The 144,179-nt window shown below is 41.0% G+C and overlaps 1 protein-coding gene across 6 annotated transcripts; it reads right to left on the bottom strand.

Annotated features, from left to right (window-relative positions):
• Positions 1–49,628: 49,628 nt before the first annotated feature.
• On the bottom strand, positions 49,629–100,852 carry pcdh17 (protocadherin 17). 6 transcript variants are annotated; one of them, XM_076155767.1, is made up of 5 exons: positions 100,080–100,852; positions 96,500–99,308; positions 78,866–78,924; positions 78,449–78,621; positions 49,629–51,703 (listed from the first exon to the last, which is right to left on the bottom strand). In XM_076155767.1, exons 2-5 carry the CDS (start codon positions 98,996–98,998, stop codon positions 51,000–51,002), a joined length of 3,435 nt encoding a protein of 1,144 aa, XP_076011882.1. In that variant the 5' UTR covers positions 98,999–99,308; positions 100,080–100,852; the 3' UTR covers positions 49,629–50,999. The 6 variants fall into 6 exon arrangements, with proteins under 6 accessions (XP_076011882.1, XP_076011886.1, XP_076011887.1 ...); XM_076155771.1 differs by having other exon boundaries at positions 78,449–78,618; XM_076155772.1 differs by having other exon boundaries at positions 96,710–99,308.
• Between the last annotated feature and the right edge of the window lie 43,327 nt (positions 100,853–144,179).

Genomic DNA, 144,179 nt, shown 5'->3' with positions numbered 1-144,179 from the left:
GCTGAATGACATTTTTTACCTCTCAGCCGTGGCACAAAACACATAGAAGCCAAGTCCTAAATTAAGTTGTCCGTGTAAAACAAGTTGCACGCAAATAAGTCTATTGACAAGGTAATTATTTCTTAAAATAAAAAATAAATACAGTGTGGAGGTGAAGTATCACGTCATTAGAATGCTTCGGATGTCTGGAATTTACGGAAAGCTTGTTTCATGTCAACCTGTCTCTTTCTCTGAAGTGGATGGTTAAGTCATTATTCAAACTAAATGGCATCTTGCGTATGAAGCAGCATTAAAAAGCCATGATGTAACCGTTTCTAGTGCTCTTTTAATAATGAAATCTAAATGTTACAACCTCTTATTTGCATAACAGCACTTGATGGAAACATCATTTGCATTTTGTTTTACAAGCTTTCTGGAAATGTGTTTAAAACATGCTCAATATTTGGATTAAAACATTTTACGTTGGTTTTTGACTGCAAGCCTTAGTGCTCAATTCTCATTGATTGTTCATATCACCTACACACTTAATGGCACTTACTACACACACTCAGATTTGCACAGACAAAAAGCAACACTCACAAATTCGACAGGCTTTCACAGTTTCGAGCACTTGGTGAACTGAATTAACACATGGACATTATTTCTCATATTGGTGTTTTATTAATGAATCATCATTATTGTTACATTAAACATGTTTCTTCAATGCCAATGTTCATGAATATCTGATAAAAGAAGAAGTTCTTGTAGTTGTTGATTTCCTGGTTGCATCATCTTGGGCAGAAAAAATTCAGGAGGAAAAAATTCAACCTGGTCTACTTTCTGATGTTTTCCTCATCAGGCCTCTATTGGCTAAATTCAGATTGGATGTCTGCAGTCACATTATATTCTGAACAGAATGCAGACCTAAGTAGCCTAAATGGGCCAGAAGGAGAAATTGTTATTTGATTTATGTATCTGATACTTTTTCAAATAAATATATTGTATATTTCAGCTAAGGTCATTTTCTCTCTGAACTGTTTCCAGTACGAAAAAGTAACACTTTGCCAGTAATGTGGACATAGCAACAGATAGAAAATAGATAATGTTAAGCAATAGATGGTGTCTGCATCAGATAGTGCGGGTCTGCTTAAATAAAAGTTCAGTCACATTAAAGTTTATGCAACTTCTTGATGCACCCAAATGTCACTGTAGAACTGCATCCTAAACAGGGTTTGTCAGGTAGATAAATATGTTTTCATTTTTCATGCTCTGTCTTGCTAAGGAAAGCAAACTATCCTCCATTTGCTAAGGTCTGTGCCAATAAAGACAGAAATTTGATATCTAAGATAACTGAAATGATATTACCCAGAAGCCATAGCTGAGTCCTGTCAGAGAGGAGACCGAGTGAGTGATTGCCCACAGTTATGCACGAGCTGATCTATCCCATTAGGCTTTGGTGTAGGTGCAAGCCCAGAGCTTGTGCCGCTGAGGCTCACCAGCGGTTATTGCCTGACATGAAAATCTTTCTTCAAGCGTAAAATGTCAGAAAGTAGGATTGATGCTTCTACTCATTATTGCTTCTGCATTTTGGGATAAGAAAGGTAATATTAACTTGAAAAATAACATGAATTGCAAAGCCAAAAGATTGATTTTTCTGGGGACTTTGTGGCAGTTGAGACTTCAACTGATATAAATGAAAGCATACAAAAATAAACTCTAAATAAATATCCGATACAAAAGGAGGTGTCAGTGAGAATATGACAGTGAAAGAAACAGAGAGACAGTATTATCAAAACCCTTTGCAGCAATTTTAAGAGATTTAGTGCAGTTTAAACCATTTATTGCAAGGCACACGTTTTATGTTTCTATTTAGAAAACAAGGTCTGATTCACACAAACACTCACACACTTACACTACATGCATTCGGGCACATATAAGTGGTTGCTGGCTGTTAGGGGCTCTCAGCAGTGTTACGGCCAATTCATCTGTGTGATGAGGTCCAATCTTTGTAGCCTCCAATTAGGATACAGGATCACTACCTCAAAAGTGGTGTGTTTGGAGTCTGTCCCTGATACAGTGGGTAGAAGGATGTGTTACACAGAGGATCAGTCCAAGATAGGCTTTGCAGGAACATATTTTGTTTTACTCCTGCATAATTAGCTCTGTTGCCTCACGGTGACAAAGTCCAGTGTTCCAGTCTCAACCAAACCTCTCTATGTCAGTTTTCTGCAGGTGCTATGGGCTGTTATCACTTTCAAAAAACATGTAAGGTGAATTGGAAACTCTTAATTGCCTGTAGGTGTGACTGTGTGTGAATGGGTTTGCCTCTTTGTGTTATTTTGTCTGTCTTCATGTGTGAGGGACTGGTGACCCATTCAGGTTGTGTGCCAAGTCTCATCTAACCATTTCTGGGCTAGGTTCCTTCCCCGTATGACCACACATGAGATAAGTGGGTATAGAGAATGAATGGATAGATGCATATTAAGGACGGTTTTGCTTTATCAAATGTAACAATACTTCCAGGTATTTGTGATCTTGCAAACAAAGTATCAACGCAAACTCAATCAATAATAGCTGTATTTGGGACAGATTATAATTTTGCTCAATTGTGGTCAAATTGGTAGAATGCTGGCAAGCCTTTCTTGTTGCCTTATGGAGGTCCAGTCCTCGACCTTTAACACATCCTTCTACTTTTGCTATTAATACCTCAAGTGGGGTTGTAGTTTTTTTATTGCTTCCCTTCTCCAGTCACTTTACCAGTGGGTGGCGTTGTGGCCAAACCTGAGCGTCAGTTTTGTACCAGCGACTTATGTACAGTTCATATGAGATGACAAAGACAGTCAGTCACTGATGTCAACAACTGAACAAATACATAATTGTGTATGGGACTTGATTTCACTTGCAGTAATCCTCTCAGGCAACAGTTATTCCCAGGCTGTGTGTCAACCACAATAAGCTCCACCAACAACAACAACATCTGTTTTTTTTTTCTTGCAGCCTTGCAAAATAAGACAAAAACTTGTGGATTTTTTCCCAAAATAACATTTCTGCACCTACTGTATGTTGTATATTAATGGAAAACACGATTAGCAATGGACTTGAATGTCTGAATACATTCTTGTGACTGCTGTTTTTTTTCAAACCTAACATGCACAGTGGTATTGACATTGTTTCAGACACTGTTGGAGCCACATGCTGCCTACCAATCAAACACAACAAAGCCAGATGGGAGGTGGAAAGAGGCCCCGGGGAAAGGCCTTATGTCTCAGTTTCACTCCAACAATGGAGCACGTGTGCTATGTATTGTTGCTTTTGTTCACTCACACAGTATGCATCAGCTGACCAGAACACTACATCACATCCTGTCTCAGACCTATTGATCTTGAGTTACAGGGCCTCATTGCATTTTAACGGATGAAGAGGTTTCCTTGGCAATCCTTGGTATGAGAGGGGCCCATGCGACTCTGGTTTTTGGCAGATGCATCTTTCAAACAGCAAAAAGGGAAATGATGAATGCACCAATCGCACTAAGACATTGTGTTGTGTTTTTCTGTCTTAGCCAATGAAATATCACTGAATCAGTTCAAGTTTTCTTGCACCCCCCCCCCCAAACATAAACCCTGTCTGCCATTAGCTTGGATGAAGATAAGTTTCCTAGAGATGGATATGGAAGAACTGAATGAAATATCCGACATTTCTCTCACAAAGATCCAACGTTTTCAGAATATAACTTGTGTATTTTTCATCGAATTCTAAAAAGTTTTTTCCTTAGCTTTTTTTACATTTACATATACAAGGTGTTCCTGAAGTAATAAATCATAAATACTGTAGATATTGCTGGCTATTTTTAGTGTTTACAGGGAAAACAGACATGTTTATGCATGTGTGCATATACATATACATGCGTATATGTATACAATTTCAACATGTGATCACAAAGTTTAAAACATTAAATTAAAAAAGTATTACATCAAACAAAAAAAGGAAAATTGTAAAAAGAAAATAAGTATACTTGAATATACTGTAAGAATGCAATAGATGTGAGGAAACATTTTTGTTTTGTTTACATAAAATCTAACAATAGTGATGTGTGTGATTGTTTCACAGCATTCAGTGTTTACATTTAAAAATCCTGTTTTCTTCAAACTACATCCTCCTGTGTTTCTATTGGGGCGTCTGTTGTGACGAGCCAAGGCTGCTTTATTCGAATTTGTCACGTTGAATGTATCCGGGCAGTTTGAATAAGTAAGCAGCTGGGTTAAAGAGCGATAAATACAGCTCGGGTAATGAGGGAACTGATGAAGGAAGTCTGTCTGAATGGGAGAGGTTGGGCCTCGGGACTGCTCCCTATTGTTGACCATCTGTAAGAGTTCCACACACACACACACACACACATACTCAGCCTATTCAAAAATCACTTGTAGGCACGTGTGAGAGGCTGGTGTCAATAGACATTTTGGGGGGATGGGCAATCTCTACCGTTGAAAGTAATTATTCAACCAAGGGTATTTACATGGATTTTTTTTTTTTTTAAATAGGGGTCTGTGTGTTTGGAGGTTGGAAACAATAAATGAAAATTGTTTCAGTTGTTGTAAAGGAAAGTGTTAGGACATGACAGGTGCAGGCTTAGGTGCTTATTCTCCTGATTTCAAATTAGGTGCTCTAAAATGTAAAATAAGTTAGCTTGTGTAAGATTTTGCAGAAAACACAATTTTAGGGCACATAACCAATAACATTTTCCTGCATACCTGAATTATCAAGTCAGTTCATTAAGTTGTTATGAAGAAGAAATCCAACAAATCCAGAGGAGCATTAGCAGCACCTTGGGACCATGTGATTGAATGTAAATCCAGTTCATTCTCCTGTTAGCTCTCTTTTGGCCTCCACCAACCCCAATTCCTAGGATTAGGTTATCTGGGTGTTTAGATGTTAGATGCTCAACATTCTTCTCCAGCCACTCCTTATTCTGTTTCATGCTGGGAAGGTAGCGTACAATTGGCTTGTTCTAGTTTATGTGTGGTTTTATATGGGGGTTTGAACGGTTGGGAGTTGGATAGACTGGTATTCTATCTTTTATGTATTACCATCGTGTATTGTGTGTGCTATGATGATATCACTGATATCACTTCTTTCCAATAACCTATAACACATAAAATAGCCATCAAGTTAGAATATATGACACTCTATATCTTGTCATTGTGATGCATGCTGAAAAATGCTTCGTCTTCTTCTTCTTCTTATAATTATCCACTGCACTTGAACATGTGCTTACAGCTTCATGCATGTACATTATTGTTATTATAGGCTCAGAGTTAAAGCTTTAGAAATGATGTTGTGACAAAAATGTGCTCCATCTGAACCTCATATGAGATAAATGACAAAAAATATTTGCAAAATTGTGAAGGCCAACCAGAGGCTATGCAGTAGATTCCAGGGCAGATGCATCAGCCACCCTGTTCAATAACCATCTTCATTTACTAAGAACACAAAATGGGGCCAGATGGCAAGGCTGATGAGTGTTCATGATCAGGGGTCCCTTTTGCATACATGCTTGGTTTTGGAAATGAAGGGGATGGCCTAATAAAGGGTGAGATGGGGAACACTGGGGCAGGCATGGCTTCCTTCTTCTTTGATATCATTTCATCCAAAGTGTCAGCATCAGAGCAGCTTCAGGGCAGCTTTGGTAATCTAAAACATTCCTTCTTCTGACTTCTAATGTGATGAGTTCACTACCCTACTTTTCACACACACAATGTGACTATTAATAGCCAGGCTTCATAGGACAGGGTTATACAGTGTGAGAGAAATCTGATGCAGTTACACATTATTAGATTATCACTATCATCTCAGAGCTTTCTAGTCTTCTTTTCTGGATTTACTAAGTCAGTCAAATAGCTATTTATATTGTACATTAGGGGGCAAAGGTCAGATACCAAATATGGCTCAGCTGACTGTGTGACTGCTGTGGTTTTGTGGTTGGAAATTTAGAGAGGAGAAAGGCTGTTGTGGTTCTCACAAAGAAGTGCACTAATCTAAAAACAATACCTGAAATACATTAAAACAGTTTAAATGCTGTTTGGAATTAAATCGGAGCAAAGGGTTTCACCGCTATTTTTAAAAGACGGAAAGAAAATATATAAATGCACATATTATATTATATTATATTTATACATATATATAAAGGTGTAAAATACATTAAAAACAAGTCTTTATTTCAACTTTTCAAGGAAGGAATGCACAAATGATCAATCTTATGTCAGGTTTGAAGTACATTGCGAGCTCCTGACAGTGTGAAAATAGTTTATCTACGTGTTTGTGACCTTGTTTGATACCCACAGCATCAAATGTTTGCTGTCTTGATGATTCCCAATGTGCTTCAAGGAAAATGTTCTACAAATAGTTCAACATATAAATGTAAATCTTCAAAGGAGTCCATAAATGCTTATTTTAAAGATGATTATTATTAGAATGGCTGAATTGATTAGACTTTAGAAAATAGAATGGCCTTTGATTACAGGGTTAAACAGTTTCATTTAAAAACTAATTTGTAAGCTTCTGTGTCTTAACCTTGGATATGATATTTTTTCGTATTTTTATTTTTTACATTTTTTCTTTAACCTAGGTATTAGTCGTCCCACATACTTGCAGCATTAGTAAATCTTGTGTGTTTACTCCTTTGTTTTAGTAATACCTCTAAAAATCATTTTTTTAAAGAATCAAGCAATCCTCACCATATATGTGGAAGGTGGCTATATAAAGATGTGTTCTTTCCAAGTCCAACATTGACCAGTTTCTATACCAGTGCAAAGGTGCATCCATGCAAAACAATCCTTCATCAAACCACACTGCATCATAATCAATTTCTCCACTGGCCATCTGTTTGCTCAGTGTGTTCCAAACCGTAATTATTTCCCCAGTATATTGCTAAATATAGCATCCATGAGGGGGATGACTTCATACAGAAGCTGCATATATAGCATATTCTTACACAATTATATTAAGAACATCATATATACAAATAAATGTATTTATCTGCTTAACGGCATGTCATTATAAAATTGTATATCATTATATGCCAGTCAGGAAATAGATCAATGATTTATGAGACTATGGAATGAAACTCAGAATATGTGCAAAATGAAAGGCTGGTATATTTTGAATGGGAGCTCCTTGGCAGAGTCTGACTCCTCTTGTGAGTGTGTGTCTACTCTTCAGTTTCCACGTTTTAAGATCGGTTTTCGCTTTCGGAGGATGTTCATCCTTAATCTCTCAATCCACAACACTAACACTAGAACAGTGCCAAAGCACAAGATAGTAAACTGAAAGCATGATTTATGCCAAAAGAAATCTAAGAAGCATTATGGAAGAATTGCCCTAGTTTAGTCACATCAAATACATAAAGAAACCGATATGAAGCCACAACGACGAGATTTCAACTTAATTACCACCTAGCACAGTTCATGGTCAGGTTCAAGTCACAGTGTGTGGGAATCTACTTTTTTCTATTCAGGGTTCTCAGCTTTGCAGCACAGTATTCGTCAGTGAATGGCAGTGACCTGTTTGAGTAGACCTCTTATTTATGTGAATGGGTGCGTAGCCTACAGTACATTGCGTTGGTTTGAATTCAGCAATGATATCTGGGTGCGCACCAACAGAATTGCACCAAGATCAGTTTAGATGTGGTCTCAGTCTACTTCCTAACAAACCTCCGGAGTGGTTTGAAGTGTAAACATGAACTGCACTAGTTCTAAACCAACTACAGGGCAGTCTGATGATCTCTTGATTTATCCAGAAGCAGAGAAGGTATACGAGCCAAATGATGACTACAAGAGGGAGTGTATCTGTGCTTGTTTCATGTCATTTAGTTATTTTGGCATATTTGCAATTGTCCTGTTTTGTTTTTGTCACCCCGGACATTTCCAATCAATGAGCAGAGTAAACGTTCGAGCATGGCTTTTGTTGAGATATTTGGGTTGGCTTGGACTTTTTCCTGTGTGCAACCAAACCGAACCAAATGGTAAACACAACATTGCAACACATTAGTTTCTGACTGAGCAGAGCAGACACACTTCTAGGATGAAAATGCAGAAAAGTACAAATGAAAAGTATGTTTGGGGAGGTTGTGTACTGGTATATGTTATATGTTAGGTAGAGGAGATTGATTCACAGTCTAATCTGAATTGTTAACAGTTAACCTACTGTTATTTCCTCTGCTTCCTTATGTTAACAGTGCTTTGCTCAAGTGGTTTTAGGAAATAAGCAACATTTTATATAACGTTCAAACCACATATTCAAACTAAATTCAAGTTTAATTACCAAGTCCTTATCTTGGCACAGTAATCCCACAGAAAAGCTTTTAATATTTAACACAGTTTTTCCATTTCATCTTTCAATAGATTTCAAAGATTTCAGAATTAAAAGTGAGCAGCAATTTCATCTGGATACGACCTGGGTGACCCTTGTACTTACGTGGAGATATTAGTCTCGCATTGCAGTCAGAGGGAACAGACAGCTTATTAAAAACAACCCCTCATTACCATAAGACATAGTAAAGCACTTGGCTTCCTAATCTTTGTAAAGCTCCAGATGGATATCTGTTCGTGACCCAAATGTTGCTACGGACGATAGAGTACAGCAGCAAGATACAGAGTTCAAAGAGAAAAAACTGGTGGTTGCTGTTGTGACCAAAAAAACCATTGTCTCTGTGAAATCCTGTTTAGTCATGCTAAGATTGTGCTTTATTGGCAGGGACATGGTTGTTGAATATTGATGTCTGTGAATGGAGGAGGTAAAGCTGAGGGGAAGACAAGCAGATGGTGTCAGGGGGTGCAATATGGATGGTGAGTTAAACTGAACAGAAACAGAAATGATCCAGGGAAGTAAGGGAATACCACAGTGTTCACTGGGCTAATTCTGAGGAACAAAACAGATATCAAGACTCTGAATAAAATGTTGAAATGAGATGAAGACCCAATGACCAGAGGCACGGGAGGACCTGAATTCTGGCCAAGGTATGGCAAATCCAGAAAGGCAACGAGAGATGCTGAGTGAATACTAATTGATATGGATATAATGCGATGGCAAGTGCTGCTGGCAAGCCGGACTCCACTGGAGGCAAGAGACCATGAAGCAGATTGAGCTGATTATGCTGCTGTGTGGTACTGATAACAACGGAGGAAGAGGCCTTTCTTTCTTGATGAACAACTGACTTATTTGTTTGCTGGACATGCAAGTAGATAGAGCCATTATGATGTCATAAGCTGCTTCTCATAACGGCTTTAATGGCTTGGCTTGACTTCCAGGGAGGTTTTGATTTGGCATAACAGGTTACAGTGTAATTATGAGTCGTGGTAATGACACATATTTGCCATTTCTTATGGCATAGAATACTAAAAACATAATAAAACATAAAATATTAAAACATATCAAAACAAACTAGGCACTGGTATTTATTTATTAGTGAAAACTAGGTCATTGTACTAATGATTTTGCATTTTAGCAATCACAGTGTTTTGAATTGGTTTCACAAGGCCTGGGGTCAAACAATATACAAGGCTTTGACAACGTTTCATTAAGCTCAGCAAGAGAAATGTCATTGATGCACCATTGGCTTTTGTATGATGGAATAATTTACATGAGTTAATCTTTCCTGACACTGGCTGGGGCGAGCAAACCTCCCTCTGAGGAGTAAACAAATGTTTTGTCTCAGTCTGTCTCAAAGAGATTTCCAGGCAGGCCACTCACTTGCTTTGTCTCTCCAGGCTCAGATAACAGATTGCTGGTAGATTAAGATAACTAGCAAACCGGTTAAATATGCTCTTCCTCATAAAATAGCATATGAAAACAGGCGCTGCAGCCAAGACACAAGTGAATATCTGTAAAAGGAAAGCTTGTAAATGGTTTAACATGGCTTCCCCATGTTAGCTTGTAAAGCGTTAGTTGCCAGGGCTTTGTAAATGTGAACGATCTGGAAATGAAGCTCTGTGTTATTGTTCTGTAATCAAGTAAGACTATGGAGAAGCTGCGGCGATATAATGAGAATCCTTGTTTTTCCTCCTTAACACTGGAATGCACCAGCTGAGGTTAAACGTGCCTCTGTAACTTGGCTCGGCTTCATCAGTTAGCATAAATGACAGATGAGACGTGGAGTAAAGACGACTCTCAAATCTTCAAAGAAAATCAAAGGGAACAGATTAAGCTTGAAAATGCTGATTTTCAAACAAAAACCATTCTTCTCGTTTGTGACTTTCCTGTATGAAGATTGGTTACAACATACTTTGTGATCTGCTTTAAATCCATTCCATTCAGCTCTGTCGGCGTGGACTGGTGCTGAATCAGAAGTGGGCAATAGAAGGGCGTTAATAGAGAACATGGAGTTTTTCCTGTTCTTCTCCTCCCAGCGTTAATGGCTGGAGCATTCCTATTACCTGCTCTGAGCCCTGAAGATGGGATACCTATGGCGCAGGCCGGGAGCTGCTCTGCTGCACTGCATTGTGATGAGCTATCCACTGATGTTTTCCTGTTCTCACTCCTCTCAACTCTGCCAGCTCTACTTTTCTCTCCCGCAAATCCTCACCCGTGGTGTCTCAGTGTGTCTGCTTCTTTTGTTTCTTTCTACGGTGTTCTTGCTGAATTCGTGTGCACTGCATTTGTACGTTCTCTTCTTCTGTGTGTGCTTCTCTTCTTACTCTGCTGCATCTGTACCTAGTTTTTCCACGACCAAACAGTTTCTGCGCATATGAGGTGAATATTGTCTCCTGCGGTGAACTGAAAATTGAAGGTGGTAACACATAGAGATATATTGTTTGCTCAGACATGATTTGAGGTCCTCTGGTCTCACCATGTGCATTTTCTGTCTTTACCTATCAATGCTATTCTCCTTTACTATCCAATATTGCTTCTTTGAACACATGCAGTCACTGTCAAACCAAACAATATTTAATTTTTTTGATCAACATTTTAATTTAAAATCAATATTCAGGCTTCTGTTTCTATTGCAGATCTTATTTTCTTATCATAGTATTCTGACTTCAACGTGAAAAGAGAAGGGTTTGATGACAATAATACAATAATAATAACCCAGCATTACATCAAAGTGCTCTACATAACTAGAAAGCCTAGAACTGGAATAGTACAAGTATATACAGCCAAGGTCATGCACGGTCAAAGGGCAGCGTTTAATTTCTGAATCGTGGTTTAACCAGTCCAGGTGTGGTGCGGAGTTCTTCTATGGTGGATTCTTTAGGCTCGGCTGCACTCTGCTGCCACCTGTCTCCTGAGCTGCCTCATGACTTTATATTTGTAATATGATGACTTCATTCTTGTGCCTCTTTGCAGACATTCTCATGTTATGATCCAAAAAGAAAAAACACACATACTCTTTAACATATTCTGGATCTCTGCTTACTGGTTATACTATATAATCTTGAATAACCACCAATCATTCATGCTGTCATGGAACCCACCAGCAGCAGAACATACAGCATCTACAGATCAAAGTCGACTTCACCACATGATATGTGCAATGAAGGATGGAGGAAGGATGTTTTAAACCATGGGAAAGGGGCTGAAAGCACAAGGTTTTATTTCTAACCGTCACGTTCCTTATTTTCTGCCTTTGTCTTTTTCCTCATGTCTCATTTCTCCTCCTCCTCTCCTAATGCTTCTCTGTGTTGTAACTCCATCTCCTTCTATCAGACACTATCTTTCTCTCATCTGTTCATACTCTACGGGGAGCCATGTTTGTCTCCTTATTCCCTCTTTATCCTCCTTACTTTTCCTCCCCTCCCCTCCCCCCTTCTCTTCCCTCCCCCAGGGTTCTCCTGTCACTTCCTGCGCTCCCAGTGGTATAACTTTGAACAAACAACCAAGACAAACAACAAGGCAGCAATGAAATGTGGTAAGAGTTAATAGTAATATACACATGAGGTTGTAGAACATTATGTCCACAATATCATATTAATAAATAATTTTGTAGATCCTCCTGTGTATTAGTAGTACAAATACATTTCCAGGGGAACAAATCCGGTTAGCAGCCAAACTAATGTTGCTCTCTGGGTTCCCAGAAAACAATATAAGTGTTTTCCATATTTGGGCCACATATTTTGAGCCTTTTGGCCTAATATGCAGTATGTTGGGCCTGTATGTCTGATGTCTAACAAAGCATGCTAGATAAAACTAGATAAAAATGCACCTGATCAGGCTGACGTTTTCACAAAGAAGTGGGTGGTGTGATTAACAGTTTCACAGCAGGTGTTCTGGCTCAGCTCCGGCCCAGCAATGACATTATGGTGCAGGTGCTGTGTGCGCCCATGAACTCAGACTGAATGTGCATTATGAGCTAAAATCAGCTGTGCAGTTATAGGCCATGTGCTATGTAAAAAAACAAAATGAAAAATACTTGTCCCGGTAATACCTGTAATATTCAATTATTGGTGTGCTGCTACCTCCACATCTGGGCCAATTTCTGCACTCACACAGATAATCTGACCAGCTGTCAACCGCCACTGGTCAATAAAAGCAGAATTGGGTAATAACTAACTGCTATCTCTGTTTGGTGGAGGTAAACAAGCTGTCATCACTGCAGTAGCAACTTACTCATAAATCCAATGTATTGCCGTCGGGTATATATGTGTATATACAGTATATGTGTCATCTTTATCTACTTTTATTGTATTAAACATTTTAATTGCAGGTCGATTCCTTGAACCTTGTGCCAGGAAATATCTCAAGGTCTTGTAGAAGCTGCTAGATGCCTTTGAAATAATGGTTCAAACTAAATAACATGCTAGAGGCTGAAAACCACCACAACCAGAACTAGGCATCATTTTTGCTGCACTATTATGAGCCGTAGCAGTATGTAGTGGTGGCAGGTGTAAAACAGATGATTTTGAATACCAAATGTGTTCTGTTGTACAAAATGTACATTTTCATAATGAAAGCCAGTAACACGTCCATGCATTTCATCCAAGAAATGACTAAGCCATTTGTATGAAAGAAAAACAGAAATGTTTAAACAGGTCTTTCCTCTGTACACAAAAAGGAAAAACAACTATTTTGTACACTGAAATAACAAGAGCACATTTCTTGATGAAATGCAAATAATATCTATCTGCTGCAGTACCTTGTTACTGAATAATATGCCCAGCACTGTTAGATATTTCCTCTGCGACACACAAATAAGATGGAAACACTCCAATCAAGCCTTTTGAAATTGGTGTATGAGCTTCTTGTGCGCATGTATGTGCTTGGATGCCTCAGTGAGAACACATTTGCATTCATAATATGTATTGCATAGATGGGCTTGGTTGATAAAGCTAAGATGACGTCCATATTCCCTGAACAACCCTCCCTTGCTTCTTCTCGCTCATCTTCTCAGCTGTTCTGACATGGGAGCCTCTTTTCCTGGGGGGCTGACAGGAACCAATCTCTCCATCTGGGCCTACATGAAGTCAGGGTCCCTCATCACTGAACTGGCTGCCTGACAGCTCATCCATTCAGCCTGGCCCCACTAGACTTTGCCCCAGTGCTCACTTCTTTAACTGGGCCTCAGTAACAAACCCCTCTGCTGTGTTGAATGTGCAAACCAAAAGGGCATGGAGTTTAAACCAGCCCGCCCGTATGGTGCTAAGGCCTCAGGGGCCATAAGGTTGTTGAAAAGGGAGGGCTGGAGGAAGAACAGCTAAGGGAGCGAGACAAGGAAAATGAAGTAAGGCAGAATGAAGAGAGATGTTACAGTCAATAAGTAACCTAATACAGCAGTGGTGGGCTGCCCAGGCATCCCTCTTCTTTGTTCCCTTGTGGTTAGAACAGAGGGCCATTTTTCAAGTTAAAGAAGGATTTAGGTTAGATGTGGAAGGCCCATGAGAGTCAACGTGGCATTTGCACTATGCATTGGGTATCTGCTGAAAAACAGAAATGAAAGAGCAGAGAAAATGATCTCTCTCCCTCCCTCTGTCATTTTCTTGCTCTGTGTCTGTACCATGGCAGCCATGGCCCTTTCCACCAAGTCACAGACAAGACCTGCTTTCTGTTCTCTCAGCCCCTTGACAATGACAACAAGCTCAGGTAAAAGGAACTACATGGAAATAGATTTTCAGAAATAGAAAACAAAACCCAATCTCTCACTGTGACGGAAGAAGTTTTGTCTCTCTCTGAAGAGTAGGGGAATATAAAACAAACAAAACCACCTTCATTGAGAAGAATGTCAGCATAAGACATCATTTTAATCACTTAGACCTAGATACACAGGAGCTCAACCAAAATAGCTCTTTGTTCCGCCCTGCTTATTCCCTCATGTCTGAGTGGGTGCACCACTGCTGAATAACCTCCTCCACACTCCGATGGTGGCCAGCCTCTACTACAGATGGAGGGAAATTGAATGGATAGGAAAAAGAAATAGAAATAGGCCAAGCTAGGCCTGAAGCAAATAAAACAGACTTGGGAATCAATTTTAACATCCAATTATCATTTTGGCCTGACCTTTGTGCACTCAATATTGCTAGTTTCAGTAATAGGTTTAAAAACGTTTTCGCTACATCCTAATTAGGATTATGGGGGGGGGGGGGGGGGTGGTCATCATATCACATCAGTATACATTATGTCTGGTGTTTGCATGTGTATGTAAGCATATCATTGGCATTAAGTTCAGAAAATAAACACATTCTCGCCACGATGCAGCATGATGAAATCAGACAATACAACAGCACACATACACCACACACTCCTATAGATTATTATTAAATTAAATCAAATGAAAACAATGTTACTCTCTTGTGAAATACACTTCCAACCCTTCCAGGAAAAGAATTAACTGGAAATAAAGCCCACCTCTTAATCAACATGATTAATATTTGCATGCTGAGAAATCATCTTGCAGTCTTTGAGGAACCATCATCCAGCGAGGCGCAGTAATTACTGCCTCACATGCAATGCTTACTTTAAATGTCTCCACTTTGACTCATTTTAATGTCCAGTTGCAAGCACAAACGGTAAGAGGAAACTGTGGGCTGTAGCATTCATCAAACTGTCAAAGGCTCAAACTAAAAAGAAAAAAAAAAACTTATAGACTTGTAGAAGTGCTTGGACAGCAAGTTCAAGACACAACTGGAATTAATTGGACAGGTATAGTTAATGCAGTGTGTGCCAGTGGTGGTCACACATTATGTTAAATGGTACCACAATTTAGGTTCATGTCTGGAACCCAATAGCCAGACTTTGGTCCCTTTGGCACTGAGTTTCTTATTAGAGATATTACTAAGCTGTATCCTGAAAGTAGATGGAACCACAAGCAGTTGTGATATAATAGCTTTTTGTGATTGTCAATGAAAAACAACAGAGAGGCTGAGGTAATATTGCATTGTTGTGTGGAAAAAACAAAATAATCTTATAATGCTATGAGAAATGTTCTGACATTTTGAATCTTTCTCTTCATATGAATTGTATTTTGCAGTATAGTCTAGGTTCAGTTGGTCATGTTGACCTGCAGGTTTGTACTCAAAAACCTCTCAAACTATTTGACTCAAAGTTAATGGAGTGATTGGTCCTGTGTAGAAACATTTTGGTTTAAAATTGGAAAAAATCAGACATACTCAAAAAGCAGGCATACTCATCTCATTAAACACATCATCTTTAAGTGTAATTTAGCCTGGATCCGGATTTTTTGTTATATTTTTATACAGTTTGTTTTGACAACTGAAGCACTGAAGTCATTCTTTGTCTCCCAGCAGCTAGGGAGTGGGTTCAAACCCTGTGCTGACCCTAGTCAGTCCTTTGTGTTTGGTAGTTTGTGTGGATGAATTTAATCTGTGAACTTTGCAATCGAAAATGTATAAATAGAAAAAGAACATTTTTGACGAGACTTGTTTGGCAGAGGTAGGAACTCCACAAAGGCTGGAGATACTTAACAAATTAGTGAGCAGTTATGTGAGATGGCCTTGCATTCAGTCACAAATCGTTGCATTAGACATTGCAGGCTGTGGAAATATGTGATCGGCATTCAGAGAGATTATAACATGTTAATTATCAAGGCTACTTGAAGCTATCATGAGGATGAGGCTATCTGTGCACTGGAGTATAAATACCAGCAAATAATTTGATCTTTTCCAATGTAATGAGAGAAAGTTTGATTTATATGTGGGATGGAGTGTGGACCACTGTGTAGACTGGTGGGCTGTGGAAGTGTTCGGTGCTGCAGATCAGTGTTATATAGTATATCAATGTCATAATATTGTAAGATAATTTATTTGCACACTTGCCTCCCTTGCAAATTACCCCATGGATCGAAACTGAGTCTGATGTTCTGTGGGTGCAGAAGTACTTGTTGAAAAAAAAAAGAAAAAGGACAGGGGTCGTTGACCTTCTGTCTCGATGAACTTTGATGATTTGTGAACCGCCTGTTTATGTGTAAGCACACTCACTCTTGGATACGGCAGTGGCAGCCAACAGTGACCTCTGCCAGCATGTCACAGACCTGAGCTGCTCTCAGCATAACAGACAAATTATGCTGGGAGCTGAGCAAAGAAAGAGTACACTGCTCCCATCACATCTCCCTCTCCCTCTGCGTTCTTAACATGCAAATGTGAAGGCAGTGCAAAAACGATTTTCCAGCTTCAAATCTATATTTATCATATACAATCTGAATCTGCACTTTCATTCAATAAACATGGTAACCCTTCACGCATTGAGGGGAACTCAATTCCTCAAGGATGTAATCCCTCCACCCTCAGGCCTCTGAGACATGCAAGGCAAAGCGGCTCACAGTGCAATCACAGCAAAGCCATCACCAACTTTATACACATAAGCAACTCAATAAGAGAGGAGAACCCATTACAGCAACTTTAATCTTTCAGCAACCCAGGAAAATATTCATCTGCAAATCCCATCACATTTTAATCACTTCTAGGCCAAACACGCTGTACTATAAACAATCCTTTCAATAATATTACAAGATTTCAAGTAGTGTAGTATTGTAAGAGAAAGGTTCTGCCATCTTCCTTAGTCAATATAAAGTAATAAAGCGGACATAAGCCTCCTTCCCTCAAATGCCTGTGAGGGATTAAATCAATGTATTGGGGCGGCTTTCCTGCAGCCTACAAGCAGTTTTGGATGATAGATATTTGGAGGGAGCACCATCTCAATTCTACATCGATATGATGAGGATGATGATGATGATATGAATTGTTTATAAAAGTTCATGGCAAACTGTGAATCTGTTTTATTTGTGACTGATTATAATGTAATTGGCTGCTAAAAATTTCCTGGTAAATACATTTTTCTCTGTGCTGGTATTGAAGGTAATTTCTCAGACCTTGTTGTTTCCGTGATCACAGGAAGGGATTAGTCCTTACTAGACTGAAGTGGTCAGAACCGGATGCACGACAATTTCTGATCTGAATGGAATCCAATCATTGGGATAGTTTCACTGAGTGGGACAGGTATCGGGGAAAGTTACGGAAAAAATTTGAATGTTTACGTATTCGGCCTGTCAGACACTCAGGGATGGTGGCGCATTGCAGTGTGTCAGTCCTGCCGCTAAGCTGACAAGATGTTTGCTTCTACATACTGTATATATATATATATATATGTGTGTGTGTGTGTGTGTGTGTGTGTGTGTGTGTGTGTGTGTGCGTGTGGTGTGAGTGAACCGGCCGATGTGACTGTCTGTGAACTCAGGAAGGAGTACCTTAGCCAGAGGCTGAAACAAGATGCCAAATTAATGATAAATTAATTGGTACCTGAACAGAGAATTCAAACATAAATTCTCATTCATATAATCTAACTCATGATTAATGTAATACAGGGTCAGATGATTATTACCCTTTTTTCCTCTAAATTTATGGAGTCTGATTTAAAACCTTACAACCATTCACATTTCAAAAACATAGCAGGAGATTTTTGAGCTGATGGTGACAATTGTTTGCTCATTTTAAAATATCAATAAATGCCCAAATGAATGAATGCATTTTGTATTGCAATGGAATCCACTCAAGAAAGGACTGAATGGGAACTGTAATGTTAATTTCCTTTCCTTTGTCTTACTATAAAATGCAATAAGGTATTTTGGTCTATTTAGTGAAAGGATATGGCACCATTCTGAGAATAGCTGCATACATCTAGAGATGCACTGTAAGTCAAATATGTGCCTGGAAAATAGGATGCTAACCTGTAATGCCCTGGACAATCCTTGAGCCCTTCAATGAGAGTTGTGTGATCAGTCGCATCAAAGGCTGATGAAAGACATCCAAGATGGAGCACTGGTCAGTGTCAGCAGCCATAAGAAGGTCATTACAGACTTTTAGCAAAGGCGTCTTCTTTTCAGAGAGCTCATGCCTTTCAGATAAGATGTAACTGGCCCATGAAATAAACTTTCTAAAATTCTTATGGAGAAACGAGAGCTTTGAAATGTGCCGAAACTTTGTAGGGTCGGAGAGATCAGAGCAAGGCTTTCTGAAAAGGGGTTTGACTTGTGCGTCCTTGAACTTTGCATGTTCACAACATGACACAATTTCATTGATAATGGCGTCATCAATGAGAGGCAAGCAATGAGAGATGGTACCTCCCTCTCTGGGCATACCTGAAACAGGCGATTATTTAAGTTATTCTTATGATAGCCTGACACTTTTTTGTAATTCATTGCATCGGATGCCCTCTAAGGGGGAGGGACATTGACTAACTTCTGTTGTTTTAATGGGATTGGATGGTTTGCATCTGATGGTTTGGATAGTGACTCAATAAATTGATGTAATTATTTTAAGTGTGTCAGGGGAGACAATGTGCACAGATGTGGGCCAGCACAATGTAGCTGAGGGTAGTAATAAAACTCAAAGTAATTGTAACAGTTTCCATAGAGACGGGTAGTAACCCATTTGGGAACCTTACAGAGATGAAAGCTTTTGACCTTAGTGTGGACCCTTGAAGGCAGTCAGGGCTTGCAAAGTTCCATTTAGCTGAATCTTTGCCACAGAGAGGTTAGAGTAAAACAGATTAGTACTAAAAGTGATGGCTTCATAATTATCACCCAAGCAACCCAGTTTGTCTGTTTAATGAGATGTTTAATTTTAGTTTTTAGTTTGTTTTTGTCATACAAAACATAGATAAAGACATAGAACATAGAACAGTAATGTGTATACATTGCCTTACCCCAATATGCTCAGCCCATATGGAATAACTAAAGCCAGAAATGGTAGTATAGCAGCACACCCTGACATATTGTGAGGGGATTACACAAAGGTGCACTGATCGCATGGGCCAGATGGTTGAAACGAGAAAATGCCAATTGATATAACAGTGCCACTCAATGGCTCTGCCACCAAGCCCATTTTGATTAAGCCCAGGATACTGATGTCTGGCAGCAGCACTGCTCACTATCGAGTTTGATGTCTTGATGACAGGATCTTCAGTCCCACTATGAAACAATCGCTCCCTCACACCCACGCAATTCTTTCTGGGGACTTGAGACAAAACCCTCATGAGTGAAAGAGCAATTGAAAATGGGATTTAAATTGTGACACAGGGGGTGAATGATTTTCTGAATAATATGACAGCGTAACAAAAGCACAATATTGTTTTTAATCCTCTATTGAAGCAGATTTTAAAGAGCGTGTTCCCGTTTGTGAGTTCCCCATTGTTCACTGTTGTAAAGTTTGGAAGGCTGTATCCCTCGAAGTCTCATTGAAAGGAGACCTCACCTTTCTTTTGTCAAGACGACCATTGACAAAATGATTTCTATTGAACCATATTATGAATTGCTTTTCGTTTGAAATGAAACATTTTAAATGTTGTGTTTTTTCTCGACAGTTTGTTTCCTCATTGGGTTAAAATCACACCGTCAAATGTTTTCCTTTATTTTTGTACATTTTTCCTCACGTCATCCAACATTAATTGTGTTAATTACTGTAATCCCACACACTAAACTGAAGACCATAATGTCTGCAATTGCAATTCATTTAAATTGACTATATTTATGACAGAAAGCTTGTTTTTTTTTACCTGTTATGTATCCAAAGAGCTGCAGATCAGCCTTTCCTCTCTACCCCATATACAGTTAAAATAACAAACAGTACGCACAATATCCATTCTTTCTCATCATTTCAGGCATTGACAGCAGATCAATAAAACAAGCTGTTCTCCTCTCATGGTGTTTGGAGATCATGTCAGAATGGAGTGATGAATGACAGAATGACAGGATCAGCAGGAAAGGAACGAGTGGCACAAGGAACAGCGGGTCACGCAGGTTAATGAAGTTGGCCATGATTACTTGCAGGTGTGAACGATCTAAGATAAATCATTTAGGAGCCAGGCTTGGATGACAGGAGCATGATCCAACTGGTGAAATGTTCATAAACTGAACAAAACCCTTTGCTACACACACTGGGTTACTGAGGTGGAACAATACGATAAGAGTTAGAGAGTTGATGGTGTCTGTTCTCTGCTGTGGGTCTCAGGATAAATGATGAACACATTCACAACATGCACTCTGTGACTATGGGATTTGTAGCCTTTGCTTATTACGAGTACTAAACTTACATTCTGGATTGCAGTATAATTTAATCATGATCCCAATGAGTGCATGATTAGTAGTAATCACAAATAATCTGTAGTGTTTTAGGGTTGGCTAGTCGGGATAGCATTCATTATGCACAATAAGTATTTCAATTACTTGCTTGTTCCCCACTGTTGAGACTAAATAAACAACATGGTTTTACTGTATCTCCACTACAGATGCAAATTTAATGACCTAATCCAGTTTTTCAGTAATGTTCTTAAAATATTCTTTCAGTCCACAAGATCTTCTGTGAAGCCACATTGCAGCGACACACCATTTGATGTTTCTCAGATCAGCTGCATGCAAATGCAAAAGTTAAAGACATTCCTCACACACAGAGCTAAAGACATGACTTTAAGAGCTTTTGTGGAATTAAGATTTAGTGGACAAGTAGATTTATCTGTATTTTTCAGCTACTAAAATCCATCAGGTAGATACTGTATATTTATGGGAAAAATAAACAACTTTACGCTGCCTACTCACTCACCAATGTGACACTCACTCATGGACCACACTGATAGAAAGATGGAACCACCCTGTGTATTTGAGACACACCAAGTATCTGATATAGATTTATCAGCTCTGATTAAAATGCAGCCACACGCACATCTAGGCCCAGCTGTCTGTGTGGTGCAACCAGCAGCATCGTACTGGGAATACTATTGCAAGAAGGAGAATATGTGTGTGCAGTTCCGGAAGGAAAGATTCTGATATCGCAATCTGTATGTGGCTGTGTGTGTGTGTGTGTGTGTGTGTGTGTGTGTGTGTGTGTGTGTGTGTGTGTGTGTGTTTCTGTTTGACGATCCATTGTGTCTGTGCGTGAAGGGAAGTAGGAGAAAGCTGGATGTCCTTGCAGAGTGCTTGAAGGATACAAACATACCTCCTCATACAAAGTCCATATGCATCCACATTGTAATAAACATACGTGACTTTCCTTTTTATACACGACCAGACTCAGTGAGATGTTTTCATCCTCAACCATGAGGAGTGAGAGTTTCAGTAATTGAAGCATCAGGCTCGCCTGATAGTTTAACGTGATTTGTCACAAGTATCCCAGCTGTCATTTTGTTTTGTTGTATTGGACTACTTGTGTTTTAATGATTATGAAAAGGTCCATTTTCATGAGGCACATATTTAATCACCAGTAGAAAGGCATGATTTCCTGCCAGAAGCCTGTCATTGTGGTAAAAGCATGCAGATAGTCTTAGTCTAATCAATGCTATATATGAAGTGACCTTCTCCTGCAGAGCTGTTTATGTCTTATCCAGCTGACATATAATCAATTGATAAAAGTGGAATTATAAAGTCCAACCAATCAGATTCTCTCACTTGCTATGTTTTATTCTGACTTGCCAGCAATTAGTACATGAGATGCCTGACTGAGCAGCATACTTAAAAATGATGGATAGGATAGTGGAGCGGGGAAAAACATGAAAGCCCCTTCCAGGATATTGTTGTAGCTACCATCTGTTAGCGGGCAATGGTAATTTTAGATGCGTTATATCGTAAGAGACAGGGAGTATTAGAGAGGTTATAGAGAAAATACTGTTATTATACTCCACAGTTTCAACGGTTTAATCTCTGTTCTAAATCAGTTTTTACTCTATGGTCTGTATTACCGGCCATCTCTAAGAGGTGAGAAATAGGATATTTTGTGATTTCATGTAACGGTACGCAGTCTTACACAAATATTCAGATAATGTCAGACTATACGGCCAACACCTGAACTGAAAAGGAGCGGTGTTCACATACCTTTGGCCATACAGTATACTGCACTGTATCTGTATGTCAACATTGTCCTTGATGTCCTTCTGGTTATCTTACCTTGAAAGTCGCACATGCAAAGGAATAATAATCCCGAAGGGAATTAGAATTATTGAGGCAAATCCAAAAAGAGAATGAATACAGAGTCAAAATGAGATCTGGCACAAGAATACTTAAACAGTGGCATTTATCTGGATTTGAATATGTGCAATGTTGTTAAGCTTTTCATGAAGCCAGGATCAGCCAGCAACACCACTTACACTAGAAACAGAGTGTCTTTAAAAATAACCACCAATCCCACTACTACCCATGCTCTCCTCTAGTTACAGGTGACAATGACATCCACCGTCGCCCTGTCTAGACATCACCTGGGGAATTACTAAACATAATTGTTGACTACTTAACTAAATTGGGTCTCAGCAATGGCTCTGAAACAAAGCCGTTAGGTGTAATTACACATAGAGAGGATAGTTTTGGAAACAAAATGCCTGCAAAACTTTTTACTCTTGCCGACTACTACATATCCTTGACGCTAAGCTTCTGACACAGCACAGGAGTTCATTAATCTTGAGCAGAGGGCCATAAAATGTTCTTTAAAACACAATCTCTTTCCTTTTGAATAGCTCTGAGCATGTGAATCTGTGCTTTTTAGCAAAGATTCAGGAGGTTTCTTGAAGCGATAGTGGTCTGCTTTTAACATGTAGTTACACAAAAGGTACTCAATCAAGTGTTCCTTTAAAAGAGATAATAGGTAGAATTATAACAACTACGTAGAGGGCGGCACAGCTAGTCTTACACAACACTACAGCTTTGAGAGAGAGAGGAGTCGCAAGGACATTTTACAAAGGACAAAAAAATTCAATGTCCCTCAATAATGTTCTGAATAAATTACAATAAAGCTGATTGATGGACATTAAAAAGTCAGGCTGAAAAACCCCAGCATTTGTCCATGAAAATCTAGAGGTCGAAGAAGCACTAAAATAAAATATTACCTTAAAACGCAACAGAATATAAAACATTCTAATTCATTCCTCTGGGAGTGCCAGGGTTACGGGCAGGCTCAAACGCCTTCCCCTCTTCCTCCCCACTTTAACTAATGAGAAGCTGTAAATGAGGAGGTTTGGGCAGTGTTTGTCTATGTGGCTCTGGGGGGGCCAAGGTGCCCTCACACACAGCAGTAGAAGAGAGAGTGGCTGCTGGGCATAATACTTCACACATCAACTGCCTCTCACATATGGCTGTCCTCGCCAGGCCCTGGCTTCTGCCCCATCTGCCTTCCCACCTCGGGCCCCCGAGTTTGCTTTTACAACCTGTGATTGGCTGTGTCTGAGTCCTTATTGTGTTGCCACATCACCCACCGAGGCAGGCGGTCTCTCTTTCCATGCCATGCTCTTCGTTGCAATATGCACATTACAAATCTGCTCTCTACGCAAGCCCAGTCACCCTCATGCCCTCATAACCTTCTCTCTATCCTCTCCCCCTTGGATCACTGCCCTCATCTTGCCAGGCTTGGCAAAGGGTCACATCTGGAATGGAGAATTATTGCTTCCCCTTCACAGCCCTCCCCCCTATGCATCCACAGATGGCTGAGTGATTTTAAGCACTCCTCTGTACAGTGAATACAGCCTGTTGGCATATCAAGGATACTTAATGTGGGGGGGAAACCTGTTGAGGGACGCAATGCCTAAATAGTTTTTTTCTGAAAACATAGGCAGGGATTATTACTTAACATTTCCCACTAATAATTGATAGCACAGTAATGAGCTCCTTGGGTAACTGTGGGAATTGAGCTGCTGTAAGGTAAAGCCAGACAGCATTACAATGATCTAATAAATAATGGATCTGGAGCGTGTTAGATGGAGTAAAACCAGACCTGTTTTGGCTTGTTCACAGCGAGGATTCATATCCAGCATTCACCTCTGTACTGTGCTACAATACAGCTTTTGCCCTGTTTTTGCATCATGTAAGGGACACAAAGGGTCGTCACCTGCTGATGAAGCTAGTTTGTTGAACTTTAATTCTACATTTTTATGAAAGTAGAAATTAAACAATGTATTGGGTTCTTAATGTTTCATTGAATATTGATTGACTATTCTATACAGCCATGTTTTAATAGTCATTAGGTTCCACATTGGAACACATCCCACTGGTGATGGTGAAGGGACAAGAGCACAAGAGGAGTGTTACATTTTATGACATAGGAAGGCTAGGAAGCTGGCAGCTTGAATGTATTTCTACATATGAATGTGAGCCAAATCAGACTCACAGAACATCATCTTGGCCTCTACATCTACATCTAAAGTGTGTCGAATTGGAATTGGTGCATTTGCATTTACAGTTCACAGTAGACAGGGTCTGAAAATACGAGTCGGAGCTATGCTGTCTATTGTAAACAGGGGTCGTGTATTTCTGGAAATAATCTGTATTACATGCACTTGTGATGTTGGTTTTATGGAAACATGTATCCTTTTATATTGTCTTTATGTTAAAATCCTGCCTGGGGACAGTATTACCAAGCCAATTACATGGACCAGGGATCTAAAAATAGCTGCAAGATGCTCTCAGTTGAGGAAGGTGTTGTGTCTGCACAGGGTGTGTTATAAAATGATTAAGAATATAAAAGCCACAGGTGGCAGCCTGGTAGTCTCATGCGTCTTCATTGTGTAATTCCAGCTGCTACATTGGTCAAATGGACGGAATGATTTATTAGATCATGTAAAAGATGAATATCTTTATTACATATAATTCCAACATGCAAAAACAAATCACATTTGGATTTGAACTTGGATATCATTTCAGTTGGCGTCGAGCTGCACTTCAACTTGACTACGACTCACAAATTAGTTTTGAGATAATTGCAGAGATAATGTGGTCTGAATTATAAAATTTGCCTTCCCATCATCAATTAAAACTAAACTAATAACCAATGCTCTTGTTAACTGATTATTTTTTCAGAAAATGTATAATTTATAAAAGTGGGAAAAATGATTTGTCTTTCAGTGATTATGGTTTATATAAATCCAAAAATAGCATTATTTTTGGAACAAACTGAAAATTATTTATAACTATGTAAATATATTTTGATATATTGTGTATATATATTTGTGAGATGCCCATTAATGGTTTGAATGGTGCCTATGAATAACATGTATAACTTTTATTATTATCATATAATACAATATTATTTCACAATAATATCAGCTTTTTATTGCCTCCTCCAAGGCTATAAACGGTGCCATTTGTAATTCAGCCAGTCAAAAATGTTGACTCTAAATATAAGAAATTATTTTGAAAACAGGTGCATTACCTGAGCCATATGCCACTTCACCCATCTTTAGCCAAAAAGTCATTACTTTGAAACTGGTTACAGCTGGTCTTGCCTAGGATCTTGGCAGAAGCATGCTGTCAACATCAACACACTTTGGAAAGCCAGAGGGCTGATACTGAAGCCAAAGAACAAATTCTCAAAGTTGGGCAATCTTTCTATCAGCTGCCTATCTACTTGGCTCACAGACGAGAGGAAGATCGGAAAGACCTGCAACCTCCACAAGGGAATGGTGGACTATCACTGTATCTACAAAATCTTCGACAAAATGAAATTAGATTTACAGCCAGTGTTCTCTCATAAACTGGGTGACACAGGAAATGTATTTTCTCCAACTTGTTGGCAATGAATGCACATGAAATCCATGTATGTCAAATACATGCAAAAGATATTCAGGTTAATTCATGTTAATAATGGAGATAAATAGGTTTCCTAGCAAAATGAATGTATGTCTGTTCCATAATTATACCCCTGCAGTCCTAATAATGCTGCACAGTACGTGCTTCCAGATATACATTACTTAAAATAGATTATGAAAACGTTGGTGCGCACAAAGAGAAAATCGTAATGTGAATATAACCAGGTGATTAACATGAGAGCACAAAACACTGACAATTGGAAAGAGAGATTTGGGAGCCATTTAGCTCACAGAGCAGCCATTGCTTGAGCAAACCTGTTTTATAACAGAAAAGGAAAATAGACAGCTGAAAAGTACTGGAAAGATTTAGCATTTTAATATCTGTAAATCACATTAATGCGTTCACTACAGAGGCGAGATCAAAGCAGAAACTGGTAGCTTTGATGAGTTATATCTGCTAAACTGCTTTATGGTGCAAACAGGGACTGGCCAACCTGTTTTGCTTTCCATAGTGTCACTGTTATTCTGATGCCTGCCATCACAAACATAGGAATTGTGGTACATGGCGTCTCGTGTCAGAAAGGTTGCAGGTTTGATCTCAGGACCAGCAAGGATAAACATAGGCAACGTAGTGAATGAACAGTTCTTGGTCATGCCTCATTGCTAATGCCAAGCTAAAACAAAATCATTTTAGCACAGAATTTCCAGGTTTAGACCCTTCTACAACAAAAAACCCAGGTTGGAGGCAAATTGTTGGTTGTGTCCCTCGCCGACAGTTGTTAACTGAGCATTTCCATGATGTAGCCTGATTGCTCAAGCCATTCCAGACACTTTCCAGGCATTTTCATGCATGCTTGAAATTATTGGTGGTAATTCTGAGATGCTCTTGCAGTTCTGCCACAAATATTTCTTCATTCTTATGTAAATTAGTGAAATCAGTACTGAATTGGCAAATAGCTCCTTCTTTGTTTGGTTCATATTGGCTTGTTATCATTTCTTACGTGAGGTTTCATGAATACAAATTTCAGGCATCTGTCATCTCCTCCGAGGTGAAATGTTGTAAATTTTTTCACCACAACATTGTCAAGAGATGACATTTTAGCAGTTTGGCGTTTTGGGGATTTCTGCTTTTCTGCTATAGTCTGAAAGCAGTTTAAGGATTCTGCTCAACAGGATACACTGAGAAATGTACTGGTTTTAAATCCGTTAGAATGAGCAGGGCTTTCTTTAAAAAACAATCCTTGCCTAGCCTGAATAAAAAAAGACAAGGAAAAAAGAAATATGTTAAAAGATGGTAAATGAGCACAAAATGCACAAAGGGCAGTTTGTTTCCACTAATTTGTAGTCCATGGCAATTAGACTGACCTGCAGCTGGCTTATGTGACCTTTATTGCATATATTAACACTCAGTAACACCAGGTTTTACAGATTTCAGCAGGGCACTGAAGGGCAAACAGTTTAGCCTGGGGATTTTTTATTTGAAATCGCAATGGGAAGCTTTTCATTAAATACCTTTTACCTACTAGTTCTGCTGCTGCATCGTAATCTATATTTCATATCTGTATTCCGTATATATACACTTCAACATCTTGCACATATAATACATAGAATACAAAAAGTATTTTTTAACACTCATTTGCAACTCATTTTCCTCTCAGTTAACTCAGTTAATTATGACAGAGATGCAAGAAGGTGATGAAAGTCCTGTGCCAAGTCAAGCTACTGGTCCACAGCGACTTCATCATGTCTGTGGGACCATTCTCGTCCAGTTTTAGCTTTGTGAAATGGGACATTGTTCTGCTGGGAATATCTGAGAAAAGTCATTGCTGCAGTTAAGGAATGCATCAACCTGGCAATGATTGCAACAGAACCCCACCTCCACCCCCATTATCAGTTTGGTCACCGGTGAGTTATGAATCGTCCCTAGCTCAGGCTAAATTTAGTATGCTTACCCACTTCCTTCACAACAACAAATGAACACGTTAGCTGATGATTCAGCTCATCTTTGTAATTTACAGTGAAACAGACATGGATTCTGTGTCTTGAAGTTAATTTTAAAGTGTTATGGAACTTATTTTTCATGTTGAATTAATAAAAGGTAATGATGCAAAAATACAGATTAAAATCAGATCAATCAGATATATAAAAATGCTCATCATTGAACATTCCATCATTGAAAAAAATACAGTTTCTTCTCTATCTTCTCTTCACTTTGTATTATCAGACACATACCTTATACTAAAGAAGCCTTGCTACATGACAGAGGAGTATCATCAAACATATGCTGTGTTTATATAGAGATATACAGAGGTAGCCATTGCCGCTGTAACTTGAGAAACCATAACAGGCCTGTTGTGAAGGAGTGTGTTTATGATGGCCAATGCTGATAGAATAACCCAAGGACAGCCTTTGGGCAGAGCCTGGGTAGTAACTGCTCACAGGTTATTTCAAGAATGATGGAGGAAAACACTTACAAAGTGCTGCGGGATGTAGCTTTTTGAAGTTCAAGTTCACAGATTTATATTTATTGACCCTTAAAACAAGCAAGTGGGCAATAAGAAGACAGGCAACAGGAGCAACCACAAAGGAGAGATGAAAATAACAATCTACAGCAAAGGGATCAAATTACTCGATGCACACAGATGGACCTATATTGTGCGGGAGTCTAAAGCTGTTCATACATTATGCAATTGTACATTGCGCCTTTCAACGTCATGGCAGCACCAAGAGCAACAAGCACTGCCCAAATTCTCCACCTTTACATTTACCTCAAAGTTAAACCAAATTCAACTTTTAGACCAGTTTGCTCCAGCTTTGGATAGAGCAACAGTTTGCTCTGTCTTTGGACCCCTGCAGTTTGCCTCTGGGCCCAAGAGATCAGTGGACAACACAATCAATATGGCACTTCCTCCTTCAACACCTTGACAGCTCAGGCAACTACGTATACAAGGGTTCTATTTGTGTACTACAGTAGTTCAACTAAGTTGTACCAGAGCTTACAGGCCAAACCTTCAGTTGACTGTGCCAGACCCAGTCAGTCACAAACTTCCTCACCAACTCTTCCGACCATGATTGTATCTCCAAAGGCTCATCTGTAAAGCTCCTCAAGTTTGCAGATGACACAACACTGATTGTTGTCATTTCCAATGGCAATGAGTCTCCGTAGAGACAGGAGGAAGGTCAGCTGGTGGAGCCAAAATAACCTGAAGCTGAACACTCATAAGACTGTGGCCATGATTATGGACTTCAGGAGCAGCCCGCCTTGTCCGCCTCCCCTCAACATCAATAGCTCAGCAGTCCCCACTGTTGAGTCATTCAAGTTCCACTTTCTCCCGGGACCTCAAGTGGGAGGTGAAGATTAACATTACTGTCAAAAGGGCCGAGCAGAGAATATACTTCCTGCGACAACTGAAGGAATTCAGCCTGCTGCAGGCTCTGTTGGTCTAGTTCTACACGGCAATCACTGCTGCAGCCAAAGTCTGGTTTGGGCGGTCCACTGCACATGACGGAACCAGACTGCAATGCATCACCCAGACAGCAGAGAGGATCATTGGCTGCAATCTGCCGTCCATCCAGGACCTCTCAAGGTCCAGGAAATAAGCTGCCAAGATCATCGCCCCTCACACCCCAGCCACCATATCTTCCAGGCACTGCCCACAGGGAAGCGGCTTCGGTCAATCATGAACAAACCCTCTACACAGAAAAATAGCTTCTTCCCTCGTGCTGTGACTCCCATTTATGGCTGAACTGCCACATTCCAAATTATTACACACACTACTCTTGACTCACATTTACATACATTTGTTTTGTACAGTTGTTGTTAACGTTTGCTTTTATAATTTATAGTTATTGCGCTACTCTAAATGTATGTATGCATACATACTGTTGAGTTTTTTCTTTACACTTATTTTATTGCTTCATACATTTATTTGTTGCTGCTACTGTTGTTGTTGATGTTTATATTTATAACAACTTGTACCACTCCGATGACACGTACACGTACACGCAAAGAATATGCTGTTGATTTGTTTTTCCTATTCCTTCATGTTTATTCCTTCATGTACATACACTTGCTGTACAGCTGCTGCAATTACATTTTTATTACATTTATACCACTTCTTATATACATGTACATACTGCTTACATTACATGTGTATGTGTTGAGCAACTACATCATAGCGAATTCCCATTATGTGCAAATATACTTGGTCAATAAAGTCTATTCTGATTTTGATCGAAATTATGGATTGTACAGAGCTGGGGAACATAGGATCCCGGGAGCATTGGGCCTATAGGGATGGGACCCCAGTCACACACAACAGGATTGCAGAACTCGATTACATTCATGCCTCAGATGCACAATCATTTCTTTCTAGTACCACTATTTCCTCTTTCAGCAGCTGTAGTTGAGGTTTCTACCAGATGCTGCCACAGGGAAAACCACAGTGATGGATGCTCCCTTGGTTGTGTGGAATTCCCCCATTGATGAAAACCTAAATCAATGAATCACAACATGGTCAGATAATTAAGTTTGGTTACATGTTAATAAATTGCAATTTGATAAAGTAAGTTCTAACCTTCAACAGAGTCGTTGGTCCGGATGTCTGACATCCTGTCGAACATGTTTCACGGTCGTGGTGGAAACTGACTGCCACCATCGATGTAGTTTTGCTCAATGTAATGGATGAAATCAGTCCAGCTGGACTGGAAAAATGCCGTGTTGGGCAAACTGTAGCTCTATTAGTTGATAGAATTTTGAAACTCTGCCTTACTACAACCAATGGCAAGTACCCAAATGTATTTCTGCATGCGTTTCTGTAGCCTCAAGTTCTGTGTTTTATTGGCGCCAGGCCTTTTCAATCTCAGGGTCTGGTATAGTTATAGGCCTTCTTCACTGCCAATTGTTGTAGGATGCATTTGTGGTGTGTGTGCTGCTATTGTGGGTGCAGGTGTATCAAAGAAACAACCTCACACATATCCTGATAGCATGTTGTGTGTTTTTGTGCATTAGGCTTGGTTAAGGATTTTCACTGAATCGGGTAGATTTTATCAACCTTTCAGTTCTGTTATATTGCTGATTTTAGATCAGATAACATATGAAGTGTTAGTAGTTTATGTGTACATGGTTTATGAAAACAGGGCACTGAATATGAACAATGATATGCTATGATGTGCCACTGTTAACAAATCTTACTTGTGGCAACTAAAACAACAAAAGCCCAAGCATGGCATCCTATATTCAAAGACATGGCTGGACATAGCATCTTGATGATGAGATTCTTGGTGGGATGTGGGAATGAAACACCTTTTGAATAAAATAAGCTTTTTCTAGGATCATACACACTCAACTCCAGCAGTAGCACGAAAGTTACAGTGACTAGATTCTGACAAAAAGTTTGGCAATGAACCTCAACAGCTACCATCAAAGTACAGTTGGGCATGACACCGAAGCATCAATTGTTCCAGTGGAGCTGCACAGTTGCCGACAGAGTAAAACCGTAGTATTACAGGGCAACTCAAAAATGTGAGTCTAACACGTATGTCTGTCTATCTGTGCACAAATGCACAAATTCTTCTCATTAAGTGCACATTTAAAATAGTTGCATTTAGCTGTGCAATCTGTAATAGCCCTGCACACTCCTTGTAAATACAAATTAGCTTTAACTTGGACATTACAATAGAAAATGTGCTGTAACCACACAAGCTAATTTTATTATTCATAACTTCCCCTTACCTTATTTTTTTTTGTATGAATGTGTGAATGGCAAAGGCTGTGAGCTGACTGCTGATTTACTTCAATTTTGCATTTGAAAGTCACAGCGATTTGTGTTATTACGACTCTGTCAGGCTGATGGAGGTTGGATTGATAGGGCCGCTGAGTTGTTCCAGAGGGCTTAGAGAATAGAGGTTACAGTCTTTTTCTCATCAACACCTATGACACTGTGATACACGGAGGCTTGTAGTTATGACTGACAACTAAATGCAGAAGCCTGCCACGTACTTATATTTGGATAAGAGGGAGTATGTGACTCCAATTTTTCATGAAAATAAGTACAACATTGTAATCCCTGAAGCATGGCAAAACATGGTTACAGAGTTAGTGGAATAAAAGAAGAGGGGAGAATGAACGAGAAAGGAATAGAAAAGAATGTAAAGGGAAGGGAAGAATATACAAAAAAATAATGAAAAGGGAAGCTGAAGTAGAGAATGGAACAAAGCGTGAGTGCAGCATTTGGAGTGCGGTGTAAAAGTGAAAAGAGGACCAGCCTCATTTTACACAACAGCAGGCAGAGCTCTGGAAGCAATCAAACAAAAACACATCCAGCAACAACCGAGAACACATGAAACTCTCCCACTATCTCGGCTGAGCCTGGATATGTGATAATGAGCAGGAATAAACAAAACCAGATGCAAAAGAAGGTTTGGTCTGTGAGAAGTGAGAGGTTATCATTGGCCCAAAATGACTACCTGGTAGGCAATACTACAATTCAGGAGCGCTGGGTTTGGTTGGGAATGTGTTTTATGCTGTGTTTATTGCTCCCTTTAAATATACCCACAGAAAAAAAAGGTTCAGACTCCACATCGGAACAGAACTTGATATCAACTCTGCCAAGGCGGTTATGATTTCTCCCATGTTTGGATTACTGAAGCACGAAAAACAGGGGCAGATCCAGGAATTCCTAAATGTATTCCTTGCCAGTTCAGACATATTTCAATATTTTAGTCAATCCCTTCCATATTAATAACCCAATCTGGTCTGTACTGGCATATTTATCCACTTTTAAAAACAGGTAGTAGCAATTTGGATTTTGATCTGGCGGACTAAAATATATGCTTGGATACAGGGAACCACTCAAATTACTGTACATTAATTATGTCAGACATGTTACGACTACTAAATTGTAAAGTAGTGGAAATCATGCTGATTAAGGAGCGTGCAGCTTTTTACAAACCTTTCATATTTACAGTGATAGATTTATTTATTTTAATTCTTTTCTTTTTAGAGTATTCTATTCTAACTTGTTGGTCCTTGTCAGAGTAATGTGCCCTTGTGTGTGCCACTCTCGTAAGTGAGTTTGTTCACAATCCTTTCCATTTTCAAACACACTTTTCAATGTCATGTTGTTCATCTGTTCTAGCGTCTGTTCAAAAACCAAACGCCAAAGAAGGAAACAGGCATTAGCGCTTGAAAGGCAGCGTGGATGATAATCTGCCCTTTCTCTCTTCTTCTGTCCACCTCTTCATTTTGTTTGCATGCAGGGTTTACATCGATGTGACCTCTATGCTTTTGGTGCTGTGTGAGATAAGACAGCTAATCAAAAGGGGCCGACAAAGGTTATGCTTGAATGCAAGAAGATGTATTGTAAACAGTTTTCCCTTCGTACATTCCTCCCACTTCATTCTCTTTTTTTGCTTTTTTCGTGTGAGAGCCTTTATCATGGATCCGTCTCTAAACAGACATCAGTTGGCACTTGTTTGTCTCCACACTCCTCCTTTATGGTAACAGACCTCCAGCTGTCAAGCACACATCTTTCCAGGTACCATGCTGAGGGGAGGTGAGCTTCAATGTGTGGAAAACACACACAGAGCTTCAAGAAAGACGGAAGCAGGAGCAAGGGGAGAGTTTCCTCTCTCCTGTGAGCCAGGATTAGCAGTAGGAGGAGGTGAGAGAGCACTATACAAGGTAACCATGTGCTTTCTTTCTTTCTTTCTTTCTTTCTTTCTTTCTTTCTTTCTTTCTTTCCTTTCTTTCTTTCTTTCTTTCTTTCTTTCTTTCTTTCTTTCTTTCTTTCTTTCTTTCTTTCTTTCTTTCTTTCTTCCTCGGACACAGTTCATTCTTTCTTTCATTCTCTTTTTTGTTATCTTTCTTTGATAGCAAATTAGTCAATATCTTCCGTTTTCCTCCCCATTTTCTCTTTCTTTTAGTAAATTATCCCTTCTGTTCCTATTCCAATAGTGACACCAACACAGGTAATTCTGATGTGGCAAATAGTCTTTTCTAATCTCAGCAACGCTGCTGTGCAGTTGCGTGTCAAATCAAGGGTTCTATGCAAATCAGGGTTGTTACTTTTCATCCAAATAAGGAGCTCTATCATCTTATAAGCTGGGCAGCTTTGAACTTTCTCTGTAAACAAGTCATAGATTCATGTTAAAACGCAAACCTGTCCACCACGCACCTGTCAAGCAGACTCTTCTTTTACAGAAATACATCTTTTATAACGACACAACATCTCCCACAGGGAGATTTAAGTTCTTAATCAGGTGTGTCTGCTGAGTGAATCACCTGCTCAGTTCTTTAAAGTGGAGTGACCTTAAAGAGCTTAGCAGAACATCATCTCCTCCACTGTAGAGATTTATATGCAAAGCCCACTGTCAGCTGTGCAAACTAGATAAATGTCTTTTAAAGCTCTGGTCCTGTGTCAAATTTGTATCTCAATGTCGACTCTTCAATCATATGACTACTTACATTTCCAAATGAACTTCATACACACATTTTTCCCCCATTCCTCCAACTCTCGAGGACAGAAGTGGATTATTGTGTTTTTTTATTGACATGGCAGCCAAAGCATTTAAACATTAAAAACAATACATCAGAATATATGACGCCTGTCAGGGTGTATGCTATATCACCGGGGAGTATATTGCCACAGCACAGCTGTCATGTAAGCGTGGGTAGGTGCGGTGCAGCAGAAAGACAAAGTGTTACTCTGCAGTATTTATGAACGATTTTTACAAGGGTGGTGCTAAGTGCTCTCCATTGTACCAGCCAGTCTGCATATCCTGGCCTACATAACCCGCAGTATGAGTGACAACAAGCTGTTGTCTGTTGACTGCTCTCTACTCTCAAAGGGTAAGCCCAGGGTTCCTCTCATACTGGCAGCATTCTGTCTTGCGTTAAAGGGATCAAACAGTTGATTCACTGGAATACAGGTTCAACAATTCAAGCAGCAACTGCAGAGGTAGAGGAGAGGTAACACTGTTGTAAATGACTATTAACGGCATTTGACAGGGGGAAATACATTCACCATGCCATTAGACAGCAAGGAACTAATTACGTTAATGGACATCCATACATTTCCTATGTAGCTGATGAAGGTCAATCTATTTTGCACTGTATGTTCCGGTATGATTTCATTTTCTAGGGGCTAAGAAACTGAATTGCTTCAATGTTATTTTGCTCTACAATCTGGATATTTCTTAGCCTAAAATCCATGAACATGATGCCATTTCATCAGATCCAAAAAATCCTCTTTTCAACTGAGAGCTGAGAACAGAAGCTATCAGTTAACAAAAGATCACTGTCATCTGCCTGGGATCCTAATGAGACAATGCCTGTTTTGTATAGTAATTTAAAGATAATTGTCAGTCATGTTTTGTTTTATATACATACATTAAAAGTATGTATGTATATGTATATACATTAGTATGCCCACATAATTTTACCAATATGACCAGAAATAGGGCAATTTAACATGAAATTATGACAAATTAACTGTACTGAATTAAACATAATATTTCCCACTTTTGAGTAAATGAACTGTTCTGTATCCTCTATTCGACACGGGCATTGGGCTGTTCTTAACAAGACCCTGCCAATCATCGGTGGGCATCAGTGTTTGCACCAGTGCTCCTGGATGATGCCATCAGGAATGGATGTGGTCTAGATATCACACAGGCCTCTCAATACCATGCCAGATGCAGCCTTGCCACCCGTGGCACCAACTCAACCTTTTGAAATTTAATGGTTCACGTACGTCAGGGCTCAACCATCTGGCCCCACAAAGAGTTTTTGCATGGAAAAATGTCTTTAGAATTTATTATACTGGAAATTTGATTAAGTATACATGCAGCATTTTTTAATCTTGTGGCTTTAATTTTATTACTGCTTTGTTTCCCTACAACAGAATAATTATTACTGGGTCACATCGGTTTCAATTGTGATGTATCTGTATTTCACACATTGCATGCGCATGAACACACAACTGATTTCTACATGTAGTAGAGGTCATCAATAGTCACTTGGGGTGTCCTGTTATACCATTTCTACAATAGCTTAGACATGGATACAATTAAAAGCTCTATTCTTTGTTATAATATCCATTCATCCAGTCATTTTATATGCAGAGAAATAGATCTGGTCGTGGTTTTCCAATCTTAAAGGGGATTAGTGTGGTTTTGGTGCAGTGTCTCTTCTCTTCTCTTCTACAGCCAAGACACACACATCGACACACTAAGTTCTCTGTAAAAGCGTTGACTTACAATCACATGTGGCTGCTTTTAAATAATAGTAAGCGTTCAGTCTTCAGTGTTTAATACTAATTTTCAACTAATTAATCAAGAGAGAATACAATATGAAATACTAAATGAAAAATGCTGATTATTTCTTATTTCTAAGTTAAGTTTCATATTGTTCAACCTAAATTTAGACTGTATTGTGTTTAAGGTCACGGACATACCGCATTTATTTTATTCACAGGCAAGGTAACTGAAATGACACACAATACATTTTGTCATTAAGAGCTTTCCTGAGCTCATCACATCAGGGATAATAAAAGACATTTATGCAGTTCTGCCCTCTTCTGATTCCCTTAAGCATACAAAGAATGAAGAAAGGTGTTGCTTTTATGTAACAGTAATATTTGAGTGTTTAATGGGAGAATTTTAATTAATTCCTCAAAAGAGAATACACAGTGTTATAGTAAGTTTAAAACACAGGTCATTGCTTGTTTTGAAGTACAGTCTCATATTGTTATTCAACCAAAAAGTTCTTTGCGTTTCATAGCTTTGATCTAGTAGAGGGTTCTAGTAGGGACAGGTGTTGTTTGTATTATGCCTGATGTCATGATCTCTCTAGAAAAGTCTCAAGCATTCTAATTTTTAGTCTGGCCATATGCTTTTATAAAATGCTCACAGGACATGCAAATGAGAAATCCACAGAAAGAGTAACATTTCATGCAAATGGAAAAGCAGTCAGCAACTAACGCTTATGAATGAGAGGTAGCATTAGTGTGACGTTAAACCAGATGGTACCTCTTATGGACATGGCCCTTTGTCTCTCAAACCCATGTAAGGTAGGAAGTGTGTGTAGAATTTTTCAATCTATCACGCAGATGACAAATATATGCAACACAAGATTTTCCTAACCTGATTTATCTCAGCTCTGCATAACACCTTAATAGAAACTGTGGTGTTATGCACAGTGTATCACTTGGACAGTGGAACTGAGAGACCATTGTGACTATGACACTTGGAAACTGTTCAGAGGTGCACTGGACTATGATCTGAACTGAAACACTACACAAGCTGGGCAATTGTCTCACAAACACACACACACACACACACACATACACAAACACAAGCGCACGCACGTCACTCTTTGTTGTTGTATGGTTGGTAAGGAGGAAGGGAGGGAGGTGAAAAATAGAGCAGTATATCTGAAGGTGGAAACATGAGAAGGGCATCTCTTATGTTTTCCATTAAGGTAGGAGAGATGTAATGGCAGGATGTTGGGCCAGATAAGAGCACAAAGAGACATAAATGGAAATGGACTTTTGTTTTTTCTTGGATAACCTGAGGCCAGGCTGATTTGACTGTGACTCTGAAGGCGTGTGTGGTTGCAGTGCCTCTGTATTGCATATACTGTTACATTACTGAGACAGTACAAGTAAAAATAAATATGCTGTAATGTAATATACTTAGCAAGTGTACATAACAGTCATTGTTTTTAGGGTTTTAGACGTATTTAAATTAGAAAAAAGACAAGGGATCCTTTGAATTTCACCCATATCCACATGGATCTTGTTTTCCCACACACCCACAAGTGGCTTTTCATCACTTGAGAACACAGATTTTAGCATAGCATAGACTAAACGCCAGCTCACACAATGCCTCTGACAACGATCACCCAGGAACTGTAGTGGCATAGTTTCAGTAACAAGCAGTTATTGTTGAATAAGTGTACACCAGCCTGCACCTGTGTGTCTGGAAAATGAAAGTCCAGCTGATGTTTATGCACAAAGATTTAAACCCAAATATGTCTAAAATCATATTCAATATGCTAAATACAAATGTATTCAAAGAAAAAACAGGAACATTCCATAAACAACTTCAGAATGTGCTACTAGGCAGATGAATACTCCACAGAACAGAACATGTTAATAGATTAATATCATTCTCAGTCGTATTTTTCTTTGTATTCTTCTTTTTTATTGTCATATTTTTTACATTATGGCTTGTTGTAATTGTGGGAGTGAGTGGGTATGCGACATATTCTCGTGGGAGGAGGATTCATCAAATTCAGACCTCTAGAGAAGATCCACGCTGGACAGGATGACAGCAGTGTGACAGCTGAAGAAAGCCTGAAACAGCAAAGGCCCGCAGGATTTCTCCACATCCGTATCAGTTTACACTGTATTAAACGAGTTAAACTACTGAATCCATGATTTTGTTTATAATGGATTTTAGCTGGATCTGCTGTGGAAAAATACACTAATGCAGCACAGACAATTGGGCCATTGTTTCAGCAAACTGAGAATCCCTTCATTTATGAGATCATTTTGCTGCAGCAGGTTAAGTAAATAGACAGCATTCAAACGACTCAAACATGGAAACAGGAGTCTTCATGTTATATGGCACACATCCCTGGGGACTGTCTGTTATTTACACCCTTTCATCCTGTCTAGGTTGGTGCTGTGTGGACGTGTCACATTCACACTTTGTTGTAGTTCAGTTTCAGACTGCTTTTACTCTGCCACAGCACCTTAAATCCCTCAAGGCCAGTTCTATTTGCACCAGCCATTAGCCGAGGAAGAGGCCTCTGTCTGTTGCCCGGCTTATTTAGCAGCTTTTTGTTTGTTTTCTTTTGCCGATTCCTATTTGATCTTGTCATTCCTCACTTTTCATGGCGCGTGATCATTTTCAGTTAATGTTTCAGTGTGTGAGTTGGGGAAATTGTAGGGTTTGGGGATGGGGAGCGGTTCAATGCTGCGACGGTCTAATCATATGCAGGCTCACTGTCACAGGCTTTAATCGCCTTTGTCTGCCATGCCTTAGAGTTCAAACAAGGGCTGACATCTCTGCACGATACCCACTGATGTGCTCAAACCACAGATACATAAACTTTGAACACAAAGGGAAGGAGACAGACACACAAGCTTTTGATGTGGCTAAAAGTTTCTACTCAGCACTGCTGTACATAAGCTACTACACAATATGAAAGTCTGTCGTTTGACTGAGAACGTTTCTTTGTATAGAAGCTTATGTGCACATTTGCAACTATTTTCTATTAACTCATCATGGGCATTGCATTATTAGCAGGAGTAGCATTTGTGTTCTTTTGATGCTAAATGTTTGCGATGCTAGGTGGCCCATTCTTCTCTGTGGAGCTGGTTGTGGCGCTACTTTGAAACATAAAGGATGCCTGGATTTTGCACCATGCCATTATACTTAAAAGTTGAACCAAAAGTCTGCCGGAGAACTTTTCAAATGGTGAGCAAAGTGCTGCATGAGACATCAGTAGAGGTGACAAAACATTTGCGTGGTAAAATGACAGCAGTCAGATGAAGCTATCAGGGCAGTCAGTGATCCAACCATAAGCAACATTAGCTGCTAATGTAGCAAGTGTGGCTAATGACCGTCAACATGGCTTATCTAGTTCCACACTCATTTATTTTTCCTATCATAAGGTTTTACAGAACATTGTTGTTGAAGTAATTAGTAACACAAAGATGATATTCACAGAAACTTATTTTTTCATAAAATCTGTCACAAAAGGAAGAGGACAAAGTGGGTAATTTACTATATATTCTGCTCAACACTGTCATTATAATGACAATGATATATCTCAGTTTTTGTCAATGATGAAATGACTAAATGATATTACAGCACAGATCAATGTGACGGCTGTGCCAAAGAGAACAGCTTCAATATTTAGAAATTTGTCTCCATGGTCATATTCTGTTACTCAATATTGACCTTCCTGCTCTGTCTTGACATTCCGTCTAAATCACATCCTGTTGTTATGGAAAGACCATATACTGCTTCTATCTGTCCTCTCTTTCAACTGATTCAGCCTCTGTGTGATGACCTTTGTGACTAATTTCATTCAAACATCATTTTAATTAGAAGCTATGGAGAACATACTGAACATGGGAATCAGCTAAACACTACAGGCTTATAGTGACCAACAATTTGCAGCCTGAAAGCAGTATGTGAATACCCTGCCTCAGAGGACGAGCAATATCCAATATCAAACCCATTCATTATCTATGTGTTGTGCATCACACTGTCTGTCATGCGAGTGCTGAGTCTGAGACTGCAGGGCGTCGTGCACACTGAAATGGTGTTTGACACTATAGCACTCCTCCTTTGCTATGAGATCATCACAGCAGTTTCTCAGCAGGAGGCACCTAACAACATACTGTTGGTGTTCCATATTATTTATGTATCCTGGCAACGTCAATACGCCAGATATAATTTCCCATTTTGATTTCTTTGCTCCATGTTGCAGACTGAAGAGCAGACCGGGAGTTCTCATGTGGTTTATGTTGATGTCATTTAGTTCACCTGGATTAAAACCAAGAATTGTATCTCTTATTCAATCATCATCAATCATGAAAAATCCAACCATTTCTGATTGATGTAGCATTTAAAGTGAATGACTTGCCAATGTAGTTGTGACCTTGACAAAGCACCTCAATGTCAAAAGACAGAGTATTATTGATTTGACTGGAGTTAGCCCAAGTGGCCCCAAAAATTCATTAGTGACAAGAAACAAAATAGGTGAATGCAATTGGTTTAAAAGTCCAGGTGGTATTTAGTGAAAGGTCCTTTTAGCTCTCCAGTGTCTCGCACAGCAGACATTGGATATTTATGAATTGATTCAGTTGTGTCAGTCAGTCCCGCACTTTGCCAGGGGCACTAATCCATGTGATGGAGTTCACATGTCTACTTCATATTAAGTTTTGCATGCTGCTTATTGACCTTTTCATCTAGCGTCTTCATTCACTGATGTTAGCTGGGCCCCTCACTAAAGCTGTATGGAGACATTATTTTGCTGCTTTCGGGTGAGGAACCCTTGAACATTTAACACACTGCTAGTCTGCGAGGTGACTAGGAAGGAGACCATGAAATGTTAAAGAAGACAGGCAGTTTAGAGGTGCAGGTACAAGTTCAGGAAAGAATGAATATATTGAGCGTATGTTCATCACGGTACAGATTTTAAATGACATGGTTGATATACGGAGATTCCATTTTCAACATTGACACCATATCCTGCAGAACATTAAAAGCATCAGCATCATAATATCCTGTTAAATTTGTCCTCTAAGTATAATGCGTCAGGGCAAATGTGTCAAACATTGACGCATGCACATGTGTTATTACAAAAGCTGTCATTATTTCACGCTTAGACTCGATTGAAGGCCCTCTGTATGAAACCCTATCAGCCATTTCTCTGCTCACGTGTCACATATTGGCTACGTGTTGTGAACATGTACACATTTCCCTGCCATTCCTAGACTACTACAAGTGCAGCTCATCTGCTTGGTCCCATATGAATGATGTAAATACACTGTGAGTAAAGTAGCATCGATCATCTGTATTGCAGATATAATATACGCCTCTGCCTCTATAAATAAATGAACAATTAGTGGTATAAATGTATCAGGGAGACCAATGCTTCACATTATAATACAGGCTTATGAGTGTGGGTGATTCCGTGATTGTGCGCGCAATATTAGCACGTCCTTCAGTTTTATCTTTGATGAATAGCGTTTCTCTTAATGACCCCGTCACACATCTGCGTCCAAAGATTACAAGTGTGTTTCTGTTTTCGTCTCAGGCAGATCAAATCGAAGATGGTTCACGATTGTAGCACTCATCAAATTTAAATTTCCAACCTCACTGGGTCTCTTTTTCGCATACACACTCATTCACACAGTTGGAAAAAATACACCCGCACACATTTTTTTTTACACGCCCATATGCACACACTTTCTTTCACACAGTACACACACACACACACACTCTTGTCACACACATACATTTTTCAATTTGCAGGACCTTCTCTTGCACACTGCCACAAATGAAAGAAGTACCCTTGTCCTTTAACAATACAAAATGATGAATACCTTTTCTTCTTCATGTTGAAAAGCTCTCCTCTCCATTCGCCCTTTTAGCCAACTCAATACTGAACAGCACTTGATTAAAATCCATTAGCACTGTTATTTGGATCAAGGCCTTGATTAAAATGCAGAAATATAAATGTAATGTCTAATCTTGCTCCAAAATTTCCTGCTCAATTGCCAAGAGACTAAGCAACTAATTCAATAGTGAGCTAAAACATCAAACTGTATGCAGGTGTTAAGAAAAAACATGTTGACGATAGAAATGGATTATAGAAATGATTTTATGGTGATGTTTTAGCAGAGATTTAAAAAAAATATTAAGCTCAGAGTCTGTTTTAACTATGATTTGGTTGCATATTATGTATTCTCTTTACACTCCTTACCTCACAAATTGTAATAAATAGTCCACCATAATATCAATATTTCACACTTCTTCAAGGGTTCACTAACAGGTCTTGTGGTGTATAGACTTCTGAGAGACTATGATAGTGGGTGATTGACACGCAGAAGAGGAAAGGCGGTTATTTGCTCGAAGCTATAGGTTTAAAGAGAATCCTCACCACCAGGCCAAATGAGGTTCCGCGGCAAGGTAGCTGCTGCTGTGTGAAATGGAGATTTTACGAGACCACCTCAGCTATCTTTTTAATTAATATCTGCCTTGGGGCTACTGGTTAGATGCAAACGGAAAAAAGCCTTTTTGCATACCAATGGTCTGCAAATCAATGCAAATACAGTGTAGGGTAAAACATTCCCTCTGTGGTCAAAATTAAAATGTATTTGATGCAGTCCCCTTCAAATAATAAATACCTCCATGAATAATGAATCTTTCTGTATTTAAATATGTTTTAAGATTATTTTACTGAGTTTGTCCACATATAAAGCACTCATGCAATCTCATCTAGTTTGAGTAATCTAGGTAGAAGGCATTCATTTTCTATCGTAAAAATATTTTGTTTTGCAATATTTTTTTTCTATTGAAGTGAGCATCGGGTGGCATAACAATGAGCATGCAATTACAGAACATAATAATAATAAACCTTTGAAAGGTTTCCAAGAATTTGTTGATGAAAATGCTCTGTGACAGGTTACACCAGGTCTCATCCAATTAAGATGTGACATTCCAGGGTTTCTGAGTTTTTAGAACTTTTTAATCATCAATGTTTTCATTATAATTATCAAGATATCAGTGTTTTGATGGCTGTGTGGAATAACACAAAACTTAATTCAATAATTTAATAACTGCAAAAGCATAATCACTGACTTCTATGTTATGCTGATGTGTATTACGACCCTGAGATGACATTAAAATCAAGCTGTAAGGTGTAAAACGTTGTGTATTTGCCTGTTTTTTCAAACAAATATAATATTTTATACTTTTCACAATTCTGTGATTGTAGGATTCAATACAAATTCCAAAAATGCCACATTTCTTTGCAATGCTGCATTATTTTCCATTCTATCCCATAATTACTGCATCAGTCTTCATATGACTGCATACATGCTGTATTTCAATATAAATATGTGAATATAAATAAAAAAATTAAAAACTTGTGATTAAAGGAAAAAAACCTGCACAATTTGCCTGCAAAATCAGAACATTACAACAGCAAACTCAGTTATTTTGATTGGAAAAATCACAAAAAAGATGACTTCGGATAACTTTATCTCAACGCAGAGGAGCGAGGGGATGTTTCAACTATTTGGGTTGTTTTGGAAGTCAAGTCATTTATAAGCATGTTTAAAAACAATGGCTGTTGACCAAAGTACTGCACAACTAAAAGAACAAGAAAAACACAAGAAGCAGCCTTAACCGCCAGGTAGACAACAATAAAAAAAAGTTAATAAATAAAAACAACACATGTCACTGGGAGCCAATGCAAAGAAGCCAATAAAAGCGAAATGTGGCTTCCCTTGTGTGTAGCTGCAGTAAAGACTATTGAAGTAGTCGAGGTAAGATGAAGAAATAATAATAATAAACATTATTATATAGCACCTTTCTGAAAAGGGTAACAACGTGCTTGCACATGTAAAAATAAATAAAACATATCGGATGTGGTTAAATGAGCTTTAAAACAACATGATGTAAATACCCAACACACATAACCCGTGACCAAAACAATAAGAGGAAACAAGTAAAACAAGCAATAAGTGTAGATCAACTGGAATTGCATGACTTTAACTACAAGCTGCTGCCTTAAGACTAAAAGCTGTTTTATAAAAATGTTTTTTAAAAGAGATAAATGCATGACTCACCCTCTCAATGAGAGAGAGAAAAGGGTCGACATTTCTAAAGAACTTAAGAAGAAAGAAACAGGCTCTGCCAACTCCATTTATTTGTTCGTTGAAAGTAAAATTATTGTCAAAAATCATTCCTAGGTTTTCTACAGAGGATTTAGTATAGGGACCCAAAGGGTCACCACTGAGGGTGCCGTGGAGGTCAAGGAGTCCAAAAACCAATTCAGTGCTTCCCAGGCAATCCAGTAAGGCAATCCAGTAAGGCCTTCAGCATGGTTGTGGCTTTGCGTTTCAATGGCAGACAAATCTGGGAGTCATCTGCATTGCACTGGAGTGAAAGGCCATATCATTTAAAAGATAGTACCTAAAGGAGGCATGCATACAATGAAAACAGGACTGGACTGAGAATGGACCCCATAGGTGAGGGGAGTTAAAGATGAAAGCTCACCCAACCTCACAGAGACGCGTCTGTCAGTTCCTTTTATGCCAACACATTGCTCCAGCTGGGAGATGAGGATGCCATGATCCATAGTATCAAGAGCAGTGCTGGGCTGGCACCCAACACATCACTCCGCTCCAGCAATTCGACTACAATTAGAACACACACAGCCTAGAGGCATGACCAAAGATCAGTAAATCAACAAACACAGTGATGTATTCAACTCACCTGTGGAATCTGTGCCTGGGGTGGTGCATTTTGGTGTCGCCCAAGTTCAGTGTGCGCCCCGGAACGTCCCCATCACAATGAAGGTAGCTGTTAAGGCCCCAGCTGGATGAGTGTCAGGCCGGTGCCAACATTACAGATTTACGCAAGAGTGCTTAGCTGGTGTGAAAGACATTGAGCCCATCGATGATGACATTCTTATCTTCTCATCAAGCACTGCAGGAATTCACAGACGATGGCTCAATTCAAACGCTTCGCCTCAGAAAGGGAATTGTTGAGTTGGCCGTTAAGATCAATAGCAAGAAATGATGTTGAGAGCAAAAAAAGCAAAGGAAGCAAAGCTGATGACCCCTGGATGGCCATACTGGCCTGGAAGAACACCATGGCTCCCCCACTCAAACCCACACCAAGCCCTGTCAGGCCCACATCAAGGGCCTCATCTGAACCACTCAGGCCCTCACCATCAGAGGTACACGTGTACACAAGGGCTGGACGGCTATCTAACACACTTGATAGACTCAATCTGTAATCAGGAGTTGGATATTGGCTGTTGGCTGTTGCCTACGTTTTAAAAAAGAGTCAAACGTTTGTATGATTGATACGTTTCATCCCCCTCCACCTCATCGCCACCAGTTTGGTCCTGCGCTGGAGGTAGGCTCCTCGCACCCTCCTACGCCTGCAGATTCTCAGGATTGTGTTTGCATGGTTACACATGAACCTGACAACAGTGAAAAAGAATTGTCCCGCCTACAGAAAAGGTAAGATAATAAAAGCAGGAGCAGGTGAACTGGAAAAGCTACAACTTGACAATGTGACAGACCAGTGTCGGACATGGCAGGTGACACCAGTGTAGCAGAGGGAGACAGCTTTGTTGATGCCAATGGAGGCTTGTCAGAGCTGTCCATGGATTCTATTGCTGTGTCCTTTTATCGCTAAAACAATGAAGAGTAACTGAATTAATGAAAGCTTGTGTCTGTGTATGTGTGTGTGTGAGAGAGAGAAGGATGGATGGTGACAGGAGGCAGGAAGTGTGAGTGAGAAGCGTCAAGTTAGCCATGCAGGTAGCCAAGCCTCGGCTGTCAGACAAACCTTGTCATCGTGCCTGAGCACAGCTGAACAGACTAAGCACTGTGTTCTTCAGGAGTAAATCATTATTTCCACAGTCCCTTTGATTTATATCAATCTCACTGAGACACATTTGTGTTGCCAGGAGTAAATGGACTGTGTTTTCTTGATTTTAACTAACTGATTAGCCCTAAATACCCTCATGGCCATGTCTTCTTTCTGCTTCAGTACTTCACTGGACTCGGTTTTGTCCAAGGCTAAGCTATTCTTCTTAGTCTTCCAGGTCCAAGGGTTAGGGTTAGGGTGAGGTAAATTTAAGTCAAATACTTATATAATGAAGAAGTATTCGAATATTCATAATAATAACATGATTAAAAGCTATACCGAAAATGTAACCATGTCACAGGAGAGATCAGATACATCTTTCCCTCTAAGCATCTAAGCGTGCACCACCTTGTAGCCATAAACAACAAATCGAACAAGCCAGATTTGAATAGGCAAATCCAACGCACATATCTCTGTAACCACAGGCCGGTGTTTAAGACTCGCAATTGGCCTCAGCATGCAAATTTCGCTGAAGGGTGCAACATCTCATCTGAGAAGCATTAGTATACATCATTTCAAATACCATTTTATTTGCCTCTGAGCAATTACAAAGAACACAACAAGCACAGGAATCATTTGTGTGGTGAGAATATGAACAAATGAGAGGAATCAAGAATCTCTTCCTCAAAGCAAACGTTGAAAGGGGTGTATGTGTATTTGACATGGTGGAGTAAAATTACAAAAACATATTCTAAGTAAAAGGGTAATATGTATTTTAAAAGGAAATATTTAACCTTGCTTGAGAGAATAAGGATAAGAGAAGGAACTGGATGAAGGCCAGTCCTGAACCAATGCACACTCACAAGGACGAGAGCAAACATTATTAGTAATTGCTTTTTTATTTAATCTTTTCTTCTTTTTTTCAGATAGATCACAATGAACACAGCCTTTAGACAATAGCAGTTGAAATAATCCATAGAAATGAATGTCTCTGGTCTTTTCGCCAGTTGCCCATTGTAGCGTGGAGCCCTATGCGATCAGTGTGGGCTTGGGGGTGAGGAAACGACACTGACAAGCACCGGGTGCTTGTTTTAACTAACCGAAATGTCATGTTGCCTCTGTGTGTGAAACAGTGGCTGTCTGGATCTGTGTGTACCTGCGTCGGTGACTAGAGGGTGAGTCATAGAAGAACACCAGAGTGAGTTAGCCACATTTAACAAGGCCCCATCCTAATCACTGAGTAAAATCAGAACTCTCAAGTGGACAAAAATATGCAGCTCTAGATTGGAGTAATGCACTGATCAATCCCACCACATGCCAACAGCGTGTAATTAGGCAATAATGAGAGGCCTTACATTATATTCAATCTCCAGCTATGTGTTGACCTCAGAAGCTTCTGCTCTATTAGACGGTAAATAGCCTGAGAGAGGGCCATGGCTTTAAAGAATAGCTTCCACCCCACTGGGCCCGGCTCATTTCAAGCACACAGTTGCCAGAGAGAACAGACAGTGGCCGGGTCCAGGGGAAATACCATTAGAAGGGACAGCACTTCAAATGTGTCTCAACTGTGATAGTGACCATTTTGTGGAAACCAAACTGAGTGCTGAACAGGAAGGAATCCTGCAGTGACCACACACTGTTTTTAATTAATGCCCAAATAAAAGAGGGAGTGCAGATATAATGGTTGGAATTAAATCCACAATGCAAAGGAGGCAGAAATGAAAAGGGAAGTGTTTTTATTATAACAATGAGTGAACGCAAGTGAATCAAGCACAAAGAAACACACACACACACACACAACACACACACACACAGTGTAGAGAATGCTTGATCCAGCGTGAAGGCAGTGCACAATGGGATAAAATGAGAATAAACCATGGAGAAAAGTGTGGAACTGTCACATTTTCCTGGGTAGTGTTTTGCCCTTTCGTTCAGCCTCTACTTTACCTTTAAGGGCTATTCATTTAAATGAAAGGCAGTGCATTGCTGAAGTGCATGGATGAGTGTGTGCGTATGCATAACAGCAGTTTGGTGTGGCATTTTGTCAGGATCCGAGTTGCAGTATGTACCTTGAACATCACGTTTGTTACCATTTGTATGATGTTAGTGTCAGGCTTACTTGATGTATCCAGATTTTTGAGAGCAAAAAACTGAAAAAGCTCATTTCAAAATAACTATAAACATTTTCCGTCTTGCATCACATCCCCCAGGCTCTCTCTAAAAAAGAGCCTGCGCAAGCTCCCAGGAAAAGAGCAAACCCAAATACTTCACAGAAGAACGATCAGAAACGGCAATAGTTACTTTACTCCTTGGAGGCGAGCGAGCAAACGGATGAAGAGGAGGAAAAATAGGCGAATGAAGAGTGAATTAAATAAAAAATAAAAAAGAAGGCAAAAGATACTGAGGAAGGACAGCAAAAAATATGATCAAGAAAAAAGGAAGAACGCAAACATGTCTGCAAGATTGAACATATCTGTGGTCACTGTTCCCTCCTATGGACGTGTGTTACACAAGTTTGGTGAGTGTGATCACATTTTCCTAAACACACCTACTCTACCAGCCTACTGTTCTGCTTCTTTAACTGTCAGTGAATATTAGAAAAAGCACCTCTGCACTTATATTTCAGAGAGTGGCCGAAATGTGCCAACGTTTTCAAAAATAAATGTCTGTATCATTTTTTTTAAGAAAGCCTGAATGTGAAGACACTTGGTTATATAAACCATTTACCTAAACAGCAAAGACATCAAATCCAAAGTAATTTCAGATAGTTTCAGATGTCAAGTTTCTCTGCAAAGTATGGGAATTCTAACATGTATTGTGAAGAAGTACATACATAAACAACACAGACTGCTGAAAAAGAACCTCTTTTGGTCCTTCATAGAAAATGCACATTCTGGTGGACCAGGGCTTCATAAGCAGTCACAAGCTCCACAGATACAACAAGCTCTCCGCAGAGACAGTAAGGCAGTTTTATGATCACCAAGGAAACCACTCCACCTTCTATATGGCAGGTTTCTTTTTTGGAAACAAAGTGAAAAGGTAATGAACACAAAATACCCATACCAGTTATTGTTAAAGAAAATAGCTGCCCTGTAAAAATCTGCTCAGTAAAAATATTCAAACTGTTATCTTGTGGTTGTTGCTTTTTTGTTTTGTTGATTTGAACTGTAGTCTAGATCAGCTGGCTCATTAAGCTTTTAACAGTTATTGTATGTGATCCAGTTGGATCTCAGGGTAAAAAGACGCGACATCTCAAAAGCACTGAAGCCAGCCTGCAAAGATGCAGAGTAGAGAGAAAAAGAAACACCAACAAAAAACCCAAACTAAAGCAAACTCACAGAGTTCGACAGCTACTAAGGCAACTTTTGCCAAATACAATATAAGCCCATGTATATTGCAACACAACTATATATTAATTTAATAAAATACACAATATAGCTTTTGTACACATAACAATTTGGCTCAAATGCACAGAAATTGCAGTAAAATCAATAAAAATATGTCAGGTTTTTGATGTAAACACATCTAAATTGAATACATTTACACATATAATGATATTATGTATAGTGATAAGGTGAAGGGACATTTTTGTCTATTTATATTTTTGGATATTTCTTTTCGAAACAATGGCAGTGTCCTTTGCATGTCATTGAATAAATACCCACGCTCTTAACCACATCAAAACTCCAGGACACTTTTGCTGAAATTCTTCAATTCTTTTTTTTTTTTTTTCTAAAAATGTATAAATATTTTGTTGATATCTGGACACTTTACATGAATTCATACATATAGTCATCTATATAACCATATAGATATGATCTTTTCACAGTTGAGGAAAAATGTCCCTTTTTTATACAACTTGTGATTGCCTTAAGGCGTAGTCACATACATGATAATTCACTATACACAAGGGACTGAAAGCTGATGATGTACATGTAGAAGACAATAACACAGATGGCCAGTTTGTGTGTATGCACTTACATGTATTTGTGTGTTTTGCGTGTTTGCGTGTTTTCATCAGGGCATCAGTGCATGTGTGTATCAGCAAGTGTAGTGCGCATGTGTAAAATTGAGTGTGGCTACACCAGTCAGCAACATGAATGCTTAAATAGAGCAGTGAGAGACACAGCATACACATGTGGCTACACATGACAGGTGAAACATGGTTACACTGTTAATAATTCTCCATCAGTGGACCACTAAGGCCCCGCCAACCCCAAGTCCATCACAAACCCTTGTGAACACAACTGTGATTACCCAGCCTCTCCATTATCAGATACAGAATCCATTTCACGTTAAACATACAATATTGAAGTCAGAAAAGATAAGGTTGTTCAGCGTATGTCAGTCTTTTACTGTCCCAAACACATCAGACTTTGTTTCTCTGTTTCTACATCGATTGTCAGGTCTGACCATAAATAGTCCTTATCCTAAGTCTGTGGCCATCACACATAACAAAAATCCACCTACACAAACTTTGATATGTAGGATTTCACAAGAGACCATGAACAAAACACTTATGAGCTGGTGGGCACTTAGATAATAGTTTGCGAGGTGCCAGAGGCACAAGCCTCTGCCATTTACTTAGGAATCCAAAATAAAAAGCGTTTATAAATTCAGTAGAATTGTGTTCATTAATTACATCATTTTGTTGTTGTTGTTGTTGGTGGCGTTATCACCCCAACTGACTGCCAAATGACTGACATTGTGAGGTTCTCATTTTCCTTCCAATGTTAGTTTGAGAACAAATACAGTGAGAATGGCTCCTATCTTAAGAGCCGTGTAAGAGCTTGTTGATTTGTTTTGGTGACAGTTTTGGTTGCAGAGTATTGGGAGAAGGTTTCCGCTCCTTTCTCTACACCGCCGGCTTCTTTTTCTTACAGTCCTTTGTGTCACTTCCTGAGTGTGCCAGTGGCCTCGCTTCCTCTGCAGTCCTGCAATAGTTTGTCGATGTCTCTCACCACCTGCTCAGCGTCCATGCCATCACGATTCACGTCGGTCTCCACCTGCTCCAGCACACACTCCATTTCACCTGAGCTCGCTGCCTCCTGGCTGATCCTGGACCGGGCCTCAGCGAGTACCTTAGCCACTGGGTCAGAGGGAGGCAAGGGTGGGTACATCCCCTGGTCCCTGCTTTGTTTGGTTGGTGAGAGGTACTGACCATCAGGAGGACCATAGTGGCCAGAGCAGGTAGCCGGAGGAGGTTTGCCTTCAGCACCGTCAGCTGGGCTTTTGACTGAGGAGCAAGGAGACATGGTGGAGCAGCCCTTGGTGGGGCTGCTGGAGGCCGACGGGAGCTCTTGGAGCAGCGGGCTGAGAGCGCGTTTCGCCTTCAAGTAGGGCTTGACATTGGCAACCAGGATGGTGTGATCACGACGCTCTTTTCCAAAAGTACAGAATGTCTTCTTGCCATTAGGCGTGACAGTCTCGTAGGTCTCTGTCTCAGATACGGTCTCCATCCCTGCTGGCACAAACATATTGTTGCGGTAGTCAACCCCCTCTGCCTGGTGTCCTCCGGCTGGGAACTGGGGCATCCAGCAGCGGTCAGAATGACCCAGGACTCGGCACTCCTCAGTACAATTCAAACAATCCTCATCTGCAGAGAGAAAGGAAGAGTCGGGGATGGAAGGGGAAGAAAGTAAAATTCTGGTCAGACGTGTGCAAAGAACAGAGAAACACCACACAGTGAAAAGTTGCTACAATCATAGCATTATTATTTAGCTGCACTGAAGTGTGTAAAAGGGTCAGAGCCAAAAGTTGAGCGAGTAGAGCCAAGCCTAATGAAATGATGCAGAAAGTGGAGCCAAGCTAAGAACGTCCCATCCCAAACACAGACACACACGTGCACCTTTCCAAGGGACTGGGGGACACCTGCTGGGAGGATATGCATTTTCCAAAGCTCTGATGAAGAGGATGGCAGAGAATACAGACGGGATGGAGAGGGAGAGGGAAAAACAACAACAGTTGAGGTTTGGCAAAGGCATAGTGCTGTTATCATAAATTCATGTCAGTGAGCTTTGAAGCCCTCCCTAGACAGAGACACTGTGCCAAATGGCTTGTGTTCCTTCTTGTGTGTTTGTGCTTGTTTATTTGTGCACTTGTTGTTGTGTGTGTGTCTGCTCATGTGTGTATGACTGAGTGTGCCCATGTGTGTGCGCGCATGTGTGTCTGAGTGTGTGTGTTCCCTTCTTTCATCCCTATTCAGGAGGATGCACACTCTGGCTGATTATGTGCGCCTGTGTCAAACAGATCCAGGACTTGGCTAGAAAAAATAATAATAAAATAGAGAGGAGCAGATTTTTCCTCCTCTTGAGCATGAGGGGAAATACACACACACACACACGCGAGTACACACACACACACACTCAAAACCTGAGCATCTGTTGTTCTACAAATAGAATCTTTCCATTGGCTGAGTAGAAAGAGAGACAAACAGAAAGACATGATCCTAGCAGTTGTGACTAAGTACAATGAACTAATATCTCTGGCGTTTGCTCTTGACATATTTATATTGTTATTAAAACACGTCGCTTACAAATGCTACTGGCCTTCTTTAATCATTCCATTAGCTGAGAAATGTAAACTTAAAGAAGATGTGGGTGAGACAATACTACAACTGTATTCAGTGGCGATCCAAAGGTTGCCGGCAGACACGCTTAGAAAGAAATGCAATCATCTTCGGCTAATTTGAATATTAGTTTTGAGATATTTTATGTATTTCTGCCTGTTTGTGGAGGCAAAAGAAAAAGAACATAAGCGCCACACTTATAAATTGACATTACTGAATGCTTGCACTTTAGAGCAACACTCCAAAACAAACAGACTGAAACAGAACTGTGGTCGGCGTCTTTGTCAGGACGAATTGAGTCTATTCACAGCAGCTCGATATTCGTTGCAATTGCGCGTTTACATCGTCTAATAACACTCCAGTGCTGAAAGTGACAGACGGCAATTTTCATACTAAAAACTGAAAAAAATATAAATGAAGCATTTACAAAGAGAACGGCTTCCTCTCCTCTCGCCCTCCGTCTCCTCCAGCGGAATATTATTGATGCTGCTTGATGAGTCTCATATATTAAATATGGGGCCTGATCCATTTTTTAAAGAAATGTAATTTATTTTCCTGCATGAAGCCTGTTATGGTTTGAACTCTAACCACATACTATAGGTGGTGCTCTGAGGGTTAGAACAGGGGGAGTGAAAATGTGCGCTGTGGGTTTATTTTTAAGGCAGAGCAATGCCACTATTAAACTAAACTAAATGTGACAAGATAACAACATTACTGCTGGGAGCTGTGAAGCCACCCCATCAGTTCCATTATGGGATGCATAGACCTTTACAGCATGGTGAGAGTGCTGCTTTTAAGACCACAATCGTGGGACTAATACAATCTTTATTTGATGCGAGAGATCAGGCTCAGTGGATGTTCTTGAGTGCACTTGGCTGGACCGTCTTTGCAGCGTTGTGGGTCAGCAGCGTAGATTCCTTTGGAGACTGCCCTCCTAAGCTGTAGGGATGAGGTTAACACTTCACAAATGTTTGAAGAAGGCCAAACAGCACTGGCAAAGAAAGCCTGACATTTCCCATGTTGGAAAAGTCATCTGGAGAGGAAATGAGGTGAGAGGAAGAGTGCAGGTCAGCCCAGTTTTGAGATGGACCGAATGTAAATGGTGTGGAGAAGTCGTCTGCATACACCCACACAAGTGTTTGTCTGCGCGCCCGTGCATGTGCACTGTGTGAATTTAGATTTCAGGAGGAAAAAACAAAAATGTCATGGCGCAAAGATCGATGATATGGTCGGAAGCTTTTACATAAATAATACAAACCTGAATACACTCACCAAGCAGAAAAGACTATTACTACAATCCATCACAAAGCCAAAAATATAGACCCAACTTGTAACCGAGCTCTGACATGCACTGCCTTTCACACGCTCAGCCTGCATGCACTCCAGACATACACAATTAACTTGGCCTCTGCGATGTCTTCATGCTCTTAGAGGTGATTGTCCATTCACTGGATGCATATTAAATCATAAATAATCCATGCAGACATATTTCCCTCTATTTAGTTGGAGGAAACCTCTGATAGATTATTCATGTCTCAGTTGCACGTTCAACCTTGAGGCGTTCTCCTCAAGTCTACGGCTAACAATATGACATATGAGAGCAGGGGTGACATTCATCTCTCTCTCTCTCTCTCTCTCTCTCTCTCTCTCTCTCTCTGTCTCTCTCTCTCTCTCCCCTCACCCCCCACTATTACTCCCCCTGCTCTCTTAGGATGGCCAACAGAAACACTCCACCAAGGACACATTTGCCTGTGATGATGATTTGGCTATTAGAACTGTGCACAACCTCTCCCTCTCCAGTTTCCATGTCCGTATTGTATTTTCCAAGACAAATTACACACGGAGGAATGTTCCAATAATGTGACACAATTTGATTTGTCTCTCAATCAGTGATTTTATCTCGCAATCATGCATTATTTATTAGTTTGAATGTAAATGGGGATTATCCTAAGAGCTTCTTATTATTTATCTGTCAAATCATATCCTTCATCTAACATGTGATGGTTTTGTATCCCGCAACACAAAAACGTTGATTCTTATTATTATTTATGTCACATATTTGAGACGTAACATAGAGAATTTCTAAATCTTTTAGCGTCCACTTTCTATCCCGGTTGTAATCTTGGGTGCAGATATTGTATGGCTGAATCCCGGACAGCAGAAGGTAAATTTATTCCCAAATCTCATTTTCTGCACAAACACACCTTGAAAAAGACAGCACATCTCATAATCACACTGACCCTGAACCAAAGGAGAGCAAAGCGAAAAGGCAGGATACAATACAAAGATAGAAAACATTCAGATTACCCTGTTTTAACAATGAGCAGAAGACATCAGACTTTGGAGAGGAGAGGGCAGATTGTGTTTCTTTTACAAGAAGGCCATCACACAGCAACACTGATCGAATTGCTTTGTCAGGATGTCGGCAGGGTTCATGTTTGTATCTTTGCTGCCTTGTTTTAGACACTTGGCCTAAATCCCTGATTGTAATCAGATATCTATTACACTTCTTTGGCCAAGAAGAAAGGTTTAATTAACTTTATGCACACATTTGGATTTGTGGATGTTTTTTCAGTGAGCAGATATCTTACTACCTGTAGCAAGGTTAATTGCACTCCTATGGGGCAGAATAGTAAGACTGTGTAACAATGACTTAGACAGAACAGTTTTGTAGCTGCCAGGTATCTTTACACTTTATGCTGCTTCAGCTTATGCTGCCAAGAGCACATAAAGCAGTCATACAGTGGCAAAGCTGTTCAAAGATATCACTGAGCAAAGAACCTTAAACAATTCAGCAATAAAGTAGCAAGAGGGAACTGAATGATCCTGCTTCAGTGTTATTATCTGTCATCGTCTCACAACTCACTGACACACAACCACAAGGAGCCAGAAAGGGAAGTGAGACTGAAGAGATTATTTTAAGAGAAATGAAATATGTATTAAATGGAACTACAAATAAACAAGTTAATGAATTTAGAGAAACAAACAACCCATTCCAATAAAGCATACAAATTCAAGGATGCAGTGTGTGTGTGTGTGTGTGTGTGTGTGTTAAAAAAGGCAAAGTTGCATTCGTATTTTTGTTTAGTTACAATAAAGACACTCTGAACACAAAGGTCACAAGTTAGAGTTGCAATGTTTGTAACTTTTCTGTTATCCTTTGTTAATTCTGAGATTTATATTTTAAATTGCTTTTGGAAAAAAACAACAAAACGCGGCACTGCCTGCAGTCCTTTTGAGGATCTGGAGCACAGAAGCTCTGTTGTAGTTTTAGAGTTTTACAAGAACAGGAAACTATTATTGGTGCCTCATTTTTCAGCCTTACTAATGCTGCAGAATCCAGAGGCAGATGCAAAGGAACGTGGACACACACACACACACCCACACACACAGGAAAAACTATCCACTATCACAGTCCCACCAGCCATGATTCATGACCCAGTGTGTACACTAAAATGTCAAGATGGAATGAGAGGATATTAAAAAAAATCCAACAACCCAAAAGAAAATTTAAAAAAAAATACTTTGATACAGTTAAGTCCCCTGAGCACAGTCAGTTGACATTCAGCACATAATAATAAAGACTCACATTTTATTACCGTCACGAGAGTAATAGTGTCATGACATTTTGTTTCTCAGACAGCTGTTTTAGTCAATATGTTTACAGGCACTTAAAAACTTTGATTATAATGCGATTAAGGCCATGAATCAGCTTTCTCAGACATCTTGTTAACAACTTAGTGGCATTGTAATTGGTATGCTTACCCTCAGTAACACACCTAGATTATGCATTAGTAAATCAAATTTATTCAGGCATGTAAACATTTTAATCGCAGTGCGCCACCTGATTTTCCACAGTGAGCAGCTTCGCCCCGATATGTGATTGCGCAATGTGTCATATTAAGTCAGAAGGTGGTGGACTCTGGTTGATTCTATGCATGCATGCACTGTAAACAGCTTCATCACATTTATTTTGCTTTTAATTGCTGTTTGAACAAGTTTGAGTGCATGTTAGAGAATCACTCTGCTCCTTCTATTGATCCTTACACTTAATCTCCAGATCAGGAACTGCTCTGATTTCCACCCAGAAGAAGTGGTGTAGCGCGTTTGCAGGTGATTTATTGCAGGTGCACAGCTCCGTCTCAACCAACAGAAAGTCCATGTTCACCTTTCCATAAATCCCAAGTTGTGCATTCCCCTTAATTTTAACAAACTGTCTCCCCCCGCGGTTTAATCTCTCAAACTGCTATAGTACAAACTCCCTGGACATGTACGCATCTGGATATGTGGCTGTGGGGGTTGGTCTGTCGCGGTGTGTGTGAGGAATCCACCCCAAATCCTGTGTGTGTAAAAGTGGGACTGTCATCTGTGTGTGTCATAAAGCATAGTGTGATTTCCCTAAACACCCCTTCCTCCCTCCAGGCGCCTGCCCCCATGGCCCTACCTGCCCATCCCTCCTCGCTTTATTACCCAGGCCTGTGATTAATGTCCCAGTGTCACACACTTTGGTATCCAGGGAGATAGAGGGGAGAGCTGTGCACACAGGCTATTGCTAGCAAAGCAGCAGCAAGCTCAATACCCACAGAATAAACCGATAAGCTTGGCGGAGCGCTGAGAAACAAGGGGGATCGAAAAGTAAAAAAGTTTAGTCACAATAGTGTTTGGCAGAGTACCAGATGGTGCACCTGGGTAGTCGTTAGGTAGTTCTGGGAGGTACTACAGTGTGTGAGTGGAGGAGGATCTAAGACAAACTGTGTGTGTGTGTGTGTGTGTGTGAGTGTGTCGAGGTGTTGTGTGAAAGTCCCCCGACCAGCCCAAAGGTGGACAGGAGGAATGGCAGCTGACGAATTGTGCAGAGCATCTGTGATAGACCATGACTGCACCTGTTCACCTGAGGGGGCTCACAGTGTGTGTCAGCAGTGTGTGTGTGTGTGCGTGTGTGTGTGAGCGCGTGCGTATGTGTGTCTCCGTGTGTGTGCGCAAGCCTCTAATCTCCTCACCTACTGCTATCTAGCTCAGATCCGCGCACCCCCAGAGTTCTCAGCCAATCAAGGTGACTAAATATTTGAGCTACACAGATGAGACTCTCTGCTCTGCCTGAGTCTAATGTTTAGTAAATATATGACGGTGTCTCAGGTCGCTCGTCTGCAGCACATCAGCAGTCTGAAGAGTTATTTTCTGATGGTTCTTGTCAAACCAGACATGCAGGTTTTTATCTGACGCAGCATTGTTGCTCTGAAAAGAACACAATTACTCTCAGAATGACTCTCTCACCAGTTTGCAATGGGACTTAGTTTTTATGTTAGGTTACGGTTCATTTAGCTGTTTTATCAAAAAGTGTAAATGTTACTTTTGAGTGAAATAGATTTTTCCCTCTTCTGATGAAAGTGTTATCAGGACCTCTAAAGGGCATTTTCAGACCTGTGGTTTGTTTAGTTTGGTCTCCAATCAGACTAAAAGTTGCATTAACCGCTTGGCTCGCTTCAGTTTCACACAGAAAAAAACCCAAACAAAAGAAAAGATATCAGGAAACGCCACTTGATGCCTGATCTTCTGATTGGTTAGACATTTCTGTGGGTGGGAGCAAGATGGAATGGGATCCTTTCCTCGCTGTGAAGCTACTAAAAGACAACCTTGAAAAGCACATATTTCTTCACATTAAGCGAGGATGTGCAGCCTTCAGAGGGCTTAATAGCAAAATAAATGGCATTTTGATCATGCTAATCTTCACCATGTCAACGTGAGAATGTGATGGATCGCATTGATATTTCACAACCTTTTCCATTTCATGTGTTATAGGTAATCTATGGTGTTTACTTCATGTCAGTCACACACACACACACACACACACACACACACACACAGAGTTGGTTTGGAACCAGACCCACTGCAAGTGCAACGGCTGGGTTGAGACTTAACCAAAGGAAAGGTAGCACACGACTTCCTTCTGAAAACACCTTTTGGCATTTCATAAAAATACCAGAGGACTTGAAGGTGGCTGTCTTATGAGTCACACCAGAGGGCATGGAGGAAAGGGCAGAGATTCATCCACTACACATCCTGTTAGCTGTTGCCAGTAAATGCATTACCATTAGATGGCTAAAACCTGACCCTGCCGCATATAATATATGAATTTAAAAGGGTCTGGAAACATTCTGAAATGGAACAAATAACCTGCACTAAGGATACAAACACCCAGGAAGAGAGAGAGATGGATTCCAATGATGCCACTGCTAATGCAATGGAATTATCCACCACATTCTATATAACTCACCGGATATTCTAATCAAATTTGACCTTTTATTGTTACTTATACTGTTGTTACTTCTCTTCCACGCTTTTTGTTTAAAAATAATTCAAATGTCAAAAGTAAATTAATGTAAAAATAGATTTGAAACTTGTTTTACAAAAACCTTGGCAAATACAGTATGGTTAAAATATTTAAAAACACGTTTTGATTCAATAGAATTTTCAATATAAAGACTGAATATTATTAATTAAAAGTCGTGCTGACTGTGGCTGAGTACAATGAAGAGGAAGGATACCTCTCTGCCTCTTTATCACAGTAGGAGGCAGGAGAACACCGATGCACAGCAGGAAACCCTTGCAGCAGTGGTGGGTGTGTGTGTGTGTGTGAGAGAGGGGAGGGGGGGGGGGGGCACTGCCTGATGATACTGAGGCTGAATCAAGGACATGTGTCTCAGGATCAAACATGTCCTCTCCTCAGGCCTTTCCCTCCCCATCTGCAGGCCCCTCCATCAGCTAATGCCGAGGCTAAGTTGTTCAAAGAATACCCTGAGGACAGAGAATCTACGCACGGGGGAGAGGGAGAGAGGGATAAAACCCAAGAGGGGGAGGAGGAGCAGGAGACGGAGCAGGAAGAGGAGTGGGAGCTCATATTCAACAAAAACAAACACACACAAAGCCTAATCAATGATGAGCAAGCAGGGCTGAATGCTGTGGGTGGCAGGAAAAGTATGAGGGTTGGAGTGATCAGGGACATCTGGAGGCTCCGTCAAGCAGCATGGGGGCCCTGAAGACACAATAGTACATGGTCCTTCTCAACCACAACAAAGACAACAAAAATCATAAGCCCTCCTTTCGCAACGGTTCTGCGTGCATACGAGTGTGTATCTGGATAGAGCACAAAGGAATGTGCACTAAGACAGAGCCTGTACCAGTAAGTGTTCAACACGAAGGCGTATTGATTCCTTTTCAATGGGACTCTTTCACTGTATCTGTAGGTTTTCACTGCGCACTTGTGTGTGAAAAGCAGTGAGCCAGGTTTGCACAAGCGTTCATTCACCGCTGAGCCGCTATCTACCTGCCACTATCTCATTTATCAAAGGCTTAAACAGGCGCTTAATTGTTTGTGGAGGTCAGCCTTGACACAACTTGGTGAACTCTCACCATATCTCTGTTATCTGTTGGCAATCAAACGTCGTAGTAGGACAAAAAAGACACTCGATAAACCGGTCCAACGGTTCATCAGCGACTATGGGAATCTACTCCAGACCCAAAAGTGCTGAGAACTGGCAAACTGATATTTATCTATAACCAAGTGTGACAGAGCTCTTTAGAAAATTCCCACTAATGTTTGTGTAACCTCTTCGCTCGCATTTCAGGTGTTCTCATTCATGTGCGGGTTTTGCAGCACAGAGGAGTAAAAACTTAGGAGTGAAGCATTTTATCTCTTCTGTTTTTCATTCTGCATACTGCAGCTTGGCTCATTCACTACCCACACTAGTTAAGGGCAAATCAATATGGCAGTCAGACAAAGTAGATCACTGCTTCAACTTCAACATTTTAAAACTTTTTACTTCTCATTCTGACTGTTCTGTGATTCACATTCTAGACAGCTACAGCAGACTCCTTAACTCAACTTCTCACCCCTTAAATGTTCGGATGATGGCTACATTAACTGCAAAATAACAACCACAGGGGCTGAAATTAGAAATAAGATTTGGCACGAGTGGTAATCGAGGACTTTTCAGCAACTTCTGAACACGTAAGGCTGCACTAGGCTGCACAGAGCAGATGCATAAAACGTTAATAATCCTCCTCACAACACCAAACCTAATCAAGGAAACAGACCTGCTTACTAGACTATTTGAAAACAGATAATAAAACTTCTATCCTTCACTTGAGAATCCTGCACCAGAGTCTAAAGACCCCCTTTTGATCACAGACAAACCAATCATGCCAGGCCCGGCATTTCCATTCTGTTTACCCAGGACGTGGCCACGCATCCAAATGCAGCACTAAACGTCCCCTCAGTTGAGAGATTGGCAGACTTTATGCCTTCAGAGACTTGAGGTAATCAAAAGCAAAACGAACAAACTCCAGATCATCCAAACAGCAAGGTGACCAAGGCTTGACCCCAGGAAGCACAGGAGCATTCTAATGGAGGGAAACGTCTTCTGAGAGGAACAAAGTCCCAATGTCCACACGGAAAACAACTCTGGGACACGTCTGCCATCCATCTGATCATCATGACTTTAATAGAAAGACTTTGACTTTACCATCAGAGAGAAGGCCTCAGGAAGGTGGGTGAAAACACATCCACACAACACACACCCACACACATACACACACACACACACACAAACCAGCCGACCTGTTTCCTGTTATTGTCATTATAAGCCACACACAAAGGTTGGTCGCTAGGAGCAGTGGTTAATTCTTAATTTCAAACCGACAACAATTTTATGCACGAGGTGTTTGTTATGTACACACTCATTTATATTGGCGCTCAATGTGTAACGTTACTTTCATCACAGCTTTGGAAAGACGTGAAAACCTGAGAAAACAACCTGTCCTCACCCACACAGTTCTGGCAGATATCACTGTTATGAGATGAAACGATGCACTATGTCTAAGATGTAAATATAAAGTGACGGAAGCTGATTAAACAAATGTGCACTTTCGCCATAGTTTCCAGTATTACAGAGGCAGATGTTCTAACAAGTGCGATTACACGGAACTGAAAATAATGTTGTTGCGTCTCTCTCCCTTCACCTGCAGAGAGAGACTGAGGGTGGCACAAAGGGTGGCAAGGAGACGAGCGAGGGGCTTATTAGAAGATGAGGCGAGAAGTGTGGTGAATCAGTGGCTAATCCTCCGTTTCCTCTAAGCTTGTGTAATTAGGACATGGGGGATTGCACCATGACAGAGGAGGCTTCCAGTCTGCCTTTCCCTTTTCCTCCCCCTTTGTTTATGCCTTCCCTCTTTAGCCAGGCTGTATGGCGGTTTGTCGTCTAAAGATAGTTTGCCTCTGTGTCGGTGTGTGCGCGTGTTCCTCATCTGCGTGTGTGTGTGTGTGTGTGTGTGTCTCTCAGCATGTTCGCTCATAAGCAACACAAACAGACACTGGATGTCAACACGTTCCACTTTCTGCTCACTTCAACTTCGTGTTTGCCGTCTGGAGAAAAGGGAGAATGTGTTTTTGTGCCTCTTTGGTCGCAGCGTGACACCCTTAGATTATATTTTGGTGGATTTGTTAGAATCAAAGGAGCTGATTCAGTTACTCAAACCCCCACCCCTCCTCCCGCACACACACACACACACACACACACACACACACACACACACAGAGAAAAACCACGCATCATCTTCCAAAGGTGTCAATAACTGAAGGGCCTTAGGAGAGAGCCAAGTGCGGCCCAGACAAGAGACCAGAGACCACAAAGGCTGATCTGCATCCTGCTGCCTGTTAATAGTCTTAATCTACTTCCTTCCCCCAGTAGACTGCAAGAAAGTAGCCTTGGCCCATTTACAGAGACGGTAAGTACCAGAAAAGTGTGCGAGAGAGGGGAAGAAACAGGGAGAGAGAACAGGGCAGGAAATTAAAAAAAATTAAGCTTAGAGAATCTATGAGTCACCAGCTCATTACTGAAATCTTGTTTCTAGCCGAGGAAGAACCTGCTTTACAACAGCCTATTAAAAAAAAATGAAGGAAATCCTTTTGTTGCTAATTCACAGAGGGTCATCCTTTGATGTCCTTCGCTCCAACAGCTTTTCCATTTTAGCCATGTTATTATAATGATGTTATTTCCAACACTCTACATTTGTGGGATCTCATTTTAAACTGATTGGATTTACTTCCTAAAATGAGATCCAGTGACTCTGCACTGATGACCAGCCTCAAACAACACAGATAAACACATTTGCCATTGTCGAGGCTTCACACGGGCAATCTGCACAATACACCAGACAGCATACGAGCCTGTCATATTTGCTGAATTCAATCACATTCTTCTATTGATCCTCTCCATTTGTTTCTCTTTGAAACAAAGGGATTTGAATAACTCAGGGTGTCGTGGCTTTGTGCAAGTAATCGCTCCCATGTGTGCTGCTTTAGCGGGATTAAGCAAAGTGTTTGTGATTCTCTGTCTCATCACAACATTACTGTAGCACAACACTTGCACGCATGGGCTCTACAAAACAACAGAGCCAACGGTATGTTGTTATCTTATTTTTATTTTGAACTCTTACGAGGATGAATCTGATTAACCTCCCGAGACACGGACTCACAACAGATATATGTGTTTTATTTGCAGGAGAAAAGGCGGAAGGGTGAATTCAGTTAGTCTTATATTTGGCTTCCAGCTGCCACTGCCAATACTTTCCCCTTAGTGGCTCAAACTGCTCAAACTCAATAAAAAGTCAGCGGGTAGGTACAGCATGTCAGGAGCCATGACACGCAAGCCTAATGCAATCGAACAGGGGGCTGAAACCTTGTGGAAAGTATTTGGAATGGTAGTCAGACACATGGTTGAAGGATATTCTTGACTTGGGGCTACGAGGAAAGTCTCAACATGCTGGAAAAAATACAAGGTGATTCTGGCTGTGGGAAAAATATAAGAAATGCCGAGTTTCATGTACCATTTCAACATTTTGAATTATAGGGAACAAGCTGCAGAGTGCAGAGATGAAACTGGACCTGACTGGATTCAAAAAAGATGCACTGACGAATTGCATCTCTATTGGTTGTTGTTATTCAGAATTAACCTGCAAAGCAAACGGCACCTCTCCATCCGTGTTTCACAAGTCTAGCATTCACTCTCGCCTTAGATGAATGTAAATAAAAGTGCATTACTCTGATTTAATAAAGAAGAATCGTAAAACCAGATTTGGCTTAAATGAATCGCACGTGTTCAATGTATTCAGTTCCTTTGCGCTGTCTCTGACACTGATACTGCTTAAAGAACGACTCAAACCCTATCACAACCTGAGGTAATGAAATGCATTCATGCTCTGCCCCACTTGCTGCTCAACACAGCAACCCAACGGAAGGTGAAGGGGTGGAGTGTGAAGACGCCGCACCTGTGACGCTGTTGCTCATCATGAGCTTCATCCACCGGTGCGCGTCACCTGGAGACGAATACGCGCGGCAAGAAAACTGTAAACTTAACACGTCGGCATCTGATCAATGGTGCCAATGAACAGCGGTGTCGCTCCCCAAAGGGTATTGGCAGGTGTTGAGCAGAGGCTAAGTGGAGAGGTGGAGGGAGAGGTATGTTGAGTCGATGGTGTTGGCTTTCCTTGCCCTGGGGCCTAACACATTTAGTGAGCTAACTGACACACTTTGGATGTATTAGCCACAGTGAGCTCTGCCAGCCCCTCTGCTCCTCCTCCCGCGCTCTGTCTGTCACTGCCGGCTCCTCTCCATGCCGCCGCACAAGGAGCATGCCTTGTGTTTCAGCAACATTGCTTTAGCATCGATGTTCCTCCATGCCTCGGCTAAATTGGTGTTTGCTGTCTAGACACTGGTTGCTTTTGTCTCTGTGTGGATAAACACACGCGCGCTGGCACACACACACACACACAACACTCTCGCTCGTCTGTTTATAAGTATGATTAGATTAAAAGAAACTGACGGAAATGCAATAACGGTCTATTAGTCTGCCCGTCAGGGGGGATAATCATTTCAAATAGAAAATGTGTTTTCCATCTCACTATCTAATTTATACTTTCTTTGCCTCTCCATCTGTTTCACTCCTGAGACAGGCGGGTTATGAGTATGAGGCTTTAAAATACGCTGAGTTCAAGTCCAGGCCACCGCAATAAAACATATACAAATAGAAATATATGGCAATAAACACCTCTCAGTCCCAGCGTCTGAAAAAACAGAAGCTAGAGGACCTCTGTCCTTTATTAAAAAACGATTGCATTGCTTTTGAAGGTGAGAAAAACAACCCCTCCTCAATCTGCGGTGAGTGATTCTATGTCCCGGTTTAAGATTAGGGTCAAAGATTAGAAGGCTTACGCCAGATAAGAATGGGATTATATGGACTCAGAGATGTAAAATCACTGATCACAGCAGTGGCAAAAAATACACCTGAACAAAGTCACAACATGGCAACCACCTGTGCTGCCGGACGATCACAGCGTCAGCCGGGAAAAACACAGCAATGTATTCCTGACGACAGAAAAGGAAGTTTATATTATGGATGCAGCATCCAATATTCCAGAGGGATTCGGCACACATCAAAGGCTGCCTCTGCAGTAAGTCTGTTAGATTTGGGATTAATGGACTCCAGAGGGGCCTGGACACACACACAAACAGTCACACACACACACACACACACACACACACACACACAGACACACACACACACACACACACACACACACACACACACACACACACACACATTCACGCACACACGCAATCCACTACCACAACTCTGCCTGATAAGATTCACAACCCACGCCAGTAAAGCGCTGCAGTGCAGTGTATATCTATTCTAGTACACTCCACAGTATAGCCTCTCTACTGCAGCATGATACTGTGTTACAGCATGTTGGTGATGAGTGCAGCGTGAGTGTAAGTTTTCCATTCTAACATATTTCAAACATCTAATGCTTCACTTGTTCTGATGTCCAAAGTTAAGACCTATATGTGTTCCGCATAAAGTCTTGTGAACTACATCCACTACTTTACTATAGTCAAGTTTGTTTGTTTGTATTTAACAAATGATGAAAATGCTTTGTGCAGATGCAACCGTATGTTTTTGCCTCCCAGCTGCGATGGTTTCATGCAAATGATAAAAATGCAAATTCTGCTGGTGGGGCTCAGCTGTGCTCTGATGCAGGACACACAAAAAAATGGGGAGAACCCCACAATGGATCTATCGCTATCTATCTCCCCACAACCAGAAACACAGCTTAATCCCAGACCTGCCTGCCTTTCCACCCCGATGCCCGCCCTCACCCCCCACCCAGAATCTGCGCCCTCCCCCCATTCCCCCATCCCGTGCCCTCTGGGCTAAAACCACAGGTGCAGGCGAATACGAACCACTGGGTGGAAAATGCTTGTTGACAGCATTCTGGTGTGTTTGTGATTGGTCAGTGAACAATGAGAGAGCTTCCTGAACCACTTGTCGTGCTGATGGAACAGCTGGACACCAACACCAGACACAGATTACGGTGGGACGAGACCATGTGGAGCGGGGGAACTTCTGACTAAAATGAGAGTTCAGCAGGGCTTAAGCTCACCGTCGATTCAAACAACAAACTGGGTGTGAACAGCCAAGGAACAAGGAAGATTACACAGAGACCACAAAGTTAAAGCACAGTGATCTTACAGTTAATGTTGTGCATTTAGAATTAAACTCGGCCCTTTGATAAAGCAGGTGTGTCACATTTCACTGGTATTTGCAAAATTACTACATACAGTATATTCATATATTCAGGTTCAAGTGGTCATAATTTAGCAGTTCAAATCGAGTTCATGGTGAAAAGATAAGATAGTGAAGTGCTGTGTGTTTTCCATAGGACTATATGTTCCACAATGACTCAGTCATCTATTGTCAGGCCTCTTCTCTTTTGAGCACCACAGAGTGTGTTCATGTTCATCACAAGTGCGCCCGCACACACACACACACACACACACACACACACACACACACACACACACACACAGGCCCAAACTGAGTCTCATCCACATGATCATCCTGAGCAGCATTATCACAATCTATGGAACTAGATTATCCAGAGGCTCAAAACTTCATCCTCTTTCATCCGCTCTAGTGAGGGAATGAGAGGCAGCGCGGTGTGGGTGGAGTGTGTGTGAATGTGCGTGTATGTGCGTGTATGTGTGTGTATGTGTGTGTAAATCATCACCCAGATTTCGAAGATTTTAATCAAGGCAGATTTTGATCATTTTCAGGGACAGATGGAGAAATGTTTTCATCGAGTGTGTGTCACGCTTTCTAGGATCCAGGATGCTTCTCCAGTATGAGAGAAAGCATCCAGCCCCCCCATAATTTTCGCCGTGTCGCATACATTACAAGGAAATCTCACTTATGTCGTGCTTATTTTAGGGAATGCAGCTGCAGACATTTCCTGTTTCTACCACCCAAGTATGATGCATTGTATGGCTCCTCAGAAAAGCATCAGTGGAATGGAAATGACACGAAAGCTTCCAGGGCGCAAAACCTGGTGCAAAACCACAGCAATAACAACGTATTGATCAGGGACGAGCACCTATTGCAGCACATCTGCAATACACCTCACTATCCTGTCGCCGTGAAGGGAATAGCAATGAAGCGCGTGCGTGCGCCCAACGGGAGCATGCAAACACCCCATAAGCACTGCATAAAGATCCACCGCGTACATCTGTTTAAACTGCAAAGCCTTCAAACGCACCATAATAGATCTTTGTTGTGGTCTGAGGTGGGACTGTGAGGTCAGCTGTTAATTGGCTGCTGGTAATTACAGATGCATCCCGAGCTTGCTGACATCGTCCTTGGGGCTTTGGAGCGCTGCCTTGCTACCAGCGCACAACTGAGATTAGTGCAATGTATATATTACACAACCCTCATCCAAGCACACTGGGATCTCGGTCCTAACCTGATTCTCACCCTGTCATGGAGACTTTTGAAGCATATCTCTCTCCCTCAATCATCACACAGCCGGAGCTTAGTTAGTAGTGTGTGGGGGGGTTTGGAGTGTAGAGTGTATTGTGGCTGGGGGAGGCACACGCTGTAACACGAGTGTTCTCAATGTTCCTCGATCTTAACTTACAATCCTCGCCCCCACTCCTCTCTGTTCAAATGTTCGCCTCCATCATCCCCTCAGTCATTTCCCCCCATTAAACCAGTTGCCATGTGGGCGTTTTCCCCATCTGCAGGGCTGCGAGGGGAGGCAGCGCAGGGACAATAGCGGGCACCCAATTAAAGCTGCACTGGCCTGCAATTCCTCAAGGTATTGCCATGTGACAGTTTAATTAACCAAGCCTCTTATCTTAATTTACCAGGATCAAAAAGTAACAAACTGAGGTTATCTGAGAAAAACACTCCCAGTCACACTCCCTCGCAGCCTCACACACGCACAAATTCTCTCTCAATCCCCCGTCCTTCGCTTCTCACACTGGTCGCTACACGGAAACTACAATCCCATATACAGTGCGGAAGAAAATATATGAGGAAATTCATATTGTTAACTGGCTGTAGGTAGCATGAGCATGGATACGCAGAAGGCTCTATTACCATAACAGCGACTATGTGAAAGCTTAAATGCCTGTAACCACAATTGCAGGGGGCAAAGTAATGACAACCCATGTACCATTTTAATCTGTGTGTGTGTGTGTGTGTGTGTGTGTGTGTGTGTGTGTGTGGAGTGCAACAGGGCCTGTGCAAGTGTTTACATTGACAGGTTTTCTTTTTAAATGTGAAACTGCGGTGGCTCTGCGACGGCAGGGAGTCGTGCAGCGCGTTACTTAAGCCAACCTCCCACCGAGTGTGCCTGCTGTCCCTGCCCTCCACCGATCCATCCATCTATCCCTAAGCTCTCCATCACTTCTTTTGATCCCTTTTCCCTGACATATTCATTCTTTCCTCCGCCGCAGCCTTTGTGTTTGTCTCCCCACCTCTCTATTCACTCCTCATACACAGTATCTGTTTTCACTCTTCTCTGACTTGTTCTTATCCTGCCAATCCATCCACTCTCCTCCTCGTATCATCCATGTCCCCTTCCATTTGTTGTCTTATTTCCTTTTCCTCAAGTGCTCCAATCTTATATCCATTATCTAAAGCACCGCAGGCCACAGCAGAGAGGACATCACTAGTTATGGCTGGAACAAAGAAGAAGCCTTGATGCCTCGGACGGACCAGGGTCCATTTATCTCTCTGGTTCCTGACGCACAGTAACACTTGGGAAACAAAGCCCCAGGGCACCACAAATATTCATTCACATCAGCCAAGGAAACAGCCGGGACAAAAGGGATGAAGACTTCCCTCTGACTGATGAAGTGCAACTAAAGCTGAATTCACTTTTGAGGCATTTTATTTGCACACAAAGGGAGCTGAGCAATTCCCTCTAATTTACCTGTGAGGAAGGTATCAAATCAAAGTGTCGCGCTGTCGATACTCAACTGTTGTGTAGTAAAACCTCAACGCTGGCTGTGTTTGGCTTTAGACAAAGGTAGAGGTGGACTGAGGGCAACCTCTTCTCCGCCCTCATCGCTCCCTGACCAAGTGAGCTCTTAAATGTGCCAATTATCAGTTTGCAATAACAAGAAGTGGGGTAAAAAAAAATAAAAAATCAGCGTCAGGTTTGGCTTTTTCCCTCAACTTCCAACAATTATCAAAATGAGAAATGATTAATTTTCTGATGATCAATTAACTGATTAAGTGACTAATCCGTTCGTGATTAAAGGAGATTTGTAATGAGGAAAAAAAAAACAGTTTTTACAGAATGCAAATCAGAAATACGAGATGGATCATTATGGGAATCCAGTGGGAGGAAATAAAACACGATCAGAACACATGTTAACAAAAAGTGCCATTAACGTTTACAGTCACATATCAAACACACACTCAAACACACACACACACACACACACACACACACGGATGCGCGTCCAAATGTCTGGCTGTCCATGGACAGAGGACAGATGGCGGTGCAGTGGCTCCGGCCCAGGAAGTGACGATGTTCTGTATCATTATAATCTGCTCTGTAGTTTCCTCCCTACCACTGTGCTGGACAACATGTTTCACCCACTGAGAGCAGATACCGGAACAACTCCTCTGCTGTTCTATCACACACACACACACACAGACGCACACGCTCACACACACAGAGGTGCTGCCATGACTAACTACCGTCTATTGTAAATGCTCCTCCATTTAACCTTTACAATAATGGAAATAAATACCCGTTTCACAGCATGGGAATCCTTCAGATCTTATTCTTAATGCAGAAATGAAGGCACAGCTGCTCGTTCCAAAGCTTGTTAGCTATTCGCAGATATTCCCCGATTGTCAACGAGCCTGATCTCAAATTGAACAGTGAATTGGACAATTTTCTCTATACGACTGAGGCCGAAATGCAGTGTAATGAAATAAACATGGATGGATTTAATAAGCATTAGTTTTTTGCAGATTTGATCCCAGTCTAAATTACTTGATGACTTGTTTTGTGTCATTTTTCCCCCGCCTGTTTGTTGCTGTCACAAACTCAATTAGTGCCACCCGCAAGCTGCAAATGGCTGCAACATCTTGACACTCAGTATCGAGACCCAGAGCCTTCATCTTTAACCATCTCAGCATCATAAGTCATGATAACATCCTAATTGTTCATGCTGTAATCACAAAGCTTCTCAGTGAGAGGTTGCCGCTGCCACTGCCTAGAGGGACAGACGCTCGACATTAATTAATTTCGTTAATAGCACAGACGCTACATCTACAAGGTTGTTGTTCATGTGATTACAAAATGAAAAAAAAGTACCAGCAGAAACATATCTGATGTGATGATCCAGCAGATAAAGTCGTGGATCCTCCCCTCTGCTGATTCGAGGAGAGGTATTTAACGTGCCTGCATGAAGAACCAGTTTGGCAGAGTCTTTCCAGCAGTTAAGTCAGGCAAGCGTGACAGCATAAGCAGGTTAGCAGTGTGTTTACACCATGCAAGTCTGTGTGCATGTATCAAGTGTAAACACCAGAATATGCAAACTATTGAAACCGACTGGCCAGTCTCACTCTGCTACCGCACAATGGCTCCATTAAATCAAACACATCTCAGACTTCCGCGAATGAAAAAATTTTCCTGCGGCGTTGTAATTGCAGTTCTTACTGTGCGTGTAAAATAAGAATTCATCCGTATCGGTGCCGGAACCGCACAAAGTAGGACTGACAAAAGAAAAGAGAAACATCGGCGAGGTTTTACCGGGCCTGACACTGAATAGAACGTTCAACAATATGGCTGAAAGAGTGATTAACTTTAAATCTCCATGACTCTGAACTAATCCTCACACTTTTTTGAATAGGCCTTCAGTAACAGTTCACAGCCTTTAATGGATTTGTGTGTTTTTTTTCAGAGCCTAATATGAGTGGGCACGCACACAAGGATTAATCACTGTAATGTTCTACAGAGAGCTCCGTGTGTGTGTGTGTGTGTGTGTGTCTGTCTGTGTCAAAGAGGGTTGGGCTGGGATGGTTCAAGGGAAAACTCATTCAAGGCCAAATTATATTTTGTCTCTCCTCTGGGGTGTGTGCGGAGTAAATTCAGCCATTTCCTCATTGTGTGTCGGCATCAGTGCGATGCCGTGGGAGGGGTGGGAAATATGTGCACGCAGAGGTGGACATGAGGAGTATCTGCAAGACAGATTAGTGAAGGCCTAGATCACAATAAAGGGCAGGCGCCGCACTCAGCTGCTGCTTGGCTTCATTAAACCCCCTTGACACATTCTGCTTCTTCTGGCTGCTCTGGTTTCCTCCCACACTTACAACACATGAAAGTTAAGTGAATTAAGAGTGTAAATTGGCCGGAAGAGTGAGTGAGTTTGTCTGAATGCGTGGCAGTAGGTTCACATGAAACGCAATCACAGAATCAACAGGAGCATCCGAGTTCATCCATAGATGAAACACAGAGGGAGGCGGCTTACTCCAATTACGAATTCTATTTATAAATCGTTTTACAATTACATCATCTACACGGATAGCAGTGGCAGGAGCAGTGCTGCTACTTGGAGTAAACATCAATCTGTGCCAGTTTAAGTCACAACAAGGTGTAGATGTGATGTTTGAAAAAGCTGATTTTCTGCCTTTAATTGCAGTTTAATTAATAAAGTTTCCAAGTGCATATAAAGGCTGATCGCTCTGTGATTGGCCGGCCCTCAAATAAACAAAAAGCTCCCACTCGCCTGCGTATCGCTGGCGAGGGGCTGCACGCATCCAAATGTACGTTATAAACTGTGTCTGGCTCCGCTGCTATCCGTGTCTGCCTTGCTGTGGAATTATAATTTGGCCTTGACACTCTCAATGGGAGAAGTTCAATCATGCCACCATGAGAGATAATAATCATGCTTAGGGTGAAATGAGACATGTTTTCAGTTGCCGCTCCATAAACATGCCATAATTATTCACTGCAGCTACCAGCGTAAATGGATAATGTCAGAGATTTATGGCCCGAGTGCTAAGAGTCCGAGATATTCATCAATCCTATACAAGTCTGGTGCCACAGTGCTTGAGAGAGGCTTGGCTGGCTGAATGAGGATCAGGGGGTGAGCCGCCACGCTGGCAGACTGAGGTTTAGAGGTGCAAATTACACCCCAGAGTCTGCCGAGCCCGATATCGCACACAAGGGCAAGGACACCAGAACAGACACTAACCTTTCATGACGCCCAATCATAACAACGGAATTTAATAAAAGTTGATGTATTCAAGTAAATAGACTAATCCTTTTAAATCTCCCGTAATGAGAGAGCATAAATCCTGAGACTGTGATATTTCCCCTCCCTTCGCCCCACAAGATTTTAGGCTTTCCTCAGGATTCCACTAGCTTAGCTGCAAATCGCCTCACTGCTGTGTGATACCGCTATATCCTCTAAGAATGGGGTGAACAGATCTGGCACACGTATGCGCACACAGGCACACAAACACACGTACACACATGCACGGATGCACTGAAACCCCATGTGACTCTGACTGATGCCTCCTGGAGAAGTCCAGATTGCTGCTGGTTATTTTCCCCACCAGGAAAGTAGCTGGTGGTGCTGCCATGAATCAGCCCAGCCTGGGACAGAGCATGAGAAGATGAGGAGCAGGCAGAGATGAAAGGCTCAGAGACAAATCTTCACACAAACACACATACACACACACAAACACACACACACACACAACAGCAGGAATCAACACGAGCATCTGGCAACAATTTTCAGATGTTGCTTTTTCTCCTAATCTACATTTTAAAGCCATGCTGTAGATGTTTAGATTGGACTTTTGTGGATCCAAAAACACAAAATAAAAATGTTTAATAACTGATTAGCAAAAAAAAAGGCCGATGTTGACAAGAAGAATGGATCGTTTTTGGTGGCACAGAGGAGCCGTGTTCATGCTGCTTGATGTGAGGGTTTACTGGAGTGACACACATACATGTCTGCACCGAAGCAACGGGTGTAAACACACTCTGATGGCCTCAATTAATCATGTTTAAGCAGACAGATGTGAAAGCATCACATGAAACTATGACTCTCCCATATGCTACCTGTTCACAGTAATGTTGGTAAAATGACTAATTAAAAAGTGCTAAACTGAAGGTTCTCTCTCAGCAGATGTTTGTCCATTAACCTGCCAAACAATTACTTCAACATCGCGTGAGGAATTACACATTAACAACGCCCTCTGCATGTGGGAGAAGACAACACAGCAAAGGCTCCACACATGTTGACTACAATCATTTGCTCTAGTCAGGTATTCAGAAACAATGAAGGAAGAGCATTTTTCTTTGTAAAATTGAATTCCTGCTGTACTGAAATAAGGATGGTGAGTGTGAATCAGTGAGGAGTCCCAGTGCTGCATGTGATGCCACCATAACGGCTCAGTTGCAAATTTTCCAACACAAGTCCGTTAAAACATACGGAAAGGAGTTAGGAAACTGAAATGACCAATTTGTGAGGTAAATTTGTTAATTAGTACCTCTGAAATGTTTGTCATCGCCTCAGTTGGAGGTGTGTGGCTCAGTAAAGTGCTTTGACTTTAACCAAAGAACCGGTACGTGAAAAAGTGTTTGAAATTGCATGTTGTGTTAAAGAGTGGAGGGCTTCCCGAGTCAGACAGGCCAGGCTTCCAGGAATTTAGAAACCAGGGTAGATCAGCGGCTCCAAATCTGCAATCCTGATCACTGTGGACCACAGTGCTGCACATTTTCCACCTCTCTCTGCTCTGCCTTACGCCTGATTAACTGAATCAGGTGTGTTTAGCCACCATAAGTGAATACACCTGACGGGGATAATCAGGTGTGGAGTAGAGGGCCAGAAGACAAATATGCGGATGTGGAGTAAACGACAGCAATGAATTTTGCACTGATCCAAATGAAGTAGTTAGATTTAGGGGAGGGGGGTTGCTTTTTTAAAGTTTGCTCAAAGGGTCTAGGCTAAAACAGACAAACGAGTTTGCATCAGATTTTGTTGTAGCTTTGTACATATATATTTATATAACAGATAAACACACAGGGCCATAAATATCAAGGTGTGTGTGTGTGTGTGTGTTATGCATCTTAACTCCTTTTGGACGCTTGGTGAGTGTGATTATAACTGATCATCCATAAACATATTACAAATTACAATAATATGCCTTTACAATATTAAAGGTATCCCTAAAAGCAAACGTACTGTGGGGGGCGATACATTTATTTGTTATTAAGTGAGCTGGACTAAGTGTGGAATTTCTCACTGTGTGACAAACCAACTGAAAATTAATGAAATGATTGCGCCCCATTTGAAGCAGAGGAAATTCTGTTGCAAGGAAATTACAAAAGCAGCACATATCTCCCCTGCACATAAAGAATGAGTCTGCATATATCTGTCTATGAAATATGAATGACGCTGAATAGAATGGCCTTTTCCTACATTCAGATAAAGGTTTATTGAAGGCCAGAGTGAGCGCGATAGGGGTTGCCATGGCTACAAGAGTGAAAAGGGCATCTGATCTGACTTCTGACCAGTCAATTAATCTTGGGATTGCATTTTTTTCGATTAAAGGTTGACTTGTGATTTTAAATTAATTGCTGCAGATAAAAGGGGGAAAAAATGAAACAGTACGTTTATGGGAACTTTGGAAAACTAGAGTACTAACGTTAAAATTCACTAGGGGGGGTGAGGTGGTGTGTGTGTGTGGAGCTTAAAAGGTAGGTGGAAAGTTAGGCCGAGAAAATCCACAGGTTATGGGAAGATAAGGTTTGATTTATATTCTTAAACTGTGTCAGTCACACCGCATGAAATTCCAGTAAAATGTGAGGTTATTCATATTTTGAATATATATATATATAATATATATATTTATATATTGCATTCATAATGGTAAATGTGACGATATAATGGTGGAAGGATTCATAAACCACACGCCACTCACAGTAGATGGGTTTGTAAATCCCTCCTTGTTGCCTAAGGCATGTTCAAATGGAACTACCGGGAACTAAGCGAACCTTTGATTGATGTCAACACGCCTTCCATACAAGAAAACAACCATACATACATGATGTGTTCCTGATGTGAAATGTCAATAATCAAGTATGTCTAAGGGCTTACATTGCCAAGTTACACTGAAGAGGAAAAATATGGGATCAATAATGTAATATAGTGAGTGAAATCTGTTGCAGATTGCACACAGCAGAAAACAAAAGATGAGACATAGACTGCCTTTATTGTGTTGCAATTACTTATGATTCCAAAATCATTATCTGCCTTTATCCAGAGAGTGCCTCTGCATGTGTTGCCATGATTGTCCGGGCATATGTGCATGCACTGAGAGTGTGTGTGAGCAATTAAAGAGGCATGACATTTCCCTTATTCAAGCGATTCACGATATGAGGGATGATTGGGAGTGTGTGTGTGTGTCTTACCATCCATCTCCCAAAAAAAAAAGAGGGGGAGTCAATAGGTTGAATCCTCCGCCTCCCTCTATGCCTCCGCTTGAAGCAAGGTGTGAAGCAGTTTGATTATCGCACTACAATCACTGCTAATTAGGACAGGTCAAGTGGTACAGTCAAACAGCATTCCTCCCTCCCCCTTCCTCCTTCTCCTCCTCCTCCTCTATCATCTCTCGCTCTCCATTTCCCCCGACAACACTATCAGTGGGTAGCATCTCCCTACACTGCTGCCGCCTGTCTGCTGGTGATAGCGGCCGTGGCAGTCATCTCCACAGAGGCGAGTGCCGCGCTGCCAGTCACTCCGCCGGAGCCAGACAAACCCATATCAACGTCTGCTGCAGGCGCACTGGAGCATCAATTAATCACTGATTAAAACTGGCATTAAAAAAATGCATTGGATATACTTGAGCTTAATTAATACATAGCTACCGATTTTGTATGCCTAATTAATCAATTTTAAAATGGTCCCTGGTGCAGAGAAGTCCGGACTATGTTGTCCAGAAGGGACGAGAGTGGAACATCAGAGAAGATGAATTACATACACGGAAACAGGGATTTCTCTGTGTTTCCAACCTGGGATTAGATACTGTAGTGTAGGCTGAGCATGATTAACACATCAGAGACAAAGAGAGAAACAGGCTCACAGGAGTGTATAGGTGTTGACTGATATATTTTGAGCCTATGTTCAGCAACAGGTGAGCAGAGAGGGAAAGCTGCAGGTGGGAATTGGCAGGAGTGTGCTTGGTTTAAAAAAAGAAAAGAAAGAAACAAAACAGACTTCAGATGGAATGGAGGAGGAGAGAAAGCGAGGGGGAGGAGAAGGAGGAGGAGAAGAGGCTTGTGAAGTGGATGCAACGCCCAGAGATGTGACGAAAACAAGCCTGTAGCTAAATGGCCCCCGGGATCGTGACCAATGACGAGCTCTCATTTCCTTTCATAATATGATAACAGGACTCTTCCAGGCTTTGCGTTTGCACATGAGGGGTCCTTAATGGTGTTTCTTCAAACCACATTCATCCTCAAACACAAAGCTACTCGAACGTTGAGGAGCACATTACCAAGCGCATCATTTCATAACACAGTTAGTGCCGTTCAGACACTTTTACATACAGTAGGCCTCTCAGCCCGTGCATCAGGGATAAAGCTCAATCGACTCATCTGAAACGACAGAACACAAAACATACAAGCAGGCTTTTCTCAAGATGGTGAGGAAGCGCTGAGGAAAACATCTCTCACAACTCGCCAGAGGTACATGTGATGCTTTCAAGCACCCGACTGGCGTCTTTGCCCGCTTAATAAAGATGCGCTGGAACACTGCCAGCATGATGTTCAGCACCCCTCGCTCCTCATGGCTGCTTCTTGCTCCATGTCTTGGCCTCCAGCCCCTGCCCTAGTCCACTGCATAAACCCTCATGTTATTGGCTAAACACGGCCAGCTGCAGCCAGTTAGCTGTCTAATCTCACATTAATCGATTTCCCCAAACAAGAAGAGGTGAAGAAGCAGAACTGAAGTCACGGAGCAAGGGAGAACACAAAGTGGGAGGCTGTGGAATATATGTGAGGGCGGTAAGAGAGGGAAACAGGCCAGGGCAGGTTCCAGCCCTCCACTCAGCATCCTGCACCGGTGGGCTGACGGTGTGTGTGTGAATGTGTGTGTGTGTCCAAGATCCTAAACACAGGTGTGATTATCTCCTGCTTGAAAACATGTAGGCCATATTTACAGACAAAGAGGTGGACAGACAGGTTGAGGCTGGCGCTGTCTGGGAGACTTTAGCCCAGCACACTTTACCCTGCGCTGACTCGGGTTGGCATGTTGAGCTGTGTGTATAAATGACTCTTCCAGTCCCTCACGGACAATTAAATAGGAACATTTTCAAAATGACAAACATATGGAGCTTTTTAATAGGCCAATTTCTCTTGCCAATGTGTGTGGCTTTTTTTTACTCTCAAACCCAATGAAAAGAGGAAAAAAAACATTATCATAATCAGACATGCATATTGCAACAGAGAGTGTTGCACATATTGTCATCGTCCTTCCACAAGGAGTAAAACAGCCCTTCTGTTCCTTGGATTAATAGCTCCATTACAGAGAATCCATGTTCAGTGTACAGCAGTGTGGTTCTGGATCCAGTCACTGAGATGTATGATGTTGAGACTTTAGTGAATCTGCGTTTCTGTGGGGGAGGCTTTGTTATTTTATTTTTTGGCCATGTAGGTAATGGCCCATGCCGAGGCACACGGCTGCTTTAAGCTATACAGTGGGAAACACACCTGATCTCCTGTCCCATTACTTCTTCATCGAGGCTCCCTTACCTCCCGTGAACCTTCACTAATCATTGGAAGTGGCTGGGATGAGGAAGACTGCATCTGGAGCTCATATCTGGGGAGTTATTGTTCTACACATGTCATGTGTAATCTGCCCGACCCACAGCGCTTAGAATAATTATTCATATTTAATCACCACACTACGAAGCAGCATCGCCTGACGCTCGCTAAGTCATTTTCCATGTTCCATTATCAAAGTTTCAGAGACGGGAGCTCGGGGAAGGGGGACTAAATGGAGAGGCTGAAGTAGTTGGGCTTATAAAAACATAATGGGCTTGTCTGCTTTGATAAACCGAAGACGTGTATAGAATGCACACTTGCTCATATACACACACACACGCACGCACGCACACACGCACGCACACACACACATCCTACAGACATTAAATGGGGAAAGTGAAGGGAACAAAGTACGCTGGGATACAATAGCGAAATATAAACTCAGATCGTGAATATTCCGGCAACTCAAGTGCTACACTGTTGATCTAAGTAGCTGCAGCACAGAGGACATGTTCCCTGTCGTTTTGTCTGGCTCGTTTCATTTTCCTTCAGTCAGATTTGCCAGTGAGGACTCACCTTGTTCCAAAGGCGGCGGTTTGACACCAGTAGCCTTCAACTTGAGTGCTTCCTTGGCAGACATATCACAGCATGAGCCTTTGTTGGTGTCCTGGTCACTGTCTGCTTGGTCGCTGTCACCGTGACCACTGTCTCTGAGGCTCGCTCGCTCCGGGTCTTTGAATGTAGAACTACTAGACGAGTGAACAAAAACAAACCTTAGTGCACGGAAGCCAGCGACAACAAACCTTCATGGCTATCCCTGTATGCTTGAACACAACAAAGTAGTTACCATATTAGGAACCAGGATCAAATAAACATGACTTGAGAGATGAAACAGGAAAGTTAAATCTCTTTAAATGTGCAAACCCTTCCTTTCCCTGCTTTGCCTCTAGTTTACAAAAGAACACAGCGATCATTACAGAACCCAACTCTTACCTTTGAACAAACTGTTGTCTGCTACCCATGTAATTAGACTCAGTGGGGAAATTGTCCGTCTGTGGAGGAGAGAGAAAAATATGTATGTTTTGTGATCGCCAGAAATGTTTCCTGCAGTGAAACGTCTAGTGACAGATGATTCATTTTGTAAGGGAAATAAGAAGCAGAGAGCAAAAGAGGTTCAAATGAAGCAACACGGGTGTAGTTTAGGTTCCGGCTTTTCATTAACCACATAAAGTGACTAATTAGACATTCAGCAGTAAATACGTTCAAGTTCAGCAGCTGAAATGTAAATCTGGTCTTCATATGATAAACACACAAATCAGGACAGAAAGAGGTCTGTAGTACTGTATAAGTGTCCAATTAGAGACAATATCTGTGATCAGGAACTTTGCAATGAGCAAATTACGGCGGTTACACTAAGAATGCGCGTTGAAATAAAATGACAACTTGATCAGTTTAAATGAATCAGCTTCCGTTTCACCCAGAGAGAAACGCATTTGTGGTGACCTGGGGAGCTTGTGTGTGTGTGTCGCACCGTGTGGTTTGATTTCAGACAGGGTTCACTGATCATACACACAGGGCTTCATTTCACGTGGATCAATATCGACACGCATGCATGTGCACACAAGCAGTAAACACGGTAACACAAGGAAACAGTATGGGAAAGATTCAATATACAGTAGAGCAGAATATTGGTATAAAAGCCATGGTGGAGTAAAGCAAACAAACATTCATCATTCCTCAGCACTGTATTTACAGTCCGGATCAATCACACTGGTCCAGGAAAGTACTCGTCTCTCGTTCTCTGTCTTTCTCTCTCTCTCTCTCTCTTTATGACTGTTGTCTGTCTGCCTGTCTGTCTGTCTGCCTCTTATCCATGACATTAAAGTATATGGGGGCTTTTAATCATGTAATTCGAGATGATGAAAAGGTCACAAGGATCCCCGGCTGCTTTCTGCCATTTACACAAACTCCAGTCACTCTTACCGCGAGCGAGCGAGAAAGAGCAACAAAGGCAAAGACAAAACAGTGGAACATATGGGAGATCTGTGCCACACACGAAGACAACAACTTGCAACTTAACATTTTGTTAATTAATCTAACTCCCACTTGGGTGGCTTGCCCTCGCAGTCAGAGGCTGATAATGGCAGGGGTGATGGAAACAAAGATTTCAAAGCTTTCGTACTGTTGTTGCAGAGGAGTTCTTCACACATTCTAACACAAATCATGTGCCGAAATGTACTGCAAACGTCTATGCAGAGAATTGATGCCTATAAAATGTCACATTTGGTGAGTAATGTCTCCGTTCGCAAAGGTTTTTCATATTCACAGCTTGACTCACAGTCGATAGAGTATTTCAATGTCATCCCTGCTCTGCGGTGGCTCAGTATGAAAAGGGTGTGTGAAGGTCAAACAGGCCAACTCGGTGCTGTGACCTTCGCTGCTTTTGCCAACAATGTTTTCACTACCTGAACATATTATTCTGCCTAAGCCTTCACCAAGGACTGCATGAAAACACCCACAGGATACATCAGTGGGCTAGAATCTGACCGCAGAATAAGAGGATAAATGTTTGAAACCATTTGGCACTGAAATGATAAGAGTGAGTTTTCAGATGTCTTTTCTATTGTAGTGAACCTTCTGTAATGCTTCGTCCAGGGACTCAAACTTGGATGCACTTTTCAATCAACTCAGCTTGTTCAACTACGCATTTGATCGTAAATAGCAAAAATAAACTTCTGAAAAAGACTGTTTTCCATTATTGTAAAAGGCGGATTTACTGCTCTATTACTTCTGAATGTGCATGATGGAGACTGCATCACATCCTTCTGTCCAAAACTAAATGCTGTACACTCCACTCTGACTACAGAAGCAAATACATCAAAGCAAGATAAAGTAAGCAGCCTGTGCATTTTTATCTTTGAGTTTTTGTCACATTTTGCTGTAATTTATTAGAGATGAAATGGCGGCGGCCTGCTGTGCCTCTTGCTTATCCGTGCTCATCTAACTCACTCGCTAGTATTGAAAGTTGGTAGCTGTTTGTAATCAAAAAATGCATTTTGCACTTAATGAAGGATGGATGTGCTTACGTCCCACCTCCAAACACACACACACACACACACACACGCACATACACGCACACACACGCACACACAAACCAATAAAAAGCACATTACACCACTTCATAGCAACCTCTTTCCTGCCAATTAGAGTCCAGGCTGATCTTAAGCCTCCATCTCTTCCTGTCTGTCCATTCTGCCCGGCCCTTTCACTACAATGGGCCACTTTCCAATTAATGGATCGATGCGGCCGGTACGGACTGCTTTGTACTTAGCCAGTCCAAGCCCCACAATAAGAAACCGGATAATTTGGGAGGATTATAATAATTATTGGCAACAACTCTTGTACTTTTACAATTATGCGTATTAAACATGACATCATTAAGTATCACTTAAGGAGCCAAAGAATATTCTAAGCAGATCTAGCACGTATCAGTGGATGGGGACACAAATGCATATGACCGGCACTTGTTGGCCAATCATGCAAAATATCTCAGAGACTTGGTAATTTAGAATGTGTGTATTGATTGGCTTGTATGTGTCAAGAAGCCTGAGAAACAAATGTTATTGTATCGCCTCCTATTACCTTTCAATTCCCTCTTGTGGGAGTTGAACTGAAGTACTGAAGTGAACTGAATTGACCTGAATTGAACTGAATTGAACTGAATTGAAGTGCAACATATTGTGTGTTTAACGTCCGTTTCAAACACACAATATATCATCGATCTCTAACATACAGATCTTTGACCTCGGACATTCATAGTCACACTGAACCCACTGAATAACTCAATGCAAGGCCATTAGGTCAACGCAGCAAATGTTGCCTTGGCCCGGATTGGCGCGAAGTGTATGATGCTGAAACTGGATTACATGTTGTATCTGGTTGGGAAGGAGGCTGGGGAAGTGTGTGGGAAAGTGCACTCTCCTCTATTCCCATTGAGGCTCTATGACTGACTCTGCAGACACTGGGCCGATTGAGACAAATGGGGCCAGAATGTTGGAGTGCTTTTCTATTCTTAGGCTGTGTTGGGGCATTTTGAGCCCTGTTCATTTCTCTGTGGGCATATTTTGTGTTGCTTGTGTGTGTGTGTGTGTGTGTGTTTGCATGCTTCTGTTTGATATGTTGATATGGGTGGCGAACTGGGAAGCAATTGCAGGTTCTCTTTCACACATCATTGGACAGCAGGCTTTTACTCACAGGAAGGAGAATACACCCACCTCCCTCTATGTACCCTGCAAGGTATGATACATGCATTCGTCCTTTCCTGTCTTCGAAAATACCTAGAGCTCACACTGTGTGTATCAACATGCATGTGTTTATCTACGCCAAAAGGTGTGAACATTTTCAAGAGCTCTTACTCAGTCGGTCGAAGATATCTTTAATGTAATATGTGTAGTCTGTCTATAATTGGTGAGGTTCAGCTTCTACAAGGGAAGTTTCTCAGGTTTATTCTCTTGGCTCACAGAGATCAACAGCAGTCACATGGTAAGAGTGTGTAAAGGACGAAAGAGGGTGAAAAATAGGTTGGGAACGCAGAGAAATACAGAAGGGTGGCAGGAAAGGTGTGAAATAGAAGATGACAAGGAAAAGGGTGAGCAAAAAGTGAGAAGATAATAAAGGAAGCAGGGAAAAAGGGCGTGGAAACGAGATAATAATTAGACCGTATTGATTACCCAGTGTCTAAGGAGCAGTTGTAAGTGATCAAATCTAATTAGCTGGTCCTATAAGTCTTCCTGTAGATAACAGGCCGATCAATCAATGGGCCAAAGTGAACTCGATGCCATCACAGTCCACTGCCTGCTAAATATCTTCCCCCTGTTCCTAATAACTTACAACTTCGAGAGATCCAGTCCAAATGACTTTCAGACATGTAGGTAAGGTTTAGAGACAGATTTCATCCCCGCTGCAACAAATGGACACTGATCCATCAGCACAGGAGATCATCTAATACTCTAATACTGGCGCAAGTCTACAAAATACCACACAGACTCTCAGACATAATCTTACAGTATGCGGTGGCTAATGGTATGATGTGGTGCAGCAGCCACAAATGAGCAGGATTAATAGTTTTTATGTTGTGAGGCATTGTTATATAATGGAGACATAATAAAGAAAAGATAAAGCAGATATCTCACCTGTGGCGTGTGATTCATGTAAACCTTCCAGCATTTACTGCTTTATTTCAGCTTATTTCGGCAGAGGAGGGGTGATGCAATTCCAGTGTAACAAAGCAACAAACAACTGCACCCAGTCTTCTTCCAAATAGACTTTGCTGAAGTCTATTTCTCAGTCCCAAGAGGATTTCAAGGTTTTTTTTGTGTTTTGTTCCAATCAAAATCACTGTTGTTGCTGACTTTTGCCCCATCAATCAGAAGTTTTAGACGTTCAGCAAATTCACAAAGTTTTTATAGATCTGTATGACAAACAAACACAGGCAACACGCATAGAACAACCTTTCTTCTCGTGACAGTAGGCATTACTGTCATCATCAAGATTCTAAACATCATCCAACGTTTACATCAGTTAGTTTAGATGAACAAATTTAACTCAGTATATTGGTAAAGGCAAAATTAACAAAAACTGGATTAAGTCATTCCGTTACGCCTGATAATCAGCTTCTACACCCCAGACTCAAACTTCTGTGTGTGCCCGTTACTTTAAGAGTGCTGCCAGAGACGAGCATGCACCCATTACACCCAGCTGCTCTGCACTTCACTCTCACAGTATGTGATATGAAAATAAAGACACAAAGACAAACAAACACATGAATGTCTGTTATTGCTTAATCCTTTGCCTTTAACGTGTTCCATTCACTGTTTGCATTAATATTTATGTTACCAACTTTTTTTAATTAAGTGAAATGAAACTCAACATCACAGTTTCTTCACTTATGTGTTTTATGCTGCAATCAACATTTGATATGAATCACCACTTCCACGTTACTTAGATTTGAACAAACCGGTTTGTGTAGGTGGCTTGTGGTGGCTTGATGAGCTGAATGTGCTTCAGGAGCAGCTACCAACAAGACAGTCTGCTCCATGACTAATGTGTTTCTGGTAAAGTGAAAAATGACAAAAAAATGCAGTTTTGTTGCATTGAATTCCGCGATCGCGCAATTGTAAAAAGTTGGAGGGACTGAAACTTTCACCAACCACACATTGTGTTATTAAATGTGTCTTCTGATCAAGGCAACCATCTCCCCCTATGATTTATTTGCTCCATTTGCCGTCCTTACTTATGGTCATATTCAGGCATTTCCTCATAAGCTGTTTGTCGCTCAGACCCCCGCCCAAATGATACACAAACCCCATGACGATAGTTTCATTGCAGCTTTTTAACGCTCCTTTCAATCACCTGAGAAAAACTTTCATTGTCACCCAAATCAAAAAACAAACTGTCAAAAACAAACTGTCACAAGATGGCAGGTTTCCATTACAATCAACTTCAGTTTGCAATAAGAGAGAAGAAACCCTCACTGGACAAAGTAACTAACTAAATAAATAGATAATTTCATGAAAGGAAATAAAATGTATACACAAAAATGAATCATACGAAATAAACTAACAAATAAATGTGTGATTAGCGACTTAAAATGAGTAGCGACCTTTCCGGACTGAAGTACAACCCAGGCTGAATTCATCCGACCGTGTCTGCATGTGATATAACTGTCACTGCCATTATGTGATGAGACTGTTTGTATTTTCATGGAAATTCAGTGGGGCCTGTTGTAAATGTGCTGCTTCGTTATAAAGCCAGTGACTCTATTCCCACACAATAGTCTCATGAAACATGTTAATCACGCTTCATCAAGTAATTTATAATCCAGCACTGCTCTCTATCTCTTTGTGTTGATTGGATGAAAAGCAGCTAAATCACATGTTGGAGGCTTTTTTATGCAGTGACAGCTTGACCTTTCCATTGCATATTCAAAGCTCTCCAGCAAATATGATACAATATCCATAATTAATATGTATCAATGAATACTCATCACCTTTCATGTTGGTTGACCACAACAGTGTCATTAGAGGTGCTTACTTAGCAGCCCAATGGAGGACGTTCAGGTTAGCTCAGGTTCCTTTGAGCACACTGAAGGCTTCGTCTGCCCTGCCAGAGCATGAGTGGCAGTTACCACGGCTCCTGCAGACCATAATGCAGATCACATGATGAATTTGTATTTATATTACTTGTTCTTTGGTTTGCCATGCTTTAAATGCGATAATATCCATATCTTCCAGCTAATCATCTCGACTGAACAGTTGATTTTACTGTGTGTGTGTGTGTGTGTGTGTGTGTGTGTGTGTGTGTGTGTGTGTGTGTGTGTGTGGGAAAGCACACCCATGACTTTGTGCTGTGGCCTCTGGACGTAATATCCTGCATTATGTTAAGTAATGTGCTTGCCGCAACCTTCATTCTGAACAACCCACTGTGTCAGAAAACACCATGGGAATGATGGAGCTAACTTGTTATTGTGGCCCTGCAATCTTTGTCTTTTATGTCTGCAAATGACCAGTGTGGTCACATGTCTGAGGTCCTTTTTCCATGGTACAAGTCGGACAGCTGGTTTAAAACATCAGCGTGTATTTGGACAATTAGAGCCTTGGAATAGTTCTTCAGTTAGCTCCGTTTCTAAAAGCTGGCATTTAATTCTGAGCGCTTAATTGTTTGTAAAAGGCTTGAAAGAGCTCACAGGGATTAATAAAGTCTGAGAGCTGGTCAACAAAGTGTTAAATCCTTGAACACCCACCCCTGCTCCCCCTCACACCCACAGACAGACACACACACATTCAAATTAACAACAGGTGATCTTACACTCTCCTAAATGTCTATTTTACGATGCATGAAAAATCAAATGATGGGCTAAACTAAATCCTCCATTAAAAGCTTCCTTGAAAGGCTCATCTTAATGAGCATACAGTAGCACACAATAATCTGGTAACCAAAAATACAATTCTATGCATGTAATTGATTTATTAATGGACTGATTAAGCCATTATTGAATGAGTCATCTTGATCTAATTAAAGGACAACATTATCCATAAACTGTTCCGATGTTGACCAACATCCCCTCCAGTGAAGATTTACAAGAAGCTGCAACATGGAAAGCGCACGACGACAGCTTTCCAGTGAAATCAAATGAAACAAATTTCATTACGAGTGTTTCAGTCACGGATCCCACGTCATTAAAAACAGAACACAATATTGGAAATCTAGACTGTCTGCTCACCAGCTGCTCTTAGTTATCCTCAGCTTAAACTTGCTTAAAGAGAAACCTAAAATAACATGTGAAGGGGATGAGCAGCCAGTTTAAATCCTCTTTCAGCCACAACAAGCTGCAAACTAAATTCATAATTATGTAATAATGAAAAAAAGTACCTACGGTGGAAAGACTTAAGTTGAAATGCTGTCAAATTAAGCTTTTATTACACACAATAAACTACAGCTCCACGCTCCGCTGTCTGAAATCAACGGTAGGCAAGAAAGAAAATCTGAAATCCTGTTCACTAGGAAACAAGAGTCTTACTGGAAGAGGTCTTGACCTCAGCTCCACTCTGTTATTTCAGGCCCCCATTGAAAAGAAAAAGAAATATTCTCCTTTATTAATGTGAACACCACTCACGGTGATTTTAGGCCTTGTTCTAATGCATATTTCAATATCTTCAGCAACCTTACGTGGCTGCAGTTTATCTTTTTAAGAACACGGCGATGACAGCAACCCACCAGCCAATTCAGTGGGAGCAGGCGCCTCTGAAGTCGGCACACATGAAACTTTTCCCTCTGTAAAGATGTGCGACAGACAGAGCGTTTGTTCTCCTATCAACACAATCCATATCTGTGGCAGTTTAGCCCCAGGAGTAAATGATGAATTCTGCTTTTGGCATAGATATTTATTACAACACAGAGAATCACTAACGCAGCACTTTGCCAGCTCTCCTGAAATAGTAAATGTGCACCCCCCCTCTTCAGACTGTTGTCTGTAGACACATTCTACCAGCTGGTGTGGGTCGCTATAACTGAAATCCGCCCTGTGATTACTGATATAGCAAAAGATGCAAAACAGATAAGACTTTATGCTTCTGCTAATATGACAAAAGTCGTAAAAGAAATAGATACTTGGCTGTTAACTGTAGTTCTGAGTCAGGGTTGACCTCCATCCCCCTAATTTATCCAAATGTGGCTCAGCCCATGCAAAACCAGAGGCCCCACAGAGGCAACACACCTGCTCGCACTCAACATATCAAAGCAGACACGCATGAACATGAATACAGTCATATAAGCAAAGCAGAGGTGTGCCAGGTGAGCGAAACGTCCATGTGAGTCATACTAAACATCTAAACCAGAAGAAATTCAAAAAGTGATCATCTGGTTTATGTAATATAGAAATTCTCAAGGAAGTCTGGTGGGTTTCTTTTACACCCTCCTGCTGCTTCATATGCTCTGGCAGCAAATGGTGAAAAAGAGGCGCTAAGCAAACATTAATATACTGTTTGCATGGATATTTTTCAAATTAATTTCATAAATTAATCAGTACGTTCAGAAACAATGGCCGGTTTGCTTTTTAGCTGCTTCCATCATTCTGAAAATGGAATCTTAAAAGAGTGTAAGCTCATTTTAATATCTGACCCGACCTATTTTATGAAGATAAGGCCTATTTATTATTGATTCCTGTGGTCGTTTGGTGCATAATGCACTCCATTTACAACAATCTTTGGGTATTATATTACTGGCTAGGTGCACGCAGTCTGAAAATGAAATATTACTTAAAGATTTATTGATTCGTTTCAGTAAAAGCAACATTTATTATAAAACAAGTTAGATGAAAAAAAGCAATTTGTTAACTCTGCTATGACTTTTGACGATGATTTTTGTAAATAAATGGAATATAGTGATCAAACATCCACAGAGGAAGAATCTTACACTGGAACTGATTGAAGTATCTAAGTCAGTATGCTCATGACTTAGATAAACATTCCATTTAAGGTTCTAGAAAAACAAGTGTTTGCAGCTGTACAATCTCAAAATGCATGTTTGCAGTTTTGCTGTCATCAACTGTGTCAAATATCAATCACATCAGACTTGACTAGTAAGCTTATAGCATTTCATAATTGAGAGTTGAATATGCATGAAAAGTGCTTTAGTTTGTGGGTTAAGGAGAGGAATGGAGGACATAAAAAACATTAAAGAGCCAATTATTCCATTTGATCTGATAGAGGAAGAACAGTGGCGTAGATGAAAGCAGCTTCTGTATTTCCCCAAACCCCTGAGTGGAGAGGCCAGGCACAGATCAACACAAACAGACACGCACATGTGTTTAATATCAATACATGCATAACTGCACATACACGCACACATCTACATACGCCTGTGCTCACTCTCTCTCTCTCTCTCTCTCTTTCTCTCTCGCTCTCACACACACATACACAGCAGATGGTGCATGTCTGGTTTCACTTCAAGGTGACCTATCTATGTATACTGGGTCAGTGGTGATGAGGTATCTGAGCAAAGGAAGAGGTGGGAAAAGAAGGAATAGAAGATGGGAAGGTTATAGACAGGGAAAGTGTCCTTACACCCGGGTTCAGCATGACAGCGAGGGCTTTGAGATTATGTGCTTTTGTCCAAACTGTTTAACTCCAGTTCCTTCCAGCCTCTTTTTTAAGTGTGTATACTGTGCATTAACATTCTGTAAGGCCGGCTTTAGCATTAATCAGCTAGCACCACAGAAAAAACAATCACACATAATCTCAGGCTGTAAATCCTGCTGACCTACTCCAATGCACAGATAAACTCTCCTTCCAACCTCAGTCTTTTAAAGACACACGCCTGGGCTCCGGCAATTTCTCCCACTGTGCTCTCCCTCCCCTGCAGCCAATCTGATTGGTTCCTCCCACAGCAGCACCCAAGCCTCTCCACCTGAGAGTACATCGACTCAACGTGTCAACGTGACCTCAAAGAGGACGTTTTCACACAGTGTGTGGATGGGGGGGGTCTGTATTACCCCATCAATCTGAGAATAAAAGGAGATGTGAGGAGAGTGGAGGAAAGGAAAGCAGAGTAAAGGAAAGGAAAGGATGGCATGAGGGCAAAATATGAGTTCCATTAATCATCTCTGCAGTGTTGTGAGTGTATAAATAGCGAGATGTGTTCAGAGTTATCACTGAGCCAACGCTTCCATCGTGGTACTTCATTTATTAAGACTGCTTTCCGATCAATACAGCAGACATATACACTCTGTGCTGTTGACAAGATAATCTCATCATCGTGAATTTGGCTTGGGTCGTCAGTAACATGAGCAATTGCAACGGTTATCCGAGATGACAAGAGCAGAGGGAAAGGGAACGGGAATCCAAAAAGGGAAAAGAAAGAGTGAGTGAGGGAAAGAGAGAGAGGGAGAGGGAGAGGAAAGCACTCTAGCTGTTTTACCAAACAATGCTCAGAGCCATAGATAATGAAACATTTCAGGACCAAACAAAGCAAAGATCAATATGAAACGGAGCAAACCGGCAATTGATCTGAGCGTTAAATGCCCCCAAAAAGATTTCTTTATAAGACATAGACCCAGCGAGAGTCCAATTGAGTACATCTGCGCCCCACAATAGAAAAAGATGAGTCCGTGCATATACTGCTTTCAATACACCATTAGCACTCAGCGTCACCGCTGCTACCCCCGAAGAGAAGACACAGTCAAGACATTTGACGACCAATCTTGTGTGCCCGCCACTTAGCAGAGTCTTTTGTTTAGGAAATAACATCTGAGTGCCGACTCATTCGCCACTGTTGCCGCAAACAGATAACAGCCAACTGCAAAACACAGTGGCTGTCAATTCCCCTCAGACCCAGACAGGGCTTCAGACAAGGGAGTCAGATTTCAAACTGTGCTACAGAAATAAGGGGAAACCAAAGACACAGTGGGATTGCTCCTATTAGAGAGCATGGAGGACCTCTCAGACACAGCTGTCCCCGCACGCACATCCATATCCACATACACACAAACATGCAAACATACACTGGCAGGATTACACTGTTTTGAGAAAAAAAATACTCTCAGGATCTCAGATTGCAAAGCAGGTCTGTAGGTTGTGCTGTAATGTATTCCAGCTGCTGTATACGAGAGAAGGAAATCAGCTTTACGGTGGCTTGTTTTGACAAGTAGTTAGGTGAGATTGGATGAAATGAGATGGTATACATGGTATATACCTCGGATCAATTAATCACACAGCTGATGGCGTAGAAGCTGCGCCGGACTGTAAAAGGCAAGGACGAGCGAGGACCGAGGGAGAGAGAGGGGCAGGGAGTGGGAAATATCCATCCCCTCATTCTAATGAGATAGAAGGTGAGGAGAGATTCACATAACTCATTCTTTGAGCTGTGTGTTGTTTCAACAGTACATGCCTAGGGGGCACAGTGAAGGAGGATGTGGCAGAAATAAAAGCTCTCTGAGGTTGGACGAGTGCCAAGACACGGCAGAGCTAGTTCCACTTTGTTTGACTTTGAAAGTGTTTGATTTACAGCAAGGAGACCCCGCTGCTGGCAGTTCAAAGAAAACACAGCCATGCCATGTCCACCTATGTAGGCCCCTGTGTGCAGTGCATTCCAGCGCACATTGCTATGAGGTCAGCTTCATCTTAGCCTTGCTGAAGCTTAAGCACCCCGCTGCTCAAAACGTTAAGTCTAAAGACCCCAGGAGATAAGGGGCCTCAGGGGGCAGCAGGGCCCCGCAGCGAATCCTATTCCAATATGAGAGAACCGGCATCACTTGTGCTCCACAGCACAGCTGGTGGTAGCACAGGTGCACATCTGTGTGAACTGGTGCAGACGCGTACACGGATCCATGGCACATTTGTTTACAGTACGGAAGGTTTTGCTTTGTTTTGTGACCTGTGTTGATGCCAGGTTAGATTCTAGTGCCTGCGTTGTTTTGAGCACAATTCCAGAAAATAATGGAAAATCTACTGGCGGCACACACAGAATTGTTTTTTTTGCAATGGGTTTTGCAATTCTGAATTAATTTACAATAAAAGAGGAAAATGCGATGCAGTAGAAGGATTGTCAGGTTGAATTTGCACATTTCCATCTGAGGCGTAGGCGTGTACTTGCAAGAAAACAAAAATACGGTCACCTGACAATATCAGCAGGGTTATGAAAACAAGATACGCTGTCGCACAAGGAAACAGTGGCAGCAAACAAAATGACTCACAAGAAAAGCAAACGCAGTCAAGTCCTCAGCAGCCATGCAATAACAGAATAGAAAACATGTCTCGGAGTAATAATTCACTCAGAATGGGACTTGATCTGATGCCACTTAAGATGGCAGTTTGCCTATGAGCGCAAACCACACTAAATAATGGCACTGCTACTCAAACAAAATGACATATTCTGAAGCTCCTATGTCAGGGTAACAGGCAGAGAAATCTCAATGAGCCATCACACATACACACACACACATACACAATCTTGGACATTGATGCAAGAGTGAATGTGCACCCACTGTCCACAGTCTCATTATCATGGCCATGTCATCTGCAATAGGCTGCTTCCTATTGAACCAAGCAAATTGGTTTAATGTGTCCAGCCAATCTGTCTATCTGGGGGTCAACCCGTTTGCTCATATCCTGTCTCTCTACCGTCACACTTGTATTTTGTTGCTGATGTTACAGGTGGCTGAATGCTTCGTACACAGTTATATTTGGGATTTGTCCCACTTTTTGTCTTCATTCTTCTGACTCTTTTAATTCACCTATTTAGTGAATGAAGCCATCATGGAATATTAACTGACTGTGTTTGTACAAATGTATTCACATAACGATTTATTTGACCTTAAAGTAGTTTAGAAAATGTTCTGCTGAGAATCATGTCGAATGGTGGAAATTGCCAGAGTTCTACATGCTTTGTGTTTAATTATTTATGATGGTATTGGATTTTTGAGAACGTGATGAATAAAATATTCACTTTCGGTATATTTATACCATGTTTCTGTATATGGAATATTAATCAGGCAAGTCTTCAAAGAACAGTGCTAAAGTTCCAGCCTGAGTATTTCACGTCTTTCAGCAGAAAAAAGTGATAAATAAAGAGACATGTCTATTTCCTACTTCCTGCGAAGAAGATTTAATTCACTTTTCCAAAAAATCATATCCATAACATTAGCAATGTGAGAGATGCCTTAGGTCATCCCAAAGTTCTCTGTCGCCTAGAGCACTGGAAACTCTTTCAGGCAGATAGTGATACAAGAGTAAGCAGGATGCGAGAGGATGTTGGCAGAAAAACAATTACAGGAAAAGTAGATTATCCAAAATGGAACAATGCAGCCTCAGATTCTGCTTATATCAGGGGGTCAGTGGCTTCTGTTTCCTACTTACCCCTCCCTTCCCCATACTCATGACTACGTAGACAAAGACCTTCAGTGTCTGTCGTGACATCTACCGCTGGCCTCTGATTTGTTAAACTTTATGATTTATTAATGGGAGAGGAGGCAAATATAGCTTCTGGGTTGTACTGCATGTATCGCTGCGGCATTGACGTACTGACAAGTCTGTGAAGAAACAAACACCACTACAAACACCACGGCCAAGTAACGGTAATAAATGAATCAATCGACTGTTCCACATGTGTTCTTTGACTTTACAGAGATAACATATTCCAATTCTGGTCCCCTGAGCAACACTGAGGTCTGACTGGAGGAGGGGGGTCAGGTAAAACTGTCGATTAATAATTCAAAATTTCAGTGTGTAGTGTTATGCACAGTAGCAGCAGGTTTATTTGAAGGAATATCAAAAAAAACACCCTGAGGCTAACCAATAAAGTCGTCTTTTAATGTACTGTCAAGCTAAAATATCTGGCCTTGAGGCCCAAAGAGCACAACTTGGTTTCAGAGACACACAAATTATAAACGCATTCGTGAACCATCTCTCACTCCAATAAATGGCTGTTTGTGCTCTGAGCTGCTCGGCCCTGTCTGCAAGCAGCCGTCGGTACACACAGGTTTACCAAACTCATTACATAGGAAGATCCACAGGAGTGGCGTTATCTAAAGATGAAGCGAGCGAGAGAGGAATGAAATAAAGAGCTCTTCTCTATTCATTGCCTCAGTGTCCACTGGAGTGTGGGAGCAATTTTAATACAATATAAAATAGAGGATTTGATAAGAATTTTCTGTTGAATCTTTAAAAACAGCCTTAGCTCAGTTAGGTGTTCGTTGGAGTGTGTGCGCAAGTGTGCAAGTGTGTGTTTGTGGAAGGGAGGATGTTTCAAGGTTCGGACAAATGCAAGATTGTCATGCTCATAAAAAAAGAGGAGCTCTGTCACGGAGGCTGCCAGCTAAAGGCTTAAATCACATGCCTGGAATACACAATGACTCCTTACATACACACACACACACACACACACAATCTCCCTAAATTATGCAGAGTGCGCCCATTCCTGGAAGCATCCATTTTCAGCATCTGCTCTTGCTCCATTGTTGGCATGCATATGCTAAATGTAAACAGATCAAAGGAGTGAAAATTTCATCTCCTATATTGTATACACACTGCTTTAATTATCACAAACAGACCTCTTAGTGGCTTTTCCAGCCTTCATTTATATTCAGCCAACAGGTTTGTGGCTGCCAGTCACTTTGAGAAGTCTCTGAAAGGCTTCTGTTTATTATGAAACGTTACAAGAGATTTTTGTGCGACATTTTTAATTCACATGCGGTGACACTGTGAGAGACAATACTGTCAGCGTGCCAACTCCTGAAAAATGTGTTGTATTCCACATGTTCAGTTTACGTAATCGCGGCTGACATTCTTCACTGAGGGAGCAGGAGCCTCTTTACCGGGCGATAAAGACTTGAGACTGGCACCCCTTTTGTCCTTGGCACCCTCATTTCAATGGCACTCAAGGCAGAATGCTGCCACCTAAAGGCAGCTTTGACAGCCTCTCCGTCTCCCCCCCTCTGCCTCTGTACCACCTGCACCTTATTAACATGGATGGCCTCCCACCGAGAAAGGGTTCAGTTTAATTAAAGTTTGGTGGTGAATCAAATTAAAACAGTCAAAACTTATCAAAACAAATCAATATGATAAATTATGGGCCATTTAAAAGTAATGACAGAGGAGCCATTAAATGTTTAGCGAAAATGAGCGTCTACAGAGAGGGCAGGTTCTCCCCGAGGTAACAAAGTGTAACTTACAAACATGTCAGTGAGCGAGCCACAGCCCGCCACTGCTGCTGATGTCAGGGGGACAAAATCCTAAAACGTTTTGGAGACAGAGCAGCACGGGCACACTCGTTGGAGCAAATCACTGAAATCCCTTCTTCCTGCGCACTGAGGAATTTTGCAGAGGATTGGCTTTAACCTTGATTCAACAGTAAGTAATTCCCTTCAACGCCTTAAGCGGAATTAGGCATCATTACGTATCATCCATCTCCTTACCCCAGGAATTCTCTTTACAAATGAAATGAAGCTCTCCACTTGGGCCTGTGCCGGCACAGCGGTGACAATGATAAGGCCGGCAGAGCTGTGCTGATATGTTCATATTATTCCCTTCTCCCAGCTAGAGACCAATCCCAGCCTGTCTGCCAGTGCGCCACTATAAAACATCATTAGAAGCCGGCAGCAGTGTGGAGAGAAACTGGGAGTTACATGGTGCTACAGTAGACCTACTAGGAGCAGATGAAGACAGCAGCACTAAGGTGCCCTTGTGAAACTGACTGAGCGGCACTATAGTCCCCTGCTTTATCCATCTCTTTATTTATTTTTCCTATTCAGCCTCTCGTCCCCTGGCAACTGTAGTGACAGATAGGCCAAGCGGCCTTGGGATCGATGGAAGGGGAATTCTGTCTTTGTTTCCTGACATTTTTCCCATAGCCACTCTCTTCTGACTCAGGTTACTTACTGTCCACACGAAGGGAGAGAGGAGGAAGAAGGAGGGAGGCGGGAGGACAGCGATACGCTTCTGTATGTCCTCTGAAGAAACCTAATGCCCCAGGCCACGTCCCTCTACACAGGTTTCTGTTGAATAATACAATAGAGCACCCTGCATGCCTGATGCGTCCAAGGACCCTCTGCAAACAAGATACTAAGGAATGTGTTGTTCCTGCTCCTGCTTGCTTCCTTTGACAGTCTGAAGAGGCAGAGAAGAGGAAGTGCACAGAATGGTTGTACAACAGCTACAACAGGCCCTAATTCATCATCACTACATTAGCTGAGACAGCCTGCAGAATGGAGCAGCAATTATTCTGTCCCTCTGATTAGGAAACCTTAACGGTCTTTGGGCTGACCTTTGCCCTATGCAGCTGCGTCATAATAGAAGCAGGACTGAGACTGAGAGTGGGAACAACAGAGAGTGACCATCCTCCCTGGTGGGAACACGTCACATCTGATCACAGTCATCCTCACATCCCTGTCCAGAGCAAAGAGTCTGATAGAGACGATAGCAGAGAACCTAATAGGGAGGAGAACAGTCCGTTCTGATGTAACATTCTCCACTGCTGCTTTATAGTGCCAGGCCAAGGAAAGGGCATAGAAAAAGGATTGTGCCTGCTAATACCGTCCATTATTCCATGCTGCAAACCTAGTGGTGTTCAATGTTTTAAGCAAGCCTTAATCCTTGTCTGACACAACAGACTTTTAATGGGCTTAAGGCCAAAGACACACAGAAGTTATCACGTTACCGGCTTATACGCCCAGGTGCTCCGCACAAAGTCCTATAAAGTAGGCATGGAAAAGAGAACAATCTCACAATCTCAAGGAGTTAAAATCACACAAACGAGCCACAAAATTGTTGAGCTGTAGAAGTTAAATTAATAATGTCTTTATAAATGCTTATCAATGTAACACATAGATTCTGAATCTATTATAATTAGTCAAATTTGTCTCAAGAACCTGAATTAAATATCAATCACGTCACATAAATGACTTGTTGGAAAACTGTGTGTTAACATCTCTTGGAATGATTTGCAAGCCAATGCGGCTCCGTTTATGGAGAGTTTTGCAATTCATCAGCTACCAATGACTGCACAAATCCACAGCATACTAACAATGCATAATTTGGTAAATATGCAGTGTGAAGGAAACTGAATTTTCTGAAGTTCTTTATTGGATTTAGCATGGATATGTGTTCAGAAACCACAAAATCAAATCCTGGATCGTTACATGTACAGATCATATGTAACTAATGCGGGAGAATTACAGTAAATGGCATACGTGGAACTATCGGGACCTCCGCCTTTCAAACATCCCTACTTGTAATTCAACTGCTTTAATACTGTTATGATTAATGAAATAGTTCTGAATGAAAATTTATCTAAAAGGTCTGGCGTCAACTGTGACTTCAGACATAACCAATTTGCGTTAATGTCTTTGGCTGTGCGCTACGAGAGCAACAGCATGACTGTTAAGACCTTCAGCTCACTCCTCCCCTCCCTTCCCGTCTCTCCTTGTGCTCCTGGGCATCTTTTTTTGTGCCTCTGTCCTTCTGTTCTTTTTCTGTTCCTGTCATTTAACCACACGAGGGCCAAACGTTGATACCAAAATGTGTTTTCTGGGCGCTGTGACGTGAAAGTCATGGAGTGGAGTGCAGTTTCTCTTACCTGTATGATGGACATGCGGTTAGTAGGTGTGTCTGTAGTGCTGGTGACTGGGCTTGTGAAGCTGGTGTGGCATCCCACGTGGCCTTGGGGCACGCTGAGGTTATTGGCAGTGGGCTTGAGGTACATGACCTCTGACCTTGGTGAGCTGAGTGGCAGGCGTGTCTGGTAGTCAAAGTACATGGGAGAGGTGGCCAAGGAAGGACTGCTTACCACATTCATCACATTCATGGCATCCCGCTCCTCCACCTCGCTCTGCACCAGCATGATGTCGTTCTTGTTAATCTTCTTCTTCTTGCCTTTTCCCAGCTGCGGGTGCGAATACTCTGCTATTCGACAGTTATAGGTACGGATCTCCTTGTTTTCCCTCTTGCACTTGATCGCTATGGTCACCATGGCAGCCAGTAGCATGATGGATATGATGCTGAGAGTCACAATGAGAGGCAGGGACATGTCCCAGTTGCGGTTGTCCTCATTGATGCGTGGCTCTCCACCAGGCAGAGGTCCATTGTAGGCTTTGATGATGAGCCTGGCGGAGGCTGTGAGGGTTGGTTTGCCATGGTCCATTACTCGGATGATCAGCTCCACAATGGGACTGACATCCTCCCAGAATGGATGGCCTGTGCGCACCTCCCCAGTGATGGGATCAATCTCGAAAAGGTGCTCCTCGTTGCCATCTGAGATCTCATAGGTGAGCCTCCCACTCTCACCATAATCATTATCCACTGCCCTCACGGTGGTTACAATGTAGCCGACACCAACATTTCTGGGCACGTGGATCTCTGCTGTGTCGTTCTGGAGCAGAGGCAGCACAATGACGGGGATGTTGTCGTTTACGTCCAGAACACTGATGCGTACTGTAGCGTTGCTCTCCAGGTGAGGAGAACCTGCATCTTTAGCAAGGACCTTGAAGTCAAAATATTTGATTTGCTCATAGTTGAAGGACCTCACAGCATAGATGGCTCCATTGGCGGCATTCACATTAACATAGGTGTTGACATCACCACCGCTCACATTGGAGTTGATTATGCTGTAGTACACTGTGCCGTTCTGGCCCAGGTCAGGGTCATGAGCCAGAACTGAGCCAAGATACTCTCCAGGTATGTTGTTCTCTGGGATCTGAAGAACATAAACAGACTTGGTGAAACGAGGAACATTGTCATTTTCGTCCAGAATCTTCACAGTGAAGGACTTTGTGGAATTGAGAGGAGGAAGGCCGTTGTCTTTGGCCACAATGGTGACATTGTACTCGTCCTGTACCTCTCGGTCCAGCGGCCTGTCTGTCACCACTGTGTAGAAGTTATCATAGTTTTCCTCCAGTTTAAAAGGAACATTACCCAGCACTCTGCACTGAAGCTGCCCGTTCCTGCCAGAGTCCTTGTCTGTGACACGAACGAGAGCAATGACAGTGCCTGGAGGTGCTGCCTCACTGATGGCTCCCTGTCTCACAGACACAAAGCCTATAGACGGCCAGTTATCATTCCTGTCGAGCACTTTAACAGTGACTTTACAATGGCCAGGGATTGGATTTGGACCTAGATCCTTTGCTTGGACGTCAATCTCAATCACTGGGCTTTCTTCATAGTCAATTTCACCTTGAATCTTGATGACCCCTGTCCTGGAATCTATGGAGAAAAGCTCCCGGATCCTCTCTGGGGCATAGCCACTAAAAGAATAGACCACTTGTCCATTGTTACCCTCATCGGGATCAGTGGCGTTTACATCGATCAATACTTTACCAGGGGGGGAATTTTCAGGAATTTCCACAACATATGTGGACTGATCAAACACCGGGCTGTTGTCATTGGAATCAATAACCTTAACATTTATCTGCATGGTACCTGACCTGGGATATTCACCACCATCTGTAGCTGACAGAATAAGGGTGTGATGGCTACGTTCTTCTCTGTCTAATGGCCTTTGAATAACCAATTCTGGGAATTTCGTCCCATCCCCACGGGACTTAACCTCCAAAGAGAAGAGATTGTAGTCATCGCGTGTTATCTGATAGGTTTTCAGGCCGTTTTCCCCTGCATCCGGGTCATGTGCACTTGTCAGGGGAAAGCGTGTCCCTGGGGCTGCATTTTCAGAAATATCAATATCAATCTGATCTGAGGGGAAAACGGGTGAGTTATCGTTGATATCCTGAATATCTATTTTGATCATGCAGATCTCTTTATCATTGGCAAACACCTCCATGGAAAGCTGGCACTTCGGGTTTCTCCGACACAATGTTTCTCTGTCAATGCGTTGCTTGGTGTACAGCAATCCACTCTGTGGGTCCACATCGATGAGATACGGGGCCGAGTTCTCCAGCACCCTGAAGTTGGCTTTCTTACCCTGTCCTCCCGGCCCACTTTGTTCAAGTCCAAGTCTGGCATCTTTGGCAATGTTCCCAATCACTGTCCCCGGTCCTTGCTCCTCTGGGACAGAGTAATTCAAGTTTTTCAATGTCAGGGCTTGTGCCCATAAGAGGAGGAAAAAGAAAATAGAAAGATACATCCCAGCGTTCGATGAAAAATGCTGATAATGGCTGATGCGTTTATGCTTCCTTTGACCTGTTGATATTTTGTTCAAATTTGGTATTTCTGTTATTGGGGATCAGATGAAGAGTTCTTCTCATCGTGCGATGCCTCGGCATTTGTCTTTATAGATTGTCTTTGCTCTCCGTCTCTCTATCCTTCTCTTCCTGCAATCTGTGGTGCTGAACACCTAATTTATATTCAGCGGAGCACCCAGCCTCATCTGAGCAATAATCGCGATCCACTCTCCACCAGACAGAATAGTCATTGTAAGTGTTCACTCACACCACCTAAGAGAGAAAACAGACAGAAAAAAAAATTGTTACCTGTGTCAGTTAGACAGTCAATTAAAAAACAGACTCAGCTCTCTCTTTCTCTCTGCCAGGAAGAAATCAGATCCGCCCGGGCCAAAATGAAACACGCCTCATGTGTAATTCATCTCCACAATTATGGTGGGGAGGGGGGGGGGGAGCTTGTCAATTAGTTAACCTTGGGAAGGGACTGTGCTGTGCCCCGATACACGGGCCACTAATGATTCCTCTTGTAGCTTATTTACCACATGTATTATGATAAACAACATCCAGCATGCAGCTCTTCGTCTGTCTGTGCAATGGGGGAGCAGACACCAAACACGATGACGACCCATCATCGGTACATGACGAGGGTGCCGATTGGAAACTGGAATAGGGAAACTTTAATACTGTAGTAACACTGCGGGCGTAGCACTGACGGCGGCCCATTGTGGCGACTGCTTGAATAAGAGTGTGTATAAAATGAGCCTCTTACGGGCATTAACAAATCCGCATAATCCGGATATTTAAAATGAGCCTTATAAAAAAAAAATCAGAAATGAGCTGCCAACATCAGCACAGCCGTTTCATTCTCTCTCTCTCTATCTCCCCCCCCCCCCCCCCCCCCTCTCTCTCTCTCTCTCTGCACGGATACACGGGTCCTTGGGAGAGCTGTTGCATCCCCATGGCGATGGCAGTGAAATAACCACCGTTTGCAAATGATCAACAGACAATTGACATGACACATACAGAAGAGAAAAACAAACTTACCTACCGGAGGGAGGAGGAAAGTGCTGCGATAGTCCCGGGAAAAAATGCAGATGTGCAAAAAAAAAAAAAAAAAAGGATCAAAACTGCCAGTTCCCGCAAGGTTAACGGAGAGTTTGATCCCTCCGTCACTTCAGTCGGTTTCCACCCCGTATCCTCTTATCGGATGCGGGGAGGGGAGAAGGACGAGGCACAAGCCAAGGATGCAACACACACGCAGGCTACAGTGCACCGCGGTGGAAATAGGAAAAGGGGGGGAGGAAGGAAAAAAAGTGCTCCAGAAAAGTATGACTGTAATGTCAATGAGCTCAAGTCCTCTCCGCTGTGTGATTAGGATGCAGCGGCTCGCCTTCAGCCTTCAGCCCGCAGTGACTCACCGCTCTTCAGCAAAGCAGAAAGAGAAGAAAAGAAGAAATCCAGGTGTGGGGAGGAAAAACACGCAGATCCAGAGAAGAGGATGAGAATAAAAAGCTTTTATACTGTCTGTCTCTGTCTCTGTCTCTCATCCGCAACAGCGCTCAGTGACTGATTTCCTGTAGCGGCATTTGTGTCCTTGTCCGCGTCCCCCCCTTCAACCACCAGCACCACCACCGCTGCCACCTCCAACACCAACACCGCCGCGTCCCAAAAAGTCCACACAGAGGCGGGCAGCAGCCGGAGAGACGCTCGGCAACAACGCCACAAGTACCTGGAGTGTCTGCCCGGGAAAGAGTCACACTGACGCGGGCACGTTTGGTATCTCAGCCGCACCGTGAGCGCTCCTCTCGCTTACTGAACTCCGGACACCGCATGGTGCATTAAACATTGTCGCTGCTGCTGTGGCAGCCAATGGATTTGAAGAGGTGGGAGGAGGAGGAGGGATTCAAACGCCGCTTTACGCGCAGACTACAAATGATTGGTGGCTCCCGGTCCGCCGGTGCTGCATCCCCGGCTCCTTTTTCAAATATCACACTTTTCATTGTTGTTTACAATAAAAGGGAACGTTGGACGCGCTCGCCAAGAGACTCCGGCAGCGCAGCGGAAAGTCGTTTGGAATGTCGGTTTAGTCATTGATCAAAACGACAAAAGCACAGGCGATGCATTCGTTTAAAACACCGACATGTGCCTGGCTCAAGGGAGGAATAAAACCACCCGGCTGTCATTTACATCTTACCCGTTATCCACACATGTATTTATTTGATTGTGAATAAGATATTAGAGAGAATTGAGTTGTTGTTTTTCGAAAAACTGAGACCGTTAGTTTCTTTCTGGCTGTAACCTGAGGAGGACGACGCGTAACAGCCTGCGTGCAACTTGAAGTTACACAGTTTAAACGTTCCTTTTTACGATTCATTTGAATAACGTCATTCTGCAATCGGTTCAATGCGCCGTCATCACGTGTTTAATTATGATAATGTTAGAATGAATGATTCCAGCAGCTGTTTTGTTTACAGCGGACTAATAACGGGGCAAAACCTAATCTCTTTATTTAATTATTTCAAAGGTGAACAGTTATCCTTTGCAGAATTCATTGTACGTTTTGTCTTTCGCTAAATGTAAATGTCCGTCTATTATGGTTGTTGTCTGTCGTCTCATGGTAAGAACAGTAAAGCCAACAGTTTCCCAACTCTGGATTGAAATGGAGAAAGAGTCAGTTCATTTCAGAGTCAACACAAACATCACGCTACCATATTTATACGATTTCATATTTAAAATGCGTCATAAGCCTCAGATCATGGCAGTGGGGATTGAAGTCTATTTGATGTGACTGTCATTTGGTCATTGGGTAATGTTAAGTGTCAGCGTGAAACACTGTCCTTCATTTGTTGCTGCTATCTGAACATGAAGCTCTGCTCCGTGTTATCTTGTAGTCCATCCATGCATGAATGTTGATCTCAACCTCTGTGACTTTCCAGCTGACTTATCTATCTGTCAAGTAGTAAAGACCGGAGTGTCAGACGCATTTCATCCCCACCTGGTGACTGAAGCTCATTAGAATCATTAAAGCTCATTGTTCATAATAATAACATAATAGCCACATTCACAGTAGGCTTGGTGGAGCAATGGAATATGCTAATGAGACATGAGTAGAAATGTCACATCACTGTCTCTCTCTGTATCGTGGAAAATGTTTATAATCCAATGTAGCCTTGAATAAAGTGAGACTGTCTATCGCTGTGTATTTATAAATGTGCTGAATAACCTCGTTGCTTCTTGCATGGTAATGCTACACAATGAGTTTAAACAACGCCTGGGAAAAAAAATACCTGCTGTGATAAAATGTCACCAGTGCTGCCAGAGATAAACTCAGCCATTAGCAGCTTTCTTCATTAGCCCAATTAAATGTCCCTCAGGAAATACCCTGACAGAAAGCGTATTTGGAACGGGCTGCTGGTGAACAACTGCATTAAAACACTATTTCGTAAATTAAATTTCAATCTAATGGCAATAGTCCTTCTTCAGGTGGTAATAAGAGGGAGAGGGCCTCTTCCTGTCGCCACTGTTTAACCCATTTTTGACTCCACTCCATCTCTCACACGCTCCGATTTCACTCCTTCCCTCCAGCAACGGAAAATGTTTTACACTCTTGTACCATGAAGAAATGAGAAATGTCAGCCATGAAGGGAAATGTTATTGTAGTGTAATTTTCACAAGTTTTTCCTCTACTATCTCTATGTAAACAGTCTGGAAAACAATCAGCGTTGACTTTTATACATCACAAGATTTGCCAATTCCAATCCCCAATTTCAACACCTCTTTCCATTTTCATTTCTGTCTGTCCTCCACACAAAAGTGTGCAACTTTTCTGAGTGGTGGCCTTCTTCTTCTTCGATTGTTATGTCGGAGGTGCAAGGATACCAACACTTTGCTGGTCATTTCAGTTGGATCTGATTCAACTGACTCACAACCCAATTTGAGTAACTCCACCGCCGCTTTCCCTCCCTGTGCTGCATTTATAATGACAAAAAAGCAAAATGTGCCGTGTGAGCCCCAGGAATCTGTCTACATTCACTCTGCGGTTCGTTTGCTACTTCGATCTTTACAACAGAAAGGATGGGAAGCCTCGGTGCTTTAAATACCTGATCTGATTTAACAGTTTCATCAAGCCTCAACACAACAATGGGCTAATCAAACAGGTCAATATACAGGATGCTGCCCTTTGTCAGTGTGTATTGTGTGTGTGTGTGTGTCTGTATAGTACCTATATAGTATTATACGGGCCTCTGTCTGGTTGTATCAATTTGGATTGAATTGAATCAGATTTTTCCGAGATAGTAAGTCATGGTTTTTCAAAAGGGCATAGACTCAGTGAAGCCATTCTGAGATGTACATTAGTTTTCTGAGATTTTCCACTTTCCCTCTAGATAGACAAACGGTGTATAATGAACTGTAATTGCCTCTTTTTGCTTCTTAGCATCACTTTTGCACACAGGGAGGCAGATCCACCATATTGCATCTGTGTTCTTATTATGTGTAAGCGTCTTTTTTTCTCCCACGCGACGCGGCAGGTACGAGGCTAAGTGCAGAAGATGAGACCTGCCAGCTGATTTTTGGCATTTGCGGTGTTGTAACATTTCTGCAAAATGACACACCGTTACATGCGCACCATTTTCAGATTATCATCCTCTGCATTCAATCTGTCAATCAACCATATCCTCTTCTTCTGCTTTGCTTCAGTCAGACGCAGTGCGAGTGCAGCATCCTTATCTCCAGGGTTTATACACAGTATTCGCCTCTTTTTATACAATGATTTAAGAAAAGTTCTACCACAATCTTTTTAATTATTGTTTTGTCAGTTTCAAAAACCAAGGGAAGAAATCAAGCCTGAGCAATCATTAACATTGGCACCCACCACTCACACCTTCCCCTGGAATGCTTTTGTTCTGTTAATTAACACTGGGGAGATTAATTAAAGCAACACACAGAGGTGTTTATCAGACACTGAAAAGGGCTTACCAAAGTGACAGAGAGACAATACACACACAATGGCTTTTCATCAACACTTATTTGCAAGACAGATTATTAGTTATTTTTTCTGTCATCACTTTGGAGATGTGAAACTGCACCCGCTAATAAAGGTTTGATTCTCGGGTGACATTCGGCAGTGTGAGTTTTTTTGTGTAACGTGTCATTCCGGTCCTGTGGAGAGCGGCTGGTAAAGCGTGGCACAGCTGACTGAGTGGGGTTTGCTTTTTCCTTGCAGCTGCTTGATTCAGATAAATGTAGGAGGCATTGGATGAAAGCATCAGCCAAATTATAATGTATGAAAATGTGAAAGGTACTCCTCAGGTGTTGCTGGAGTGCTGTTGCAAAACCCAAACACAATGATCAAATCTCCAACTTGTTCTGACTATAATGTAGAAATCTTATGTCATATATTTATTGTAGAACGCTGGCAGATGTTAACTTTGACACTAAGCACTTCAGTCTCATTTCTCTGTGTAGCGGCCCACTTTCTTTCCACTGTCAGTGCCAATAAATTCTGTTCAAACTAGTGCAGGCCGACAGAAGTGGCATAATATGAGCTATTTTTTTTTTTGTGGCCGTGCGGATTGGAAATCAACAGCATAATGTCAATGGTGAGGAAAGTTTTAACATTTCACAGAGTGATTCAAACAAATGTCAAACTTCCACGCAGCTGTCGGCACAAAATATAAAAGAAAAGGCTCCATCTGATGCAGCGAACAAGACAAAAGGAGGAGAGACAGACATTACCAGGAGACAAAGAGTGAATTGTTGTTTGACTTTTCTCAGTGGGGAAAAATAAAAGGAAGATATGAGATTTAAAGTGCCTCTAACATGTACTCAGGGTTAAGGTGTGTGTATTAGAATGTATTGCCTGTGGATAGGCAATATACCAGCTTATAGAAGAATTTACATTCCAATTCTTTTCTGTTTAGATTACGGTGCAACAGGGCTCAGGAAGGTGGAGAGGTTGTCTGGGGATTGGAGGGTGTTTGAATCTAAAGTGTTCCTGATCAAGATTCTGAGCCCCTAACTGCTCCCGATGTTCAGGTTGGCACCTTGCATGGTGTGGCCCTGCCATCCGTGTATGAATGTGTGAATGTGAGGTCAATGTGAAGCACTTTGGATGAAAGTGCTAATTAAGTACAGACCATTTACCCTTTACAACTATCCTTGCAGACATGCTTTATGTGTGTGCCTGCTTATTTTTGGTTTTGAAGACGTTTGTATCAGACAATTAATGTTACATGGGAATACTTAACAGAAGTCCTGTGGGAAAGATTGATATTTTGCACATTGCATGGCGGTTAAAGGTGAATGACTTCAATATGCTGGCACCCTTGTTTAAATGGGGTTGGAATGTAATTACCATAGACAGCCACAATGTACATTATCCTGCAGATTTGAGCTTTAATGTTCATTCATCTGAGCAAACAGCGAAAGCCCTCAGCTCCTCCACTTTCCTTTCGTCTTGGCAAACACACTTGGTGATTTCAACACACTCTGCAAGTGAAGCTGTGAGGATTAAATGTATCTTACATTAAGGACATAAAGTGCTCTTACAGTTTTTCCAAATTATCATTCATTTAAAAAGATCCACTTCATGTACATTACACCATACAATTTGGCTCAATGGAGCAGCACTACATGTATATTATTGATTGCGTGCTTACGGTCCTGCTAGATTCAGAGAAGCATTAAATCGTTGTACTTTTGTCTATTGTTGCAGCTGAATGAATAGCTTTCGCATTTCAGCACAGCCTTAAATATAATAACAATGATTTAGTATTTCCTCAAACAGACTCCTATTCCCACTGAGGAAATTAATGCATTTTGGAAAATGACTTTGCATGCATCACACCTACACAGTTATACATCCAAAACACTTCCTCTGTTACGCGCTAATGCATTCATTTATATCGTGAAAGACAAAAATAAGTGTACGGACTACTTTATAGTCAAAATAGGTCAAAGTGATTTCTTGCAAAGGAGATGGAATCATATGGGTCACTACATTATTTCTGGAAATTATGGAAAGAACAAGTGTAGGATTGTTGAAAATGATCAACCAATTTTATATAGGTGACCTAGTAGGGAGACTATATTTGTCTTTCATCGGGCCGACTTCACGTGGGGACAGAGGATTTGTCTCGCTCCCTCTGTTTCACGTTATTTAGACTTCAGTATAGTCTCTCTCTCTTTCTGTCTACCTGGCTGCCCTCACCTGCCCTCACAAGAACTGGAGTACTTGAGACGAGCATCAAGCCTTGAATTCAGTTTCATTTATCCTCAGAGATTCTTATTCAAGCTTTTATTTTGGGTGGTACTGTATTTGGACTCAATTCTGCACTGCCATTTTGATTATAAGAGATTTTAAAGAGGGATTTAAGATTTTACAGTAGGCCAGAGCTCAGTTTGTTTGATTCTGGTCATGGTTTCCATTTCAGCCTCTGTATCTAAGCGCCTTCCTTTTTATCCGTTTCTCCCTCTCCGCTCCAGCTGCTACACCTCCTTCTTCCCGTTGTGGATTGTGCCAACCACTCCTCCTTCCATCCTCCTTGTCTCCTTCCCTCTCGGTGCCCTCTGTCTCAGTCACCCTGTAGCGAACAGGTGTATCTGTCCCTCTCCTGATGAGTTTATTACTCTGAAGTGTCTCCATACTCCCTGTGGACCCCCTGCCTCCTAATACGCTTAGCCCTCACAGCTTATGTCAGCCAGTGAGGGTGGTCTGATAAAGCTCCACTTGATCAAACCATCCACATCAGGGTCCATCTGGTCCGCAGTCACTTTGGTCAGGTTGGATGTCAGGGAGTGGACACAGACGGACAGACATCCCCGCAGAGCAACCTTCCCTCACTCATTAAAGGTGATAGGAGATACACAAGCCACCAAGAAGATGAAAGCAGAATGACTCAGCTTTGAGGACATAGGCTGTTATGTATACATCAAAAGCAAAGATTTGGAAATTCCAAATAAATTCAATTTACGGTAAATTGATTGTGTTCTTAGCGACCAGCCTAGAGCCTAAAGCTTTCATATCTGAAGAAGCAGATCTTTCTCTGCAAGCTGCTTGAGCTACATGAGCTGCTAGATAGATAGATAGATAGATAGATAGATAGATAGATAGATAGATAGATAGATAGATAGATAGATAGATAGATAGATAGATAGATAGATAGATAGATAGATAGATAGATAGATAGATAGATTCACTCTCTGCTATCTCTTATTTACAGAATATAAAAATCTAGAAGCTCTACTAACTCCTGCACTGAGCCATCGTTATCTACAGCTGATCTGGGGCAGCAGAGACAAAAACGCGTTGTAAATTCTTCCCTCCGAGTCGCCCTCCGCCCACGTCCCCCTTCCCCCTTCCCCCCGCCATCTCCACCTTCCCACCAGGTGATATCAAAGGGATTGAAAGAAAAACAAAGACTCCAACCCATCCCCGTAGAGCGGTGCGGTGCCTGTGCTTAGATGTATATCACGCTAAAGTGTAAAGTGCAGCACCCGAGTCCCTCGGAGCAGCTGCAAGTCTTTGTAGAATCTCAAGGCCTTGATGTATGCATATGGGCTGTGTTCATCATCGTTACATGTACAGAACAGCAGGGGACAACTGCTTGCCTCCATGAAGTACCTGCAGGTTTTCCTCTGAAAGATGTTTGACATGCAAATTAACACGCATTGTGGCCTCTGCATTTGGAGTATTTCCCCAAAGTATGCAGTGTATTTGTTTGAGCCTGTGCAGTTGTGCGCCCATATAAGATGAGTGGACCAGGAGGTAAACAAAAGCCTTTCTACAGGAATGTGATACATTCAGTATACCGCTTTTGCCATTAGCCACCCCTTGCTTTTTATCCCTACACTTATCAGTTGTTTAAAAATACTTCCTTTGCTTTCCTCTCTGTGCTGTAAGACCCAGTTCAGGGCCATAATACCCTTTTGCTTTCTCTGCTGTGGTTAGAGGACAAGGCCAGACTAAGCTTTTCAAATGTTTTATGCTTCATCTTCTTTTATGCTTTGGAAGAAATAATCCAAAGTGGATGCATTTCATCTGTGTATTTAATTTCAAATGGTTCAACGTTACAAAGAGGACGTCCATCTGCTGTGACAGAGGGGGTGGGAAACACATTAGCACCATCTAGTGGTCAGTTCACTATAACCTCTCTGTCCTAACCCATGATCTCCTGTGTATTTTCACATCTCACCACATGTCAGCAGTCAGCCTTAACATGTGAGTCTGCAGGTCATTAATGTGGTGTTAATATTATGCCCAGTTTCACATGAATAGGTAATATATGTATGTATGTCTACACATCTATCACATCTCTCGCTTCCCCCGCTCTCCCTTCCTCTCTTTCATCTAATTTCATCTAAATTCCTGCTGTGACTTATATGTTCTGACACACAGTCGTTATGGCTTTGCAGATCATGCACTTTGATTAATACAAATCTCAAAGTCGAGCTAATTAAGCAGATAATAAAGAATTCTGAATGTCAAGCAAATTATGAATTTGGTTCATTCTGTGTTCATAAAATGATCTCCAAATGTCTCCTTTTAAAAAGCCTGCTGTACCTGCTTGAACCTGTATTTCCCACGTTTTGGGAAATAGGTCAGAGCATTTGTGAGAGCATTTGAGACCCATAAGAAGCCCCAGACATTAAGGTCCTGAACTCAAAGCAGCCGATTCCCTCACGTCATGCATTTAATCAGGCTTTCAGGTGAGATAGGAGTTTTTTGTTTCCTATTTCTATTGAAAACAAACTCAAACTAACTCTATAATTCTTGATAAACACTTTGAGGTTTAGTGCAGACTTGTAATAATGGAATGTTACAGCCGGGCTCCTGGACTGCAAAGGTTATATTCAGTTATCAGGCTCCTCTCTTGTGGAACCGTCTTCCAGATTGGGTCCGGGGGGCAGACACCCGCTACACATTTAACAGTAGGCTTACAAGGTTCCTTTTTGATAAAGCTTATAGTTAGGGCTGGCCAGGCTTGCCTTGGACCAGCCCCTAGTTATGCTGCTATAGGCCTAGACTGCTGGGGGACTTCCTATGATGCACTGAGGTCCCCTCTCCTCCTCCCCTCGCGAACTATTACCTCTCCCTCTGATTTGCGGGGATTTTCTGAAATTCATATTCGTTAGGTTGGATCTCCTCGAAAGTGAGATTCAGGTTCAGGCTGCAATGTCTGTTTACATGTTTATGCAGCTTTTTAATGTCCTGTCTTATAATGAGGTTGTGTCTGTAAGAACCAGTGGCTGTGGAATGACGTTCAATATGGTAAATATTGAATCAGTCAAGACTAATGCTACAGCTTTGCCTCTCTTCCTCTGGGATGTGTTGGTTTTGTGGCATCCATCTTTAATTGCACATTCCCAGTAAGAAGATTTAACACAGCATAATGAATACCTATTACTTTGGAAAAGAATCCATGCCAAGTCCAAATGCTTAGGAGCCACACAGCAGAAGTATTTTATTTATCTGTATATGAGGGTTAATTAATGTGGTCTGGGTATTGATATGATTGTGATTATGGCTGGTTTGTGGTGCACTCTGCTCTCTGCTGTGATGTATTATGCTGCTACAGCAAACCATGCCCATGTTTCCTTGATAGCTCAGTGATTTCCAGGGTCAAATGTGTCTGCATTTTTATATACAAGGATAAGACATCCTTCCTGATTTAATTCGAGATATCTGTCACATACTGTGTACAAAAGAGTAGATTAACCTCTTTATCTTCCCCGTCCCAGAAAGGAAAAACAAACACCTCTGTATTCAACAAGAAAAGTAATACAGTGAGATTGCCTCATATTTGTCTTATTTGTCACATTTTACATGAATTTGGGCTTGTATCGATTTATGCAGTTTCAGTTACTATGAGCTACTACGAGCTCATCAAATCAACATCATGTCTGCATTTAGATATTACACAGATTCAAAATGGAAGTGGGTGGAGCATTAAACAGAAGTGGGCAGAAATACCCGCTTAACTCTGCCAAGGAGGTTATGTTTGTACGTGAGGTGAGGTTTGGCCCAAGAAGGGAACAATTAAATGTTTGTGCAGATCTGGATCTAGGGATGGATCAATAATTGGCTATATTCTATTCTGTTTGTTGTTTTTTATATTTGTCTATTGTTGGAGCAATTGGTACACACACGCTGATCTTATTTATCTTGGGTAGAGAGTACTTTCTTCATGAAGCCTCTGGTATATTTATCAGCTTTAGTTAAATTAAAAAAGACCTGTATAAGCTATTATGAAGGCATTAGGGGATTAAAAAAGGGATATAGTGCTAATTAAATGTAAGTGTTTCCTGCTGGCTATTAACAATATACAAAAGTTTGTACACTAAGGAAACAGAAATAAACGTATTGCTTATGATTTGTTTAGTGTGGATGTTTTCATCATCAGTGTACACCGGAGACGCCCACGTTTTTGTGCAACTACAAAAACTGTGTTAATCAATCAACATCTAGATAAAGCAAAACCTGTTGCAAAAACAACACATTTACACTTAATTTGACAGTTTTTCGAAACTGCCGACAGCTTGTGAACATGATGGACATCATATGAGCCTGCATGAAGTCATTGCCAATTATCATTCTCAAACGTGTATACTCTAGAACTTTGATGCATTGGTTTGTTTTTCTCCAAGCAACCAAAACCAAAATAGATTACCAATCACCATGTAAGAATGATTTACCACTGCATCTCTCATCTCCTCCATTAGACATGTTATACCCTAAAGAAATAGTGAACAACAAGTTGAGACAACTGTTTAATCTGTGTGAAATCTTACAAGTTTTTTGCTTGAAACTCACACACCTACCATTGTCTTGTTTCCACATGCAAAGCACTCCATCCAAACATTAGCACACAGTGTACCAGGCACTGTTTGTTCTTATCAGCATATGTGCAAAAGAACATTTTCATTAAAGCTTAAACTGAGCTCTCTCTTTCACAGTTTGTAACGTTTTACAACAAGGATTGAGGAAAAATGGTTAGTTGTTATGGGTACTAGTTAGTTTGTGTAACATTAGATGATTCTCTCTTTGTGGATGCGCGTGTCTCTGCAGGACTCTGTGTGGATTCATCTGTGTTAGCAACTCAAGGAGCTCGAGGCTCATGGGAAATGCACCAGCACAATCAGCGTGGTATGAGATTGGTACATGCAAATGGAAAAGAGCTTCCTGATAAATATAAATGCACATACATACAGTATATATCAAAAACGAGAATCTAAAACGAGATTTATAGGAACAACCATCAAAACACTGAGAGGCTTGGTGTCTAAACTAAGGACCGCCTGCTTGCTTATAAATCATTATAACCTGGGCTGTGAGAGATGTTTGTCTTTTGAGATGCGGAACGCTTTTCATTCATCCGTTTTGCAATTTCAGCAGAGAAAGGCACAGAAATGCGTGACCATATTTCTCTGACCATAAGCTCACTGCTGTATTGTGCATGCACATCTCAAAATTGCTTCGCTCGAAAGCCCCTAAATGGTAAGAACCACTATTAGTCATTGCAGTTTGCGTCTTTTTCAACGGGAAGCATCATTGAATTCTGATTATACATGGTTGAATAAACAAAAGCAGGCAGGTTGACACAATGTTCTGTTTCTACGTAGTAACATAGTAGGTGTGGTTAAAACATGACTAATTATAAGACAATAACCTTGGGCAGATGTCCATGAATGTCCATGTGTATGTTTACCTATTTAATAAATGGCTACTGTTTTCTCTCTGTCTGCGTTTGTGTGTGTGTATGTGTGTGTGTGTGTGTGTGTGTGTGGGTGTGGGTGCCGTGACTGACATGCTGCTGATTTGCTTGGTGGACAAGGTCATCTCAGAATCCAGTCGTCATATAAAGAGACTGTGAGATGTTGTGCAAGGCGACTATCAAGGATTCATGGACGGTGTAGTGAAAACATTAAAAAAATGAGGCTTGGGCTGATCCAAACCCCAAATTCCCACAATAAATCCAAAAAGCCGACCTCAGTGTGTTGGGAGGCAGCCACAGAGCTACAGAGCTGCCTGTGAACGCACCGTGTCTGTGGCTCCTACATGTTTTAGTCTACGTGGCTCTCATGTCAGTTTCCATTTATGGCACTGAACAACATTAAAGGGAACCTCCATACATTTTTACTACTGTGTAATGGATCATTGCTGTTTTTAACATACAGACTTCAGAGGGTAAATGTCAATGATGTTCTCTCTGTGCAGCAATTGTTCTCCACTAGTTCTTCAAAAAGATGTCTCCTGCCATTTGTGCCGTTGATCTTGTGCACCAATTACTGTAGGAGGGCATGCACTGTATAAAGTGCTAGGGAAGCTTCTTTAAAATGGTAGCTTCTCAAGCTACAAGCTACTCGTGATTCATGAAGTACTGTAGCCAAGTGACTGTCTTAATACAAACAAGCTTACTACATTGAAGCTACGTCAAGTGGTGAGCAAATGACCAAAGACCCTGATCAAATGATAAAATTCTACATATCTGATAACTAGCAAGATAAAAGAGGCGATGTTAAGAATTGTTCATCATTATTATAAAGGGTTAAATGTTCTATCTAATGGTGCTTGATGTTTAATCTCATCTCTTCTGCTCTTCTCCACACTCTTAAGATTGAAGCTTTCATGTGGAATGTTGACACTTTTATTTCTCAAGCCATAAACTTTTCTTGAGATTTCAAACAAGAATGAGTCTTTTTTTAATTTTTTTATCGCACTCAAAACAAAGAAAAACAGTACATGATCAACCTGATTTTATTACTCGGAACAGATTTCCATAAATATGGCAATCAACTGTCTTATTTTTGTAATTGAAACCAAACAATAAAATAAAACTATTCTACGCAGAAGTGCAATTAAAACTCTAGATTTTTCTCTTCCTGATGCCATTCAATTATCAAATATAACAGAGATCTACGCAATCAGTATGATGCTCAGTGAAGAGTCAGTGGAGTTGAGTTTCAGGAAATGTATAAATCTCTTATTTTGAACCCAAATGTATTAATTATAGTATAGATGATTTATGGAGTATTATGTAAATTGACAGAACTGAACTGTCACTCCTGTGGTGCACATAAAATGGGTGCCGTAGGACTGAATTAATATTACATTGCTACTATAGTGGCAGCATTTTGATTGTTTTGACAGTCACATTGATTTTACTACAAATAGGATTACATTACAAATCAGAGATCTCTGATTGTTATTGGATGCACAATACACACACACACACACACACACACACACACACACACACACACACACACACACACACACACACATACACACATACATACACACATACATACACACATACATACACACATACATACATACATACATACATACATACATACATACATACATACATACATACATACATACATATACACACACTCTGGTCATTTTGCCTTTTCCAGTAGGTTGTACCCATTCGTCCTCTCTCTCTCTTCATGTTGCCTTTATGTTGCTTTCATGTGCTTTGAGGGCTTTGCAGGAAAACAAGTAAACATAGTCATTTACAGACACTCTGCTTGTAATTGTAGTCTTCTGTCAGGGTTCTAGGAAGAGGGAGGCATGAAATCACAGTATAATATTGTGGGGGGTTTATTAAGGAAGATACATACAGGCATAGAGGGAAGGAAGGAGAGCGAGAGAGCATATCAACCATGAAAACATTAAAATGTGTCATACTAACAGGAAAATCTAATATAGATATATTATTTATAGAATAGAATAGAATTCATGTGCTTTGGTTCAGTGTGTATGTGTTTCATTTTGCTATATTATGGCCATGTCTATATTATTGCCACCTCTTCCCAACATCGGTAAGGGAAATAAATCACGTTCAGATAGAAAGGAAATACCATCACATTGTAGTTACTGCATGAGAAGATAAGATCCGTCGTAACAGACATGTAATGCCCATACAATTCTATTCATAGTCAATGAATTTAAACAAGGGATCATGGGAGATTTGTAGGTACAAAGGAGTTTGGCCTCACAAAAGAATATATAGAGCTTCTTCATATTCAGCACTTTTGATTGACACTTGAATTACTCAAAGTGTAACTTTGTTTCCCAACAAACACTTGCCCAGGAATTTTAGCCATTCCACATGTCTACAAACAGTTAAAGCTATAGTCACACAGCAGAGCGAATCCTCCAACTCCACAAAACGCTCAATCTTGAATTACATTTGCCTTGCAACTGGCACGTGTGCAGTAAAATAAACAGTTCCAGAAGCTTGATAACAACATTAGCAATCAGACTGGTAAACGCAGCAGCTTGCAGCTAACCAAGTACAAACACACATTTACGGAACACAGTTACACCATCTACTCAGTCATGTATCACGATTCATGAAGCAGCTTAAGCTAGAACAAAAGCATCCTCCATTTCACTTTCTACCTGCTGTTAAAATTCAATAACGATACACTCCAGCACAAAAGATATCAAACAGACCCAGCAATCACAACACTTTCATTGAACAGAACTGGATTTGCTGAAATTTCCATTGCATTCCATAAAATTATTCTTCACTGTTATTTAAGTCTGATCATGAAATGTGGTGTTCTGATCTTCAGTGACTCATACAGAAATAAAAACCAGTAAACATATGATTATTCTTGTATGGTGTAGGCCTATGGTGGTTTAGTAAAGCTCGATTTGACGAATATTCATACAATAACATTAATAAGCGGAGCTGTTAAGTGATATGGTGGCAGGTGTGCAAGGAGGGAAACGACAAAGGAGATGAGCATTTTCTGAGAAGGTGCAGTCTTTTGATGTCACCCCAAATGATTAAGAATGATCTCATGAGTGCCCTAAAGGGTTAAAACCAAATGCCCGCAAGATGACAGGAACATTTTCATAATCTGCATTTTGGCAGGCCATTATGAGACATTTTGCCTCCCTGCTGTGCGAACGTCAACGCTTACTACCGTTCTGTGCTACCGACCTTGTCTCAGATGTGTCAGGGACATGCTGATCTTTATCTAAAATGTTTGATAATTTATTTCCTCATGTTGGAGTGACCCGTCATGTGCCGTCGGCTCTTTTTCACGTACACGCGCAGTTCGGTGTGAGGACTCCAATTTTGATCTTACAATGACAAATGTCTCCCATAAAACCTCTCCCAGTGGCCCTTTGGTTCTCTCCCGTCCTTATCCACACTCAGTCTCGCACCACAATGACTGCTATCACAAATGTATTCTTGGTCAGTCTTGCACCGATGGATCTTTGCTCTTTTTTTTCAGGATAGAAAATCCTGTATTTTTGTGGGTTCTCCCCCTCCTTAGCTTTGGCAGCCTGGTAGTGTTGCAGCCTCACAATTGAGTCAAGAGGAGCAACGGAGATTGAGTTGCTGAAGTTTAAATTACAACACGTGTGCTGCATGATAGTTGAGTTTAGTAATTGGGAAGTTTGCAAAAGTACTAATCTTGAAGAGGAAAAATCTAAATAAGAAAATTGATCTGTACTGATTCATATTCATGGATAAAGTTTCCTTTTAAGAGATTATTGTAATTAAAAGATCAGACCACAAGGATCAATGTAAGACATCAGAGTACTAAAGTAAGCCAGCCTTCATATTTTAGCATTTCAACAAGGACAAAGCTGCAATGGTTGAGCTGGTAAAACACCGTTTTAGTCAAACTGCACTGTTGTGATATAACTTCAGGTTCAACTTCTGTGATCAGCTGTTGTTATGACTGTTCCTACAAAAGCACACAGGGCCACGACAGAAGAGAGGAGATATCAAAGTTACAGAACAGACGAGAGATGTGATTTAATTTCGAGCAGCACAAAATGTACAGTCATTGATGCTAAAAAGGGAAAAAGTGATATGATTATTACAAATCACAGCCTTTGATTTCATTATATTCTTTAATAATACAACATTAAAAACCACAAAAAAATCCAAATTGCCTCTTTTTCCGTGAGTCCTCACAGTGTAAATGTATCCACTGTAGGACTGACATGTGGTGATCATGTAAACACAGTAATTTATGGACACTCAGAGGGTAATTTTAGCCTTTCATCCTCCCTGCTGCAAGAGGAGAGAAAATCACTTCTCTCGCTCTCTCTCTCTCTCACACACACACACACACATACATACACAATTGTCAGTCTATTGTCAGCATCTGTATAGAATTATGGAATTATGGAAATTATAGCTGCCAATAACAAACTAAATCAGTATTAAGTAAAGTTTTTGTTGACGGCAGAGTTGATTTGAAGAAATTACATCCGTAAAATAAAATGTAACAAATGAGAATTCATAATGGTTTTTCTCTCTCTCTCACTTCCTTTTTGACATTTTGCGGGATTCTGTTGTACGGATTGTTCTAACTTTGCAAAGAGCCTTTTTTTAATTGTTGATCATTCTCTGTGCCTCTATCTGTTTCTCCTGATGGTCTGCCCGACAGTTCCTTAGCAACCAAAAACACACATTATCCCTCAACAACACCCCCCCCCCGTCATACTCCCTCCCTACTTTTAACACAAACATGCGCATGCACCTCTTCAGCAACTCCCTTTCCACAGGTCTTCCGCTAAAGAGGCAGAAAATGAGTCTCTTCTTTGATGTTGATGTTGAAATACGAGCAGCTCCGTCTGAGACAGTTCAACTCTGTATTCTATTCTGGCAGTGGAGAACAAAGCCACAGGAGGTGAGCACGTGTGACCCTCGACTTGTCAGTCCTACTTTGCCTTCCTTAATATTACCACGTACAATCATTAGTGCCTCCCATTAAAGGGCACTTCTCATTGGGATGCATCAGGATGCTCCTTAATACTGGCTTATTTCTTAGCGGTTTCACCCCTTATTCATTATTTCTTGTTGTTGTACTTCCCACTGGTGAGATTATTTCGGAAAATCGACCAAAACTGCAAAACAAAGCACAAGAAAAACAAAGGGATCCTCCATTGGGATAAATCATTGCTAAAGCCTTTAATTTACATGCTTGTGCTAAGATGAAGGACATTTATAGTTTTACAAATGTACAAAATACAGTGATAACCAGTAACACTAACCACCCCGAACAATTTCCTTCACCACCAGAGAGAGTGCTAAAAATGAGTCATCACCAAATAACAGACAGCTCTGATTACCAGGTGTTTCTTCAAATGACTGATTTCTGAGACAAATCACCTTATAAAATTCTGAAATTTCTTTATTTCATTTGGAATGATGCTCAGGATAGCAGTAGAGAAGAATATGGAAAGTTGTGTTTTCCACCCATCTCACATGTCTATTGCATACCGTTGTTCACATTTTATTTTTATTATGTGTAAAAACAATCTGAAAAATGTGTCATTACTGCATGCTCATTGTTATCTCACAGAAACAAAGTTATGTGGACGCCTGCTCCTAATGAACTGTGTGGTTCATTAGTGTTGGTGGAACTGAATATTTACTCTCTACTCCTTTGTAAAAAATAGTGACAATCTTCAATACTTTATTTTGAAAATGAATGTTAAAACACACTTTTGTTTCATTGTGGTTGTGCATCCTATCATTAGTCTGATTCAAAACTGAATGCCTCTGAAAAATGTTGAAAATCTGGATCATGTTAACTGAAGTACAGTTGCAATATGGTCAAGGCTCAACATAAAAAAACAGCTTGATTCTGTTTAGCAAACCTTCATGGTCATAGTTAAAATATTAAAACCTCCACTACTCACTTTTAATTAAAATGCTTCACACAAGCATGGGCATGGCTGACCTGCACACCCTTTACTTCCCCCTTTGCAATAAGAAAGTCACTACCTCCTGAATTTGCAATAATGTTGCCAGTAATGCAAATTGCCATTGCCAATTAGTTGAATATGAATTTAATATGGAGGAGACGAGGTTATGCCAGGTGTTTACAATGTGTTTTGATTTTTTTTTTTAAACAAACAAAATCCAATCAAATGCACAATAGTCCTCATCTCCCTGTGCTTGATTTAGATTTTCCAGGAGAATGGCTTTCCTGGAAAATCTTTAACACATTTGTTACACATAGGAGCTCCAGGGCAGAGACAGTCATCTGCTTTTACAGTGCAGCAAGTCTGGCAAAAGTAGCTTAAGGGCACTGACTGAGGGTAACATGCATTGCTCAAGGGCACTTCAGCAGTATATATTGAGCATGGAAAAAGCAATCATTTTTTCCTACAAAGATTGTTTGTATTTGAACTGGTGACTTAAATCCCTTTAGACTGCCTCAGCATCACATGAAGCAAGAGTTAAGAGTATTGTATGGTGAGAGAAATGTTATTTTTATTATAAAGAACCAATCCTTTGTTATCGTACAGCTTATACATGAACAATTACACTTGCTGTACACAAAGACATAGGACTTTGGGTTTCTTTGGGTTTGTTAGGATGAAATAGAGATTGTGGATTCCACTGACAAATTAGTCTAATTTGCACCAAAATGATAATAGCTTACAAAATAAAGACTTAGGTAATCACAATAAAATGTATTGTCAGCATGGCATGCTCATCATCTCCTTCCTGGCCTGTGAGCACTGTGGGTGTATGTAATGATGATGAATGGGATTGTCCATGATCTGTCTACTAAAAAGGTTTTGTGAAGAACATTTTTCCTAGCATCCGTGGTCCTGGACAGCCTCAACTAAGTGTAGCCAGCGCAACTGCCACTTTCTCCGCTTTAGTCGCCAAAGGGGGTGGAGGAAGCAGGGTAAAAGAGCTGAGTTGGGAAGGCAGCTTCTCGAGAATGGAAAGCCATCTCTCCTGCAGAGATCAAGTTAACCCAACCTTGTTTTCTCCTGGATGCCTCCAATCGACATTTCTAGCCATGCCCTCCATGCCCATTGCTCCCCCAGTGGTGCAGAGAACCCCCGCAATCTACTGGTCCTGTATGCTTTGGCAAAAACTCCCACCCTGCATGGGTCCATGAATCTACGGGTGGCACTGATCATCACACTATTGATTTCTACTAAATCCTTTGTGTTCAATGATTTCTTTCAAACTAAGAGCCTTAATCTTATGTTTCTGACTGCTTACTGTGTACAGCCCTTATTGAGCTTTGCCCAGCAGGCGTAAACTATATCTGCGCGCCCCAGGACATCTGGCTCTGTTTATCTTAAACATTGGAACTTTGAACTCGTCTGAAGCTTAATTGATAAAACTTTCTCATTCAAATCCTCAGTACTGTGCAGTTTTTACTGAATCACCGTCTGGTTAAAATGGCTTAGGCTAGGGCTGCATATTTTTCGACACTTTTTACTAAAAGCAAATGTGGATTTCATCTGACTCAAAAGAATAATTTCTCCTGTGCCACCTGCTATCCTAGGCTTCCCATCTTCTAACTGCGACTGGCTTTCTTTATCAGTATGATTGCTTAAATCAGGTCTGGGGTTATTCCTCCAAAAGATACCCCAGAGGATCAACCAAGGATGATGATAGACTGAGCAGCCCTGGTGTTTTAAGAATAAAATCTCTACAGCTACACCTACATTTGTGTTCACATTAAACTATAACAATCACTGCAAACTGCTTTTATACGTTTGTTTGACATATTCATACATGTCACGCACTTACACTTACCTGCTGGGTGTGTTTGACAAGCAAAACTGGTACTTTATTTGATTATTAATGATTATTAATCAAACATTCATGATATTTGTAATATTGAGGGACTCTACGCACGAGTGAAGGATATTTGATTTATTTGAGTTTTTGCAGTATTTCTTTTGGAACTGTGTCTTTTGGATTTGCAGTTTTGTAACTGTTTGCATTTAGGTTTGGTGCTTTAACACAAATATGTGTGATGGCAGTATGAGAATTGTTTCTGTATTGAAGATTTTACAAACAAGCCAACTACATACGATTCCTAATTGTGCACTTGTAAGACATTAAGCACTTACTGATGTCTGAGCGAGTGACCTGAAATAGTGACAATTTGGCCTAAGATGCTTTGTCATTTAGAAAAAAGACTAAAATGTACAAACCACCGCAAATTGAACGCTGGTCTCAGCCTGGCCACATCTAAGACTGTTGTTTGGATCTGCCACCACTCCTACTGGTCTAAATGAGTCGTCTCTGTTCAGTTGTCTCTCTCGATCCCTCCTTCCGTGAAAACACACAAGACACATTTCCAAGTTGCCATTCATCTGCAGAAAAAGCTTCATTGCTGAATTCCATTCTGTTTTTGCAAGAGGCACAGTTCTGAATCAGCACTCTCAAGTGTTAAAAATGACACCCTGATTTCTTTTACACCTTAATGCAGCCTTTGATACTTGCTTACCACAGCATGCTGATGCAGAGGCTCAAGCACCTGGAGGGTTTAGGTGTTATGTTACTAATGGTTGATGTTTTTCTTTATCTATGATCTGTCATCACTAGCTCTTCTCTCCAGTGGTGTTCCTCAGGGCTCAATCCTTGGTGTATCTACATACTCCCACTTGGACATATTATTTGTCATTTAAGAATATCTCTTACCACTGGCATGCAGACGTTACTCTCCTGTATCTTTCAGTTAATCATAAGCAACTGAACAAATTGACTCTCCTAGATGGATATGATACGATACGATGAGAAGAAGAAGAACTATTTAGCTGATATAAAGAAATAACTCCAACTGAACAGTAACAAGACTGAGGTCCGTCGTCTTGACACAGAATGCATTAACTCAAAGCAGCTGTGTCTCAGCTCACTATCAGCTTTTGCTAAGGCGTGTTCCTGAAATCTAGGTGTCTGAATTGATCAACACCTCCAGCCTGAGGAATACGCAAAGTGACTGTCTCGTTCCTGTTAAATTATGTTCCTCAGTTCCATACTGCTCTCTTGAGTCCATAATTCACAATCTTGTTTCAGTCAGTGTCGGTCATTATTTACCTGCCTCACAAATTCAGCTCTAAACTCCAACTGGTTCAAAATGCCACCAAACTCTGAACAGCTGTGAGAGCGAGCCACAGCACACGTTTCCTCCTGTTCTGGCTAGACTTTAAGATCCTTTCATTTACTTACAAGTCTCTTAATAATCTTGCTCCAGCCTACATTTGTGAATGTTTGACCTCATATTCAGCCAACAGGTCTCTCAGGGCCTCTGATCAAAGTCTTCTTGCATCCCCCAGATCGCGTTCTGACAAATTGTTATGGCCCTCCAGGTTGTGAAACCGCTTTCCTATGAACATCAAGTCAGCCAGCAGTGTGGAATTCACGGCTCTTTGTACCTTGTTGATGTTTACTTGTGTTTTGACTGTATTTGTTACCTGTGAAGCGTTTGTTTGCCCTTGAAGGTGCTACACAAATAACTTCACCTTGCCTTACCTAACATCTATCTATCTATCTATCTATCTATCTATCTATCTATCTATCTATCTATCTATCTATCTATCCCTATACCTTCACCGCCTTCCCACCGTGACTGTAAATGCAAATTAAAACCAAGCAATGACAGCAAGCATCTACTTTGTCAATTTGTGGAATTTGTTTGACAGCTAGTTGTGGAGGCTTGCAGTTGCTAGTGAAACTATCTGTCAAAATATTATTATCACTTTAAACAGCCCCAAAAATTAAAAAACCGTATGTCCTTTCCATTGTCGGCTCTGTTCTTGTAACTTGCTCATATGGTTTCCTCATTGTTATTCTTCACTTCTTTATTCTTACTAAAGAATTAAAAGTATGGTGAGAGGATTTGAATTACTTTCACAATTTGTCTCATATAAAGAGGATTTACCCCCACTCCACCCAGCTGCCATTGGTTGTTGTTTACATTTGTGGTGTGTAAATCTTCTTTACCTATAGCATGTAGTAGGTGTACAACAAAAGAAAGTGGAAACACACACACACATGCCAGTTACACTCTTGGTTCAGTAGCAAGTGCACTCGCAATACACCAATCCAAAGTAGATCCTATAAAACAGAGTTAGAAAAAGAGCAGGATAACTGGGACTTGGGCTGATTCACAGCTTCTCATCCTGCTGCGAGAGGCCAAGTGTTTGGATGGCAGTAATCCTCAACTCTGTTTTTATGTCAGCCAAAAGTAGAGAAGCTCTGCTGCAAAGACGGCCTCTTAGTCCTGCAGGGCCTCTATTGGATTAATGTTGGATTACTGCAGTTTTTAAAATGAATTACTGCTGCTATTGTGGTCTCCGCCTATCTTGGCCGGTGATAAATTTCCATCTACCTGTGACAACTTTAGTTTCATCCACCGTCTTACCAGAAAGTCTGAATTGATATTGAATTGGATCATGGAATCCACAGTTATCAAAGCGTATGGCTACTCATAAAATACTCCCCAGAGACATTCAGACAACTGAGAGGATAGGGGGAATTTCTCCATAAGTTATCCATCATTGTGACAATGCCAGTGCTCCTGTTGTGAAAACCTGTGTAGTAGACAGTGTCCCAGAAAATAGAATACATTCAGAATTCCATTTCCAAAGAATCCCCAAGGCTCATCATTTCCAGTTTGTACAGTTTCACCCCAGATTTCTTTTATAGATTAGTAGAAAGCAGATTTAAGATGATTTTCAAGTAAAAAAACTTATGTTTCCTCATGCAAGAGGTCACACAGAGGACTGTGCACCACAGCTCCAATGTGGAAAAACTGCATTGTATTTGCACTGCCAATGGTATTTTTACAATCCAATTCTCACTTGTTTTGCTTTAATTTAATTTAAATCCAAGTGATCCAATATTCTTCTGGAAAAACAAATTCTCAAATACAAAGAGCCAATAAGGTTGGAACTTAACATGATGGATGCCAATTTCACTGAGGCTGTTTATATCAATCTGGGTGCCTGAGTCTGTCTTGATTGGTTGAATAAATACATGCAAATTCCAGTGCAGTGTGCAGGCACACACATGACATGCCCACATAACTGAGGTTACAAAGTGTAACCTTTGATTTCTACCAAGGTAAAAATGCTGCACCAGTCAAGCAAAACATACAGAGGCTGACACAGTCTTTGGTTTTAAAGCCATTCTGGGAGCCCCATAATGGCAAACGCACTGCAACATGTTTGAAATTGATTAAAATGGATTTACTATCCACCTGAAGTCTAAAACACACCGCTGTGAAGTCCATAAACACACACTGTCAAGCTCGTTAACAGGGTGGCACAGCATGAAGCACAATATAACAAAATATAAAGCTAAAAGTAAATTTGGGCAATAGCCTGGATTAAGGAGAAGTCTTCTGTGTATTATTTAACTTGAAGCTTCACCTGCACAGCTCATCTCTCCAGCTATGGCTCACCAGGAAATGTCTTTTTAATATTAGCTTTATATTGCCGGGACAGTGGCTTGTAGCGCTTGGAGCATTTCTCTACCTCAACAATAAGGTCTACGTCCACTGTGACAACTACAACACTGTAGAAGAAGACATGCCTGACAATAAAAGAAGTGAAGGTAGAGCAGGCAGGGTGTGCAAATAGAGAAGTGAGTGGGTAAAAAGCCATACTTTTCTGGAGCTTTGGCTGTCCGTGACATTGAAATAGGGGACCCATGCTGATGTGATCCTTTGCCAATGCCAGTGTGTGGGCTTACATTGAAAATATTGTTAGCAGCTGGTTTGATGTGCTTTATAAGCCACTGATGTGTTTTCATCTAATTGTGAAAAACAAACATATTGGTGTTATCAAAGACTACAGAAATATTCTATAATAGACTGTAATAGAACGTGTTTAGGGGCTGTCTAACAGCATGCAGTCATACACTCATTGAAATCTGTATTGATGTGGGTGAGGAAGTGTTTCTGAAAACTGTCACTTCTAAATCCACCAGATATTTCATTAGAAAGGAAGGGTAGTGAAAAATGTGATAGGCCCCGAAGCATTTCCCAAAGGCAAAGCTCTCTGCTCTCACATCAGGGCTCCAGGTAGAATGTGACTACCAGACATTGTGCCAAGAACTTAAAGACATTATGGGCCAGATAAACATACATGAAACACACAGCACACACTGTGGTCGATGAGAGTGTTGCTGTACATTTGTAATTAGCGCGAAATGAACGTTTAATTTACTAAGGTTGCAACTAATTACACAATCAGCGAATTTGCCCGCCTACTAATCCCATTTGGCGTGTGGAAAATGTTCCCGTTGGGTTTAGCATATTACTTTTGAAGAAACTAATGAAAAAACTCACATATCTCACACGTCGCCAATAAAGTCTTGAAGTTGTCAAAATCAAGCGAGGTTGTTTTTCCTTACCAATGCTAATAGACAAACAAATAACAACAACACATAACCTTGTTTGTGGAATAATTTTAAGATGTTACAATACTTTAACCCCTGCACAAAACGCAGAAGCATTTTTTAATTGTCGAATTTAAATGAAGCCAAACTTCATGATCCATTAAAGCAAGCAGTGAAAAGGTTTTAGACATTCCTAATTAATAGATGTTATCAAAGAAACTGATTGCATATGAGCTGTCTGTTGGGATATAGCTGTGAAAGTTTAGTGTTCCTGTCAAACTACTTCAGGGACACAGGGGGGACCGACTTTTCAGGGGGTAATGACAGTATTCCTGCACATTCTGATTGGTTTAGATGCAGTTGAATGACAGTGCTCACCTCATCACGTAAAAGTTCATGTTTTGTGCACTCCAGTCGAATCTGTATTGCATTCTAAAGGATGTGTTATACGCACATTGGCATCCCCTGTGGAGCCCAAGCAGCAGCATCCTGGCCATTTGCATGCATCACTCACACTTGCCTCCCAGAGCTCAAACTGAAAGACAAATATAAACAGGAAGTAATTTTCCATTGGCACGACACTGTATACAGATTAACTTCAAATCTCATCAGTGATTCTGTCCTCAGGTGGCCCAAGAGCCATTAGCAAAGGCAGTTTACTAACTATGGTGTTACCTGCTTTCAAAGAAACATTTTCACAATATTAACTTTTATCAGTAGAAATGCTGTAAACCCAGCAGGACAGCACATCCAGTCCAGCCTCAGGTTTCATATTCAAATGATAGAATAAATCATTATACATCAGACATCACAGCATTTGTTTGCTTGGATGTCTTCTTTAGTCGCCCGAGTGCCCAGACGTACCCAACGCTGCCACGGGGAGAACTCCTCACGGAAAAGCTCCAGTCAATCCCCATCAGATTCTGAAAGCCTGATTATACTTCAAAAAGATGGCGGACACAGCAGGTGAGATTGTGTAGTCGGTGTTTTCAGATGACAGGTCCACTTAGATGCACACATTTTGGCTGGTGTATGAACATCCACAGCCAGTCTGTTCTGACATCAACTGACCAGCAGACGCAGACTAAATTTAGAACATGCAGAGCCTCGTGGACCTTCTGACTGTGAGGTGACAATGCTCACCCCCACACCACCATAAGATAAGATGAAGAATCATAATGTATTCCTTTATTATGAGGCAAAATATAGCCAAGGATACTGATGTAAAAGTATGAAAAATATAACATAAAGTTGGTTCATTAAGTTCTATTGTCTGATTGTCACCACAGTTCTCCATTCTGAAATTTCCAATCTGTAGCGCAGTTTAGAAATGAAGGGTAAAAGCAAAACTTTTGAGAAGCTGCTTGTGAAGTTGTCTGCAAATTAATTCTTCATTTCTCACCTTAGGGCATAAAGAGCTGAGACATCCGTTGACATGTATCTCATAGAAACTGTGATACAGGTGTTAAACTTTACTCTGTATGTAAATAACTTCATTTGTGTTGTGAGTCTGTTTGTGAATGTGTTTACAGTATGGCTTACACCTGTCTCTACAGTCCTTAGGTGCATCCGGATCAAATATAGCTGATGGTAGCACCTTTTTACCGCATGTTTTCATGTTTTCATGTTCATTTATATACTCGACACTATCCCCCCCACACACACATACACACAGTCATTAGCATTATTAGACCCTGCTAGCATTTCAGATTATGATCAGTTACAACACAACAGAAAGGCACTTGAAATTAATCAAAAGCTTTTTCTTCATGGCACAGATGAGAAACTGTGCGTGTATTATCTTCTGCACTCTCAGGCTTTCAGTGTAAATCAGAATAAGTGAGTGAGTGGCTTCCTCATCCTGGATGTATTGTGTTGTAAAGTTTATATGCTGTATATTAAACAAATGTGTTCATTAGACACTTTGTATTGCTTAACAATGGGCTGCAGAGCTGTGGAATACATTAGACTACTGCAAACTCATTATATAACTTCATATATCGGGGGTGGGGGTGGAGGGGGGTTGTTCTTTTGAATAACTTCTCTACCACACAGACTTTGAAATAATAAAAGACAGAATTAGCTCATTAAGACCGAACAGAATTAGCTCATTAAAACAGGGAACATTGATACATTTAGGATTTCATCAAATAGAAAAAATGAGCAAAACAGATTAAAAAGAAGGAATTAAACAGAGTAATAGATACATATGAAGATGTCAATGGATGACTGGTTGAATCCATCAGATTTGTGTTCCCTGTTTTTAGTATATCATATTTTGCTGTGTATTCTGTTACTGCTGGCAATGCATTTGTAATTGAGCCTGAAACCACGAGATGAGGTAAGTTTGTGGTTTTTTGACTTATAACTTCCTGACTGTAGTGTCTCCATATAACGATTTGATTCATATTAATGTACTGTACATATAAACGTATATATCACAGGATCAGTACAATACAAGTGTTAGTGTGAACACCTGGTAGTGGAGTTCATTTAAAAAGTGTTGGATTTGTCACATAATGTTTCTTAGATTAGATAGATAGATAGATAGATAGATAGATAGATAGATAGATAGATAGATAGATAGATAGATAGATAGATAGATAGATAGATAGATAGATAGATAGATAGATAGATAGATAGATAGATAGATAGATAGATAGATAGAAATAAATCCTGTCTTATGCAGCACCGGATTTGTGATGACAAAATACAAATGGAGCCAAAAGATTCTACTCTATGAAGACTGAACAATGATGGACGTTGATAGCGACACATTACCAGCCGTTAAAATGATAAATAGATTAAACATTTATTTGTTGTGCACTGAATCATATTTTAATGACAAGCTTGACTCAGATACCCACATTAGGCAGAGTTGAATATGAACTCTACTGTGCTACTATGATTGACAGGCAGGTATTACTGTCACTGTAAATGCTGTAAAAGCAACTATGTGCAATCAAATAATATAAAAAAACTCCATCACTGTGGCATTAAACACGTTTCTCTATGACAAGTTTTCTTCATTCATCCAAAGAAATCAATTAATATGCAGATGATTATATTTTATGTAATCAACCTTTTAGAATCAATGGCATATGAAATGATTCCGCGAGTGAGCAGACTTTCATTTTTCCTTCAGACGCAGCTTGATGCTTTCTGGGATGTAAACACATGCATCTCAGCACTTCCTGCATTTTCTCAGTCTTAGAACAACCCTGATATTATTATATGACCTCCTACAGAACAATTTGCACATTTCACTAATTGCAAATGACATGAACAAAGACAGCCAGCATTGAAACGTGTTGATTGATTGATTCTTCTCTCAGTATCTAGTCTTTATTTAAGACCAGAACGATATAAAATTCAACTTGCAGAGACTTGTTTGGAATATATCACAGAGAACAAGTTTACTCTTTGCTTTGGTGTCATCGTTATGTGGCACTGGATATGGTGTGAAGAAAATGATTCTTATTAGTGCGAAACATACCCAGACATTAATATCAACACCAAAATATCTCCAGTGTGTGTTTTATTGTTTATTTAAACTTATTTAATTTGTCATTTGGCACAGGATTTATTGGCAACCGGGGGAATAACTTGGCAACAAACATTCATGTAATCGGTATCTGGAATTAAATGAGCACATTTCTGAAGGTGTTATGTGAAAAATACAAAATTGCAGACATAAAGGCATTATTGGACTGTGTTGACCTTCAGAAAACACATTTCCTTACACACAGACACAGAACACACAGGGAGTTAGTAACATGTCAGCTTTTGCTTTCATTATGAATTCTAATTTTGAACCACTTTCCTTTGATTATCCATCAGATTCTTGATCATCAAACAGCTAACGGGTAATAACTTCCCTCTCAATATTCAACTCTGGTTTGGATTTGTATAATTAATACGATACACTAAAATGCCTGCTGCTGCTTTTTGACTCTGACTTGTTACACTTTTAAATTTATTTCAGAGAGAATAATGACTGGTTTTTGGGCCTCTCTTTGATTGACGATGAACGGTTGAATGTGTCACAGGGTTTATGGTCAAAGAGGGTATTGTTCACAGGTAGATAGGTTGGAACAAAGGAGCAAAATGCGGCAGCACAGAGGTTCATGGTGGCATTAAAGTTTATTTCGCTCTTTTTCACTAAGATCATCAGTTCACATCAGCTGAAAGGCATGATTGACTTTCACACACGCACCTGCACTGACAACCTCCTGTGTGTGTTGCTCCTTGCCAAGACATGGTTTGTGTTTGATAAGCACAGTTTAATCCGCTGCAGCAGAAAAGAAGCAGTGAATTGTAACATTTCTTGCCTATTTAAGACTACGATTGCCACTTTATTGGGCAGTTGTCAACAGCCCTTCAATGTGCCTAATCCTGATGTCTCACCATGGGGAAAACAAATGTGTATACAACAAACACGTAAATAATTGTTGATGTATCTGTACTTGACAAGAGATTTCTAACCTCAAGCAAAGGTGTCTTACAAACCCCTGGGAACAACATAGGACACGCTGGAGACTGGAAATGAAACAAGAACAAAAAACTTCAAATATGTGTCTGTGTGTTTGTGTGCGTGTATGTGTGTGTGCAATGAGTGTCTATTACAAGTGTTCTCTCCTACTGCTGTGAACTCACGCTGGCTCTGAGCTCAGCACGGAACACTGCTGATGCAACCATTTGTACATCTCACTCAGACTTAATATTGTTTCAAACTAAAATCCATACCTCAAACAGTAACGCAGATGATGGAGCATCTCGTGTCACGTTTGTGAAGTCGTCGCACTTTAGTCGTGATGGAATAGCCCCGTAATGCAAACGGGAATGAATTGTTTACTGAACTCGTGATATTAGACGACATTGGTATTGTCAACTGACCAGACACCCAATCAATATTTCTCAATAGCAAAGTATGGAGAGTGTCTATACATTCATCAATCACAGCGTATGTGGCATTTTAATGGCCCGCAACAATTCCACCATATAGATTGATATAATAGCGAGAGATTATTTAACAATAACATTATAGATTCACTTTGAGGTATTTGCCAGAAGTTGACTTTTAGTGAGTTCTCGTATCTGCAGTCTGTCTTATAACTATCTCATTGGTTGCAATATTTGTATGATGCACACTGGTGCTTGGCAATACTGTCCAGCTCGCTCGGATTCTGGCATCAATTCTGAGATACAGAGGTCTCGGGCCGGGTTCAGAATATCTTGTTCGGATTTTGAGACGAGCCACTGCATTCCACACATTGCTCGAGCGAGAGAATTGAGGCTGCTGATGTGAGGGAACGACTTGGAATAAGTAGAGTCCAAGGGAAAATTGGACATATGGAAGGTAGGAATAAATGAGACCATTAGATTGGAAGTGAAACCATTTTTTCAGCCTAAAGGATTAGAGGACATTTACTGAAAAAGGGTGAAAATTTTGCAGAAATGCAGCTTTTAGGTTTTCTTCAGGTGTACAGGTGGATCTTATCTTTACCCTGGAATAGCTCTGGCGTGAGACAAATCACAAAGGCTTACATAGAGAGGCGACTACCAGTCCCAACACTATAAGACACCGCCTGCTCAGATTAATGTGCCGCGCTTGTGCATGACTTGAATCACAACAATGTACAAGGTGCCTTTATTAAACAGCTTGTTACTCAGTCAAAACAATTAGGACTGTGTATTACAGACGTGGTATCCTGGCAACTGAGTATGGGAATGCAGACATAGGAGATGGAAGGAGAGAGAGACAGAGACAGAGAAAGCCCTGTTCCTGCTGCCATGAATGATTTGCTAAATATGACTTCACAACTGTTTATGTACTTATTTACTTTGTATTGATGCTGCCTGCAATGAGGTAAGGACATAGCAGATTTGTGCTAGTTGCTCCAAGTTGCAGGCAGCCGCCACAGTGAGTCCAGCCCACAGGCTCTTGATAGAGCCGAGTGGCGCTACAGGGAGTCGCTACAGAAGATAATTCTGACAGTGGCTGGAGGGCTTTTCACTACTGTTCAGTATTCCCACCCCCTGTGTGCGCTCTCTTGGTCACACACTCACACACACACTCACCACGCTATTAACTGACAGTCTCATTTATTTCCACCAACTCCCTGTTTTTCCAGTATAGGTGATTGTTCTATTTCTGAGTGTGCCAAGTACAATTAGGCTGCTTACTGTTTGCATACTGCTATGCAGCCAGAAAAGTCAGGGTGATGATGAATACAAACTGGATGGATAGATGGATAGCCATGCTTGCAGATTATAATCATAATCCCCTATAGGCACAGACAGAACTTGATTGTTATTTACGCTTGGATGTAGATAGTAATGAACGTTCAAGACACATGGGGTGACATTGAATTGCAAGCTTGCAGGCACTGTGGCAGACTGCTGACCTGTTGTGCCAGTGTAAACTGGGACTCCCTGCACAGGATACCAGGATGTAGAGTATAAACACAGTCACCACATGCAAGCACTCGTTCCGTTATTACTGTGTGCACGGTTTGTTTAGAGAGCATTTGCTTGTCGAATATAAGGAATGTTATTTCTTGGGATGGAAGAATCCTACATTCTGCATTCCTTTCACTTCAGTTTCACTCAGTAGAGTTTCTATGGTTTTAATCCCACCATTTTCCAATGTACACACACATCTTGCCTCTCTAGGCTAAAATATACAGTTTGAACCCTTTGGTAAAGGTTAGAACACAATAATGATCATTATAATGGCCAAATAATGTTGTTTTTTCTTCCATTTCATGATCATCCATTTGTGTGTCATATTAACTGACATGTTTGAGATTAGTTTTATATTAGGAGGTTAATGGACAATGTCTTCATTCCTAAACTAGATGAAAACACATTAAAATGACACCCACAGTTGTAATGACACAAGCACACAACATGTGCGTACAGACACACATACCCACACCACTTGTGGATACACATCATTAGCCACAGCAGGTTTTAAAGTGGCAGTTTAGGATGACTCGTCATTCACTCTACATTCAAGGCTGCTCGGCCAGTGACGGCAGGGCGCCCAGGCTCCTGGCGCACCAAGCTAACAGCTAAGCAGAACATAAGGTGACATTGACACAGTCACTGCTCTGCTCCTATCCGTGACGTGAGCGCCCTTCCACGTGGCGTGCACAGGATGTGGGCTGTCATGTGACCAGACACTGCACATCTCACGGCTGCAGCGTACCTGTACACTGAGGCCGGGGCGGTTGATGGGGGAGGTGGGTTGATGCATGGGTGCTGAGCATGACAAGTAGCGTGAGAGAGAATGAGGGAGACAGACAGACACAGAGAGATCTGCTGCCTGCTTGTAGCAATTTGGAAGTGAGTGGTAGAGCTGCGTGCCATCAGTCATGAAGCATCCATGAAGCATGCAGAGATAAGGTTAAACAGCATTTAAAGCACATGGTTATAAATGGCTGACCATGACCTTAACGTCTCAAGGGAGGAGAGAAAAGGAAGTGAGGGGGGGAAAAAAAGAGGGGAAGGAGGAGAGGGGGATGAAATGTAGAATGTTGTAGAATCAATGTAGGAAAAATATAAAGGACAAGAAAAGGACATAAATGAGAATGTAAAAAATGTGATATTAAAGCACGTGGGAGACATACAAAAGAAGGCAAAGTGATAAAGGAGTATGAAAGAGACGATGTATAAAAAGGTTAATAGAGAGTAAGAAAAAATATGACGATGGAGCATTGTGTGCAGTTTCTTTGGTGTTCTTTTCCCTTAAACAGTCTTTATTTAGGTCATTGTTGTTGTGTCCCTTTGACCTTGTTATGCAATGCAACGGCTCAGAAATGCATGATCGACGTCACGATTGATGAAGATTGAAAAAAGGGGTAAAATAGATGTGTGAGAGAGAGAGAAACGAAGATATTTGCCTGAAATTGAATAGCAGCTCCTGTAAGGACATTACCAGGCCTGTAATTTGTTTGCTGTGGTCCAAATCAGAGACTTAATTGTAACATTTTACGCTTGTTTGGTTGAGGAAAAAATCCATGTGAACTAAAATATAACAGCAAAAGTCACCAGAGAACATTCGCTGTGCTCATCGATCAGAAGCGGTTGAATAATATGGGATAAGATGGAAGGAGCAGACACCATTTGTGCCATATAAGGCAGCAAAGTTGAATTTGGCTTCAAGGTGTCTGGCTCACCTCATTTTGCTTCACATGATGTTCTGCTTTCAGACAGATGACGAGCGCACAGACGTTCAAACAATACGCTAACCTTCATCGTGGTTATCTGAAGTCGTGTTAGGGGAGCTTGATAAGTAATGACCTTTTCATTATGGGTAAACAAAGGAGTAGTTTAATTAAAGGTAAACCATACACACAACCTTCCTGAAAGAGTGAGAAGTGACAATCATGTTCAGACCTCCTCCTGCAACCGATCTCTGTGCGGTAGCTTTGCTCTGCTTATTCCTCCTTTGGTATAAGAAATCTCACCTAGTGGAAGTGATAATCAGCCTGACAGAGTTCTTATACACACATAGACCCAGTGAAATGTTGCCTCTGCACAGCTATTGCCTAATATTTTGACTGGCTGAATTGTTTGGCATTCCCGCAGAGCTCTGTTACACATTTTACCTGCATCAGTTGACATATACCCAAATACAATGTCAAATCTAATTGAGTTGAAAAGCCGTTTTCACAAGCACTTACAAATGGGGGTGAAGGCTGAGCACCAACCATGCTTGTCAATAAGAGCCCATTAAAATGAAAACATCATAATTACTGCATCTATTATCCTTCAAGATCTAGGACAGAGGCGCACAGTCATAATTGGCTAACTAACCGCCCCATATGTGCATGGCCAAATGAAATAATTGTCCTTGTGTGTAGCAGTGACATGTTAACAGAGTTATATCAGGGTTTGTGACCAAAACAATCAATTTCAAGGTGCTCCCAGCCGGCACGTTCCTATTGGCAATTATTGGTTCAGCACACACAACAGAGCCAACATTATTAACAAACTGCCGCCTGGTAGGAAAACAAAGAAACCTGCTATTGTTTATAGATTTGTTGGTACTGAGATGGGCTTTGGATTTAAAACGAAGTCGACTCGGCTAGGTGTTTATTTAGTGTCTTATTTGTTTAAAAGGAAAGAGAGACGCACTGTTTAAGATGGTTTATCATTACAATAAAGCAGCAGCAATCAGTGACATTTGTTTGAATTGGTCCAAACAATTCATACATGCCATGAAGCTGGATCCTGGATGTGGCTCGCGTAGGATAAACAATACGAATTTAACATTTTCTGATATTTGCCGCAACCAATCAGAGGCTTTAGCGGATTATTATTGTCTACTGTCTTAATTACTGGAATGGTGGTGGCTTAGTTTTACGACAAATGCTTTGAGAGCGAAGTGAAGCTGCTGGTCTGTTGTGAGCTGCGACACTCTGCTGTTTTATACAGTATCTGCAGACATGAGGAGCTTAACGAGGTAAGGGTGTATTCATGCTCTCATCTCCCTAACTTTAGGAGAGGAGACCTAAAGGAAACAGTTCTCATGATGAAGGGGTAATTAACCTTTGGACAGATGCAGACAACATCTTTGTAATCGCTTCTTCTGATGAGATCCCCCCCCCCCCCCCCCCCCCCCCCCATGTATTTTCTTTCTCTTATAACATCTTTGTTGCCCTTGTGTGTATGAAACTCTCAGCGTTCTTAAGGCTTGATGGATTGTCAAAGGGCTGATTGTTTCATGCACATCATGAGCTTTGATCAAAATCCAATGGCAACCACAAAACACCAGGTGCAATCACTGCCCAGGCCTCAGAAGATCACATTAAGGTGTCTTCAGGTTTTCACATTAAGCAAAGTATTATCTGCAGGCAGTGTTCTTACAAATAGAGTTCACTTTATTTTCACTTGTTTCTGTTATTACCCTCAGAATTGACCTGCTCTGTGCTTTAAGGGCAAATTCATTTAACATATTTGGATCGGAACACTTTGGATAATCTGTTTACACAAGGAGAGGACAAAGAAAGAAAAAGTTTTTAATTTCCCTCACAAACACGTTCACGGGAGCATTGTATGTATATCTTCTGCGTTATACACTGATTGCAGTCAAAGGTTGTAAATCTTCACTTTCCACTCTTTGCTTTCAATTTTATTCAATCAAACCATTTTAGTGCTACAGCGAATGAAGTATTTAATGTTCTGAACAAAACAAAGAGTAGAAGAATCTGTAACTTTATTGATCCCTGATGCTTGAAAACAGAATTGAAAAGTGATATATTTGATTAAACTACAGTGGGATCTGACAAATAAACTGACCAAATACTTCTTGTTCACTACTGCCTTATCGCAGCTATATTCTATTCTTCCTACCATGTCAAAAAATTTACATATAAACGGTACAATTAGAAATTATTTTGTTGTATAAATGCTCAACTTGCAATTTTTGGTACAGTGTATTCGTTAGCACATTAGCTTGTTGTGTTGTCTCGTGCCATTGTGTCAAATGGGCTAGGCTGGCTAGTGCTATCGCTAACGTGTACGCTAACATAGAATAGAATAATTTATTTTAGATTAACAGGTTTATAAAATTAATCTACCAGTGTGTGTTGCTGGCATGTATCTGTAAGTAAGTGGTTAGCGAGTTATTGGCTTGTTTTCACAAACTGCTGTCTTCTTTTATCACTCTTAAGGAGCAGACCTGCAGTGAAAGCCTTCATTAGTGATCCACTGAGGAACAAAGACTCTGCTGTGTTTCCTTGAAATGAATGAAAATGAATTCAATGTTTTAAATCACAATAGTAATTTTATGTTTCTTTTTATTACTTCTGACTGATAGTTTCCTATAACTGTTACACACAATTCAGTTTCAATAGATAAAATGAACAGTTATATATATTTTTGTATCTATATACACACACAAATGCCTACTTGCACAAACTTATGACAACTTTATTTCCATTATCTAATAGATAACCAATTTAATTCAGCAAGTGCCTCAAGATCATCTTATATATATACATATACAATTAAATAACTACTTACTTGCTAAACTATATATTTTACTACCAATAACAAATTGTATCATGAAATCTTGACCTGCATAAAAACAAAGCTGTTTGTTTTTTCCTGTCCAGGTAGCAGCGTGCAGTGTGGACGTGGCATGGTCGATGACGTAATCGCCTTTTAACTTGTGTGTCCCAATAAGCTGCAAAGGTCCACAGCATGATACTGTCTAGTTAGGCAGCTGACTATGTGGGCAGCTCACTAGGTGTTGGGCCTCTGTGTCTTGGCCTCTAGGCACCATTCTGTGCTCTCTTATGTGTGTAGATTTATACGCAAAGAGTTTCCTGAGTTAATTTTTTGGGTAATGATCCAAGTAGCTGTCAACACAAGGCGTTTGGAAAACCATATATGTCACATTTATTCCTTTTGCAAGATCAAAGCATTTGGTAACTGTTGCATTTGGTAACTGTTGTTGCTGAAAGTAATTTGTCATTGATTGTGATTAATGTTGTTTTCTTATTGATCATTTAACAAGTTGGGTCAAATTCAATGACTGGCTGCTATTTTCATTTGTATCACGAATAGGTATGTGGTAAGTTAAGATGTGTGTGTGTGTGTGTCTGAGTGATAATCTAATTACTGTCCCAGACTAAGATAGATTGAGCCACATAGCAAAGCACACATCTTCGTACAATTTAATTTGCACTGTAAGAGCTGCACAAATAATTTAGGGCCTTACCAGAGATATGAATTTTGATGCATGTATATTAGTTATCACAGCTCACAAACAGGGTCTGTTACATAACTCACAGCATGCCAGCTTGTCGAGACAAACAGAGTCTGTCGAGACAAACTGAGAAGACAAATTGAGCTGCGTAACTATGGGATCTGATTAAAAGGAAAGGAGAGCTACATTTGAGAGTTATTGATGACTTGTGACAGATGTGACGGCTGCTCCTGACTGATACCATTCCTCCACCTCTGCTTATACGTCTCCCAGAGCTAATTTGTCATCTGGCCTCTTTTTGCTTAAACATCCAAGGGAGGTTTCACAAGACGAGGCTGTGAAAACTTACTTTATGGCAAATAAAACTGTACATGACTGTATTAACAAATCAATACTAGTTATTGAGATGCATGGAAATAATGGTTTGGTTCAAGAGCTGACAGAGGTGGCCCTGTGTCATCTTTACCAGACATGCCTTGCAGAAAACAGAGACACAATCTGTCAACTGAGAGCCTCAACGGTCTAATAATTGGATTTTTTAAATAAATTATAACCCAGTGAGGTCATTTTAATCAATCCTTGTAATTACAAATTACAAATCGTTGTGCGCTGAGGGAGCCTTTGTGACATGTCTGCTGTAAAATGGTTCCAAGGCAATGGATCAGCTATTGGTGGAGAGAAAGATTCGGAACTGTCTTGATTCTTCAAATTTATTGACTTCACTCTAAGGCCCTTTACTTTGATTAATTGAATTAGAAAGAGAATGTGCTGTAAGAGCAAAACCCTTGCAAGGCTGCAGAGTCCTTTAAATATTTCATTGACTTGAACTGAATCTGCATCAAAATACACATGGAGTCCCAGATTTGTTTTGGTTCAACTAGATTACTCATGATAAAACAGCAAAAATGATTAAACATGTCCTGTCTTGGATGGATGGATGGACTTTATTTACATACTAAAGGTGAAAATTTAACCTACAATTTGCAGACTGGCGCAACCTGGAGCCCTTTTATCATTATGTTAGAAGAAGATATTTGATTATATAACAGTACTGTAGATTACTGTGTGCTTATTGTTCTGAGCACATGATGACACTGCTATGTGCGTGGTAGATCACAACAACAACAAGACCTCAAGGTCACATTACATTACAATCTAATTGAAAATATTTATATGAACAGCTCAATGAAAAACAGACTTCACACAAGTAACACAGACAGTAAAACAAGAGGAGAACAGCAAATACCACAGATAAACAATGCCCAGGTTGCTGTGAGGAGGGAAACAGGCTCTGGGTTTTCAGCCTCTTTTGTGAAAAATTGAGAGAAGTCCAGTGGAGGCGGAGTTGGGGTGGGATAGGCGCTCCCATGGATGAGAGGAGGGCTGATGGGGTGTGCAAAAGACCAGAGGTAGAGGAGCGTCGTGTTTGAGGAGGGATGTATTCTAAAGGGATCACAGAGGTAAGGAGGGGATGAACCGTGGAGGGCCTTGAATGTCAGTGGGAGTCTTTTGAAATCAGTCTGTCGTTTTATTGGCAGCCAGTGAAGCCCACTGAGGATGGGGGTGATGTGTTTGTAATGGTAGTAGCCAGTGATGATAGGAGCTGCAGAGTTCTAAACCAGTTATAGTCTACTTAGTAATTCTGTGGGTAGTCCGGGGAGTACAGCATTGCAATGATCCAGTCGGAAGTGACTAAGGTATGAAAGATGGTTTCTCTTTCATCTTAAAAAGGAGTCCTTCACGTTTGCATCAACTACAGAAAACAGATAATAAGACATTTGTGAGGTAGATTAATGACAAATCGTTTTTGTTTTTTTAAATCATGCATGGGATCAATTTTCAGTCATTCATTTCGTTTGATGTTCTGCTGCAGGCCAACGGAAAATGAAGATTACAGCAGAAAAGGCTTAAATTACTCGATCTGCAGTATAACAGGTAACAAATGGGCATGCAAGCAAAGGTCAGGGGGGAGCTGGATTGCCTGCAGATCTCCAGGCCATCAGAAACAATCCATTTGTCTTTTCTCTCTCTCCCTCTCTGCACTTGTAGCTGTTATTGCTCTTCTAGTAACCTCCCTTCTTCCTCCGGTCCGCCCCGTTTCACTCCTTAACTTATTTCTCTGCTGTTTCAATCCCTTCATCTGAATCCATGGTATTTGCCAAGTGTCTTGTTGACAAACTCTGGGATTGGGTGTGGAAGACCATTGCTCATCCCCTCTCCCTCTGCTTCTCTCCACCATTTCTGTGTTGACAGAGGCCCATTTGAGATGGAGTGTCCTTTTTCGTCACGTACCTTTCTCATCAGTGAGAACGAGTTTTTCCACATATCCTACAAGGCCCTCTCACCAGTAGATTTATTGTCAGTGTGGAGGTTGAAGTTGACTGCTTCCTCCCTATGATGTATTTTCATTGATGCCCTGACACTCTGGAGTGCAGAGATGAGCTTTAACCATCAATAAAACGCAACTCTTTTGACAAAGACATACAGGTGGATGTGCATCTGACAAGAAGTTGTGTTGAGACTTAGTTTTAAGGGACAAAGTAAAGAGACAATATTTTGTCAGTCTGCACCTCAAATAGAGTGGGTGTACAGTGATTTATGTTGAATATGTGATGCACATGTTCTGTCTATCTGACGTCATCTTCATTGCAAGTCTCCTTTGTTTCCTCCACTCTCACTGCTCCTTCTCATCTCCTCTGCCTATTCCTGTCTTCTCCCTTGTATCCATTTGATGGCCCAGTGTCTTTCACCTTGCCCTCACCTGCAGAGCAGGTCAATAAAGTTGCCGCCAGACACAACACACATTCAATAATTTCCTGTTTTCATTAGATTTGTGTGTGTGCATGCAGTTAGTGACATATATTCACATATTTGCCAATTCACTTCGGTAAAAGATTGACATTTTCTAAGTACAATGGCATCTAACATTATGCTGCCATTATTCACATTTGTGCATATTTCTCTTTTTCCATCCCTGAACTTTACATCCATCTTTTTGTATCAGAAAACCTGCTAACTGAAACAGAATCCTACCTCATAGCACTGCTTTCAAAAGTGAAGGCAACATATCACACAGTGCTGCAAACTTGTTTAAATCTATGTCATAGTTAAGGGTAAGTCTGAGTAAATCTAAGTGAGCTGTAACAAAGATCGAGATCAGGACGGCTGCACTAGTATATGCAAATCTCTGAAAATGTTGAAAATAATAGAAATACAATACTAATGCAAATATTGAAGGATCCATAAATACTACTGGAAGCTGTTTGCAGGATATTTATATTTGTGTGGGAGAAGGTACTCTCATTTTTCATGTGGTCATTTTTATATCATATTTAACCCTGACTATATGATCTGTCATGATTAGCTGTGATGCTGGCATTGAACACAATCCAGGTTTTTACAGAATCATCGATCGGTTTGCAAAGCCCTGCCATTTATTCTGTTGGTAGCCAAGGTTTTTAAGGAGCCTTTCAGCAGAGTGGTAGACAGGCGTGTGGCTTATAGTGCTGAAATGTTCACTGCAGTTCACTGTGTAGCTCCCTGGCAATGTTAATTTTACAAGTCGAAAGCATTAAACATTCATGGAGACACCTGCGTCCTCAGCTCTCCTTTTTCATTATCTTTTACTTTTATTTCTAATCTGTGAACTTGATGGCTTTTACCTCTGCACTCTCTGTGCAGCTCTAACGGCCATAGACCACAGTGGAACCGTGCTGAGCTAAACGGGTATGTGTGAGTGAGACAGACAGAAATGAGAGAGAGAGAGAGAGAGAGAGAGAGAGAGAGAGAGAGAGAGAGAGAGAGAGAGAGAGAGAGAGAGAGAGAGAGAGAGAGAGAGAGAGAGAGAGAGAGAGAGAGAGAGATCACTGAGCATGCCTGCTATAAATTCAGAGATGTAGTATATGCTACATATGCACCGTTCATCTCTATAAACAGAAAGAAATGTGAAGTTAAATTTATTTCTGAGTAAAGAAAGAAATCGGTGACAGATTAAGATGCCGCACTGTCAATTTATGTAATTTCATTGACATGTTTCAATCTTTTTATGGATAAATTCCAAGAAAACCCTGAGGTTAAGAGTGTGTGTGTGTGTGTGTGTGTGTGTGTGTGTGTGTGTGTGTGTGTGTGTGTGTGTGTGTGTGTGTGTGTGTGTGTGTGTGTCTGTGAGGTCGGGAAGGGGGCTTGGGCAGTGGGAGTAGCCACAGATGATGAGTGTGAACATGAGCAGCAGGCCATGGCAGTGTTTCAGAGGTGCTGTTCCTCCCCCGCACTCAGCCAGAATATTCCTCAGTTTCAGACCTGATAAACAGATCGCTTGGGACGTGCAAACAATTCTGATTGGCTGGAAAAGTCCAGCGACAACCACTGGTAGTGTTTAATCGTGTTCTGCTCTGTATCTGCGGCCAGATTAATTAACCCAATTACACAGAAAAATACAGAACTGAGCTCCAGTCTCACTTGTGCATATCAAGCAAACAATGATTATTCACCCAGAGTGATAACATTCTGCATATTTTTCCCAAAGTCAATATCATAGCACATACATGAATGATTGCAACAGCCATGATTAAAGGCCTGCATGAACTTAATATGCACACTTACATAAACATGCTCTATCATGCAGGTAATCATACAAATTTAAACACATATATTATCAGAGCCCTTATGGCAAAGGTCCAGCACATAATAAAAACAGAATCAGATGCATCATATCGTTTGATTTTCTCAGCTATTTGTCACTATTTATGGTGTATAAGTCATGTGAGAGGGGGTTGTTAATTAAACTTTTGTGGTACCTCTAGGAACTGAGACTTGTCTGATTAAAATTTAATGACCCTCCCTCAAGTAAGTTTTCCACATGACCCCTCCGGAAGATTTTTTAAGAAGAAGTGACCTTCCTCTTAGCAAATTAATTTTAATGACGCAATAAATGTTGAAACAGTATCTCAGCCTGAAGGCGGCGCAGATTTCACCATCAGGACTGATGAGCTTAGACTGCATTCATTTTTACAGTATGTCACTTCTAAAACACATTTTAATAGCTTTTTATGCAAGGGGTCTTTAATAAATCATTATTTTACATATGTGTTGTTTTTGTGTTTCTTCATTTGCTTTTAATATGCTTATATTTTCACAGGAGAAGCAGAAGTGACAAGGATTGTTCTTGTTTTTAATGGAAAAACCTTCTGGTTTTAACTAGACCATGGTGTTATACAGCATCCCCTAACTGACTGTGTGTTCAAGTCAACTAGTAGAAGTTGTTGTTGGTGTGAATCCATGGAGATTGTCAGTGTTGAATGTCGGGCCATTATGTTTTAAAGGACGACCATAAGCTATGTTATGCAGAGTTTTTTATAGCCCAATTTATACACCTTATTGGCTATAAAATGTTATAAAACAGTGACAATACCTTAACAAAGAATTACATGATGTCTACAGTAATTCTTACATTAAAATGTATCTCATCTTTCATGGGTGGCTGGGGTTTGGGGTGCTGGGTAGGCCCAGACTGACTAGGGGAGTGAAACCAGGGTAAGCACACAAAGGGTGCTTTGCTCTATCAGTGGTAATACAGTATATAGGATAGGACTGGATGGGTGTATGTGTAGAGTAATGGGGTTTTGAGTTTATTGTTTGTTTTGTTTGTATTGCACGTTTTATTTTGTAAAATGATGTCAAAAAAATTAAAGAAATTTGTTCACAAAAGAGCTAATGGGTTGTGCTTGTAGGTGAAATTCTGCTAAAATGTCCACTCTTTCAAGATTATTTGTCATTGGATTACAAAATACCAATATCTTTAATCCAATGTTTGTATTATTATCTATGGTGTGATTAAACAATGCAGTTCACTTTTCTGTAATCACCAAGTTGACTGATCAGTTATCACAACCCCCATTCCAGACAGGTTTCATATTACACAATGTCTGGTTATCATTAGTCAGATTTTGCCAGCCTCTTATTCTATTTAAGCAAGAAGACAAATGATTTTCCATTTCTTTCTAATACCATTCATTATTCATTGTTGGTGATATTTGGTCAAAACACTTCCTCGTGCAATTTGCTAAAACCATATCCTGCAATTGCTCAAGATTAGCACAAGCTTACATCATCAAAGCTTCTGTGTATAAATTGCTCACAGTACTCCAAGTAATTCCTTGATTTTAAAGTTTAAAATGCTGATTTGAATTTTTTTTTTTCTTTAATGAAATAAATGTATTAGTTAACTCTAAGCATCAAATTTCAAAGCACTCTGCGTATTTGGACTGACTTCAGACAACACCTTGCTTTCTCTTTAAAGTACAGCCCTGGGCCTTTCATCGGCTCTTTGGTAAATAGTGATTCCATTCCAGTTGTCTCATGTGTCAGGATGCAAGTTGAGTGGGTTGAGGTCTTTGGCAAGGGAATTTTCCTCTGTGGTGTTTTCCAACGCTCCTCTTGCATCATCATTATCATGGTAAATTATTCAACAGTTTGTTTCAGACTTCACCTCCCAGCTTTCTCTCTCCTCTCTCTCTCTCTCTCTCTCTCTCTCTCTCTCTCTCTCTCTCTCTCTCTCTCTCTCTCTCTCTCTCTCTCTCTCTCTCTCTCTCTCTCTCTCTCTCTCTCTCTCTCTCTCTCTCTCTCTCTCTCTCTCTCTCTCTCTCTCTCTCTCTCTCTCTCTCTCTCTCTCTCTCTCTCTTCTCTCTCTCTCTCTCTCTCTCGCTCTATGTCTCCCTGCCTTTCCCTCCTTTTAAGTCACATAGATGATTATGCTGCTCTGCCATCATCGCTGATAACAGAATAGCCTTAGGTACAATTAGTACAGAAAATTAGCGCAGACATGGTCATTTAATACATTCTGGATCCCTTTTTACACATGCAAGCACAGTCCCACCCACATTAATGCAACCCACATATTGTAGGGGACTGATACTAGTACCAGCCGTGATAACAATGATTAATGTGTTCATTCCCTCACATCTATTTTCTCTGACTGGGAGCACTGATAATTGCGTGCTGCTGATACTGGCGTTCTATCTCCGAATGTTTAGATCTACAATTCTAATAACAAAAAGCTTGCTCTCTGAAATTTTGGAGAAATACCCACAGTGAATTCATACAAATATATGATATATTCATTCTGAGCTTAAAAAGGGAAATACACGCATGAGCAGTAAGCAATTTGTGCAACGCTCATCTGACAGGACGTTCTGTAGTGTCGACGCCACATTATTAAGAAGCATTGTTAGCTTTGGATACATCTACTCGGTTATCTATAGCTTTAGTTTAAGAGGATATACTAGTTTATCAGGCCTGGTAGCTCTGTCTGACTGCTGACATTTCACTATGCAGTCGCCTGTCAGCCCAGATCATTGCACATTTCGACATTTGTGTCGTGTTAGTGCTCTACGCTGCTTATGAGCCTCCTTTATCACTGTATTCCCTCTTTGGTAGCGTGTTGGAAAGGTCACTGGCAGAGGCCCTCTAGAAATCATCAACACTGGAGGAGTTAATTATAACTAATTTGCATTGTAATCATAGGAATGATGGATGTAATTATTTGGCTGTCAATAAATTCTCCTTTATAAATGGTTGAAAACGCACACATGTACAAGTACCCAAGATGCACCCTGAGGTCCTCGTTTGTTTTGATCCAGTATGAGTATTTCTTCTCGACTCTGTTCAATGCAGCTTTGTCTATTTCATGTGATTATAGCCCGGTGGTGTTCAGTGTGTGAAGTTCTCTAATCACAGGTTCCATGGTAGGATATTCATCTTGTACTGCCATCTTAATTCCTTTCCTTCCATTGACTTTCATATGACATTCATCCCTCTAGCTCTCCTCTGGCATTGCCATGGCATGACTACGCAGTGACAAACTGCACGGCTGGGCTAAGAGGAGGTTAAATGACTTGCCTCTAAGACAAGAGTTCATCATCGCATCTGCTCTATAATAAAGGTAAAGGATTGCTGGCCTCTTCACCTTCAGGGAATGGAAATTAGCACCTTCCACGCTTTCCTCCATTTCAGAGAAAATGACACACAGCACAATGTGATCCCTGGAGCATTTTACATAATATTCAGATGGTCTTATCAGGCGGTATATTAGTGTTTGGTTATGAAATTCAAATAAGCCAATGCTGCCGAAGCACAAAGTAGACGAAGGGTATTGTAAAGGTAGATAAAGGCAAATAATTGCCTTTATTGACCACAGCCCGATGACAAGCCCTTATAATTGGATTTCTTTTCAAGTCTTATTTTATGCTCTATTTAATGAGAAGGTGTGTT

The sequence above is a fragment of the Genypterus blacodes genome, unplaced genomic scaffold (genome assembly GCF_046128005.1).
Source record: "Genypterus blacodes isolate CSIRO-AG114 ecotype Tasmania unplaced genomic scaffold, CSIRO-AGI_Gbla_v1 ptg000067l_1, whole genome shotgun sequence".
Taxonomy (NCBI): Eukaryota; Metazoa; Chordata; class Actinopteri; order Ophidiiformes; family Ophidiidae; genus Genypterus; species Genypterus blacodes.
The sequence above is the reverse complement of the archived record's forward strand: the minus strand, read 5'-3'. Positions and strand labels throughout refer to the sequence as shown.

Coding starts and splice junctions, on each gene's coding strand:
- pcdh17 (XM_076155767.1), bottom strand. CDS start 98,998: ATGTATCTTTCTATTTTCTTTTTCCTCCTCTTATGGGCACAAGCCCTG. Junction 78,925..96,499: donor ACCGCATGTCCATCATACAG/GTAAGAGAAACT, acceptor TCTCCTCCACAG/ACGGACAATTTCCCCACTGA. Junction 78,622..78,865: donor AGACAACAGTTTGTTCAAAG/GTAAGAGTTGGG, acceptor TCACTCGTCTAG/TAGTTCTACATTCAAAGACC.